Raw genomic sequence first — 108,202 nt, forward strand, 5'->3', positions numbered from 1 at the left:
CGGGATCCTGACTGGTCTGGCTGGGAGCCTATCAAGTGCTGACACGTCAACTGCCCCTCCCCCTTCTGCCCTGCTGCTCCTGCCCAGAGCCTCAGAGCTGCCCCCGGGAGCCTCCTGCTTGTTGTGCAGGGTGGGGGAGACAGAGGCAGGGGGCGCTGATGTCACGCTGTCCCTCTCCTCCTGTACAGAGTGAGGAGGGTGAGACCTCAGCAAAGAGGTACGGAGGGGCGGGGTGGGGTAGGGGTATACTTGGGTTTGAGGTAGCTCCTGGACTGACTTTAATTAAAATACTGATCTTCTGTTTCCAATGGCTGGAGTTGGCTGTGTGAAGGGGTTTGGTCTGTCTACATCCCTTACCCTCCTCCACATTCTGGCTGCATCTAGACTGGCATGATTTTCCGGAAATGCTTTTAATGGAAAAGTTTTCCGTTAAAAGCATTTTCGGAATAGAGCATCTAGATTGGCACGGACGCTTTTTTGCAAAAGCACGTTTTGGGGAAAAGCATCCGTGCCAATCTAGACGCGGTTTTCCGCAAAAAAGCCCCGATTGCCATTTTTGCGATTGGGGCTTTTTTGCGGAAAACAAATCTGAGCTGTCTACACTGGCCCTTTTGCACAAAAGCTTTGCGGAAAAGGGACTTTTGCCCGAACGGGAGCAGCATAGTATTTCCGCAAGAAGCACTGATTTCAGACAGTAGGAAGTCAGTGCTTTTGCGGAAATTCAAGCGGCCAGTGTAGACAGCTGGCAAGTTTTTCTGGAAAAGTGGCTGATTTTCCAGAAAAACTGGCCAGTCTAGACAAAACCCCTGTGTGTGACTGTCAGTGTCACCGGCTCCCCAAGAGTCACAGGGGAAGAAGGTGACTGTGCCCTGCAGCAGGAGCTCTGGCTGGCAGATGGGTACAAATCACTCCCTGCGTCTGTGGAGCTTCCAGCTTCTCCCCAACCCCTCGGTGATTAATTCTGTGTCCTCCCCCCCCTCCTACCAGCCTGTCCCCTGCCCGACTCTTATATCTGCCCCCTGCCCAGCCCTCACCTCTGCCTGTCCCCAGCCCAGCTGTTAGTTCTGCCCCTGCCCAGCCCCCACCTCTGCCTGTCCCCAGCCCGGCTGTTAGTTCTGCCCCTACCCAGCCCCCACCTCTGCCTGTCCCCAGCCCGGCTGTTAGTTCTGCCCCTGCCCAGCCCCCACCTCTGCCTCATCTGCATTCTCAAGAGGTTTTCTCCGTACCCTTCCAATCTCTGGGGCTGGAGGGAGGGAGGGAGGGGCAGGAGCTTTCAGGGATCATAGAAATGAGGAGCCAGGAGGTAGGTAGGGGGAAGTCCTCCAGGGTCACAGAGACTGGGGTGTGTGAGGCTAGAGAAGCTGATTTCAGGGGCACAGGCTGAGTGGGGATGCTGACCACACCCCCAGCCAGGGTCGGATTCTCTCCCCAGGGAGGGAGCTCAGAGGGAAAGTGAAGATCGGGGCCTCAGAACCAGCATCGATAAATCTCACCTGCCCCCGGTCACAGTCCAGACAAACACGGATCCTTCTGGGGGGGCTCTGGGGCAGCGGGGTCACAGGGGAGGTGCGAGCCCGGAACTGACTCTCCTCCCACCACTCCACAGCCCAGATCCCCCCCTCAGGGCTCAGGCTGATCTGTCCCTTCCTGCTCACAGACTCTCTGGCCACCCCCACAGCCCAGTGTCGCCCATCCCCCACCTCCACCTCCCAGCAATGTCTCCCCGAGGTGAACCCCTCACGGCCCAGCACACAGGGCCGAGTATTGAATCTCTCTGGGGTGTCAGACAGAGGTTGCAGAGCACGTTTCCATCTCACACGTTTCCCATCCCCAGACAGGACGAGGTGGAGATTCGCTGTGTCTGGATCCAGAGTCACAGTCGCTGGGGAGAGAGAATCAGAGTGTGAGGGGCAGAGCTCAGCCCTGGGGGCAGCAGGAGGGCTCAGTGGGGGGGGGGGGGGGGCAGAGGAGGCAGGTACCAGCTTTAACCCCCAGAGGGAAACTCCCTCCCCTGCTGCAGCCTCCACCCCCCACCCAGGGCACAGAGGGGAGGGGGCAGCGCGGGGGAAGAGCCACCTCACCCCAGAGAGCAGGGCCTGGGCATTAGTCACCCCCAGGGCAGTGGAGGGTCCAGGGATCCTCAGGGCAGCCGGGCTCAATGGGGGGAGCCCAGCTCTGGCTTCTGGCCTGGCCGGGGGCAGGGCCTCTGGGGAAGGGATCTGGGGTGGGGTCACTGGGAGGGGCCAGCACAGGGCAGAGGCTGGTGCCCAAGGAGGGGCTGCACTGATCAGCTGCCCCGACACAATGTGCAGCCCCTGCCTGCAAAGCCCCCTGCCTGCAAACTGTGCCCATAGCAAGTGTGTGTGTGCGGGGGGGGGGGGGGGGGGTCTGACCATCCCATTTCTAAAGGGGGGCAGGACACGGCCCCTCGTCCTTCTGATCCAGTGGCCCTGGGGCTCCTCCCCATTTAGTGGGCAGGTTTGGGGCTCTGCCTGTCGTGGTCGCTGGGGGTTTGGTTGGTGACTTGAGCTACAAGCTCAGGAAGGTGTTTTCAGTCTCCACTTGAAACCTCACCCTGTCTGTAAGGACGTCTTGCTCTGTCCAGTGCAGAGAGCAGCGTGTCTGGTGGGGGAAGGGAGAAGAAAGGTGAGACTTCAGGAGTCCATATTGCCCACGACATCCCCAATCCTAACACAGAGACCTGGGTTTTTGTTACAGCAGAGACACTCTTGGATGCATCTACACTGTACAGAAGATTGAGGCTGCTACTGTCGATCTCCCCAGGTTCAAATTAGCGATCAACTGAAGACTGTGAATCAAACTGAGAGGGGTTTCTGTAGGTGCTGGTAGACCTGCTTTTACAAGGAGTAAGGGAAGTCGGAGGGAGAGTGCTCGTCTCTCCACTTCCTGCTGTGTGGACAGCGCCAAAAGACCTGGGGATTACAGTGGATGGGAAGCTGGATATGAGGCCGCAGGGTGGCCAAGAAGGCTAATGACATATTAGGTTGCATTAGGAGGTGCATTCCTAGCAGATCTAGAGAAGTGATTATTCTCCTTTATTTGGCTCTGGTGAGGCCACATCTGGAGTATTGTGTCCAATTTTGGGCCCCCTACTATAGAATGCAAATGTAAACATACACTGAGGGATTTGGGCTTGTTTAGCATGCAGAAGAGAATAGTGAGGGGGGATTTGATAGCTGTCTTCAGCTTCCTGAAAGGGGGGGGGGGGCGGTTCCAAAGAGGCTGGAGAGAGACTGTTCTTAATAGTGACAGATGACAGAACAAGAAGTTGTAGTGGGGGAGGTCTAGGTTGGAGATTAGGAAAAACGATTTCCCTAAGAGGGTGGGGAAGCCCTGGGATGGGTTCCCTAGGGAGGGGGTGGAATCTCCATCCCGAGAGATTTTTAAGTCTTGGCTTGACAAAGATTTAGTTGGGGTTGGTCCTGCTTTGAGCAGGCAGCTGGACTCGATGACTCCTGAGGTCTCTTCCAGCTCTGTGATTCTATGGTTCTAAGAGCCAAATTAAGCTACTTCGACTTCAGCTAGGCAATTAATGGAGTTAAAAAGGTTTAAAGCCTCCTCCTTTCTCTCTCACTCAGGCCTCTCCCAGCAATAGAACCCACATCCCTGCAGCCTCACAGCCACCCCAGGGCAATCTGTGAAGAGATTCGCTTTCTCCTCAACATCCCTCCCACCCTGCAGACTCCGCTGGGTTTCTCTCATTCACTTCCTGACATTTGTCACAGCCTAGGCCCAGATCCTGCAAAGACTTTGGCCTCAAAGGAACTTCACCCACTTGGGTCCCTTTGACACGAGCGGTTCAGAGTTTGTGAACTCCTGGCTCTACCTGTGAGCCATGGGGTCTGTGTACTCAGCGTCTCTGCAGAGAGCAGCACGGAGCTGGGCGTGTGTCTGTCTGCGTGTCGGCCATTTTGTGCTCTAACAGTAGCTGTAATTAAAAAGTAGCTTTTGGAACAAATAAATTTCAATTAATCAACCTGAGTGTCTGGGACTGCAAGTGGGCGCCATTCTCACCTCACAATCAACAGAAGTTTAATCTAAGGAGGAACTAAATAACCACCATCGGTCTCTTTCCATGGCCTCAGACGCTTCACTCACTCTCCCCTCCCCGTCCCTTCTCAGTACCTATGAACTGCCTCAGTGTCTCCGACAGCGCAGTCGTTTGCTGGGAGAAACCCCTGACTCGCTCGTCCAATTCAGGAGAAATCTCCTCTGGCGGCTGGAACGGCCCCGTCTCACACCTGGGGATAGACAACGTCACATGGGGACAGTGCACCAAGTGACTCAGTTCTCCAGCTCTGGCCAGTGAGTCGCTGCTCTGCTGGGCCTGGAGTTCGAATCCTCCCGTTCTCCCAGCCCAAGAGCAGGGACAGCGCAGTCCTTGGCCCTGCAGCGTCCCCTCAAAGGTCCCATGAACAGTCTGCAGCTCTGGCATGGGGAGACCAGCTAGGGCACAAAAGGGGAACTGAGTCTCCACGGCCAACTCACCCCTTGGCCCCCAGGCGCTGAGGGGCAGGAGGTTCCCAGGGGAAGGGCTGTAGAAATCTGCCCACTAGGGACTCGACTGAGACACCAGCTCCCCCCTCCCCAGCCCATTCCCACAGGTCTCCAAACAGCCCTCGGGTGGGACAGACTCTGGGCCCTGCTGCCCTGGGCTGAATGTGCCCAGTGCCCGGCAGTGACAGGCCCATGTCCCACCCCACAGCCCTGAGGCAGCCAGTCCCCAGGGAGGTGACAGCTCCAGGAGACACCTGAGGTCAGACTGTGCCCTGAATGGGGAATTCCAGAGTCTGCTGGGCCAGGGGAGAGCGGCAGGCTTACGCTGATCAGAGATTTGTGCCCAGCCTGTGACCTTCCCCTCACATCTGGCTGCAGGGCCCTGGGGAGATGTGGTGCCAACATCAGCTCCAAGCCCTTTCCCTGCACTGGGCAGTGTGAGGGAAGCGAGAGACACCTACCTGCTCAGGGTGCTTCTCACGTCCTGGAGGAGAGAGAGAGAAAAGAATCTCAGTCCCATTGGGCACACACAAGGGACTCAGTGAAAGAATTTTGTAAACATGGGAACAAGGGGCCCTGCCCTGGCCCCAGGAACATGGATCCCCTGAGCGAATGGGGCTTTGCCATCTCTAATAGCTCTGTGCCTGTGACTCTGCAAAGCACAACAGTCACTCACATGGCAGCAATGCACCTGCTGAGTTACACCCAGATCTGACAGCTGGACCCCAGCGCTTGTGATTCAGGAGCCTCCCTTCCCTGTGTGGGGAGCTGGGACGTTTCTCCCTCAGTCTCACCTGCAGGAATTCACTCGCTGGCTTCTGACACGTCCCCTCCAGCTCACTGATCCGATCGCTGAGACGGGAAATCTGTGCGGAGAGTTTCCTGACAGTGTCAGTCTGGAGCCTCCCAGTTTCTTCATCCAACTGCTCCAGCTGGGCCAGCAGGAGTCGCTCTTGTTCCTCCAGGAACTGCCGCAGCTGCTGAAACTCGGCCACAATCTTCTGCCTCTCGGCTTGTGTCTGTTTCTGTATGAAAATGGGGAAAGGGCTGGTCAGGGGCATGGATGGAGCCCGGGGCCCTTTCGTGGGGATCTGAGTGTGCAGCAAAGAGAACTTCTTGGAAAACCCTCAGATTTCTGACATTTGACTCTGCTCTGTGGGTCAGTTTTCCCTTTGGCCCCTGTGTCCCTCTGAAAGGGAGACCCCCGTGTCTGTCATGGGCAGCATCTTCTGCTATCCATGAGCTCTGGGAATTCACATCCAGAGCAGTAGGGGGCAGGACTTAACACCCAGATTCTCTTTAAACTTCTTCATCAATGTGTGGAATATTTTTTCTATGTGCACTGAGGCAAGTGTAAATATGCACCACCAGCTGAAACACCTAGCTGTTGACATTCTGCCAATTAGCTGGGGAGCATCTGAAACTCTCCTGAGCTGCCGCCCAAGCACTCAGTGTACTGGGAACACTGCTTGGCCCCACACTGACACAGATACCCAGGGAGAGGACAGAAGCAAAGCCATTAGCAGGAAATGAGCAGACCCAGCAGACAGCCCTTCCCCGGGACATTCAGGTAACTGGAGGAGGATTTATGGGAAAGCCACAAAGGTTGGATATGAACTCATCCCCTGACATGGAAGCTCAGGGCCTGTGCAGATATGAATCTAATCCAGCAACCCAAGATCATGGCGAAACTGAGGATGTTAACTAGCGATTAATTGATTAGTCAAGTAGTCGATGGAATTTCCATTGACTACTTGACCAGTTGATATACACTTCCCTATTCCTCCTTGTACATTTCAAAGGAGGAATGCAGAATTCCGCATGCAGCCCAGGCTCAGCGGGAAGTCCCACTGACTCCGGGCTGCGTGTGGGTACCAGCTTTGAAATGCACAAGAATTCCCAGTGGGAGTCAGAGTCCCCGCTGACCCTGGGCTCCATGCTGCGCTGCCACTTTGAAATGTCATGTGGAGCCGGGATCAGCTGGGAAGTCTTCAGCTGACCCCAGGCTCCACATACACTGCACCACACAGCTGAGCCTGGGATCAGCTGTGCAGCACTGCCCCTTTGAAATGCCAAGCTGGGATCAGCTGTGCAGCACTGCCCCTTTGAAATGCCAAGCTGGGATCAGCTGTGCAGTGCTGCCCCTTTGAACGCCGCCATGGTGTTTCAAAGCAGCAGTGCTGTACAGCTGATCCCAGGCTCAGCTGTGTAGCACTGCCGCTTCCAAGTACCCCTTCTTCCCCCCCTTTGCTGCCTCTGTCTGACAGGGGGGTGGAAATCAACTAGTTGATTGACTATCGGATCAGCATTTGCTGTTTTTACAAAAGCGTGTGGAGCGTCCTAACATCAAGAGCATTTTTGCGCAAGAAAATGTGCAGCAGATCGGCAGAACAGAGGGATTTTTGTGGCATAGGTATTCCTCTTTCTACGAGGAATATCTCCTTTTTGCACAAGAGTTCTTGTGCAAAAAGGTGTGTGTGGATGGGCAACAGGGTTTTTTGTGCAAAAAGTGCTACTGGAAAAAAGCACAGGCTATTCTGTGAATAGCAATCAGAGCTTTCTTGCGAGAGTGTCCATGCAGTCTGGATGCTCTCTTGTGCAAAAGCGCATCGCTCTTCCGATGCGCTTTTGCAGGGTGGACGCGTTCTTGCACAAGACGTTTTTGCGGAAGATCCCTTCTGCAAAAATCTTCTTGCGCAAGAAGCCTGCAGTGTAGACATAGCCTAAGTGATGCCAATCCCAGGAGCCACCAGGGTTTAAACAGGGGCTGGGAGCTCAGCCCTGAGGCCTGGGGACTGTGCTGGTAGGACAGAGCTGGGCTAAGCACCAGGGCAAGCCCATTCGTTACAGGGAGGCTCAGAGGAGCAAGAGCATCACTGGGCTGCTGCTCGGTGAAGTGGAGGGAGTGGGGGAGGCTCCACACTCCCTGGAGGGGCAGGGCCTCAGGCGGGAGGGGCAGGGCCTCAGTCGGAAGGGGCAGGGATGGGGACAGTCAGCCCTCAGCAGCACATGGAGCGCGTTGAACCATGTCCCCTTCCCTGCCCCCCCACCCCCCTCCCGCCCCCGGCAGCCCTCACAGCCACCCAGCGCACTGCAGCAGTGATTTAATCAGCAGACCCCAGGGAAGTTGCCCTTTGTCTCCCCCCCTCCCCACCGTCTGAGGGCCTGGGGGGGCCATTTGTCTGCACAGTCCCAGTTCTGTGGGGCTCTGTCCCTGCCTGGTGGGGACTCAGCCCTGGCCGTGGCTTTGTCTGGTGAGAAATGGACAGGAGGAGACTGAGGCTGCAGCAGGACACCTGTGAGGGTGGGGGCAGGAGGGGGTGGCCCCTCCACACAGAATGACGTAGGCGGGGATGGTCTGACCGAGGCAGGAACAGGCCCACAGAGGCCGACCAAGCATTGAGGAAAGGCCCAGCAGGCAGGCGTGGGCATGTCCTGTGCTCTGGGGATGGGTCAGTGACTCCCTAATTAAACAGGCTGATTTCTGTTCAGGACGGTTGGGGTTTGCCCCAGTCCCTGGTACAGCTACCGGCAGCAGTGCATTGTGGGAGATTCCCACAGGCTGCCTGGTGGGACTAATGGAACCTCACTGGCTGGTTCATGCCCAGGTACCCACTGGCACAGGTCAGACCGGCACCGGGCAGCTCCAGCCTGGGGGTAGTTTTGCTCCATCCCAGTCTGATCCCAGTGGTACCTGGCACAGCCTGCGCTGCCTGGAGTCCTGCTGTGGGTGGACTCAAGGCACTCGGGGTCCCACATTGCATCCAGTTCAGTGACCTCCTCTAGTGCTGGCCGCAGCATCTGAGTTTAACCCCTCCTGGAGCAGCCCAGGAGTTCAGCATCCCAGTGGGAAACCTTCTGTCCCTGCTGGGCCTCGAGCAAGGTGCCTTTCCCACCTAACTGACACATTTCACGATGTGGTTGAGGTGGCAGCATGGCCTAGTGGTTAGGACCATGGACTTCATCTGGAGAAACTGGGATTCTGTGCTGAGCTCAGCCACTGACCTACTGGGTGATTAACTCCCTTGCGTTGTGCCTCAGTTCCCCTCTTCACCTTTTGGTTATCTCTAGACTATAAACTGCTCAGGGCATGGACTGTCCCTGGCTGTGTTTTGCATAAAGCCCGGATCTCACATGGGGTCTGTGAGGGCGACTGTGATGCAAATACAAGTAATAAAAACAATCTCTAGTCATCAAATCTGTAACACCAGCCACTTGTAACCCCCCTTCTCCAGTCTGAAGGCAGCACATTCCCAGAGGCCAGCCTGACATTGATTGGGTCCACCTCCCATTTGGTTTCTTTGGTTACAGCCTGTCCCAGGCCAGGCAGGCTTTAGCTGGCTGTTGAGTCGCACGGGGCAAGGGAAGAGTCAGGGAAATTAGCCAGTGACTAAAACCCAGAATAATTCCCCAGCAGACAGGGCAGCAGCTCCCTACCTTGTACTCCTGGGCAGCCTCCGCTATGGACAGCGCCGTGTGCGTGCAGTGCATCTGGGACCTGTCACACATCACGCAGATGGGGGCTTGATCCTCCTCACAGAACAGTTTCAGCACCTCCTGATCCTCCTCGCACAGCCCGTCCCCTCCTGCTTCCTTCACTGGTTGGAGGGGTCCCTGCTGCACAGGATCCCTGGACTGCAGGCAGGAGGCGACTGGGCCGGGTCGCTCCCAGCACTGGCTGATGCAGGCCTGGCAGAAATTGAGCCCACACTCCAGAGTGACAGGGGCTGTGAAATCCTCCAGGCAGACAGAACAAGATGCTTCCTCCTGCAGGCTTAGTACAGGCTCACTGTGGCCAGGGCTCCTTCTGGTCTGGGGAACAGCATCAGTTTCAATTTCCTGAGTGCAGGCTCTACCTGCCTCCAGCAGCAACCAGCTGTTCCCCTCCCTGGAGCTGACTCAGGCTGTTTCCTGGAAGGGGAAGAGCCGGCAGGCGACACCCCAGCCCTGGAGGCTTTGGTGAGAAACGTCCCACACTCTGGTTGTGGCCCTGGCACCCGCCCTTGTGCTGGTGTGGAGGAGCCCTGTGGCATCACATGGACCCCAGAATCCACCAGGCTGGGCTGATCAGTTCCCAGACCTGTGTGTGTAAGCAGTGAGGATGAGGCTTGTGAAGAATTCATTGTGTTTGACTTGTGATGTTGACAGATAAAGTAACAGTTGATTATTTATGTGTATCTAGTTACATGCTTTCAGTTGCAGTTTTACCATGTTTGATTTTCACAGCAGTGGGAAATGCTAGGGGGAGGGGCAGGCAGTACTTGGCTCAGACAGTAACTATTCAGTGACAGACACTGAGATTCAAAGAGGAAAATCTTTATTATTAACCCACAAATTGTTAATGTGACTCTCAAAACAGACTAAGTGAAAGTCCTTCAACCATAAGAAGTTCTCAAGCAGCCTGGCTCTTCCTGGGCCTGTGTGGAACTTTCAGTTACTATGAAGGGAAAGATTTTCCCCTCGGTTTGTGAGTGGACAGTGAAATCGAGGTTCGCTGGCATCTGCTCCCGCCAAGCCCAGTGACATTCAGGTCTCAGGCCAAACACTTATCCCAGCTGGAATCCATGTTTCCGGGGCCCGATCCTGACGTGCGCTCAGGCTGCTTGGCTCGTTCTAAAGGAGCCTCAGTGTCCATGGCGCTGCCGATGTTAATGACTTTACGGGTCCCGCACAGGAGCGGCCAGGCCGGGTCAGACAAAGGCCCCCCCAGCCCCGTGTCCTGCCTGCCCAGTGCCCAGTGCGGGTGCCCCAGGGGGAGGGAACAGAACAGGGATCCCCAGTGACCCGCCCCCCGCGGCCCGTTCCCAGCGTCCTGCAAACAGAGCCCAGGGGCACTTCAGTGCCGCTTTGCAGGATATTGGGGTGTCTGCCAAAGCCCCGGGGGATGAAGAGGGAGATTTGGAGGGGGTGGGGCGGGCTCGCAGGAAGGGCTGTGAGGGGCTTGCAGGGGAGTTGCAGGGGGATTGTCACGGTCGCGGGGGGGGGCCGCAGGGGCTCCCTGCCCAGGGCGAGGACCCGGCGCCCCCCGCAGGTGACACGTTCTGGGCCCGAGCCCGGCCGAGTCCGCGCGCTCCCGCCCCCTGGCCCGAGAGGCGGGTCCGTGTCTCGGCCGGAGGGGGGAGGCGGCAGCAGGCGGGTCACTGGGCTCCGCGCGCTCATTGGTTGGTGGAGCTCCGGCCCCGCCCCCTTCCGAGTCCCTGCCCCGGCCTCAGCGTCTCTGGGCGGCCCCGTCACTCCCGGCGGGACAGCGGGGCCAGGGGAATCCCCGTCAGAGCAAGGGGCGGGGCAATTTATGTCACTGATGATGCGGCCACGGGGGCGGGCAATTGTGCGTCACTGGGGCGTGACAGCCCGGGGAACCCCTGTCAATCGGAGCGAGAGCAAGGGGCGGAGCAAGCAACGTCACAGTGGGGGGCGGGGTCCGCTGGGCACCAGCTGCGGCCAGTGGCTGCCACGGGGAGCGCTGGGGGCGCCGGGATGCAGAGACAGGGGAGGGGTGGGGGGAGGGGCAGGGGTTGCACCGCGGCGGGGGAGGGGGGCGCTGCCGGGTGTCAGGCTGCGAGGGGGCTCATGGGGCTCGGGGGAGATCGGACCCGTGGGAAAGGGCAGCGCATCGCCCCGGCCCGGCTCCCAGCAGCGGAAGCAGCATCTGCCCGGGGGCCTGGGGGCGTGGCCAGGCATCTCTCGGTCTGAGCTAAGCCCGGGCGCTGGATTCTGATCGGAATCACTGACCCGCTGCGCATGCGCGGTCTGACCGGGCCCGCCCCATTCCGAACCCCGCAGCCGGGTTTTCAGCGCGTTCCCGACCGTGCTCAGGCCCCGCCCACCTCGCAGCGGTCTGCAGCAGCGTCACGCGCCGCGCGCCCTGAGGTGGGAGCCGTTGTGAGGGGCCGTTGGCGCCGTTACTCGCTGCGGGGGAGGCCGCAGCCCAGCGGGAGGGAGCGGGGGGGAATTGGCGCGTCACAAACACTCAACCCGCGCGTGCCCCCCCCTCGGGCTTCCTGATGCTCGGGGTGTCTGCGGGGGGCGGGGCTGTGAGGGGGCTGCAGAGTGTGCGGGGGGGGGGATTTAAACACAGGGTGGGGAGGGGCAAAGAGACCGGGGGGGGGGGGGGGGTCTGGCTGGGGCAGGGGGCTGAGGGGCCCAGGGGGGGGGGGGGGGGGGAGCGAAGCTTTGGGGGACTTTTTTGGTTTTTATTTTTGATTTTTTTTGTAGCCTCAGTGCTGGTGCCTCAGACCCCCCCCCCCCGGACCTGCCCCCCCCCCCCCCACTGCTGAGCTCAGGACAGTGACACGGCCCCGGTCCCCCAGCCCAGAGGCAGCCATGGCTGCAGAGAGCCCCGTGGAAAGTGTCGGGGAGGAAGCGCCGCGTCCCGTCTGTCTGGAGGATTTCACAGCCCCTGTCACTCTGGAGTGTGGGCACAATTTCTGCCAGGCCCCCCATAGCCCTCTGGGCAGAGACACTGAGCAGCAGGGACCCCTCCGGCCCAACCGGCAGCTGGGAAACGTGGTGGAACTAGCCAAGCCGCTGAGTTTCCAGGCAGCACAGAGAGCAAGATGGGACGGGGTGTGCGGGGAGCACCAGGAGGCTCTGACGCTGTTCTGTGAAGAGGATCAAACTCCCATCTGTGTGGTGTGTGACAGATCCCAGGCTCACATGGTGGTGCCCTTACAGGAAGCTGCCCAGGACTACAAGGTACAAAGTTACTGTCCAGTGTGTTTTAATTACAGCGTTATTTCACTGACAGTTACCGGGCACAGTTGTGACACAGCTCTGTAAAACCTGCAAGAGATGCTGTAAAAAGTAAACTCTCTGGCTTTGTGGCAGTTTACATAAGATACCTGATGTGGGAAATGTTTCTCTGAGGCTCTGAATCCTGAAACCCAGCCCTCACTGGTGACAGGAGGGGTGTTTGCACAAGGGAAGGTGTTGTTAATCAGAGAGGTTTAGATCACAGGAGGTATAGGCCACTGTCAGTGAGCTGCCTTGAGACTGGAGAAGAGGAGGTTACAGGCTGTTACTTATCGGAGGAACAATCTGTCATTTGCCTTATAAATCCGCAATGGCAGCTGGGCCCTGCACAACAGCCAGCAAGGGAAAGTCTCTTCTCTGAGCAGGTCACAGTCCACTTAGACAAACTGTGGGAAGGGAAGGTGGGGCAGCACCTAGTCGCTCATAGTTGCCAAGCATGTCAGGGATAGAGTTTAGCTCCGTACCCTGTTAGACTTACACTGCTCCCTGCCCCTCAGCATCACTGAACAGTGATGAAGTGTGGCCCTTCAGGAGGGAAAGATGCCTTGATAAAGCCCTATGTCCAGCAGGGAGTGAAGGTATCTAATAGGGATTCTGAACTTCTGAGGTGCTCCATGAGGGGTTAAACTCCAGTGCAGCCACTGACACTAGATGAGGTTGCTTGGCTGGATGCTGTGTGGGGCCCCGAGCACCTTCACTCAACCCATAGCAGGACTTCAGGAAGTGCAGGTCCATGCCAGACACAACTAGGATTCAACTGGATTGTAGCAAGAGTTCAAACTGGTTAACTGAAGAGCTAATGCTTATCGGTGCCAGTTACTAGTTAAACTCCCCACTGCCCCAGCAGAGCCTGCTTTCCTCTGGCAGCTAACGTCAGTCTGCAGCTGCTGGGAGTTCCCAGCAGTCCTTGTGGCCAACCCCGGCAGACCTTAAGAGAGATCCCCGGCCCAGGAGAGCCCATTTCCGCTACCAGCCCTGCCAGTCAGCAGGTTAAAAAACTCCTGTCACTGATAAAATTGTAATCGGTTACGTGATTAGTATTGTTGACCACTTTTACCTTCCTAATCCCCACCTGCATCATTCTTTATAAAGGTGTCACCACTGATCCTTCCCCTGCCTTCACAAGTGTCCTGCTGCATCCACAGTCTCCTCCTGTGTCTTTTTCTATGGAGCAAAATGCAGGACAATGTAGCACTTTAAAGACTAACAAGATGGTTTATTAGATGATGAGCTTTCGTGGGCCAGACCCACTTCCTGAGATCAAATAGTGGAAGAAAATAGTCACAACCATATATACCAAAGGATACAATTAAAAAAAAATGAACACATATGAAAAGGACAAATCACATTTCAGAACAGGAGCGGGATGCAAGGGGGGGCGGGAGGAAGGAAGGTAAGTGTCTGTGAATTGACGATATTAGAGGTGGGGAGAGTGGGATGTTTGTGAGTTTTTATTTTTCTATGGACAAACCCACGTCCAGGGCTGAGTCCCTTCTAGGCAGGGGCAGATCTCCACATAGGGGGGAGGGATAGTTCAGTGGTTTGAGCATTGGCCTGCTAAACCCAGGGTTGTTAGTTCACTTCTTTCAGAGGCCGTTTGGGACAAAAATTTGTCAGTGGTGGTACTTGGTCCTGCTGTGAAGGCAGCGGACTGGACTCAATGACCTTCCAAGGTCCCTTCCAGTTCTAGGAGATAGGCAATCTGCATTATATTATAAAACTGGGACTCTCTTAAAGGCAGACAAATGGGCTCCTGACATCTGATGGGGTTTGCCCTCATGCTTATCTCTGTTTCTTCAGGAAAAATTGGAAGTCCATTTGAAGACTCTGAGGGAAGAGAGAGAAAAGGTGCTGGGAAGGAAAACAGCAGAAGGGAAACACCAGGAGTATCTGGTAGGTGCCTGTGGTTTGAAACAGCAGGGACTGGCAGTGGGAGGGTTGTTAGGAGGCAGAGTCCTGTGTGGCCTTGCTGAGGTTGGGCTTGTTTGTGTTTCTTCTGGATTGTGGATTGCAGGGTGAGATCCATGTGTAGACAGGCCCTGAGCATCCATGTCAGCGCATGAGTTAATGTCCAGCCTTTGTAGCTTTCCCAGAAATCCTCCCCAAGGGAGCTGAGTGTCCCCCTAAAGGGTTGTCTGCTCACTTGGTGTATTAACATGTTTCCTCCTTTTTCCTTCCTGGGTATCTCTGTCAGAGTGGTGCTAAGTCCTGCCTCGTGCTGGCTCAGGGTCTGAATTTCCAGAGCCCATGAATAACAAAAGATGCTGCCCATGACAGACATGGGAACAGCCCTTTCAGAGGAACAAAGGCCAAAGGAGATGCTGGGAGAGCCACCTCTGCCTACTAACCACAAAGTAGAGTCAAATGTCACACATTTTAGGGTTTTCCAAGAAATTCTCCCTGCTGCGCACTCAGCTCTCCATGGAAGGACCCTGGACTCCTTTCATGCCCTTGACCAGCCCTTTCCCTGTTTTCATACAGAAATGGACCCAAGCAGAGAGGCAGAAGATTGTGGCCGAGTTTCAGCAGCTCCGGCAGTTCCTGGAGGAACAAGAACGACTCCTGCTGGCCCAGCTGGAGAAGCTGGATGAGGAGATTGGGAGGCTCCAGACTGACACTGTCGGGAAACTCTCTGCACAGATTTCCCGTATCAGCAAGGGGATCAGTGAGCTGGAGGGGAAGTGTCAGAAGCCAGCGAGTGAATTCCTGCAGGTGAGACTGAGGGAGAAACGTCCCAGCTCCCCACACAGGGAAGGGAGGCTCCTGAATCACAAGTGCTGAGGTCCAGCTGTCAGATCTGGATGTAACTCCATGTGCATTGCTGCCATGTGAGTAACTGCCGTGCTTTGTAAAGTTACAGGCACAGAGCTACTAGAGATCGTAAAGCCCCATTCACTCAGGGGATCCATGTTCCTGGGGTCAGGGCAGGGGCTTTCTTCCTCTGTTTGCAAAATCCCTTCCCTGAGGTCCCCTGTGTGTGTGCAATGGGGCTGAGAGTCTTTTTTGTCTTTTTTCTAGGACATCAGGAGCACCCTGAGTAGGTATGTGGCTCTCACTCCCCTCACACTGCACAGCACAGGGAAAGAGCTTGGAGCTGATGTTAGCATCACATCTCCACAGGGCTCTAAGAGCCAAATGTTAGACACGAATATCTCTGACTCATTTAATTCTGAGGGTCTCATCCTCACACAGCAGACTCTGGAATTCCCCATTCAGGGCACAGTCTGACTTCAAGTGTTTCCTGGAGCTGTCACCTCCCTGGGGACTGTGGGGTGGAACATGGGCCTGTCACTGCTGTGCACTGGGCACATTCAGCCCAGGGCAGCAAGGACCAAGAGTCTGTCCCACCTGAGGGCTGTTTGGAGACCTGTGTGGAAGGAGCTGGGGATGGAGGAGCTGGTGTCTCAGTCTAGTCCCTACTGGACAGATTCCTTCAGCCCTTCACCTGGGAACCTCCTGTCCCTCAACGCCTAGAGTCCAAGGAGTGAGTTGACCATGAAGACTCAATTCCCCTTTTGTCCCCCAGCTAGTCTCCCCAGGACAGAAGTGAAGAACAGCAATGGGACCTTTCAGGGGAAGGTTGCATGGCCATGGACTGTGTTGCTGGGAAAATTGGAGGAATTCTGACTCCAGGCCTATTAGGGCTGAGACTCACTAGCCAGAACTTAGCAGCAAATGAAATACAATCACATGGAATTGTTTCTGTCCAGGTGTGAGACGGGGCAGTTCCAGCTGCCGGAAGAGATTTCTCCTGAACTAGAAGAACAAGTCAGAGGTTTCTCCCAGAAAACGATTGCTCTGTCGGAGACTCTGAGGGAGTTCAAAGGTACCTAGAAGGGATGGATTAGGGGAAAGTGGTTCAAGTATCTGAGACCATTGAATCTGGCCTATGAAGCCAACCTTCCCCTGCCTCAATTCCCACATGGAGAATGACGGTCCCATCACACTGCTCTCCTTAGAGACACTGAGCGAACAGACCCAACTGCTTGTAGATAGAGCCAGGGGTTTGCAAACTCCATTCAGAGATCAAAATGGCTAAAGTTACTGTGATGACCATGTGTTCCACCAACACAGCTCCAGGTTATGATAAGAGGCAGTAAGTGAATGAGAAGCCAAGTGGGAGGGGGTGAGGAGGGAAAAGTAAATCTCACTTACAGCTTCTCTGCTGGGACAGGTTGCGGGAATGTTGGTTCCATTGCTGGGAGGTGCCTGAGTGAGAGAAGGAATGAAAGTTTCAGACTGTTTCATACTCAGTTCCTGAGTGTGTCTCTGTCTGGTCTCTGATACAAGTGAAAAGCAGAGTTCAGAGTGGGGACATTGTTATAAATAGGAGAGCCTGGAGTCTCACCTCTCTTATCTCTTCCTCCACCAGACACTCTGCCCTCTGCACTGGAGAGAGCAAGAGGAAAATCCCTGGGAGCTTTCAGACAGGGTGAGTTTGCAGGTGGAGAGTCTTTAAATGATGAGAAAATTCCAGTGAAAACATTTTCATGGGATTGTCATAGAAGTTACCAACCAGACCCAGTGACCATGGCGAGCACAGCCCTAAATCTCACCCAGTGATCAGTGAGGAGCCCCAGAGGTGCTGCATGGGGACCTGTGGACACTTGGAGAAACACTGGTCTATGGGTTTGTGCTGCTAAAGGGGTGAAGTTAAAGCGCACAGGGGACAGCACATTCAAGTTGAGATTTCACTGCTCAGTCAGTTTCAATATGGGGTTGGTTTCAAGCAATAAATAGGCTGAGAGCTGCCTGGCTTCCACTATATCAGTTCATTCAAGGCAAGAAACTGCTGGATCCCAAAGGGCTGTTACATCTAGTGCAGGCCTGGGTAAAATACAGCCCATGGGTCGGATCCACCCCACCAAGCCATTGGATTCAGCCCACATATGCCACTCCCCATCTCAAGTCACTCAGAAAGCTACTGAGCTTTCATGGGCCAGACCCACTTCCTCAGATCAAATAGTGGAAGAAAATAGTTTATTTGATCTGAGGAAGTGGGTCTGGCCCATGAAAGCGCATCATCTAATAAACCATCTTGTTAGTCTTTAAAGTGCTACCTAGTCCTGTATTTTGTTTGAGCTACACCAGACTAACACGGCTACATTTCTATCAGAAAGCTACTGTGAGTCTGGAGGGGAGGAGGGAAGGCTTCAGGTGCTGCTTCCACCCCCAGGACAATATCACTGGCCAGTTTCTGGCCAGAAACAAAGCACTGTGCCCCCTTCCCTCTGGGTCATAATCATTCACACACCCACATGGCCCTGCAGCCTGTGAGAGGGTCGGGCAGGCTCCCTGCCTTCCTGAGGTGCTTGGCCTCTGGCCAGGAGTCACTCAGATAAGTCTCCTGTCCAGAGCTTGCCTCTGCCACCCCAACCTCTCCCTTCCCCTCCTAATCTCTGCTCCCCACTCCTGCCCTCTGCTTTGCATACCCAAACTCTGTCCTCCTCCTGCAGCTATATATGCAAGAGCTCTCAGTGGTCAGAAACCCACAGTCCCTTGTCCACTCAGCCACTTATCTAAATTAAAGTTGCTTTTAATATCTAATGCGTAGTTGGCTAATCCAGCTTCCTAGATCACAGCCTGCCTCCTTCACTCAAACTCTCTCTTAGACCCCTCTACCTGTCCTGCATCCCACACCGTTATCCCAAGATTGCTTCCTTCTCCCAATGTCCATCCCAGACCCTGCATTTCCTGCATTAATGTCATGGAAGCGTGCAGCTCTCAGCCACTTTCCATTTGGCCCCCCCATCAAAATGTATTGCCCACACCATTGACTGGATAAGGCTCAGCGAGAGCCAATAAGTGAAAGCTGAAGCCAGACTATTTCAGGCTAGAAGGGGCATAAATGGTTGATAGGGAAGAGGATTTGCTGCTGAAACAAATGAGCAAAGAACTGGTGGATTCTGCATCTCTTGATGTCTTCAAGTCACTGGGGGACTTTCTAGAAAATACACTGTGGGGAAACAGAGCTTTGTGCCTGGGTAACTGGAATAAGTGTAAATGGCTTGTGCCACTGAGGGGGTCAGACTGCATAAGTGAGGATATCTTCTGATCCCATTAATTCATGAATGTTAAGATCTCACCCTGGAAACACTCAGCACACGTGTTTAATAATAAGCATCTGAATGGTGGTGTTAACTTCACTGACTCTCTGTTGTGGAAAGGGTTTATAACGTCTCTGTCAGATGAGAGAGCAAAGTTTGTGCTGCAAATCTGTGAATGAAGAGTAGGGGTTTTAAATACAGCAGCCTGCGTTTAACCTATGTCCATATTCAGGCAGATGAATATGTGGCTTGTTATCAGAAACACTGGGTGCTGCGAACTAAATTCCATTGTGGCAGAGGCAGTAATGTTGTAACTTATGCCAGGTACAGACAGAAATGAATGTGTATTTGGGATCTAACTCCTGTGTGCTGTTTATGGAATATCTACACTAAAACTTTTGCCCACAATGGCAGAATCTAGCATGGACAGAGTCTGTGCAGAATGGGGATGTGGAAAGGATTAAAGCCCCTTCTGAAATGTCTCCCTCTTCTCCCCCTACCAGGCTGCAGAACACCCATGTTTGTCTCCAGCTCAGCCCCCGGCCTGCAGAGCCAGGGACAGGAAATGGCCGTGGTGGAGCCAGTGAGCTTTGAGGAGGTGGCTGTGTATTTCTCTGAGGAGGAATGGGCTCTGCTGGACCCAGGCCAGAGAGCCCTCTGCAGGGATGTGATGCAGGAGAATTATGAGGCTGTGAACTGGCTGAGTAAGGATTCCTGTCCCTTTGGGTAACAGCAGCAGGGTGGGCTCTGGAGCATCTGGGTTGGGTTTGGTTTAGGGTTATTCATTGCCTCTGCCCCCAATGTCAGGAATATCTGCCCCAATAATCCTGGCTCTTGTGTGAAAGACTGTCCCCTCCGTGACCCCTCCCAGGGAAGGCAGGTTCAGGTCCCGTTCCACTTCCCCCCTATCTTGCACATCTTGTGCTTTGACCAGAGGTGTGAGTGGAAGGGCTCAGGCAGGAACAGCAGGTACCAGAGGTCTGGGTCTGGCTGCTGTTAGTGGCTACAGGATCCCCATGTGGCAGTGTGCTCAGGCACTGAAAGGAGGGCGCGGTTCCCAGAGTCCTTCCCTGCCTGTAGCTAATCTCTGTGACATGCTGGTACTTGTCAGTGGGAGGGGCTGGATGCTGGGGCTGAGGGAGGGTGGTTGAGGCAGTTCACGCTCTGCGAGTATTTTGTCCGAGGTAGCTCTGTAGTAGAGAAACGTGAGCAGAGCTCCCCTTGCATTTCAGGCACAGGCTGGGTCTCCTTTCAAAAGTTCAGCTTCATTCTCTCTCGGGTTCACTTGCCTCTCTGTTCAGTGGAGATAAATCATGTCATCTGTCTTGTCTTTTTATAAGTTCGGGTACGAACTTTTTCTTCCTGTGTGAATGTCTGGCTTCATGCTCAGGAGAACTGTGTTCAGTTCTCTGCCTGTCACAGTCCTCCTGTGTGACCTTGATCAAGTCCCTTTAGACTCTCTGTGTGCAGTCACCTCTCTCTTTACTAGTTTTTATAGAGTGTCCCTGTTTCTCAGGGCTGGGAAGGATACCAACACTAAAGAGGGGTGATACTTAGCTCCATATGAGCATCCCGATAGCACAGTGTGGTCCTGATTTACACCAAAGTTCCCAGGTGCTGCTGTGATTGATAATTTTGTTTCCCGCAGTGACTGCAGTACCATTAGAATTGCTGCTAGCGCCACAGAGCGTTGATACAGCTGTTCAGGGCGGATCTTTCTGGAGCCTTGATGCCAGCGGCACTGGTGGAGCGTGCAGCTTATCCATGCAGCACACCACAGGGTTGCCGCTAAGAAAGACCCATGCTCCATTCGGAGGCTAAGGCACTCGGCCAGGTTTATTGTGAAAGGAGCAGGGTGCTAGTGTCCCAGCTCATCAGGCACAGGTATAATGAGACTTGTCCCAATCCAATAATGGTACCAGCTCAGTCAGCAGCTAGAACACTGCCCCTCAGCCAGCATCAACATGCCCTTCCTGTGACTTCTCCTCTCATATTGACCAAAATAAAATGCATGTTGAGTTCCATGTGTTGCCACCCAACTTGGCCTTCTGCCTGTTTGTTTGAACAAAACATCCATATCCATTATCCCTTCATCCCGCTCTTGTGCACAAGGATCAGTGAGCTATCTGTTAGGACTGTGTGTTTGCAGTTACTGCAGAGAGCGGTGTGTTGATTGCCTTCCTCCTGCTCAGGAATGTGATTTCTTGGTTAGTTGGTACCCAGTGCTCCACCATTCTGCCAAAGCCTGGCTTGTTTTAGTTCCAAAATAATGGACATAAACAAGATAATCCTAGTCATCAGATCAGAATTTTCCCATTGACTCGTCACACAGCACACTTTGCACAAGGTTTCTGTGATTGTGTGACAGTGGTAGCACAATGATCTCCATGGTCACATCACAGGTGGCTCTTCCGAACACTAAATGCAGGTCTGAGAAGGGGTGGAGGCAAAGCTGAGGGGAAGGCGCTCACAAGGTGCAAATGTGGTAGATTCTGTGCCTCCCTGGAGTGACCCCAAATCAAAGGCCAGGCTCACTAGAAGAGGCAGACTGGGAAACCACACAAAAGCTGCTGCTGGCAGAATAGAACTAAGGCTACAGACGGGGAGCTGAGTAACAGCCACAAGCACCAGAGAAGCAGCACGGCCCAGCTCCACCCTGGCTGGTCGCTGGAGAAGCCTAGTGCCACCCTGGGCAGCTGCGGGAAAGGCAACTGTTGTAGGCAGTTAGCAAGGCCCACCCAGACACAGGTAGTCGGGAGCATAGGCAGGGCCTGAAGCAGCCTGCCAAGGATTCACTTAGCTGCTCAGACAACTTCCTCTGCCTCCTTCTGGCCCAAGTAGAACATCTGAGCCAAAGAGCAGGGGGAGCCCAGCCCACCAGCCAGGAGCTTTGTGGACAGAGCCTTGGGGAGCTAGAGCTAGTCCTTCTCCCAAGTCCTAGTGACCTGGCATGTGGCCACTATAGTCTGAGCCCTGTCTGGGGGTCTTGGTGTCAGACCTGCCAGCACTCCCTAGAGCTCCCCTTGTGAGCAGTGTGTTCCTGTCCTGCCCTGAGATACTGGGGATGAGGGGGATGGAATGGGCTTTGAGGGGGACTGAGTTGTACCCTAGAGAGTGCAGCAGAGTGCTCAGCTCCCCTGGGGAAAGAGCTGGGCCATTCTCAAGGTGCGGGGAGGGGATGCGCCTTTACTGCAGGTGTGTGTGTGTCCTGGGCTCTTGGAAAGGAGCCTCTCTGGATGGGTGACTCAGGCTGTGTCTACACTGCACCCCTTTTCCGGAAAAGGGATGCAGATTAGATACTTTGGAATAGCAAAATCCGCGGGGGATTTAAATATCCCCCGTGGTATTTGCATTAACATGGCTGCCACTTTTTTCCGGCTTGGGGATAAGCCGGAGAAAAGCGGCAGTCTAGACGTGATTCTCTGGAAAACAAACCCTTTTCCGGAGGATCTTTTATTCCTACTTTCAAGATTCCTACTTTGGATCTTGCTATTCCAAAGTTTCTAATCTGCATCCCTTTTCCGGAAAAGGGGTGCAGTGTAGACACACCCTCAGATCCTGACTCTGGAAGCAGTAATGGCACAGACCTTAATGAACAAGATCAGCACTTGATTAATTGCTCTCCAAACAGGATTTCCAGTCTCTGAAGTTCATGTGATCTCCTGGGTGGAGCGAGAGGAGGAGTTGCAGGTCCCAGATCACCAGAGCTGTGAGGAAGGGGAGATCATCAGTGGCATCCACACAGGTGAGCAGTCAGTTAAATAGCCTCAGAAACCAACTTATAGCAGGTGTTACTTGTGTGTTTTCATGAAGTCTGTCTGATTCTTTAGCCTGTCTTCAACTTGAGCCAGAGCATGGTGGATGAGGAAAGGCTGGGTTTTCTCTTCTGTGGAAGAGTTGTGAAGAAGGAGGGTGAACTCATCTCATGATAATTCAATCATTATTTGAGCGTGTGTCCCCTTTTCTATTCCTCTTTTAGAGTTTTCTTTCAGCTCATCATAGACAATAACTCCTGTCTGGATTATTTCTCTATCCCAACAGGTGATGGGATGCTGACTGAGAACTATGATCTTGTGCAGCAGGAGGGATCGGAGCAAGTGTCTCCATGTGGGATGTTACTGGGAAGACCTGAAGGGCATGTTTCCCAGATACGTGAGCAGGGAGAGACTTGTGAGAGTCAGCATAGCCCAGAAATGCAGCATGGAAATCATCCAGGAGGGGGACAGGATAAATCCAGTCACAGGAGCCGATGGGAGAAAAGAAACACAGAAACCATTCAACAGAAAATCCCCTATCAACAGTCACCCTGCACTTCTAGTGACTGTGAAACTCCTATTGAACATCAAAGAGCCCACACAGGAGAGAAGCCCTTCAAGTGCTCTGACTCTGGGAAAAGCTTCAGTCAGCACTTGCACTTTACGAACCATCAGATACTACATATAAGAGAGACACGCCATAACTGCTCTGACTGTGGGAAAAGCTTCAGTAGAAGCGATCACCTTGTAAGACATAGGAGGACCCACACAGGAGACAAACCTTTCAATTGCTCTGACTGTGGGAAAAGCTTTCTGAGGAGCTCACACCTTGTTACACATAGGAGAGCCCATACAGGGGAGAAACCCTTCAACTGCTCTGACTGTGGGAAAAGCTTCCGTCAGAACTCACACCTTGTTAACCATAGGAAGACCCACTCAGGAGACAAACCTTTCAATTGCTCTGAGTGTGGGAAAAGCTTCAGTAGAAGCGAACACCTTGTAAGACATAGGAGGAGCCACACAGGGGAGAAACCTTTCAATTGCTTTGACTGCGGGAAAAGCTTCAATGAGAAGTCACACCTTGTTATACATAGGAGAACCCACACAGGAGAGAAACCTTTCAATTGCTCTGACTGTGGGAAAAGCTTCAGGAAGAGGTCAAACCTTGTTAGACATAGGAGGAGACACACAAGAGAGAAACCTTTCAATTGCTCTGACTGTGGGAAAAGCTTCAGTAGACGTTCACACCTTATTAGACATAGGAGAACCCACACGTGAGAGCTACCCTTTACCTGCTCTGACTGCATAGTCGGTGATTACACACACACACACAGTCCCAGCCCCAAGCCTCCCCCATATCCCAGATCCTGTGCCCTGACTTCTGACAATAACTCCAAGATCTCTTTCCTGATTAGTTGAAGCTAAATTAGCCCCCATCATATTGTATGTATACTTAGGTTTATTTTTTCCAATGTGCATAATTTTACACTTATCCACATTAAATTTCATTTGCCATTTTATTGTCCAGTCACTCAGTTTGGTGAGATCTTTTTTTGAAGTTCTTCATAGCCTGCTTTGGTTTTGACTATCTTGAACAGTTTAGTAACGTCCGCAAACTTGGCTACCTCACTGCTCACCCATTTCTCTAAATCATTTATTAAGCTGAATAGGATTGGTTGTAGGACTGACTCTGGGGTAACACCACTGGTTACACCTCTCCATTCTGAAAATTTACCATTTATTCCTACCCTTTGTTTCCTGTCTTTTAACCATTTCTCAATCCATGGAAGGATCTTCCTGGTTATCCCATGATAACTTAATTTACACAAGAGCCTTTTGTGATGGACCTTGTTAAAGGCTTTTTTGGAAATCTAAGTACACTGTATGTACTCGATTTCCCCCTTGTTCACGTGTGTGTTAAACATAAGACAATCTACAGATGAGAGAGAACTATTCAGCTGCTTTGACTGTGGGGAAAGCTTCAGTCAGAGCTCAACTCTTGTTAGCCATTGGAGAACCTACAGTGGGAAGAAACCTAGAACCTGAGTTCCTTGTAAGCTATGTGGCCAGGTGGCTGTGCCTCAGCCTATTAAATGCCATATGAGCTTATAGGGCTTTGGTGGGGAGAGAGACCTCTATCCACTGGTCTCAACCCCAGTCCTGCTGTGGCCAGAGGACAGTTGGCCATCCCATGGCCCCAGGGCCAGAGTTACCATGGCAGGGAGAGGTGGGTCTCCCTCCTCCCCCTTCACAGTAACACGTGTGCTGGGGCAGCGAGAGCTCGTGGGAGTCTTTTCTCCTTGATGTCTCCTTTCAGTGGCCTACATGTCAGTCCCCTCCATCTTTAAGATCACAGCCCCAGCTAGAGCTTTCAACCAGTAGTCCTAAGATTTTCCATCCATGAGTAGAGTGAGTTTTTTCTTGTGCACAAAGAGTGACATCCTATGTGCTTGTTCAGATGTGTGCCTACGTGGCACCCACGAGTTATTGAGAGTTTTACATGCACACATGCAATTTAAATTATGGAAGAAATATACTAAACCAAAGGATAATTAACAAGGTGCGTGACCCTGCACACATGCACCCTGAAAATGTACCAGCTTGGCACGCAGTCTCATTCCCACCCAGCCTTGCTCTACTGTTCCTGCATCCATGAGCTCCCCATCTCCTGCACCCCCACCCTGTGCACCCTTTGCCACCAGCCGTGCATTGTGCCCCTAACTTCTGCAGTGTCCCCTTCATCCCAACCCCTGCACTTTCCTCCCAGTCTAATCTAGTCATAGGCTGTGTCTAGACTGGCCAGTTTTTCCGGAAAATCAGCCGCTTTTCTGGAAAGACTTGCCAGCTGTCTACACTGGCCGCTTGAATTTCCGCAAAAGCACTGACTTCCTACTGTAAGAAATCAGTGCTTTTTGCGGAAATACTATGCTGTTCCTGTTTGGGCAAAAGGGACAGTGTAGACAGCTATTTGTTTTCCGCAAAAAAGTCCCGATCGCAAAAATGGCAATCGGGGCTTTTTTGCAGAAAAGCGCATCTAGATTGACCACGGAAGCTTTTTCACAAAAAGTGCTTTTGAGGAAAAGCGTTCGTGCCAATCTAGACGCTCTGTTCCGAAAATGCTTTTAATGGAAAACTTTTCCATTAGAAGCATTTCCGGAAAAGCATGCCGGTCTACACGTAGCCATAGTGTAGTAATTTGTAAAGGATAAAAAATGAATGCACCATCCCTACTCCTTGATTCTAAAACTCATTCTGCAGCTGCAAGTTAATGACATTCAGAAGATGAATTTAGGGATATCACCAGAAAACTATCCAGCTCTTTTTCTTCAGACCACATTAATTCACTGTATATAGGACATAATCTAATTATAGATTATATTTTGTATAGTATCTGCATGGTTTAGACACCTGTCAATCATAGAAAAGTCCCTTTAATATGTCATCAGTTGCATATTGATTTAGCATCAATAGAAGATAATCAACAGCATTAAAGTTTTAGTTGCCTCTACACAGTGCACGTTTGTGTGAGAGAAATAACTTCCACAGGCACGAAAATAATCATTGGCACAATCAACACTATTGATGTGATTGATGCCTTCACAAATGACAAGAATATTGAGGGTCAGAGAGAATTGTTCTTGACATGATTTAGGCTGTTAAATATGAACAGGGCGCAGAACATTTCTCTAGTCATTTGCCATCTATTTTATCCCTCAGATAACCTGCAGATTTACCTTTTGAGATCCCAAGGTGGAGATCTTTAATTAAGAGGAATTAGAACCAGACCTCTACCACATGGCCCCGGTCTCTAGAACAGCTAGTCCCTCACCACTCTGGGTCCTTTGCTTTGGCCTTGGCTGCTGGAGTGAGCCCCCCCCACCATATGGCTCTGGGCTGGGGCTGCTGAAGCCCTCACTGCCTGTGATGCCACTGCGGCTCAGACTCTGGCCAAGTCTGTCAAAGCATGTAGTACTCACAACACAGCTACAGCTGGAGCAGGCCCCCATTGTGGCTCTGGCCCTGTCACTGTCCAGGACTGCTAGAATAAGCACTGCCTGCCACACAGCCCACCCTGGAGCAGTTGAATAGTCACTGCGTGGCTCTGCTTTGGAGGTGGGTGGGCCTCAGCCTTAGAGGGAACCTTATCCTCCACACTGCAAACCTCTATCTCATCCTTGAGGTTCTCATCCCCAGAGCCAGACCTCACACCTTCTCCAACTCTTTGCCCCAGCCCTAAGTCCCTTCCCACAATCCAAATCCCCTGAGCCTCACTCCGGCCACATGAGCTAATTTTTTTGTACCAATACAGAGATTGTGTGTCACACATTCCCTCCCTGTGGGTACCCTGTCACGCAGTCGGGCTGAGCCCAAGCTGTGTCCTGGAATCCCTGAAAAACAAATCCTAATATCCTGTTTCTAATTGTCCAGCAGAGGCCCTTTTATTAGTGAAACCCAGCCCCTTAATTAACAGGAGCATCACCACCTCAGCTAAGGTCTATGAGTAGAGTCCCTGATTAACACAAGCCTCGCCTTCTCCAGGCTGAGGCTCCCCAGTGAGGGGTTTGGATCAACAGAAACACAGCCTTCCAGGCTAAAGTCCTGCAAGAAATATCTTTACTTAGCAAGTGCACAGCCTTCTCGGCTCAAGTCCACAGGTAAGTGTCTCTAGTTCACCAGTGCACAGCCTTCTCAGCTCAAGACCAATGACAGGGAACTCTTAGCGTAGGCTAGCAAAGGGGTTGGCGGTAGCGGGACCCAGGCCCTCTTCCTCCACTGGGTCCCAAATCAGAGCCCTAAGGGCAGTGAAACAGTCCACTGACCGGGTTGGTACGAACAAGCCAAAACTCACCAACCCCCACTGGGCCATTCAGGTATTCCCTCCCTGAGCCACTTTCTTCTATGCAGCAGCTGCCCTACCTGTGCTGGGGCCACCGAAGAACTCGGTGCCCATGATGCCACAAGGAGCCCATTGGGGGCTTGTATCTCCAAGAGGCTCTGGAGGAGAGTTTCAGACAAGGACACCTGTGAGACTCTCCCCTGGGCATCCCCACAAGGGGCCTCTGTGCCTCCCCCCAACCTCGGTGCCTCCCCCCAGCCTTTCCCCTGCTCTCCCTTCCCACTTTCCCCTGCCCTGCCGGTAAAACAAACTTGACTTTTCCCTGCTGAAAGAACGAACTGTGGTTTCCATGTGGGGAATGTAGAAGTGGGGAGTGGCTGGGGAAAGAACCTGGGAGGGAGGAGGAGGCTGATGGAGAGGTGGGGCTCATATATGGGGCTGGAACTGGCACCTGCCTCTGGTGGCCCCACTTCTTCATGGGCGGGGGCCTCAGCAGCCATGGAATGGCTCCAGGGGAAGAAGCCAGAGGAGCAGGGGCAGCTGCAGGCTCAGAGGGAACTGGAGCAGGAGTGAGTTTGGGTTGGGGAGGGCCAGCTGCCAGGCCACTGAAGCAGGCAACCAAGCAATTGGCAGCAGCACTATGTCCCAAGCACATTCTCCAGGCCACCTGGAAATATTTATCCTTTTTCTGTGGCTTGGGCACCTCCTCCTTGCAGAGTGACTTGGGATAGCCACTGTGGCAGCAGGAATTTGGACATCAAGTCACCCCATTGGGAACAATGGAAGAGAAGAGTTTCCCTGCTATTGGAGAAAGCAGGCCAGGCCAAGGCCCTTTTAGCCACTGGGTCGGTGCAGGCTGGAGCATCCTCCCACCAGTTCTCAGGCCTACCTGAAAAGCTCTCAGCCTTCTCTTGTTTCTGCTTCCCTTTCCATAGCAGGCAGCTAAACAAGGGCAAGTCACCAAACCAAACAGCGCTGTGGCTAGTATGGGGCTTGAAACCACAACCTTGGTGTTATTAGCACCATGCTCTAACCAGCTGTGCTTAGCAGCCTACAGAAACCTAGCTTGTAAGTGGCCCTTTCAGGGGGGCATCTCAGGCAGCTGCAGGGATGTCTCTGCAGCTGCTAAGGGCTCTTCCCTGGCAGGGCCACTAGTGACTCACTGTGATGTGGGCTGGCTAGTCCAGATGCTTTGAGGTTTGGTCAAGGTGGCTGGTGGCTGGCATGGCGCACTGAGACCCAGGGCAAAGAGGCAGCTGGAATCTCTTGCTACCAGCACCTTGCCTCCCAGCTTCTTCCCTGTCAGCAGCAGCCACAGCCCCTTTCAACCACTGGGTCAGGCCGGGAAGAGAGGCAGGAATGGGGCCAAGTAGCGAGTCAGTCTGAGGAAGGCAGGAAAAGCTCGTCTTGCTTTGCAGGGCTGCTGGCAACAGCTTCTCTCATGCGTGCTGCTGAGGAGAAAAATGCACTGAGGGACCATAAAGACCAATTTAGATGAGCACTTAGAGGTGGGCACCTGTTAGCGCCATGGGGGCAAGAGTTGGAGTCTTGCAGCTGCTGGAACCACACATGAGAACATCAGGGGAAGCAGCAAGCTCCAGCCAGATTGTAAGTTCCAGGGCCCAACCGAACCAGAGACTGAGCTCCAGGTCAGACACCCATCAGGAGGCACAAAATTCTCTCTGGGGAGCCTGTGGAAAAGGAAGTCAAAGCACAGGAACTGGAAGGGCTTACACTTGTCAGAAAAGAGCGTAGCTGTTGCACAAGAAGCCCTGTCTTCTGACACCGTACTGTTAATCTCCTTGCGCAAGAGTAGGTGGACGGTATGGACGCTCTGAGGATTCTTGTGCAAGAACAGCCATTCTTGAGCGAGAGCCCTCCAGTGTACACATAGCCTTTGTGTGTTAGGCAAATGTGAGAACCACTACGCCACAGAAACACCTATAAATCCATTTTCTGATGGACTTAAACTTGGACAAATATTCCACAAGTTTCTCCAATAGGTTCCTGGCCTCACTCATCTCTCTTCCCCAGGCTGGCACCAAGACTCTTGGTCACTGAGAGCAAAAAAAAGACTTGTCAGGCAGTGGCGAACACTTGGCTCCTGATGCCCTGTAATGGGGTGTGAGAAGGCTTTTTGGCACCCAAACTGGCTAGCTCAGTTGTTAGAGCATGAGACTCTTAATCTCAGGGTCATGGGTTCAAGCCCTATGCTGGGTGATGCCCTTCTTCAAGTCACATTCTCAGTTTGCAAACAATTTACTCTCTGCTTTCATCAGGGTTTTAGAAAGAAAAAGTCTAGTCCTGGGGTTCAGCTTTAGGAGAACCAAAGAGAGAACAAACTGCGATTTCCATCTTCTGAGCAGAAGGGAAGAGGATTTTCTTCTCCTCAGTTCTAGTCACATCAACCCAGGGAGGAGAAAAAATAACCCTCTGCCCGCTGATTGTCCCCGTCAGCTTCTGTAGCTTCACCTCCTTCCACAGCAGTTCCAGCTTTGAGCTACAAATCTCAAGGGGCTGGTGAGGAAATGAGGAGCTGGCAGCTCGAGTTAGTGGCTTCCATGAGAACAAGAGTTGGAGTGTTCACAAGGTGCATTCCCCTGCCCTGCAGAGCAGGGTGTTGGAAAGAGCCAGGAACAGAACAGTCAGCCAAGTTCCTGCCCCATTGAGTTATGTTTGTGTGGTGTAGTGGTTATCATGTTTGTGTGGTGTAGTGGTTATCACATTTGTTTAACATGCAAAAGGTCCCTGGTTCAAAACCAGGCAGAAACACAGGTTTTCTTCTTATTGCTGCTCCCCTGGGTGCCCAGGTACGTAAAGCTGCTGCTGACCAGCCTGTACCTGGGATGAGCCCACGTGACAAAGGAGGCAACAGAACAGTCAGCCAAGAGCTAGGAACAGAACAGTCAGCCAAGTTCCACCCCCACCAGTGTGTGTTTCTGTGGTATAGTGGTCATCATGGTTACCCGACATACCAAAGGTTTCTAGTTTAAAACCAGGTAAAAACACAGGGTCTTCCCCTATTGCAGTTCCCCTTGGTGGCCAGGTAAGTGCAGTTCCTGCTGCCAGGCCTGTGCCTGAGATGAGCCCAAATCCCATGTGACAGGGGAGTGACATCAGCTGAGAATGCCCCTTGGTGCCAGCCTGGGGAAGCCAGATGGGTCAGGCTGGAGGCTTGTGGCTTGGCTTCCCCTGCCCTTGGGGGTTGGCTTTTCCTGCTGTCTCCCTTGTGTGACTGGCACAAAGAGGAAATGAGGCAGGAATGGGGCAGAGGAGGGAAGCCAAGCTGAGGGGGGCAGGGCACGAGCTCAGCACCTCTGTGGGATTCAGTGGGGTGAGCAGAGCCCCTCCCCTCCGTTCTGCCAAAGCCTGTGTGGTGGGGCCGACTGTAGGGAGGCAGAGTCCTGTGCCTGTCCCAGGGAATCCCAGGGATGCTCCTTTCAGCCCAGGAGAAGAAGTCGGAAGGAAACCAAGTAAAGCAGGTCCCCGTGGGCATGAACTGGGGCACCAGTTTGGCCCAGTTGAGTGAAAGGTGGTTGGTTCAGGTCCCATGGTGTCAAGGGCAGCGCTCAGGACTCTGAATCCCGCAATCTGAGGCCCCATTCCTGCCTCCCTTCCTGGGCTGACCCAGTGGTTGAAAGGGGCTGCGGCTGCTGCTGACAGGGAAGAAGCTGGGAGGCAAGGTTCTGGCAGCTAGAGATTCTGGCTGCCTTTTTACCCTGGGTCTCAGTGCGCCATGTCGACCGCCAGCCACCTTGACCAAACCTCAAACCAGCTGGACTAGCCAGCCCACATCACAGTGAGTCACTAGTGGCCCTGTCAGAGAAGAGCCATTGGCAGCTGCAAAGACATCCTGACTAGCTCAGTTGGTTAGTGTGTGGTACTGATAACACTAAGATGGTGGGTTCAAACCCCACTGGGATGTTCAGTTTGGTGACGTCCCTTCCTTTAGCTGCCTGCTATGGACAGGGAAGCAGAAACAAGCAAAAATGGGAACTTTGCAGGAAGCAGGGCAGAGAACTGGTAGGAAGCTCCAGCCTGCACAGATCCAGTGGCTAAAAAGGGCCTTGTCACCTGTCTTCCTTTCCTGAAAAGCAGGGGACCTGATGCCCAAATTCCTGCTGCTGCAGTGGCTAGCTGCAGTGGCTACCTCAAGGCACCAGGTGGTGAGCCCAAGCCACGTGGGGAGACTCAATATGAGCGGGAGGCCTGGAGCATGTGTGTCCTGCACAGAGGCTGCTGCTGGTGGCCTGCTTTAGTGGCCCAGCAGCTCAAATTCCCTTGAACCAGCTTCTCCCCCTGGAGCCACCCCCCAGCGCTGCTGAGGCCCCTGACATGAGGCAGTGGGACCATCAGAGGAAGGTGTCAGTCCTAGCCTTAGCCATGAGCCCCATCTCCCCTTCCCCCCCAGCCTCCACCCTCCTCCCAGGTTCTTTCCCCAGCCCCTCCCCAGTTCTACATTCCCCACATTCCCCAGAGAGTTTGTTCTTTCAATAGAGAAAAGTCCTGTTTGTGTTACCAGTAGGGGAAGGGGGAGAGGAAAGTGGGAAAGGGGTGTGTTGGGGACAGGTGTGAGGGGGGGATTGGGGTATGTTGGTGGGGGGGGATGCACAGAGGGCAAAAAATGAAGAATCACGTTAGTTCAAACCAAGGGGCTTGAACTAGCAGCCCCAGACGCCCTTTCACTTTCAAAACAGCACATGGGTGAGAGTATGCAAATGAAGCACATGCTATTTAAATCCCTGCTTCATTTGCAACTCTGGTGTGTCTACTTTCTCTACTTTGCATTCTTAGCTAGAAATAACAACACAGTCTAGACCAGTGGTTCTCAACCTCTTGGAGCTGTCCAGCGCCCAGGGGCAGGGCCACACCCAGGGGAAGAGTCACCCTTACATCATGTGCCCAGGGCCAGTGCCACCCATGCACCACACTCCCAGGGCTGGTACCACCTCTGTGCCATGCACCCAAGGCCAGCACCACACCCATACACCATGTGCCCAGGGCCAGCTCAGCACTTGCTCTATGCACCTGGGGGCGGGCCAGCCTCAGTCACTCGGCAGGCACACATAAATGGCCCAGCAGGCGCCATGGCACCCACGGGCACTACTAGTATAGATAGACCCTGTGACGGGGCACTCGCGCCCCGCACTGATAGCGCGCCGGGAGGCGCCGGGCGGCGCGACGGGGCACTCGCGCCCCGCACTGAGAACGCGCCGGGAGGCGCCGGGCGGCCACACCGGGGGGCGGGGAACGCAGCCCAGCCCGCCGCGGCGGGCTGCAGTAATACGCCGGCAGCCGGTGCAGGGGGCGTAGGGAGACAGCTGGCGCCGGCTGGCAGGGCCCGAGAGGGAGGGGCCGGCGAGGCGCAGGGGGATGATGTCACGAGGGAAGGGTGGCTGGGAGGCGTCGCAGGGGAAGTGACGTGGAGGGGGAATGGAGCCGGCGGGGGATTTAAACCCGGGGCCGGCACGGTGCAGGGGAGCGCGGTGGACCGAGCTGGAGGAGGGGAGAAGGAAGGAGAGGTGAGGCCAGCGGGGTCAAGGGAGACGGGCCGGGAGGCCTGGTGGAGTAGGAAGCGGCCCAGGGCGGGGTCGTGGAGCCCGTGAGCGGGTGTGTTTTGGGGCGTTCCCCCATCCGCGAGGGAGGGACCACGGGTCCCTGCCTTTAGGGCCCTGGGCCGGGGTTCGGAGAGGGGGCGGGCCCGAACCCCCCTACTCCGCCGGCAGGCCGACTCAGCTCGGGTGTCACGCGAATGTGCGTAATAAAAGGGCCACCGGCCTTAGTGGTAACTGCTTAGGCTGGTCTCTCGGTACCACAATTAGCTCATAGTGGACGCTGAGGGTCGAACCAGTTTACACGTGGTGGAGAATGTGGGCACGGGTCCCTGGGCCCCGGGAGTGAGAAGGGGCCCCAGGAAGTAGAGTAACTCAAAAAAAAAAAAAAAAATGGTGGTGGGCATAAAACAAGGGAGTTAGGGTGAGTGATCCGTTTGGGTGTTTTGTTTGAAAAGAACTAGGTGGTGACCACCTGCTTCTTACAGTTGACCCCCTCCCGAGCGCATAATGGAGGTCAACAAGATCATAGAATGGCTGGTAGACAACCAGAAGCAGCAACAGCAGCATCAGAATCAGGTGTTGCGGGACATGATGACCCAATTCCAGGACCAGCAGCGGCAAATGCTGAAAGAAATCAGAGAAGGGGCGACTGCCCGAGGAACCGCGCCTGGAGCAGAGCCGGGCTCCCCAGGAGATGGAGAGGGTGGCGCCATCCCGGGCGCCCAGCTGCCGCTGCGATTGACGAAGCTGGGACCCGAAGATGATCCAGAAGCGTTTTTGGTCACCTTTGAGCGGGTGGCCACCGCCGCGAAGTGGCCACAGGAGCACTGGGCCACCTTGCTAGCCCCCTTCCTAACGGGTCCGGCCCAATTGGCCTATAGAAGTATGGCAGACAAGGATGCTTTGTGTTATTACAAAGTTAAAGAAGCCGTGTTGGACCAGCTGGGCATATCGCCGGAGACGTACCGCCAGCGATTCCGAGATACCCGATATGACCCGAAGGAGCGCCCACGGGCGCTGGGGCAGCAGGTCAGGGAAGCAGGCATGCGATGGCTGGAACCTGCCAACAAGACCGGGCTGCAGGTAGCGGAGCAGGTGGTGTTAGAACAGTACCTCCGGATCCTGCCTGCCGAGGGGCAGAAGTGGGTTCGCCGCCACTGGCCAGAGTCGCTGGAGGAGGCGATCACGCTGATGGAGCGCTTTTCAGCAGCGGAGGAAACGGGGGGTAGACACCCCCCTCCCGCTCCCTCGGGGCCTCGACGGAGCCCGGCCGGTAGCGGAGGAGCGGACACCTCACACCGGGCAGACCCACCGGCCCGCAGACCATCATGGGGCCCGGGGGTAGAGCGAAAACTGGCCCCAGTCTGGAACCCGCCGAGGAGGACCGAGAACCAACCGGGAGCGAGCGGGGACCCCGGGACACCCAGCCCAAGGGCAGACCCTAGCCCGAGGGGAGCCTGCTTCCAGTGTGGCGAGGAGGGGCACTTCAAAAAAGATTGCCCCTTGATGGATTGTACCTTCGGGCAGAGACGGCGGGACGGGGCGGCCGGGACCACTTCGTCAAGAGCCCAGGTAACCAGGTGGATAAGCCTGAATGGGAAGCGGGTAAGGGCGGTGGTGGACTCGGGGTGCGGCCAAACCATGGTGCGGGAGGATCTAGTCCCCGATTCCCAGGCCCGGGGGCCCCAGATCTGGATGAGGTGCGTGCACGGGGACGTACATCCGTACTTTACCGCCCACGTATGGATCGATGATGGGCAGATCCGGGCGCGTTGCCAGGCCGCTATATCCCCCAAACTCCCCAACCCAGCGCTGCTAGGGAGGAACTGGCCTGGGCTGGCCGCCCTGCTAAAGGAATGGGGGACGGGTCACGAGGGCCCGGGGCCGGGACAAGAGAAACCCGTTCTGGCAGCCCAAGGGGAAGAAGTCCCCACCTCAGAGGAACCCGAGGCCGGGGGGCCGAACCCCCCGCTACGCCTGGAGGTGGAAGAGGGGGACTTCCTGACACACCAGAGGGAAGACCCGACGCTCCAGTCAGCATGGACCCAGGTGCGGGCAGAAGCAGAGGAAGCTCCAGAGGGGGACGGACGGCAGCAGCTGGGACCACGATTTGAGGTACGGGGAGAGCGACTCTACCGAGTGGCGGTGGGGGCGGACGGACAGGAAAACCCACAATTACTAGTGCCACGCCCATACCGATGGAAGGTACTGGAGCTAGCGCACAATCACCCGTGGGCGGGACACCTGGGCAGCGAGAAGACCCAGCAGCGAATCTTGCAGCGGTTTTATTGGCCCGGGGTATACCAAGAGGTCAAGAATTTCTGCATGTCTTGTCCCCAATGCCAAAGGACCTCTAGCAAGAAAGTGGCCCCCGCCCCGCTGGTTCCCCTACCCATCGTGGGCGTCCCATTCGAACGTATAGCCATGGATTTGGTGGGGCCCTTGGATAAGTCGGGGAGAGGGCATGTCTACATCTTGGTAATCGTGGACTACGCGACCCGCTACCCCGAGGCTATCCCGCTGCGGAAGGCCACCGCTAACGTGATAGCGGAGGAACTGGTTAAGGTGTTTTCAAGGGTAGGCCTGCCGAAAGAGCTACTGACAGACCAAGGCACTAACCTGACGGCGAGGGTGATGACTGAGCTGTGCAAATTCCTACGAATCCGCAAGATCCGCACCTCCGTCTACCACCCCCAAACCGATGGCCTCGTCGAGAGGTTCAATAGGACATTGAAAGGTATGCTTAGGAAATTCGTACAGGAGGAACCCCGGGGGTGGGATAAGCTACTCCCTGCTCTGATGTTCGCCATCCGGGAGGTGCCACAGGCCTCGGTGGGTTACTCGCCGTTCGAACTGCTTTATGGGCGGAAGCCCCGGGGGGTCCTCGACTTAGTGAGGGAAGGGTGGGAAGCGCAGGTTACCCCGGCCCTGGGGGTGGTCCACTACGTAACACAGCTCCAGCAGAGACTAGGCTCCCTGGCCGAATGGGCACGGGAGAACTTGCAGAGAGCCCAGGAAGGGCAGTGCCAGCAATATAACCAAAGAGCCCAGGTCCGAGAGTTCGCGCCAGGCGACCAGGTGTTGCTCCTCTTACCAGACAGAGAGTCCAAGTTGTTGGCACGCTGGCAGGGGCCCTTCAGGGTGTTAAGGAAGGTCGGGGAGGTGGATTATGAGATACAGCTGGATGGTCCGCGAAGGGCCACCCAGATCTACCATATTAACCTATTGAAGCGGTGGGTGCCCCGGGAAGCCTTTCTGGTAGAAACACAGATGAAAGATGTGGAATTCGGACCATGGGGAGACCCGGAGGTGACGGTCAAGGAAGCCACGCTTGGGACCGAACTCACGGGACAACAACAACAGGAGCTCCGGGACCTACTAGAGAGGCACCGGGAGGTGCTGACGAGCAGACCGGGACGGACGCATCTGGCCCAGCATGAGATCGTCACCGAACCAGGGAAGCGGGTATTGGACCAGGTGAGACCCCTCCCCCGTAAGATGTGGGACGTCGTAAAGAAGGAGCTGGGGGACATGCTGGACTGGGGGGTAATCGAGGAGTCGCACAGCGGCTGGCGGAGCTCGATTGTGCTGGTTCCCAAGGCAGAGGGGGCCCTCCGGTTTTGTATTGACTTCAGGAAGGTGAATGCGATCTCTCAGTTCGACGCATACCCTATGCCGCGCATCGACGAGCTGCTAGACCAGCTGGGGAAGGCCCGGTACCTCTCCACGATCGACTTGACAAAAGGCTACTGGCAGATCCCGCTGTCGCCAGCGGCCCGAGAAAAGACGGCCTTCTCAACCCCCTTCGGCCTTTACCAGTTCCGGACCATGCCATTCGGCCTGCATGGGGCAGCCGCGACGTTCCAACGCCTCATGAACCGGGTCTTGAGAGAACACCAGCCCTACGCGGCCGCGTATATTGACGACATCATAGTATTCAGCGAGACGTGGGAGCAACATCTGGGACACGTGACCGCAGTCCTGGAGGCCTTGAGACAAGCTGGCCTCACCGCCAATCCCAAGAAATGCCAGTTCGGGAAGAAGGAGGTGACGTATCTGGGGTACACGGTAGGGCGGGGGACGGTGAGACCCCTGGTGGATAAAATCCAAGCAGTACGGGACTACCCTACCCCCACCACAAAAAGACAAGTAAGACAGTTTCTGGGATTGGCAGGGTACTATCGCCGATTCGTGGCCCACTTTGCATCGTTAGCCACCCCGCTAACGGACTTGACCCGCAAAGGGAAGCCCCAGAGAGTCCAGTGGACGGAGCAGTGTCAGAAGGCCTTTCAGGCTCTAAAAGAGAGACTGACTCAGGCGCCGGTGCTCGCCCAGCCGGACTTTTCAAAACCCTTTATCCTCCAAACGGACGCATCGGAAACTGGGTTAGGGGCGGTATTAACGCAGGAGATGGGGGGGGGCCGAGCACCCGGTACTGTATCTAAGCCGGAAACTGTTTGACAGAGAGAAGGGATACGCCACTATTGAGAAAGAGGCACTAGCCATTAAGTGGGCGGTAGATGCTCTACGATACTTTCTTGCAGGGGCCTGCTTTACCCTGGTAACGGACCACGCCCCGCTGAAATGGCTCAATACCATGAAGGATACCAACCCAAGAATACTCCGGTGGTACCTAAGTCTGCAGCCATACAAGTTCGAAATCGTGCATCGACCGGGGAGTGCCCACCAGAACGCGGACTGCCTATCGAGAAGGTCGGAGGGAGCCGCAGGGGAGGGGGAGAGTATAAGTAACGAAACGAGGGGGGAGTGGTGTGACGGGGCACTCGCGCCCCGCACTGATAGCGCGCCGGGAGGCGCCGGGCGGCGCGACGGGGCGCTCGCGCCCCGCACTGATAGCGCGCCGGGAGGCGCGACGGGGCACTCGCGCCCCGCACTGAGAACGCGCCGGGAGGCGCCGGGCGGCCACACCGGGGGGCGGGGAACGCAGCCCAGCCCGCCGCGGCGGGCTGCAGTAATACGCCGGCAGCCGGTGCAGGGGGCGTAGGGAGACAGCTGGCGCCGGCTGGCAGGGCCCGAGAGGGAGGGGCCGGCGAGGCGCAGGGGGATGATGTCACGAGGGAAGGGTGGCTGGGAGGCGTCGCAGGGGAAGTGACGTGGAGGGGGAATGGAGCCGGCGGGGGATTTAAACCCGGGGCCGGCACGGTGCAGGGGAGCGCGGTGGACCGAGCTGGAGGAGGGGAGAAGGAAGGAGAGGTGAGGCCAGCGGGGTCAAGGGAGACGGGCCGGGAGGCCTGGTGGAGTAGGAAGCGGCCCAGGGCGGGGTCGTGGAGCCCGTGAGCGGGTGTGTTTTGGGGCGTTCCCCCATCCGCGAGGGAGGGACCACGGGTCCCTGCCTTTAGGGCCCTGGGCCGGGGTTCGGAGAGGGGGCGGGCCCGAACCCCCCTACTCCGCCGGCAGGCCGACTCAGCTCGGGTGTCACGCGAATGTGCGTAATAAAAGGGCCACCGGCCTTAGTGGTAACTGCTTAGGCTGGTCTCTCGGTACCACAATTAGCTCATAGTGGACGCTGAGGGTCGAACCAGTTTACAGACCCACACAAGGGCTCAGCCACAGGAGCACCACCAAGATTTCCACCAAGGACTGGGATTGAGCCAGGGACTCTTAACTCTTCACACTAATGCACTTCTCCCTAAACTACTTCAGCAGCTGCAGTGAGTACATTGATGGCACTGGTTCTCCCTCAGGGATGCTTTACTCCACAGCAGCGCACAGGAGAGATGCTGTTGCTGGTGGCCCTGCAAGGCAATGCCTGCCCCTCACAGCCTGACTCGCCACTTAGCCCCATTTCCTGCCTCCCTTCCTGGGCTGACCCAGTGGCTGAAAGGGGCTGTGGCTGCCGATGGTGGGAAGAAGATGGGTGGTGGGACCCTGATGCCAAGAGGGCCCAGCTGCCTCTTTCCTGCTTGGGCCTGGATCTCAGCATGGGGCAGGTGGAGGCACCCTAAGATATGAAGCAGCAGAAGGGGAGCGAGGAACAAAGTGTCAGCTTCAGCCGAGCCAGGTGAGTAACAAAGGCTGCATGTGCCCTGACTTCTCTACCCTTCCACATCCTCACCCCTGCCCTGAGCCCCCCCCCACTCTCACACACTCCCCAAATCCCTGCCCTGAGCCTCCCACACTCCACATTTTAATTTCTTACAGGTACTGTCCTATCACAACCCCTCCCCCAACTTCCTGCCTTGAGCCTCCCTCTGCCCAAGGGGTGGTGCCCAATAGAACAATCCCTGTAAGAAATGTGTCACTTTCACCCCTGGGAGCAGCTCAGCCAGGCAAAGGGGCTGCCTGGAGCAGGACATTAGCCCTGGAGGGCAGGAGTGGGTGTGGCAGTGACATCACAAGGGCCTTTTGCAGCCCCTCAGCTTATTGGCTAAAGGAGGTTGGGAGGTGATGACCTCACAGAGAGTCCATGACAATGACCAGGTGGGACAGGCTGCAGGGCAGGGATCATCAAAGAGACCACGTTCTGCCGCCGCCCCTCCCCCCCCATGGCTTTGCTGCAGAGAGTCTCCTTCCTGAGAGTTGCCCTTGTGGCCTTTTTGGAGCCTTCTCCTTTCCCAGGACTAACTGACCTAGAAGACAGACGTCCCTGTGGAGAAGAGAAGGCCAAACTTAACACAGCAGGGGAATTAGCTCAAGTGGTAGAGCGCTTGCTTTGCATGTGAGCGGCAGTGGGATCGATTCCCACATTCTTCAGTGTTCAGGGAGCTCATCATCATCTTTTTACTGGGAGAGCCAGCAAGGGACTAAGTGGCTGCACTAGTCCCCCCCGCCCCATTTCCTAGTTGCTCTCCCCAAAAGCCAGCCACACTGAGGCAGAGATCTGCTGGACACCAGCCCTTCTGGGCCAGGCACTGCTGCCTTTGTGCCCGAGAGGGAGCCCAGCTGCCTTCCCCAGTGGGAGCAGAAAATGCTCATGGAAGGGCTCTCACGTTGTCCTCAATGCACTGGCCAGAGGGCCTGAATTCTTGCTGCCCCTGGGTGCACCCAAATGCTCTTTTTGAAGAGATGGGCTCGCCAGCTCTCACCCCTCCTGTCACACAAAGCTTGCAAACGGGGTTGATTTTCCTCCATCTCCCCTTGCTGCTGCACTAAAAGAAATCCTGAAACCAGCCCCGTCTCCTGTCACCTCGATATAGAGCCCCGGGAAGAATAACTTAGAATGGCCCCGGGGAGGGGCTATTTCAAACTAGCAGCAGTGGCGCATCTACACAGGCCTTTTTTTAAAATAGCTAATTGGAATAGGCATTATTCTTCGTAGAATGAGGTTTGCAGAAGTCGCAATAAGCCGTCTGTTACTTCAGAATTATTTCAAAATAACGGAATTGCTGTGTAGACTCTTGCAGTGTTGTTGTGGAATAACGGACATTGTTCCAAAAGAACTTTTGTGTGTGGACAGAACCTGCACAGCCCAAGAAATGTGATTGGCAGCTCATACCCACAATCTTTCTGTCAATTGAAGTGGAGGGCTCTGAAGACATGGACCCAAGGCAATCACCTTGATTGCCTTCTACTAAGGCCAGGCTGGAGGGAAAACAATCACTCCTTCGAGCCAGAGTTGAACCAGCAACTTAAGGATCACTTACCAAGCACACGCTATAGTCCTCCACTCTGCCAGCTGAAGGGAACCTAACTAAGGGTGGCTGGTCCAGGTTGTCCCTTCTATAAGTCTCGGAGCACGTGCTCCCGGAAGTATACGGCATTGCTGATGAGGGGCAGAGGAGCCAGGTGCTGTCACAGGTGTTGTACCAATAAAATCAAGCAGGATCTTATGAGGGGGATAAGGCAAAAAGCCACATTTATTGTAGAGATAATAATAAAGAATAAAGATAGAAGCAAACAATGTTGTTTAGCTACTTATTCCTATCACTACTTAACACTTATACACTTTATATATATATATATATATAAACATTCATTCAATCATTCATCCATTCAGTCAGGTTCTGTGTAGTTGTTATAGTTACTAGCCTGAAAGTTGCTTGTGACAGAATACTGGCCAGGTACTCTGTACACAAGTGATGGTAGTGGGGAGCGAAGTCCTGATCAGATGCGCATCTGAAGTTCCTGGTGGGCTGGCAGCAGAATGTTGGACTCTGACTCCATAGTCTTTTAGTCCAGTTCTTACAGGAATTTCTTCCTATGCCAGTCTATGGGAATCGCTGCATCATGCTGATGTCCAGGGTGGCTGCCAGGTGCTCGTCAATGATCTCATAGGGTGGGCCTCCAGTACTTGGTTTTCTCCACTTGACATCTTTTGGTTGCACTGGCACCTGACGCCTTCTTCAGCCCTTTGTTGCTGCATTCTCAGGCTGGCACCTCTCAAACCATTCATTCATCGTCCAAGCACTCTCTCTCTCTTACATACATTCCCTAATTAATGTTTCCCATACAGTATTTTGTATAATAATAACTTTACATGTACAAGAGTTGTAGTTACAAAAAGTCACAAGTTTCTGGGTGGCATTTCTTAAAACAGTCTCTCTCTGAGTGCTGAGTTACTGTTACAGTTACAATGTTTCACTTGGCGATTAGGGTTAATTGCTTCACAATGCTTTGAAGAGAATGGGTGTCAATTGTGTAACAATAAGTTTGAGCGTGCCCTGGGACACAGAGAGGGGAGCTGTTTCTGGCTACATAGTATTATATTTTTAACAGTTTTAAGTTACATGACCTAATATTACATTCCTATCAAATTATATTCTAGAGGGGCAATAATTATAAATCTAAACATTTAACAATCTTAACAAATAATAATAATAAATCTAAACACTTTGGCTGTGTCTACACTGGGCCACTTATTCTGGAAAATCAGCCGCTTTTCCGGAATAAGCTGCGAGCTGTCTACACTGGCCCTTGAATTTCCGGAAAAGCAACGATGCTCTACTGTACAAAATCAGCCGCTATTCCGGAAAAACTATTCTGCTCCCGCTTGGGCATAAGTCCTTATTCCGGAACACTGTTCCGGAAAAGGGCCAGTGTAGACAGCCCAGTAGTCTTTTCCGGAAAAAAGCCCCAATCGCGAAAATGGCGCTCAGGGCTCTTTTCCGGAAAAGCGCGTCTACATTGGCCGCAGACGCTTTGCCGGAAAAAGGGCTTTTCCGGAAAAGCAGCCTGCCAATGTAGACGCTTCTTTAAAACGGAATAGTATTCCATTTTAAGCAGTTCCGGAAATTCATGCCAGTGTAGACACAGCCTTTAAGTTGTGGGGAACAAATTATGGGGAGTCACTTCCACTTGAGGGAATCATTTTTAATACATTTATATGTTATCCCTACACAGGTACTTCACATGCAGACGGACCCCTTGAGTGAAACCTGAGCTAGATCCATCCATGTCACAGCAAAAGGAAGAAAGTTGAGTTCTTCTCATGTGTCTTCTTTGTTCCAGAGTCTCTAGGGGTGCGGTCGGGGCAGGTCCACAAAAAAAAACAAAACACTTGAATGAACCTTGGTCCAGAAACACACAGAAACACCCCTGAGGGTTTCCTTGCCTTTACTTAAATGTTGACAAAAATTTTGTTGCTAACTCCTTGGCCAATTCTGATTGCTGTGGGGTTAAGAAATTTTATCTTGTTAATTCTGTGCCCTCAGGAAGGGACCAAATTGAAGAAGGCCAGGTCCCCTCATTGGGGCTCTAACCCAAACCCTAGGACCAAGGGATTTACAAGCCAGCAGATTAATGTTTGTTGTACTTCTCCCTCCCCACATCTGGGCCAAACCTCAAAGGCCACTCTACAGCCCTAGCGGCTGGGGGAGATGAGCATGTTAGAGCCTCTGCCGACTGAGCTGTAGCTTTCTGTGCCCAGGGAGCCAGACACCCCCAGGGCTGGAGGGAAATGGAGATTGGCTGTACTTCGGGAGTCAAAGATGTTGTCTGGGACCATGGAATAGAACAGTTTCACCAAACTTCCTGAGAGGGGCACCATGGCTCAGTTGGCTAAAGCACCTGTCTAGTAAACAGGAGATCCTGGGTTCAACTCCCAGTGGTGCCTTTTGACACCCTTTAATCACATTTTCCTATGTGTTTCTGGGACACAGAAGAGGCCTCCCCTGGCCACCCATGGAGCTGCTGGTTCAGGAAAAGGCTGATTGGGGAGGAGTGTTGGGAAGACGGAAACCACAAGTGAGAAGCGCCTGCAGCCCACAGACCCTCACTCTCCATGGCCGCAGGAGCTGCAGAGGTTGCACCCTCAGGCTCTCTAGGTGCTGACTCCCCTCAGGGAATCACAAGGGCATGTGGTGCTGTCTCTCCTGTCCCAGCAATTGCAGTCAGAGCCCGGCCTTGTCAGTGCCAGTCACAGCAGCCTCTGCACCCGCTCCAGGCTTGTGGTTTCCTTCTTCCCAACACTCCTCCCAAATCAGCCTTTTCCTGAACCAGCAGCTCCATGGGTGGCCAGGGGAGGCCTATTCTGTGTCCCAGGAGGACCTAGGAAAATGTGAGCTGTCACCTGGGATACGTTCCTGGCTTTAGGCAACGTGTCCTGTCTAGGGCTTCATCAGCCCAGGAGCAAAGGGCAGGCAGCATCCCCCATGATGCAGAGGGGCAGGTCCACATCTCTGGCCCTGAGGGTGCAGCCAGGGGAGAAGTGCTGGGGAGCATCTATGCTGGCATCACGCGCCTTCTCCGAGAACGGACCCATGTCCTGAAAGGGAGAGAAAGTGACCTGGGATGACTATTGTAGCTGAGCCAACACTGCAGGTTTGTGTCTGTTGAGTGGCTAGGATTGAGCACTTCCACTGCTGCGGCCGGGGTTGGGCTCCCAGTCAGGGGAAATAGCCTCCTCTATATTTATGAATTCTGCCAAGTCTTTGCTCTTTCAGCATGGGAAGGGGCAATAGGTTGAGGGAAGGGAGGGGCTGGGGTGTCAGAGGCAGGCTCTGGCTGGGAGACTCACCTGGCTGAGCCCTGGCTGACACCCCAGCACATTTCCCAGGCAGCTCCTTTCCTGCACAGGCTGCAGGTATCAGGTGCCTGGGGAAATAAGAGCCTGAGTGGAGGAGGGGGGAGGGCTTCATGCAGGCAGCTGCCATTGGCATTGGAAACAGCCCAGAAAAGTACGAGAAAAATGATGAAAGTTTGAATCAGCTGCCATAGTTAGTATAAACAATAAGTAACACACATACTAAATGAAAGCGAATATGCTACAACAAGTCACAGCTGGAGAGATCTCTGAAAACATCCACTCCATGTGCAGCCACAAATGTGATGTTAGAAATTATTTTAAAAGGCCTTGACAAGAAGACAGTGACTATCATATTACATCTCTATAAATCCACGTGGTGCCCACAACTTGAGCACTGACTGGAAATGTAGTTGCCTTATCCCCTGCCCCCCAAAAAACCATACCTTGGCATTGGAAACTTCAGAAAAGCGCAAGAAAAATGATGAAAGGTTTGGATCAGCTGCCACATGAGGAGAGACTGGGACTTTTCACCTTAGAAAAGTGGAGACAAGGGGAGATAAGATAGAGGTCTATACATCATGGCTGTTGTTGAGACTGTAAATAAGGAAAGGTATTTTTCTTGTTCCCATAATAGAAGAACTAAGGGTGTGCCATGATATTAGCAGGTTGAAAACAAACAAAAGGAAGAATTTCTTCACACAAGCGCAGTCAACCTGTGGAACTCCTTGCCAGCGGATGTTGTGAAGACCAGGACTATAAGGGCATGTCTATACTTGGAAACTATTTTGAAATTGCTTAAATCAACTTAATAACTTACAGTCTAAGAAAACAGAAATAGTGTGTCCTCTGTATGGGGAAGCCTCAGAATTAGTCCGAGGCAGGCTCTGTTACTGTTCCTTTCTGGGGGAATGGAATTAAAAACAGAGTTGCAAGGCTGGGAGCAGCTGAAGCCAAGAGCTCTGTTCTCCTGTGTCAACAACCTCTGAGGTGTCATGAAATCCCCTTTCTAGTTTCTATCCCTGAAATATGATCATCTTTATGATGTAATTCCTGCCTCTTGGTTCAGCTTTGAACTCTGACTGCAGATGTTTGCTTACCAGAGATGGAGAGATGCCAAAACAGACTATCAGAGGGGTAGGCCGGTCCTTGCCCACAGACAACCCGCTAACCTGAAGCATATTCTCACCAGCAACTACACACCGCACCATAATAACTCAAACTCAGGAACCAATCCTTGCAACAAACCTCGGTGCCAACTCTGCCCACATATATACACCAGCAACACCATCACAGGACCTAACCAGATCAGCCATACTGTCACTGGTACATTCTCCTGCACATCCACCAACGTAATATATGCCATCATGTGCCAACAATGCCCCACTGCTATATACATCGGCCAAACAGGACAGTCCCTACGTAAAAGAATCAATGGACACAAATCTGATATTAGGAATGGCAACATACAAAAACCTGTAGGGGAACACTTCAATCTTCCTGGACACACAATTGCAGATCTAAAAGTAGCCATCCTGCAGCAAAAAAACTTCAGGACCAGACTTCAAAGAGAAACCGCTGAGCTACAGTTCATCTTTAAGTTTGACACAATCAACTCTGGATTAAACAAAGACTGTGAATGGCTTGCTAACTACAAAAGCAGCTTCTATTCTCTTGGAATTCACACCTCCAGATCCGCTGCTAGAAGTGGGCCTCATCCTCCTTGATTGGATCCACCTGGTCATCTCCAGCCTGATCCTGGCCTGCATATTTATTTCTGCCTCTGGAAATTTCCACTACATGCATCTGACGAAGTGGGTCTTTGCCCACGAAAGCTTATGCTCCTACACTTCAGTTAGTCTATAAGGTGCCACAGGACTCTTCGTCGCCAAAACAGACTATGCCATATTGGCAAAGGTTTCTGCCAAAGCCCGGGATTGAACCAGGGACCTTTAGTCTAATGCTCTCCCAACTGAGCTACTTTGGCAACTGCCTCAAAGAATCTGAGCAAATATCCAAAATAGCAGCAAAACTTGTTGAGGAAAAAAAGAAAAAAAAAAACAGCTGGGTCACCTTATTCCCCCCCCCCCCCCCGAAATTTCTTCATGCCCACTCCTGGGGGCATCTCCCTCCCCCCCATGTTTGGGAACCCATGCCTTGCAGTGAACACTGGGGGAGCTGGGATTCCACCCCAGAGGATGGGATAAGTGAAAATTCCCACTGCACATATTAGGACCTCATCAGAGTGAATGCTGGGTGGCCAGGGTCCTGTTGCACATCTTCCCCACCCCCGTCAGCAGTCGCAGCCCCTTTCAGCCACTGGGTCAGCCCAGGAAAAGAAGTGGGAAATGGGACAAAGTAGCTTGTCTCTGTTCATGAGCTTCTCCAATGGCTGAAGGGAAGAGGAGAAAATGGGCAACAAAGACCCTCCACTGATCTGGAATCCCAGCTCCCCCAGTGTTCACTGGAAGGGGCCAGAGCAGCAGGGAGTAGAAACCATTACTCCAGGGGAGGTGTGAATTCACAACCTCAGCATGTCTTCCACAAGTACTGCCTTATAAGTACTGTGCACAGGCCTTTTGCACCACTGGAGCAGCTACTATAGCTATAGGAGCTTTGCACTTGCATGATCTCTGGGTGCTGACCCCAACCCACAGGAGGGAATCACAAGGGCATGTGGTGCTGGCTTTTCTGTCCCAGCAATTGCAGCAAGAGCCCTGCCTTGCCAGTACCAGTCACAGTAGCCTCTGTACCCGCTCCAGGCTTGTGGTTTCCTTCTTCCCAATGTTCCTCCCCAATCAGCTTTTTCCTGAACCAGCAGTTCCATGGGTGGCCAGGGGAGGACGCCTCTGTGTCCCAGGAAGACATAAGAAAATGTGAGCAAAGGCTACACCAAGGTACCACTGGGAGTTGAACCAAAGAACTCCTGTTTACTAGACAAACACTTGACTCCCATGCTAGACAACGTCCTCCCTTTAGTTACATGGCATTCAGTCTTAGCTTTCTCCAGCTCTCAGGTAGGAAAAGTCTCTGATTTCTCTAGTAGGAGGGAGGACACTAACTGACATCTCCAGCCTCATAGGAGAACAGAAGCAAATTTCCCCCAACAAAGAAAGGGGAGGGAAAAAAAATACTTCAGTATCTGATTAGTCCCCTTCAGCACTGTGTAGCTTCCTGTCCTTCAGCATCAGCTCTGTGATGGGACAATAAGAGCATGTCTACACTGGAGTGTTATTTGGAAATAAAGTGCCTGTCTACTCAGCAAGCTGCTATTTCAAATTAAGTACAAATTGGCAGACTTCCTACTCTGACTCCAGTAACCCCCATTTCATGAAGAGTAGGGAAAGGTCTCTTCCTGCCAAAAGCCAAGTTAAGCTACTTCAAATACACAAATAAGTAGCTGAAGTTGTGTATCTCAGTTTGACTTTTGCCCTGCTGTGTAAACATGCCCTAAATGTGCTACTAGTTAAGAAGCTGGCAAAGGATCCCTTCCCATGGTATTATAGTGCCAGGGAAGGGTACACACCTGGGCAGAAAGCAAAGCAGCTGGGGCTGTGCGAGAGACAGGAGTGGGCCTGAGGGAGCAGAGAAGGAATTGAATGGAGAAAGAGGGGGGCTCTTTCCACCTGGGTTTGACACAGACCTTTTGCATGGCAGACAAATGGGATAACACCACAGAGCAGAAACAACAGGACAGAGGAAATTTTTCAATGAAAGCTTCAAACCCCCCACTTGCAGAAACAGTTTACATCCATCGACATTTACAAAATGCTTCCCCACAAACATCTCTCCAGCTTGTGTCTCTCTGGGAAAGATTTCTGCCAAGCCCGGTCCCAGCCCAGTGGTCAGAGCTCCCTGAGAAACAGGACACCCTCACTCCCAGCCATGTCCCCGCCCAGGTGAGGAAGGGGAAATGAACCACAGGCTGCTGTCCCCTGGGTCAACAGATGAGTGGGTTGACTGTTCTCAGGGACACCACAGCAATATCCCTGCTTCCCCCTCGGAGGGGGTTTCCTCAGGGCCAGAACAAGCCATTCCAGTGCCCTGGGCAGACAGCTTAATTGCACCCTGGGTTGGGGAAGGGCGCATGCATGGCCCAGCCCCTGCCTGGAACGTGGGAGAAGGCGCACAGAGCTGGCAGCAGGCACATGCCTCCTGCTGCCTGGCCACTGCCACTGGTGCTCAGCCTGGTGCCGCCGGGAGCAGGCCAAGCAGGGTCCCGCAGCCGCAGGGGGAAGGGTGCTTCTGGCCAGCGCTGCGGGGGTTAACGCAGCCCCTGCCTTGGGTGGTCACTGCAGGGTGACTGGTGGGAGCTGCTGCAGCTTGCGATACAGACATGTGGTGCCTGATGGCAGTTATCAGCTGTAAGGGGCACACAGCACCCCTTATATCAGGCGCCCTGGGCAGCTGCCCAGCTAGCCCATGCCTTAATGCAGCCCTGGGTTTCCTGCATAGAACGACCAAAGCCTCACAGATCAGGAGAGGGGTTCCCAGCTGGGGATCTCCGGCAGCAGCCATGGGATGGTGGGAGCCAGTTACTGCAGGACAAAGGACACCAGGGCTATGTCTACATTCGCGGATTCTTAGCAAGTACAGCCGTTCTTGGCAAGAATCCATAGAGTGCCCACACTGGCCGCCAGCTCTTGCTCAAGGAAATTTACAGTATGGCGTGGTAAGAGAGGGCTTCTTGCACAAGAGCTACGCTCTTTTTTCACAGGTGTAAGCCCTCTTGCGCAGGAGCTCTTACGCAAGAGGGCAGTGTGGATGCTCGGCAGGGATTTCTTGCGCAAGAAAGCCCTATGGCTAAAATGGCCATCAGAGCTTTCTTGCGCAAGAGAGCGCCTACACTGCCATGGGCGCTCTTGCACAAAAGCACAGAGCGCACATGGCAGTGTGGACGTTTTCTTGCGCAAGACTTCTTGCACAAGAACCCTTGCGCAAGAAGGCATGAGTGTAGACATAGCTCACGAGTGGGACAAACTAACCATCTGCTTTATGGGCAAAGGAGAAACAAATACAAACCCCACCCCGCTCTGCCTGGCACTTTGCACCCCCAGCCAGGGCCAGATTAAGGCATGGGTGCCAACCTATGGAAGCACCTGATTGAAGTGGTAAGGGATGCTGCATCAGGTGCCCCCATAGGTTGCTTTCTTGGGGCAGAGGCGTGCATGCAACATGCGCCCGCTGCCCAGGGTGCAAGAATGGCTCGGGCCGGCCCTGCCCCCAGCCCAACTCTTCCAAGCACCCCTAGAAAGCAGCACTCACACATGGGGGGCTGGAAAGTGGAGAGACTACCACTCAAAAGGAATTACTCTGGGTAGGTCTGCACTGAGATAGCAGCCCGGTGGCCAGGCTGTAGCTGGTCCAGCTCAGCTGTACCTGGCCTGGAGGGCTTTGGTTGGGAGTTTAGAAACCCGCAGTCAGGGGCATCTCTGGAGGGCGGGGGAGGATGTCACAGTGTCAGGGCAAGTGTCATGCCCCCCCATCTTCCTTTGCTCCAGCCCCACTGCTGAGAGATACTGACCATTGTCATTGCTTAAACTGCACACAGAACTTGTGGCAAAGGCTAGCATATGGTTAAAATACAATGAACATTCTGGTAAATTATCAGAGGGGTGGCCATGTTAGTCTGAATCTGCAAAAGCGGCGACGAGTCCTGTGGCACCTAATAGACTAACTGAAGTGCATCTGACCAAGTGGGTCTTTGCCCACGAAAGCATATGCTCCAACACTTCAGTTAGCCTATAAGGTGCCACAGGACTCCTCGCCGCTTTTATTCTGGTAAGTTCTCATTTGTGTTGTGCTGTCTGCATATCTAACTCACCAGAGATCAAAGTGCATGACCCGAAGGCCTTCACAGAGAGAGAAAACCCACAACACAGGGTAGGTTATTCAACACGTTCACATTTATAAGAGTGAAACATAAGGAAATCTTTTAAGCCTCAGAATCTAGGAAATAAATAAACTTACTCGTTTTCTTCTGAAGTGGCTAAACCTGCTTTATTTCTTGCCTCATTACAAGTCTGTGTTATAAAACTTTTTAACTATGTCATTGTACTAAAACAAAAACACAAGTTCACCTGAACAAATGATCTGGAGTAGTCCAGGAAAGCCCAGCAAGAACTATACCCAGAGACGGAACCAGTGCTCTGAGATGGGACCAGTCACGCTCTGCCAGGAGGTTCATCGGGATTTTCCTGTCCACACCAGGTCTTTCTCCTGCAGCCCTCAGAAGCCGGACTTAGGACCACAGAAACCACACTGGGATTCCTGAGTATGGGGAGCCCAGGCCACTGGTCAGTGACCCTTGGGGTGCATCTACACAGCAGCCTTATTTCAGAATTACAGTGCATGTCTACACAGCAAGCCATTATTTGGAAATAACATCCACCTGGAGGACTTGGTCTTTTGGCTAGGCTGCATCTGAAGGAAGGAGCCAAAGACCCCAGGGTCGGGGAGAGCCCTGGTTTGGAGGGGCAGCTGGAAAAGAGGTTTTAGGGGGAGTTTGTAAAAGTTTGTACTGAAGTTTCAGTGGAGCACTAACAAAGCATTTTTTGTTACCTTTGAGTTTGTAATGTGCTTTGCTCTGCCTGTTCTCACTTATCACCACCTACATCCTATAGCTTGTACTTAATAAAACCACTTTTACTTACTATCAAGCCCAGTGTAAACAATTACTACCTATGGGAGCAATCGGTGTGCACATCCCCCTTTCATTGCTAAATGGGGCTTACCCCATTCTTTGGGGTTTGATCCCATTTGGGGAGTGCTATCCCAGGAAGCTGGGCCCTAAACTGCTCTCTCCTCAGATCTGAAGAGGTTCAGCATCTGTACCACTGCTCAGAGGCGGGGGTGGGGGCGGGAATCTCAGCTCGGGGCCTTGGTCAGGGGAAACTAAGGAGCTGCCCCAGCAGGACTGGATAGTGAGAAGCCCCAGAGAGCAGAACGGTGAGTGGCAGTGGCCAGGTCAGTACCCCAGGAGGCCCTCCCCAAGGGGTCTTCTGGGACTACAGCCACCTGGCCAGGCAGCTTTAACAAAGTCTGACCTGTGTTTGAAGCCTTTTCTGCAATCAGAGCTTTTATAAGGTGACTCTTCTATGTATTCTTATGGCTAGTAATGCAGGAGCACTGACTGAAGCTTTTCCCGCAGTCAGAGCAATTGTAAAGTTTCTCTCCTGTGTGGATCCTGCTATGGGTAACAAGGTTTGAGTTTGTTTTGAAACTTTTCCCGCAGTCAGAGCAATAGAAAGGTTTCTCTCCTGTGTGGGTCCTCTTATGGTTAAGAAGGTGTGAGCTTCTACAGAAGCTTTTCCCACAGTCAGAGCAGCTGAAGGGTTTCTCCCCTGTGTGGGTCATCCTATGTCTAACAAGGTTTGTGCTGAAACTGAAGCTTTGTCCACAGTCAGAGCAATTGAAAGGTTTCTCTCCTGTGTGGCTCCTCCTATGGGTAATAAGTTCTGCGTTGCTACTGAAGCTTTTTCTGCAGTCAGAGCAGTAGAAGGGCTTTTCCCCTGTGTGGGTCCTCCTATGTCTAACAAGGTTTGACTTCTGACTGAAGCTTTTCTCGCAGTCAGAGCAATTGAAAGGTTTCTCTCCTGTGTGGCTCCTCCAATGGGTAATAAGGTCTGTGTTGCTTCTGAAGCTTTTTCCGCAGTCAGAGCAGTAGAAGGGTTTTTCCCCCGTGTGGGTCCTCCTATGTCTAACAAGGTGTGAAATCTGACTGAAGCTTTTCTCACAGTCAGAGCAACTGAAAGGTTTCTCCCCTGTGTGGCTCCTCTTATGGGTAAGAAGGTATGAGCTACTACTGAAGTTTTTCCCGCAGTCAGAGCAATCGAAAGGTTTCTCTCCTGTGTGGGTCCTCCTATGGTTAAAAAGGTGTGAGCTTCTACTGAAGCTTTTCCCGCAGTCAGAGCAATTGAAGGGTTTCTCTCCTGTGTGGCTCTTCCAATGGGTAACAAGGTTTGACTTCTGACTGAACCTTTTCCCACACGCAGAGCAATTGAAAGGCTTCTCTCCTGTGTGAGCCATCCTATGGATAACAAAGTGTGAGTTTGCACTGAAGTTTTTCCCACAGTCAGAGCAGTTATGGGGTGTGTCTCTTGTATGTATTTTCTGATGGTTTGTAAAGTGTGAGTGCTCACTGAAGCTTTTCCCAGAGTCAGAGCACTTGAAAGGCTTCTCTCCCGTATGGACCCTTTGATGTTCAGGAAGAGTTTCACAGTCACTAGACGTGCAGGGTGACTGTTGATGGGGGATTTCTTGTTGAACGGTTTCTGTGTTTCTTTTCTCCCCTGTGCTCCTACTACTGGAGTTCCCTTGTCCCTCTCCTAGATGGTTTCCCTGCTGCTTTTTAGAGCTATGCTGACTCTCACAGCTCTCTCCTTGCTCACGTATCTGGAAAACATGTCCTTCAGTTTGTCTCAATAATAGTCCACATGGAGACACTTGCTCCAGTCCTTCCTGCTGAAGACTCTTTTCATGGTTCTCAGTCAGTGTCCCGTCACCTGTTGGAATAGAGGAATGATCCAGACAGGAGTTATTCTCCACGATGAACTGCAAGGAAACTCTAAAAGAGGAATAGAAAAGGGGACACACGCTCAAATAATGGTCAAATTATCATGAGCTGAGTTGGTTGTCCTCCTTCACAACCCTTCCACAGAGAAGAGAAACCACCACATTCTGACTAGAGTTGAAGACAAGCTGAACAGTCAGTCAGACTTCATGAAAACACACAAGTTACATCTGCTATAAGGAGACAGACACTGGTTTCTGAGTCAGTTTAACTGATTGCTCACCTGTCTGGGTGTTGCTGATGATCTCCCCTTCCTCACAGCTCAGAGGATCTGGGACCCGCAACTCCTCCTCTCGCTCCACCCAGGAGATCACATCAGTTTCAGAGACTGGAAACCCTGTTTGGAGAGCAATGAACCAAGTGCTAATCTTGTTCATTAAGGTCTTTGCCATTATTGCTTCCAGAGCCAGGATCCGAGTCACCCACCCACAGAGGCTCCTTTCCCCACCTTGCAGAGACTGGGCTCTGGCTGGTACAAGATCCCAGGACACACTCCCCTGCAGTAAAGATGCATCACTCCCCCACCTTGGGAATGGCTCAGCTCATTCCCCAGGGCAGCTAAGTGCTCTGCTGCACTCTCTAGGGTACAACTCAGCCCCCCTCACAGCCCGGTCCATCTGCCCGGAATCCCGCAGCTGGACAGGAACACACTGCTCAGAAGGGGAGCTCTAGTGAGCGCATGAAGGTGTGACACCAAGGTCCCCAGGTAGGGCTCAGACAGCAGCTGCCACATGGCAGGTCACTAGGACTTGGAGATGAAGGACCCAGCAGATCTCTAGCTTCCCACGCCTCTGTCCACAAAACCTCTGGCTGGTGGGCTGGGCTTGCCCTGCTCTTTGGCTCAGATGTTCTACTTGGGCCAGGAGGAGGCAGAGGAAGTTGCCTGAGCATCTAAGTGAATCCTTGGCTGCTTGCTTCACGCCCTGCCTATGTGCCACACTCCTGATCCCAACTGCCTGTGTCTGGGTGGGCCCTGCCAGCTGCCCACAACAGTTGCCATTCCCATGGCTGCCCAGGGTGGCGCTGGGCTTCTGTTGGAGCAAGCCAGGGCGGAGCTGGGCAGTGCTGCTTCTCTCGTGCTTGAGGCAGTTGCACAGCTCCCCCTTTGCAGCCTCCGTTCTACTCTGCCAGCAGCAGCCTTTGTGTGGTTTCCCAGTCCAGCTCTGGTAGCCAGCGTGGCCTTTGATTTGGTGCCCCTCCAGGGCTGCACAGAATCTATCACCTTTACACCTTGTGAGCGTGTTTCCCTCGGCTTTGGCCCCACCCCTTCTTGGAACTGCATTTTCTGTTCAGAAGATCCACCTGTGACATGACCATGGAGATCACTGTGCTACTGCTGTTAAATAAAATAATCATAGTCATCACATCAGAACATTCCCATTGACGTGGCACCCAGCACACTTCGCAAAAGGTTTATTGCAGCTGTGTATGTCCATTCTTTTTGAACTAGAACAGGCTGGGCTTTGGCAGAATGGTGGAGCACTGGTACCAACTAACCAGGAAAGCACATTCCTGAGCAGGAAGAGACCAATCAACACACATCTCCGCAGTAGCTGCAAACACGGTCCTAAGAGATGGCTCAGAAAGACACTGGCCCTTGTACACAAGAGTGGGATGAGGGGATAATGGATACGGATGTTTTGTTCAAAATAAACAGGCAGGAGGCTAAGGGGGTAGAACACATGGAACATGCATCTTGTTTGTGTCAACATATGAGAGAAGCCACAGGAGGGGCATGTTGATGCTGGCTGAGGGGCAGCATTCTCACTGCTGACTGACTGGTACTGTTATTGGGTTGGGACAAGCCTCACTATACCTGTGCCTGAGGAGCTGGGACACTAGCACCGTGCTCCTTTTCACAATAAATTTGGCCGAGTGCCTTAGCCTCCAAATGTAGCCTGGATCTTTCTTAGTAGCAACCCTGAGCTGTGCTGCATGGATAAACCGCAGGCTCTGACAGTGCTGCTGGCATCAGAGCTCCAGAAAGAGCTACCCTTAAAAGCCATAACACCACTCTGTGGCCCTAGCAGCAATTCTAATGGCACTGCAGTCGCTGTGGGAAGCAAAATTATCAATCACAGCAGCACCTGGGAACTCTGGTATAAATCAGGACCCCACCGTGCTAAGCATTATCCCTCTTTAATGTAGGTATCTTTCCCAGCCCTGAGAAACAGGGACACTCTATAATAGCAATTGAAGAGAGAGGTGACTGCACACAGAGGCTGCGTCTAGACTGGCATGATTTTCCGCAAATGCTTTTAACGGAAAAGTTTTTCCGTTAAAAGCATTTGCGGAAAAGAGCGTCTAGATTGCGCAAAAGCATCTGTGCCAAAAGCATCCGTGCCAATCTAGACGCGGTTTGGTGCAAGAAAGCTCCGGTGGCCATTTTTGCCATCAGGGCTTTTTTGCGCAAAACAGTTTTTACCTATCTACACTGGCCCTCTGGCGCAAAAGCATTTGTGCAAGAGGGCTTTTTCCCGAGCAGGAGCGTCGGTATATTTGCGCAAGAACGCTGAAAATCATACATTAGATAGTCAGTGTTCTTGTACAAATTCAAGCGGCCAGTGTAGACAGCAGGCAAGTTTTTGTACAAAAGAAGTTGCTTTTGTGCAAAATCTTGCCAGTCTAGACACAGCCAGAGAGTCTTAGGTCACACAGGAAGATTGTGATGGGCAGAGAACTGAACACAGGTCTCCTGAGCACGAAGCCAGACATTCACACAGGAAGAAAGAGTCCCTACTCGAAGATATTTCACTTTAAAAACACAACACAGATGATGTGATTTATCTCCACTGCACACACAGGCAAGTGAGCCCCAGAGAGAATGAAGCTGAACTTCTGAAAGGAAACCCAGCCTGTGCCTGAAATGCAAGAGGAGCTCTGCTCACGTTTCTCTACTACAAAGCTACCTCGGACAAAATACTCACAGAGCGTGAACTGCCTCATCCATCCTCCCTCAGCCCCAGCATCCAGCCCCTCTCACTGGCAAGAACAGCATGTCACAGAGATTAGCTACAGGCAGGAAAGACTTCGGGAACTGCACCCACCTTCCACTGGCTCAGCCCACTGCCACAAGGGGAACCTGCAGGCACAAAGACCAGACAGACAAAGAGCCAGACCCAGACCTCTAGTACCTGCTGTTCCTGCCTGAGCCCTTCTACTCACACCTCCAGTCAAGGCACAAGATGGACAAGATGGGGGGAAGGGCACTAAGACCTTAGCTGTGGGAAGAGCAGCTTCACTGTTAAGTCCCTCAACCTGCTTTCCCTGGGAAGGGACACGGAGGGGACAGTCTTTCACAGAAGAGCCAGGATTATTGGGGCAGATACTTGTGACATTGAGGGCAAAGACAATGAATGTTATTGCACCAAACCCAACCCAGCTGCTCCAGAGCCCACCTAGGGGAGCTTTTATTACCCAAGGTGACAAGAATCTTCAGCCAGTTCACAGCCTCATAATTCTCCTGCATCACATCCCTGTAAAGGGCTCTCTGGCACGGGTACAGCAGAGCACATTCCTCCTCGGAGAAATGCACAGCCACCTCCTCGAAGCTCACCGGCACCGCCATGGCCATTTCCTGTCCCTGGCTCTGAGGGCTGGGGGCTGAGCTAGAGACAGACATGGGTGTTCTGCAGCCTGGCAGGGGGAGAAGGTGAAGTGGAGACATTTCAGAAGGGGCTTTAAGATCTTAAGATTCCTGGGTTCAGAAGATATCCTCAGGCATGCAGTCTGACCCCCTCAGTGGCACAAGCCATTACACTTAGTCCGGTTACCCAGGCACAAAGCTCTGTTTCCCCAACGGTGTATTTTCTAGAAAGTCCCCCAGTGATTTGAAGACATCAAGAAATGGGAGAATCCACCAGTTCTTTGTTCGTTTCAGCAGCTAATCCTCTTCCCTATCAAACATTTGTGCCTCTTTTCTTGTCTGAAATAGTCTGGCTTCAGCTTTCAATTACTGGCTCTCATTGAGCCGTATCCACTCGACAGGGTGGGTAATTCTTTTTCATGGGGGGGGCCAAATGGAAAGTGGCTGAGAGCTGCACTCTTCCATGACATAAATGCAGGAAATGGAGGATCCGGGACGGGCATTGGGAAGAAGAGTATGTTTGGGGTAACGGTTTGGGATACAGGACAGATAGAGGGTTCTAGGAGGGAATTTGGGTGAAGGAGCCTTTCAGCCTATTTATTGTTTGAAACCAGCCCCATGTTGAAAGTGACTGAGCAGTGAAATCTGATCCTGAATGTGCCGTCCGTTTTGTGCTTTAAATTCACCCCTTTAGCATCACAAACCTCTAGACCAGCGTTTCTCCAAATGTCCACAGGTCCCCATGCAGCACCCCTGGGGCTCCTCACTGATCACTGGGTGATTTAGGGCTCTGTGCACCATGGTCGCTGGGTTTGGTTAGTAACTTCAATGACAATCCCATGAAGATGTTTTCACAGGAATTCTCACATGACTTAAAGAATTTCCACCAGCAAACTCACCTTGTCTGAAAGCTCCAAGGGATTTTCCTCTTGCTCTCTCCAGTGCAGAGGGCAGAGTGTCTAGTGGGGGAAGGGATAAGAGAGGAGAGATTCCAGGCTCTCCTATTCATAACAATGTCCCACCCTGAACTCTGCATTTCAATTCTATCAGACACACACTCAGGTATTTAGTATGAAAGAGTCTGAAACTTGCATTTCCTCTCTCACACGGGCACCTCCCAGCAATGGAGCCAATATCTCTGCAGCCTCACACCTGTCCCAGGAGAGACAAGCCGTAAATGAGATTTACTCTTCCCTCCTCATCCCCTTCCACTTGGGTTTCTCACTCACTTACTGCCTCTTATCATAACCTGGACATATGGTGGTGGAACACGTGGCCATCACAATAACGTTAGCCATTTTGATCTCTGAACGAGAGGTTCAGAGTTTGCAAACCCCTGGCTCTATCTGCAAGCAGGTCGGTCTGTTCACTCAGTGTCTCTAAGGAGAGCAGACTGATGGGGCCGTCATTCTCCACATGGGAATTGAGGCAGGGGAAGGTTGGCTTCTGAGGCCAGATTCAATAGTCTCAGATAATTGAACCACTTTCCCCTCATCCATCCCTTCCAGGTACCTTTGAACTTCCTCAGAGTCTCCGACAGAGCAATCGTTTTCTGGGAGAACCCTCTGACTTGTTCTTCCAGTTCAGGGGAAATCTCTTCCGGCAGCTGGAATTGCCCCATCTCACACCTGGACAGAAACAATTCAATGTGACTGTATGTCGTTTACTGCTGATAAAGTTCTGGCTAGTAAGTCTCAGCTCTAACAGGCCTGGAGTTAAAATTCCTCCAATTCTCCCAGCCTGAGAGCAGGGACAACACATCTCATAGCCATTCAACTTTCCCCACAAAGATCCCATTTCAGTTCTTCACTTCTGGCCTGGGGAGACTGGCTGGGGGAGCAAAGGAGAATAGAGTCTCCATGGTCAACTCACTCCTTGGCCTCCAGATGCTGAGGGACAGGAGGTTCCCATAAGAAGGGCTGAAGGAATCTGTCCAATAGGGATTAGACTGAGACACCAGCTCCCCTCAACCTAGCTCCTTCCACACAGGTCTCCAAACAACCCTCGAGTGGGACAGACTCTTGATCCCTGCTGTCCTGGGCTGAATGTGCTCAGTGCCCAGCAGTGACAGCCCATGTTCCACCCCACAGTCTTGCGGCAACCAATCCCCAAGGAGGTGACAGCTCTAAGCTCCAGGAAACACTTGAGGTCAGACTGTGCCCTGAATGGGGAAATCCAGAGTCTCAAGTGCGAGGATGAGACCCTCAGAATTAAATGCATCAGAGATATTCATGTCTAACATCTGGCTGTAGAGCTCTGGAAAGATGTGGTGCTAACATCTGCTCCAAGCCTTTTCCCTGCTCTCTGCAGTGTGAGGGGAGTGAGAGCCACGTACCTACTCAGGGCGCTTCTGACGTCCTAGAAAAAAAAAAGACAGAAAAGAATCTCAGCCCCATTGGACACACAAAGGGGACCTCTGAGAAGGGATTTTGCAAACCTGGGAAGAGAGGCCCTGCCCTGGCCCCAGGAACATGGATCCCCTGAGTGAATGGGGCTTTGCCATCTCTAATAGATCTGTGCCTGTAACTCTACAAAGCACAAGAGTCATTCACATGGCAGCAATGCACAAGGTGTTACACTGAGATCTGACAACGGGGACCAAGCACTTGTGATTCAGGAGCCCCTCTTCCCTGTGTGAGGAGCTGGGATGTTTGTCCCTCATTCTCACCTGCAGGAATTCACTCACTGGCTTCTGACATGTCCCCTCCAGCTCCTCGATCCCCTCGCTGATACGGGAAATCTGCACGGAGAGGTTCCTGACAGTGTCAATCTGGAACCTCCCAATCTCCTCATCTAATTTCTCCAGCTGGGCTAGGAGTCGCTGCTTTTGTTCCTCCAGAAACTGCAGCAGCTGCTGAAACTCAGCCACAATCATCTGCCTCTTGGCTTGGGTCCATTTCTGTGTGAAAACAGGGAAAGGGCTGGTCAGGGGCATGGATGGAGCCCACGGCCCTTTCACGGGGAGCTGAGTGCGCAGTAGGGAGAATTTCTTGGAAAACTCTAAAGTTTGCCTCTTTGTGATTACTAGGCAGATGCGTCTCTCCCAGCATCTCCTTTGCCCCATGTCCCTCTGAATGGGATGTTCCCATGTCTGTCATGGGCAGCATCTTTTGTTATTCATGGGCTCTGGGAATTCATATCCAGAGCACCAGGAGGCAGGACTCAGCACCAGCCTGACAGATACCCAGGGAGGAAAAAGAAGCAAACATATAAATGCACCAAGTGAGCAGACAGTCCTTCAGGAACACATGCAGCTCACTTGGGGAGGATGTCTGGGAAAACCACAAAGGCTGGACATTAACTCATGCACTGACACGGATTCTCAAGGCCTTTCCACACATGGATCTCAGCCAGCAATTCATGATCCAGGGGAAACACAAACAAGCCCAACCTCACCAAGGCCACACAGGAGTCTGCCTCCTAACACAGTCCTCCCACTGCCAGTCCCTGCTGGTCCATAGCCACAAGCACTTACCAGATACTCCTGGGTTTTCCCTTCTGCTGTTGCTTTCCTTCTCAGCAGCTTTTCTCTCTCCTCCCTCAGAGTCTTCAAATGAGTCTCCAATTTTTCCTGAAGAAACAGATATAAGCACGAGGGCAAATCACATTAGATGTTGGGAGCCCATTTATCTGCCTTTAAGAGAGTCCCAGTTTTGTGGAACTCTGCCCTTGTCCAGCAGGGACCTTATCTAGTGCCAGCTGCTGCATCAGAGTTCAACCCCTCATGGAGCAGCCCAGAACTTCAGCATCCCAGTGGGAAACCTCTTCTCCCTGCCGAGCCTAGGGCTTTATCAAGGCATCTTTCTCTCCTAAGAGCCACACTTCAGCACTGTTCAGTGATGCTGAGGGACAGGGAGCAGTGTAGTCTAACCACTGGACCAGGGTTCAGGACCGAACTCTGTCCCTGATGTGTCTGGCGACTATGAGCAACTTGCTGCCCCACCTTCCCTTCCCACAGTTTGTCTAACTGGACTGTGACCTGCTCAGAGCAGGGACGTTCCCGTGCTGGGTATTGTGCAGGTCACTGCAGGTCTATAAGGCAAATGACAGCTATTATTCCAGTTCATCCAATCAGTAACAGCTTGTAACCTCCTCTTCTCCAGTCCCAAGGCAGCTCACTGACAGAGTGGCCTGTAGCTCCTGTAATCTAAACCTCTCTGATTATTCACACCTTCCCTTGTGCAAACACCCCTCCTGCCACCAGTGAGAGCGGGGTTTCAGGATTTAGAGCCTCAGAGAAACATTTCCCACATCAGGTATCTGTAAAGACTTGACATAAGTTGCCACAAAGCCAGAACATTTACTTTTTACTGCATCTCTTGGATCATGAAGGCTTTACAGATGTGGTCACCAACCAATAGATCGGGATCTACAGGTAGATCTTGGAGCCTCTGACAGGTGATCTTGACTGGTTTGGCTAAGAGGCTATCAAGTGCAGCACTTCAGCTAACCCCTCTCCCTGCTGCTGCACATCTCCTGCCCTTTGCCTTGGAGCTGTTTCCTTCTCCCACCCTGCAGTCTATCTCCACAAACAGAGGGAGTCTGCAGGCTGCTTTTGAGAGTGGTGCAGGGGCGAGCCTTCCTCAGCCCCACTGCACCACCAAGAGGAGCCACCTGTGGTGAGCAGTGTGCAGCTGGAGCCTGTATCCCTGTCCTAGTTGTATACTTCTCCCGTACCCCAAGTCCCTTCTCTAACTCTGAGCCCCCTGAACTCAAACTCCCTTACAGAGCCTGAACCCCCTCCTGCACTCCAACACTCTCCCCCTGCCTGATGAAAGGGAGAAAGGATGGGGGAGGGAGAAGGGATGCAGTGAGCAGAGGTGGGGCCTCGGAAAAGGATCACAAAGGAGGTGGGGCAAGGGTATTTGGGTTTGAGGTAGATCCTGAATTGCACTTAAATTCAAAGAGTGATACTTTAAAAGGCTGGAGACCACTGCTTTACACTGTTTGGTTCACATCTGTGGCCGGTAACAGTCAGTGAAATTAGCCTGTAATTAAAACCCAATGTTATTTCCCATCACACTGGACAGTCACTCTGTACCTTGTACTCCTGGGCAGCTTCCTGTAAGGGCACCACCATGTGAGCCTGGGATCTGTCACACACCACACAGATGGGAGTTTGATCCTCTTCACAGAACAGTTTCAGAGCCTCCTGGTGCTCCCCACACACCCCGTCCCATCTTGCTCTCTCTGCTGCCTGGTAACTCAGTGGCTTGGCTAGTTCCACCACGTTTGCCAGCTGCCGGTTGGGCCGGAGGGGTCCCTGCTGCTCAGTGTCTCTGCCCTGAGGGCTGAGGGGGGCCTGGCAGGAATTGTGCCCACACTCCAGAGTGACAGGGGCTGTGAAATCCTCCAGGCAGACGGGACGCGGCGCTTCCTCCCGGACACTTTCCACGGGGCTCTCTGCAGCCATGGCTGCCTCTGGGCTGGGGGACCGGGGCCGTGTCACTGTCCTGAGCTCAGCAATAGAGGAGCAGGTCCGGGGGTGGGTGCGTGAGGCACCAGCACTGAGGACAAAAAAAACCATCAAAATTAAAAATCTAAAAAGCCCCAAAAGCTTCGCTCCCCCTGCAGGGTCCATTGGGCCTCCCCCGCTAACTGACCCGGGCAGAACCGCCCCCCCATCGCTGTGCCCCTCAGGCCAGGGCCCCTCCACCCTGTGTTCAAATCCCCCCCCCCCGCACACTCTGCAGCCCCCTCATAGCCCCGCCCGGCACCACCCAGGTCCCTCCCCCCCCGCCAGGCCAGCGCGAGCATCAGGAAGCGCCAACAGCCCGAGAGGGGCGGGGGGCGACCGCAGTGGCAGGTGAGGCCATTGCCCATTCGGACCCGCTCCCTCCCTGCCTCCAGCGGGCGCGCCCCGATACCCAGCGCCGGACCCACCAGCAGCGCAGGTCACAGCCCCTCCCCGCAGCGAGTAACGGCCCCAACGGCCCCTCACAACGGCTCAGGGAGCGCGGAGCATGGGCGGAGTAGCCCGTCAGACCGCGCATGCGCAGCAGGTCCGTGACTCCGCTCAGACCCCAGCGCCAGGGCTTAGCTCAGACCGGGCGCTGCTTGGCCCCGCCCCCCCGGACAGAGGCTACTTCCGCTTCTCGGAGCCCGGGCCGGCTCGCAGGTGGGGCGGGGCTTTTGCAGCGCGTGTAGCGACCCGGGGGATTCCCTCCCTGCCGGGCTGGGGGGCTGGCGCGCGCTGCTGGGGTTGCAGGGTTCGCTCCACGTGGCTGCTCGGGCGGAGGGGGGAGGCTGCGGCGAGTGCGCGCGCGGGGCGCTGGGACCGGCCCTTTGTTGCGGGGGCGGGGCCGAGAGATGCCCACGTGGCCAGTCCCGGCTTCTGCCCAGCGCGTCTGGTTGGTCCCGGGGCGGCGCGCGGAGGGGGGCGGGGGATGCTCACCTGAGAGGCGGTGCCACTGCGGTTCTGGCGGTCTCTCTGCTCGTGCGCTGTGAGTGTCCCGAGGGGGACCCGGCTCCACGTGGACTTGCGGGGGGCGGGGCAGATGCAGCGGCGGGGCTAGGGTGGGCTCTCGGCAGACTCAGCGCGGGGTGGGGAGGTTAAAGCAGCTTCCCCAGGGGGATGAGGCAGGAGTCAGAGTGGCCCTGGCCAGGGGCCTTTTTATTTGCTTCAACATTTATTTTACTCGCTTATTCACCTGGGAGGCGCTGGGCAGGCTCAGGAGGCTGCAGACCGGCCCTCCCCCCGCACTTCGCCCGGCCCACTCGACTGTATGTTTGTGCTGCTGCATTTGAAAGGTGTTTGCAATGTACAAAGCATGGTATCGTCAGTTTTCGTGGGCACAGCCCACTACTTCAGGTGACCGGAGTTGTGAGTTTAGGCTGTACAGATGTATTTATTTTGGCTCTGCACAGCCTAAAGTCAAAACTCCAGTCATCTGAAGAAGTGGGCTGTGCCCACGAAAGCTCGTGATACCACATATATGTTTTGTTAATCTATAAAGTGCTACCAGACTGTTAGTCTGTACAGGATAAGCTGAAAAAAAAATCTCTGCTACCCCCTGAATCTGGTATAATTTATGCAGCTGCACTCCATTCCATTAGTGTACTTATCTGTGCTTGGATAATATGTAGTGCTTTCACCAATGGGCCCATAACCATGACATATTCTGCCAATAAAACCAACTCTGCTAGATTCAGCCTTTTGACCAGCCAATACGTAATGTTAATAAAAATACAGAATGATCAGCGGGGGTTTTTTTTTTAACAAAAAGAAAAGCATAACGCAAAAAACTGCTTCTTGCATACTGAATGTGGAGTCCTGGGAACCCATTTCTCATGGATCTTTCTTGTTCATTCCGAATGCACCAAATTCTCTCCACAGCCATGAACACAGAGTTCCATCCTTTCTGGCATGGCCGAATGAACTGTGGCTTGCATTCTGCTTCCACCATTTTTGCTCCAATTGCTGAGTGTTCAATTTTAATGTATAGTGCTTAGCATCTGGCAAAAGTGGGCCTGGCCATCTTTTTTTAGATGTCATTTAATTCTTCTTGTACCACATCTATAAATGAAACTAGATTCTGCAAGTGGCAGGCTCAATGTTGGTGTTTTGGTACAATTTATTCACGGTTGTTATTGCTGTCAGGGACATGTTCAGTTTTGTGAAATTCAGCTTATCAACATGAAACCCTGTTGTTGAAAACACAGTTGAAACACACCTCCTCCTCCCTTCCCCCCCCCCAAAAAAAACCCCAAGCCACATTAGTATGTCCCCCAATTGATATACCATGCTGGGAACAATACATTGACGGGATCCTGGGAGAAGCTGTGACTCCACCCCCGAGCCAGACATCCTCTGGTCCATCCCTCTCTCCTGCCCCCTGCACTCCAGGCCCCCCATCCAGACCCCAGCTGCTCTCCACACCTGAGGATTCCCCTGCCCTTGGCACCATGACTGCACCATGCCAAGCAGCAGGGCTGACAGTGGGGCAGCCGTTCCAGCCAGGCACTGGAGGGAACTGGGTGCGAGGGGGGACAGAAGGGAAGGGGCTTGGATTAAAGTTAGGGAGCCTGGTCAGTGGCCAACCCTGTTCACCGTGCTGCCCGAGAGTGGTTCTTGTTCTGCCCTGGCCCAGCTGATCCCCCCCCTCCCCCCAGTTGCTCCAATGCTAAGAGCCGGATATGCCGACTCAGGGACTTCCCTATGGGCTGCACAGGGGCTGGTAGGGAGCTTGTAGAACCGCAAACTAGGTGTTCGACAGCCTGGGCCAGTGGCTTTGCCTGGCATCTCCAGGAGCCTGTTGGGCCAGGGGCTTTCAGTCCCAAACTGGACACCTGTCTCCCTCAACCCTCCCCCTCTTGCCCTGCCCCCATCCCCTCACAGCTCCCCTCTCCCACCCCTCATAACTTCTGCTCCTCAGCTAGGGAGATCCACTATGCAGGCACAAGTGCTGGGGTCCAGCCATCCGATCTGGGTGTAACTTGGCGTGTGCATTGCTGCCATGTGAGTGACTGTTGTGCTTTGCAGTCACAGGCACAGAGCTATTCGAGATGGCACAGCCCCATTAGCTCACGGAATCTGTGGCCCTGGGGCCAGGTCAGGGCATCTCTTCCCCATATTTGCAAATTGCCTTCCCCGTGTGGGCTGTTTGGAGACCTGTGTGGAAGGAGCAGGGGAGGGAGAAGCTGGTGTCTCAGTCTGGTTCCTAGTGGGCAGATTCCTGCAGCCATTCACCTGGGAACATCCTGTCCCTCAGCGCTTGGAGGCCAAAGAGAGAATTAGCCATTGAGACTCAATTCCACTTTTGTCCCCAGCTGGTCTCTCCGGGCCAGAGGTGAAGAACAGCAGTGGGACCTTTCAGGGGAAGGTTGCATATCCATGGACTGTGTTGCCCCTGCTCTCAGGCTGGGGGAATTCAAGGAATTCTAACTCCAAGCCTGTTAGAGCTGAGACTCACTAGCCAAATCTTATCTGTAAATGAAATAGAATCACATTGAATTGTTTCTGTCCAGGTGTGAGACGGGGAAGTTCCAGCTGCCAGAAGAGATTTCCCCTGAACTAGAAGAACAAGTCAATGCTTTCTCCCAGTAAACGATTGCGCTGTCGGAGACTCTGAGGGAATTCAAAGGTACCTAGAAGGGATGGAGTAGGGGAAAGTTGTTTAACTATTAGAAACTATTGAATCTGGCCTCTGAAGCCAACCATCCCTGCCTCAATTCCCACATGGAGAATGACGGCCCCATCATGCTGCTCTCCTTAGAGGCACTGAGCAAACAGAGTCAACTGCTTGCAAATAGAGCCGGGGTTTGCAAACTCTGAGCCTCCCGTTGGTGTCAAGGGATCCAAACAGGTAAAGTTAATGTCATGGCAACATCTTCCCCCAGGTGGGAGGGAATGAGGAGCGCTAAGTTCGAACTAGGAAAACCTCATTTTACGAGGATTAAGCCTAGTTCAAACTAGCTAGTTCGAATTAAGGGGTGTGTAGCCCCTTAATTCGAACTAGTGGGAGGCTAGCCCTCCCCAGGTTTCCCTGGTGGCCACTCTGGCCAACACCAGGGAAACTCTATTGCCCCCCTCCCGGCCCCGGACCCCTTAAAGGGGCACGGGCTGGCTACGGTGCCCGTGCCAGGTGCAAGCCTGCCAGCACCCAGCCAGCAGACCCTGCACCTGGCATGGCTCGAGCCAGCCACCCGATGCCCCCCAGCCCTCCCTCTCTTCCCGGGACCAGGCTGGCGGCTCCCGGGAGCTTGCCCGGGACCGCAAGAGGCGGGCACCCACCTGGGCTAGTGCGGACATCGTGGCCAGCCTGGCCACCCAGGAGCAGGTGTGCATGAAAATCAAGGTGGTCCACTGAGACCCCCGACCCTGAGCCCTGAGCTTACAATGGCCGTCCTGGGTCAGACCAAAGGTCCATCTAGCCCAGTAGCCTGTCTGCCGACAGCGGCCAACCCTAGGGACCTTGGAGGGGATGGACCGAAAACAGTGACCAAGCCATTTGTCTCGTGCCATCCCTCTCCAGCCTTCCACAAATCTTGGGCAGGGACACCACTCCTACCCCCTGGCTAATAGCACTCCATGGACCCAACCTCCATCACTTGATCTCACGTCCCTTTAAACTCTGTTGCAGTTCGAGCCTTCACAGCCTCCTGCAGCAAGGAGTTCCACAGGTTGACTCTTTGCTTTGTGAAGAACAACTTTCTGTTACTAGTTTGAAGCCTGCTACCCATTCCTTTCCTTTGGTGTCCTCTAGTCCTTCTTTATGGGAACTAATGAAGAACATTTCTGTATGCAGTCTCTCCACCCAACTCTTGCTTTTAGAGACCTCTATCCTGTCCCCCCTCCGTCTCCTCTTTTCTAAGCTGAAAAGTCCCAGTCTCTTTAGCCTCTCTTCATATGGGACCTGTTCCCAACCCCTGATCATTGTAGTTGCCCTCCCCTCTCCCACCCTCTCTCTTCCCCTCTCCCACCTCCTTTTCCCAGTCTCCCCCAGTTTTGTTCAATAAAGACAGATTCCATTTTTGAACACAATTGTCCTTTATTTTGTACATCAAGAAAAGGGGCTAGGGAAGGGTAAGTGGAAGGAGGTGAGGGAGGAATGGGGTACGAGCCCCCAATGGGGAGGACTGGGCTGGCTCTGCGGGCTTCTGGGGGTGGAAGCTCTCCTGCAGCCCCCCAATTGCTCCCTCTCCCCAGATGGCAGCCTGCGGCAAGTGCAGCCGGTCTGATGGCCGAGTGCTGTGATGCGCCCAGTGTGGGCACTCCGGGCACTCCAAGCCAGGACTGATTTGCAAGCAGGGCACCCCTGAGAACTGTCTGTCCGGGGTGGGGGTCTGGTCCCTTTAAGCGCAGCCCTCGGCTAGCCTGAGACAGCATCTCCATGCTCTAAGTCCTCATCTGATGCCCTGCCGGCACTGCTTCCGGCCATCCTTAAGCCCGGTTCAGGGTCCACTTAATGTGGACATGCTAGTTCGAATTAGCAAAACGCTAATTCGAACTAGTTTTTAGTTCTAGACGTGTTAGTTCGAATTAGCTTAGTTCGAATTAACTAATTCGAACTAAGTTCGAATTAGCGCTGTAGTGTAGATGTACCCCCAGTGATCAGTGAGGAGCCCCAGGGGCACTGCATGGGGACCTGCAGACACTTTGAGAAACACTGATCTACAAGGTGTGATGCTAAATGGGTGAAGTTAAAGCACACAACGGACGACACCTTCAGGCTCAGATTTCACTGCTCAGTCAGTTTCAATATGGGGTTGGTTTCAAACAATAAATAGGCTGAAAGGCTGAGAGCTGACTGGCTTCCACGGTTTCAGTTTGTTTATGGCGAGAAACTTCTGGATACGCAAGGGCTCTTCGGTCTAGTGCAGGCCTGGGAAAAATGCAGCCTATCTAGCTTGCCAGGCCATCGGATATGGCCCACTGATGCTTAGCGAGCTATGGGCTAGTTCCATGCTTGCCATTTCCCACCTGCAAGCCACTCAAAGCGAAGGTGAGCCTAGAGGTGAAGAGGGAAGGCTACAGACACTGCTTCCATCCCCAGGACAATCTCATTGGCTGGTTTCTGGCCAGAAAGGAAGCACTGTGCCCCCTCCTCTCCGGCTCATAGTTATTCATACACCCACATGGCTCCATAGCTGGTGTGAGGGTTGAGCAGGCTCCCTGCCTGCCTCAGAGAGGTGCTTGGCTGCTGGTCGGGAGTCACTCAGGTAAGTCTCCTGGCCAAAGCTTGCCTCTGGCACCCCAACCTCTCCTTTCCCCATCTAGTTCTCTGCCTCCCCACTCCTGTCTCCTACTTCTCATACCCAAACTCTTTGTTCTTTTCCTCCATCCAAGTAACCCTCATCCCCTTATTTGTCCACTTGGCTGCTTCTCTAAATTAACTTTATTTTAAATATCTCATGAGTAGTTGGCTAATCCAGCGCCCCAGATCACACCTGCCTCCTTCACTCAAACTCCTTCCCGGAACCCTCTTTCACTCCTGCATCCCAACCCCTTACCCAAGGCTCCCTTTTTCTCCCAATGTCCATCCCATACACTGTATTTCCTACTTAATGTCTTGGAAGAGTGCAGCTCTCAACCACTTTCCAAAATCTTGGAGTCTCTCCCCCCATCCTCAAACAAAATGAATTGCCCACCCCTGGTCTAGTGGATACAGTTCAGTGAGAGTCAATAATTGAAAGCTGCAGTCAGAGAATTTCAGGCTAGAGAAGAGGCACACATATTTGATGGGTAAGAGGATTAGCTGCTGAAAGAAATGAGCAAAGAACTGATGGGTTCTCCATCTCTTGATGTCTTCATATCAACACTGGGCGACTTTCTACAAAATATGCTGTGGGGAAACAGAGCTTTGTGCATGGGTAGCTGGGCTAGGTGTAATGGCATGTGTCGCAGAGTGGACAGACTGCATGGCTAAGGATATCTTCTGATGCCATTAATCCATGAATTTTAAGGTCTTATCCTGTAAACATTCAGCACACGTGTTTAATAGTATGTATATGAATACTCATATTAACTTCACTTCCTCTCTGTTGTGGAGAGAGTTTATAAAGTCTGTGTCAGATGAGAGAACCAAAGTTCGAGGTGTACCGGTAGTTCGGAATAGGAGTCCTAGTACGAACTACCTAGTTCGAGCCCCGTGTAGCCACGCTGCACGGGGTTCAAACCAGCGGGGTTTTAAAAATGGCGGCTCCCCGCTTATGCAAATGAAGCCCGGGAAATTCAAATCCCGGGCTTCATTTGCAAGTGCGGTATGCCTACATTACCCTCCTAGTTCGAACTAGAAGGGTAGTGTAGACATACCCTGGGGGACTTTCTAGAAAATACACTGTGGGGAAACAGCTTTGTGCCTGGGTAACCGGACTAAGTGTAATGGCTTGTGCCACTGAGGGGGTCAGACTGGATGACTGAGGATATCTTCTGATCCCATGAATCTTAAGATCTCATCCTGCTAACACTCAGCACAAGTGTTTAATAATAAGCACACATATTTAATAATACCACCACCATTCAGATGCTTAACTTCACTGATTCTCTGTTGTGGAAAGGATTTATAACGTCTCTGTGAGATGAGAGCAATGTTTGTGCTGCAAATCTGTGAATGAAGACTAAGGGTTTTAAATACAGCAGCCTGCATTTAACCTATGTCCATGTTCAGGCAGGTGAATATGTGGCTTATCAGAAACGCTGGGTGCTGAGAACTAGATCCCATTGTTGCAGACACAGTAATCTTGTATCTCAAGCCAGGTACGGAGAGAAATTAATATGGATTTGGGATCTAAGTCCCGTACGCTGTTAATGGAATATCTAGACTAAAACTTTTGTCCATAGTGGCAGAGTCTAACACGTGTGTAACGTCACTAGGGACAGAGTCTGGGGAGAATGGGGATGTGGAAAGGATTAAAGCCCCTTCTGAAATGTCTCTAATTTGCCTTCTCCCCCTGCCAGGTTGCAGAACACCCAAGTCTGTGTCTAGCTCAGCCCCCAGCCTTCAGAGCCAGGCAGAGGAGATGGCCATGGCGGAGCTGGTTAGGGTCCAGGAGGTGGCTGTGTATTTCTCTGAGGAGGAATGGGATTTGCTGGACCTAGGCCAGAGAGCCCTCTACAGGGATGTGATGCAGGAGAATTATGAGGCTGTGAACTGGCTGAGTAAGGATTCCTGTCCCCTTGGGTATCAGAAGCTGGGTGGGATCTGGAGCATCTGGGTTGGGTTTGGTTCAGGGTCATTCATTGTCTTTTCCCACAATGTGATGAGTATCTGCCCCAATAATCGTGGCTCTTCTGTGAAAGACTGTCCCCTCCATACCGCCTCCCAGGGAAAGCAGGTTGAGGGACTTAACAGTGGAGCTGCTCTTCTCACAGCTAAGGTCTCAGTGCACTTCCTCCCTATCTTGCCCATCTTATGCCTTGACTGTAGGTGTGAGTAGAAGGGCTCAGGCAGGAACAGCAGGTACTAGAGGTCTTGCTCTGGATCTGGGTCTGGCTGATCTTTGTGCCTGCAGGTTCCCCTTGTGGCAGTGGGCTGAGCCACTGGAAGGTGGGTGCAGTTCCCTAAGTCCTTTCTGCCTGTAGCTAATCTCTGTGACATGGTGTTCTTGCCAGTGGGAGGGACTGAGGGAGGGTGGATGAGGCAGTTCACGTTCTGTGAGTATTTTGTTGGAGGTAGCTCTGTAGTAGAGAAACGTGAGCAGAGCTCTCCTTGCATTTCAGGCACAGGTTGGGTTTCCTTTCAAAAGTTCAGCTTCATTCTCTCTGGGGCTCACTTGCCTCTGTGTGCAGTTGAGATAAATCACGTCATCTGTGTTGTGTTTTTAGAGTGAAATATCTTCGAGTAGGGACTTTTTCTTCCTGTGTAAATGTCTGGCTTCGTGCTCAGGAGACCTGTGTTCAGGTCTCTGCCCGTCACAGTCTTCCTGTGTGACCTTGATCAAATCCCTTAGACTCTCTGTGTGCAGTCACCTCTCTCTTTAATAGCTATTATGGAGTGTCCCTGTTTCTCAGGGCTGGGAAGGATATCAACATTAAAGAGCAGTGATGCTTAGCTCCATATGTGCACCCCAATAGCACAGTGGGGTCCTGATTTACACCAGAGTTCCCAGGTGCTGCTGTGATCGATAATTTTGCTTCCCGCAGCGATTGCAATGCCATTAGAATTGCTGCTCACGCCACAGAGCGTTGTTATGGCTGTTCAGGGCGGCTCTTTCTGGAGCTCTGATGCCAGCAGCACTGGCAGAGCCTGCGGCTTATCCATGCAGCACAGCTCAGGGTTGCCGCTAAGAAAGATCCAGGCTCCGTTTGGAGGCTAAGTCACTCTGCCAAGTTTATTGTGAAAAGGAGCAGCATGCTAGTGTCCTACTTCCTCAGGCATAGGTATAGTGAGACTTGTCCCAACCCAATAACGGTACCAGTCAGTCAGCAGTGAGAATGCTGCCCCTCAGCCAGCATCAACATGCCCCTCCTGAGACTTCTCATACATTGACACAAACAAGATGCATATTCCATGTGTTCTACCCCCTTAGCCTCCTGCCTGTTACTTTGAACAAAACATCCGTATCCATTATCCCCTCATCCCGCTCTTGTGCACAAGGGTCAGTGTCTTTCTGAGCCATCTCTTAGGACTGTGTTTGCAGCTACTGCGGAGATGTGTGTGTTGATTGGCCTCTTCCTGCTCAGGATGTGCTTTCCTGATTAGTTGGTACCAGTGCTCCACCATTCTGGCAAATTCCAGCCTGTTCTAGTTCAAAAAGAATGGACATACACAGCTGCAATAAACCTTTTGCGAAGTGTGCTGAGTGCCATGTCAATGGGAATGTTCTGATGTGATGACTATGATTATTTTATTGAACAGCAGTAGCACAGGGATCTCCATGGTCATGTCACAGGTGGATCTTCTGAACAGAAAATGAAGTTCCAAGAAGGGGTGGGGCCAAAGCTGAGGGAAACACACTCACAAGGTGTAAAGGTGATAGATTCTGTGCAGCCCTGGAGGGGCACCAAATCAAAGGCCAGGCTGGCCACAAGAGCCAGTCTGGGAAACCACACAAAGGCTGCTGTTGGCAGAGTAGAATGAAGGCTGCAGAGGGGGAGCTGAGCAACAGCCACAAGCACCAGAGAAGCAGCACGGCCCAGCTCCGCCCTGGCTTGCCCCAACAGAAGCCCAGCGCCATCCTGGGCAGCCATGGGAATGGCAGCTGTTGTGGCCGGGTTGATTTAGTTGGGATTGGTCCTGCCTAGAGCAGGGGGCTGGACTTGATGGCCTTCTGGGATCTCTTCCAGTTCTATGATTCTATGATGAGATAACATGATCTTGGTAACTAATTGACCATTCATTATCAGTGGGAAATAGGTCAGTGGAGGGATGGTAGGAGTTACTATAGAGAACTTTCTGGGTGTCTGGCTGGTGAGTCTTGCCCATGTGCTCAGGGTTTAGCCGATCGCCATATTTGGGGTCGGGAAGGAATTTTCCTCCAGGGTAGATTGGCAGAGACCCTGGAGGTTTTTCGCCTTCCTCTGTAGCATGGGGCGCAGATCACAGCTGGAGGATTCTCTGCATCTTGGAGCCTTCAAAGTATTTGAGGGCTTCAATATCTGAGATATAGGTGAAAGGATTATTCTAAGAGGGGTAGGTGAGATTCTGAGGCCTGCACTGTGCCTCAGATGATCATAATGGTCCCTTCTGATCTTAAAGTCTATGAGTCTATGAGACACAGGCAGTTGGGATCAGGAGTGTGGCACATAGGCAGGGCGTGAAGCAAGCAGCCAAGGATTCACTTAGATGCTCAGGCAACTTCCTCTGGGTATGTCTACACTACAAAGTTAGTTCGAACTAACGGACGTTAGTTCGAACTAACTTTAATAGGTGCTACACTAGCGCTCCGCTAGTTCGAATTTGAATCGAACTAGCGGAGCGCTTAGTTCGAACTAGGTAAACCTCATTTTACGAGGACTAACGCCTAGTTCGAACTAGCTAGTTCGAACTAAGGGCTGTGTAGCCCTTTAGTTCGAACTAGTGGGAGGCTAGCCCTCCCCAGGTTTCCCTGGTGGCCACTCTGGCCAACACCAGGGAAACTCTATGCCCCCCTCCCAGCCCCGGACCCCTTAAAGGGGCACGGGCTGGCTACGGTGCCCGTGCCAGGTGCAAGCCTGCCAGCACCCAGCTAGCAGACCCTGCACCTGGCACGGCACAGAGCCACCCACCCGATGCCCCCCAGCCCACCCCCTCTTGCCGGGACCAGGCTGGAGGCTCCCGGGAGCTTGCCCTGGACCGCAAGAGGCGGGCACCTTCCTGGGCTAGTGCGGACATCGTGGACCTCGTCCACGATCTCCGCACTAGGCACAGGAAAGTGGCCGTCTAGGGCAGGAGAGCTGCCAGCCTGGCCACCCAGGACCAGGTGTGCATGAAAATCAAGGGGGTCCACTGAGACCCCCGACACTGAGCCCTGAGCTTACAATGGCCGTACTGGGTCAGACCAAAGGTCCATCTAGCCCAGTAGCCTGTCTGCCGACAGCGGCCAACCCTAGGGACCCTGGAGGGGATGGACCGAAGACAATGACCAAGCCATTTGTCTCGTGCCATCCCTCTCCAGCCTTCCACAAACTTTGGGCAGGGACACCACTCCTACCCCCTGGCTAAGACTGCTCCATGGACCCAACCTCCATGACTTGATCTCACTTCCCTTTAAACTCTGTTCTAGTTGTAGCCTTCACAGCCTCCTGCAGCAAGGAGTTCCACAGGTTAACTATTTGCTTTGTCAACAACAACTTTCTCTTACTAGTTTGAAGCCTGCTACCCATTCCTTTCCTTTGGTGTCCTCTAGTCCTTCTTGATGGGAACTCAGGAAGAACTTTTCTGAATGCACCCTCTCCACCCAACCCCTGCTTTTAGAGACCTCTATCCTGTCCCCCCTCCGTCTCCTCTTTTCTAAGCTGAACAGTCCCAGTCTCTGTAGCCTTTCTTCATCTGGGACCTGTTCCCAACCCCTGATCATGTTAGTTGCCCTCCCCTCTCCCAGCCTTTCTCTTCCCCTCTCCCACCTCCTTTTCCCAGTCTCCCCCAGTTTTGTTCAATAAAGACAGAGTCAATGTTGGAAGAAACGTTATCTTTATTTTGTACATCAATAAGAAGGGGGGCTAGGGAAGGGTAAGTGGAAGGAGGTGAGGGAGGAATGGGGTACGAGCCCCCGATGGGGAGGACTGGGCTGGCTCTGCGGGCTTCTGGGGGTGGAAGCTCTCCTGCAGCCCCCCAATTACTCCCTCTCCCCAGATGGCAGCCTGCGGCAAGTGCAGCCGGGCTGATGGCCGAGTGGTGTGATGTGCCCAGTGTGGGCACTCAGGGCACTCCAAGCCAGAACTTCTTTGCAAGCGGGGCACCCCTTAGAACTGTCTGTCCGGGGTGGGGGTCGGGACCCTTTAAGCGCAGCCCTCGGCTAGCCTGAGACAGCATCTCCATGCTCTAAGTCCTCCTTTTATGCCCTGCCGGCACTGCTTCCGGCCATCCTTAAGCCCTGTTCAGAGTCCACTCAATGTGGACTTACTAGTTCGAACTAGCAAAACGCTAGTTCGAACTAGTTTTTAGTTCTAGATGCGTTAGTTCGAACTAGCTTAGTTCGAATTAACTAATTCGAACTAAGTTAGTTCGAACTAACTTTGTAGTGTAGACATACCCTCTGTCTCCTCCTGGCCCAAGTAGAACATCTGAGCCAAAGATCAGGGCAGGGCAAGCCCATCAGCCAGGGGTTTTATGGACAGAGACTTGGGGAGCTAGAGAACTGCTGGGTCCTTCATCTCCAAGTTCTAGTGACCTGCCATGTGGCAGCTGCTGTCTGAGCCCTGCCTGGGGACCTTGGTGTCACATCTTCATACCCTCACTAGAGCTCCCCTTCTGAGCAGTGTGTTCCTGTCCAGCTGTGGGATTCCAGGCGGATGGACCGGGCTGTGAGGGGGGCTGAGTTGTACCCTAGAGAGTGAAGCAGAGCGCTTAGCTGCCCTGGGGAATGAGCTGGTCCATTCCCAAGGTGGGGGAGTGATGCATCTTTACTGCAGGGGAGTGTGTCCTGCGATCTTGTACCAGCCAGAGCCCAGTCTCTGCAAGGTGGGGAAAGGAGCCTCTCTGGGTGGGGGACTCGGATCCTGGCTCTGGAAGCAGTAATGGCAAAGACCTTAATGAACAAGATCAGCACTTGGTTCATTGCTCTCCAAACAGGATTTCCACTCTCCGAAACTGATGTGATCTCCTGGGTGGAGCGAGAGGAGGAGTTGCGGGTCCCAGATCCTCCGAGCTGCAAGGAAGGGGAGATGATCAGCAACACCCACACAGGTAAGCAATCAATTAAACTGTCTCAGAAACCAATTTCTGCGTCTACAGCAAATGTAACTTGTGTGTTTTCATGAAGTCTGACTGACTGTTCAGCTTGTCTTCAACTCCAGTAAGAGTGTGGTGGGCAAGGAAAGTCTGGGTTCTCTTCTCTGTGGAAGGGTTGTGAAGGAGGACAATGAATTCAGCTCATTGTAATTGACCATTATTTGAGCGCGTGTCCCCTTTTCTATTCCTCTTTTAGAGTTTCCTTGCAGTTCATCATGGAGAATAACTCCTATCTGGATCATTTCTCTATTCCAACAGGTGACGGGACACTGACTGAGAACCATGAGAAGAGTCTTCAGCAGGAAGGACTGGAGGAAGTGTCCCCATGTGAAATATTATTGAGACATTCTGAAGGACATGTTTTCCAGATACGTGAGCAAGGAGAGAGCTGTGAGAGTCAGCATGGCCCAGAAAAGCAGCAGGGAAACCATCTAGGAGAGGGACAGGGTAACTCCAGTAGCAGGAGCACAGGGGAGAAAAGAAACACAGAAACCGTCCAACAGGAAATCCCCCATCAACCGTCACCCTGCATGTGTAGTGACTGTGAAACTCTCCCTGAACATCAAAGGGTCCATACGGGAGAGAAGCCCTTCAAGTGTTCTGACTCTGGTAAAAGCTTCAGTGAGCACTCACACTTTACAAACAATCAGAAAATACATACAAGAGACGCACCCCATAACGGCTCTGACTGTGGGAAAAACTTCAGTACAAACTCACACTTGGTTATCCATAGGATGGCTCACACAGGAGAGAAACCCTTCAATTGCTCTGACTGCGGGAAAAGCTTCAGTAGAAGCTCACACCTTTTTGACCATAGGAGGACCCACACAGGAGAGAAACCTTTCAATTGCTCTGCATGTGGGAAAAGCTTCAGTCAGAAGTCAAACCTTCTTACCCATAGGAAGAGCCACACAGGAGAGAAACCCTTCAATTGCTCTTACTGCGGGAAAAACTTCAGTAGTAGCTCAAGCCTTGTTACCCATAGGAGGAGGCACACAGGGGAGAAACCTTTCAATTGCTCTGACTGCGAGAAAAGCTTCAGTTGGATTTCATACCTTGTTAGACATAGGAGGACCCACACAGGGGAAAAACCCTTCTACTGCTCTGACTGCGGAAAAAGCTTCAGTAGCAACGCAGACCTTTTTACCCATAGGAGGATCCACACAGGAGAGAAACCTTTCAATTGCTCTGACTGTGAGAAACGCTTCAGTCAGAAGTCAAGCCTTGTTAGACATAGGAGGACCCACACAGGGGAAAAACCCTTCTTCTGCTCTGACTGCGGAAAAAGCTTCAGTAGCAATACAGACCTTATTACCCATAGGAGGAGCCATACAGGAGAGAAACCTTTCAATTGCTCTGACTGTGGACAGAGCTTCAGTTTCAGCACAAGCCTTGTTAGACATAGGATGACCCACACAGGAGAGAAACCCTTCAGTTGCTCTGACTGTGGGAAAAGCTTCAGTAGAAGCTCATACCTTTTTAACCATAGGACCACCCACACAGGAGAGAAACTTTTCAATTGCTCTGCGTGTGGGAAAAGCTTCGGTCAGAAGTCAAACCTTCTTACCCATAGGAAGAGCCACACAGGAGAGAAACCCTTCAATTGCTCTGACTGCGGGAAAAACTTCAGTAATAGCTCAAGCCTTCTTACCCATTGGAGGATCCACACAGGAGAGAAACCTTTCAATTGCTCTGACTGCGGGAAAAGCTTCAGTCAGAAGTCAAACCTTGTTACCCATAGGAAGAGCCACACAGGAGAGAAACCTTTCAATTGCTCTGACTGCGGGAAAAGCTTCAAAACAGACTCAGGCCTTGTTACCCATAGCAGGATCCACACAGGAGAGAAACCTTACAATTGCTCTGACTGCAGGAAAAGTTTCAGTCAATGCTCCTGCATTACTAGCCATCAGAATACATACAAGAGAGTCTCCTTATAAAAGCTCTGATTGCAGAAAAGGCTTCAAACACAGGTCAGACTTTGTTAAAGATTAGACAGTCCACAGATGGGAGAAAACCATTCAGTTATTCTGACTGTGGGGAAAGCTTCAGTAGGCGCTCAAATCTTCTTAGCCTTTGGAGGACCCACACAGGGGAGAAATGTATAACCTGAGTTCCCTTTAAGCTGCCTGGCCAGGTGGCTGTGGTCCCAGAGGACCACTTTGGGAGGGCCTTCTGGCGTACTGACCTGGCCACTGGCACTCACCTTTCTGCTCTCTGGGGCTTCTCACCACCCGGTCCTGCTGGGGCAACTCCTTATTTTCCCCTCACCAAGGCCCCAAGCTGAGATTCCCACTCCCACCCCCGTCTCTGAGCAGCGGTACAGACGCTGAACCTCTTCATGTCTCAGGAGAGAACAGTTTAGGGCCCAGTTTCCTGGGATAGCACTTCCCAAATGGGATCAAACCCCAAAGAATGGGGTAAGCCCCATTTAGCAATGAAAGGGGAATGTGTACACCGATTGCTCCCATAGGTAGTAATTGTTTACACTGGGCTTGATAGTAAGTAAAAGTGGTTTTATTAAGTACAAGCCGTTGGATTTAAGTGGTGATAAGTGAGAACAGGCAGAGCAAAGCAGATTACAAACTCAAAGGTAACAAAAAATGTTTTGTTAGTGCTCCACTGAAACTTCAGTACAAACTTTTACAAACTCCCCCTAAAACCTCTTTCCCAGCTGCCCCTCCAAACCAGGGCTCTCCCCCACCCTGGGGTCTTTGGCTTCTTCCTTCAGATGCAGCCCAGCCAAAAGACCAAGTTCTCCAGGTGGATGTTATTTCCAAATAACGGCTTGCAGTGTAGACATGCACTGTAATTCCGAAATAAGGCTGCTGTGTAGATGCACCCCAAGGGTCACTGACCAGTGGCCTGGGCTCCCCATACTCAGGAATCCCAGTGTGGTTTCTGTGGTCCTAAGTTCGGCTTCTGAGGGCTGCAGGAGAAAGACCTGGTGTGGACAGGGAAATCCCAATGAACCTCCCAGCAGAGCGTGACTGGTCCCATCTCAGAGCCCTGGTTCCGTCTCTGGGTATAGTTCCTGCTGAGCTTTTCTGTACTACTCCAGATCATTTGTTCAGGTGAACTTGTGTTTTTGTTTTAATACAATGACATATAGAACTTTTAAACTAACACAGACATGTAATGAGGCAAGAAATAAAGCAGGTTTAGCCACTGCAGAAGAAAATGAGTAAGTTTATTTATTTCCTAGATTCTGATGCTTAAAAGATTTCCTTATGTTTCACTCTTATAAATGTGAACGTGTTGAATAACCTACCCTGTGTTGTGGGTTTTCTCTCTCTGTGAAGGCCATTGGGTCATGCACTTGATCTCTGGTTAGTTAGATGTGCAGACGACACAACACAAGTGAGAACTTACCAGAATAAAAGCGGCGAGGAGTCCTGTGGCACCTTATAAACTAACTGAAGTGTTGGAGCATAAGCTTTCGTGGGCAAAGACCCACTTCGTCAGATGCATCTGACCAAGTGGGTCTTTGCCCACGAAAGCTTATGCTCCAACCATTCAGTTAGTCTATAAGGTGCCACAGGACTCCTCGCTGCTTTTGCAGATTCAGACTAACAGGGCTACCCCTCTGATAACTTACCAGAATGTTCATTGTATTTTAACCATATGCTAGCCTTTGCCATAAGCTCTGTGTGGAGTTTAAGCAATGACAATGGTCAGTATCTCTCAGCGGTGGGGCTGGAGCAAAGGAAGATGGTGGGGCATGACAGTTGCCCTGACATGGTGACATCCCCCCACCTCCCACAGATGCCCCTGTCTGCAGGTTTCTAATCTCCCAACCAAAGCCCTCCAGGCCAGGTACAGCTGAGCTGGACCAGCTACAGCCTGGCCACCGGGCTGCTATCTCAGTGCAGACATACCCAGAACGATTCCTTTTGAGTTGGTGTCTCAGGGAGTCTCTCCACTTTCCAGCCCCCCATATGTGAATGCTGCTCTCTGGGGGTGCCTGGGAGAGTTGGGCTGGTTGCAGGGCATGCACGTCTCTGCCCCAGGGTGGCAACCTATGGGGATACCTGATGCGGCATCCCGAATGGTTGGAGCACTTCAATCAGGCATGGGCTAGCCGGGCAGCTACCTGGGGCACCTGATATAAGGGGCGCTGTGCCCCCTTACAGCTGATAACTGCCATCAGGCACCACGTGCCCGTATCGCGAGCTGCAGCAGCTCCCACCAGCCACCCTGCAGCGGTTGCCCGAGGCAGGGGCTGTGTTAACCCCTGCAGCGCTGGCCAGCAGCACCTTCCCCCCGCGGCTGCGGGGCCCTGCATGGCCAGCCTCAGCCTGCTCCCAGCGGCACCAGGCTGAGCACCAGCGGCGCCTCCTGCCTCTGCCAGCTCCTTGCGCCCTCCCCCACATTCTGGGAAGGGGCTGGGCCACACATGTGCCCTTCCCCAGCCCAGGGCGCTGGAATGGCTCGATCTGGCCTGAGGAAACCCCCTCCAAGGGGAAGCAGGGATGCTGCTGTGGTGTCCCTGAGAACAGTCAACCCACTTATCTGTTGACCCAGCGGTCTGCAGCCTGTGGCTCATTTCCCCTTCCTCACCTGGGCGGGGACTTGGCTGCGAGTGATGGTGTCCTGTTTCTCAGGGAGCTCTGACCAGTGGGCTGGGATGGGGCTTGGCAGAAATCTTTCCCAGAGACACAAGCTGGAGAGATGTTTGTGGGGAAGCATTTTGTAAATGTCGATGGATGTAAACGGTTCCTGCAAGTGGGGGGTTTGAAGCTTTCATTTAAAAATTTCCTTTGTCCTGTTGTTTCTGCTCTGTGGTGTTATCCCATTTGTCTGCCATGCAAAAGGTCTGTGTCAAACCCAGGAGGAAAGAGCCCCCCTCTTTCTCCAGTCAATTCCTTCTCTGCTCCCTCAGGCCCACTCCTGTCTCTCACACAGCCCCAGCTGTTTTGCTTTCTGCCCTGGTGTGTACCCTTCCCTGGTGCTATAATACCATGGGAAGGGATCCTTTGCCAGCTTCTTAACTAGTAGCTCGTTTAGGGCATGTTTACACAGCAGAGCAAAAGTCAAACTAAGATACACAACTTATCTACTTATTTGTGTAGTTGAAGTCAATATAGCTTCACTTGGCTTTTGATGCTATCGACAGCAGGTAGTAGAAGGAAGAGACCTTTCCCTTCCCTGAAATGGGGGTTACTGGAGTCAGAGTAGGAAGTCTACCAACTTGTACTTAATTTGAAATAACAGCTTGCTATGTAGACAGGCACTTTATTTCCAAATAACACTCCAGTGTAGACATGCTCTTATTGTCCCATCACAGAGCTGATGCTGAAGGACAGGAAGCTACAGAGTGCTGAAAGGGAGCAATCAGCTACTGAGGGTCCCCCCCCCCTTCTTTCATGGTTGGGGGAATTTTCTTCTGCTCTCCTATGAGATTGGAAATGTTAGTTAGTTTCCTCCCTGCTGGGTTCTACTAGAGAAATCAGAGACTTTATCTACCTGAGAGCTGGAGAAAGCTGAGACTGAATTGCCTTGTATGCAGAGAATGTAACAGAAGGGAGAGCATTGTCTAGAACCTATGACTCTGAGAATAAGAGTCACATACTCTACTAACTGAGCTAGCTGCTCTATGTGCAATGTCCCTCCCGCAATACCCTGTCACAGGATAGAGGATCAGCATGTTCTCAAATGCTTGATTCAAGGCTCTGTCCTGTCCCCAGTGGGGCTCTCTGGTCTGTGTGGGGAGGCCTAGGCACACTGACCTCTTTTACCACAAGAATGGCCCCATTTCATTCTCTCAAGTAACAGGAGAAGAGTCTGTAGCAGCAAGGGAAGGTCCCCTGAGTGAATCCAGGCAGAAACGCCATGTCTCACGTTTTGCAGCAACCCTTTCTGCCCTGGCAGACACTGCCCCTTCTCTCACTGGTCTGGGCCTGGCATCCCTCTCCTCCCAGTACCACAGAAAACCCCTTGGCATGAGCCTGGGAAAGCTAGAGGACCCAGGCCTGTTGCCCCCGAGAGGCTTGTGCCTTGGCCTCCTCTGCCAATGGCAGCCGGCTCTCCCGGCTGCCCTCTGTGCGCTGCTGGCCAAAGGAGGCAGCAAGGCAGAAGTGGGGAGAAGCAGCAAGTCCCACTGAGGCCGACAGCTCCGGCTTAAGCCTCCAGCCCCAGCACAAAACGTTCAGTCCGGCCTCTGTTGCTCCCTCCTCAGAGGGGAGGAAGAAGCCCTTTTGCCTCAGGCTGGGGGAGGCGACAGGAGGCCTCCTCTCACAGCCTTATGCTTTGCTTCCATGCCAGCTAGAGTTCCCAAGGGTCCAGTTCTGAACCGGAATGTCCAGTATTTGAGCTTTCTGTTTGGAAAACAAGCTGAGAAAGTGTAAATGAGGAAATAGAAATGCCGGGTATTTTCTAAATAAGCTGGAATGTAGATTGTGAGGTAGTATCAAGTGAGTCCAGTATTTCTGTGGAACCATCTGGCAACCCTAATGCCGACAATGGCAGAGGCCAGGGAGCTCCTTGGCTGGCCGCAACCTCAGCCACTTCCTGCTTCATGGCCCAGGCCCAGGCAGTTCAGGTGATAGGGCCATGATAAGGTGGGTGCATAATTGGCTGGATAACCGTAGTCAGAGAGTTGTTGTTAACGGTTCTAAATCCTGCTGGAAAGGGATAACAAGTGGAGTTCCTCAAGGGTCTGTTTTGGGACCCGTACTGTTCAATATCTTCATCAATGATGTAGATATTGGGATAGAGAGTACGCTTATTAAGTTTGCAGATGATACCAAACTGGGAGGGGTTACAACTTCTTTGGAGGATAGGGACATAATTCAAAATGACCTTAGCAAGTTAGAGAAATGGTCAGAGGTAAACAGGATGAGGTTTAATAAAGAGAAATGCAAAGTGCTCCACTTAGGAAGGAACAATCAGTTCCATACATACAAGATGGGAAGCGACTGTCTAGGAAGGAGCATGGGGGAAAGGGATCTAGGGGTCATAGTGGACCACAAGTTGAATATGAGTCAACAGTGTGATGCTGTTGCAAAAAAAGCAAATATGATTCTAGGTTGTATCAACAGGTGTGTTGTAAGCAAAACTCGTGAAGTCATTCTGCCGCTCTACTCTGCACTAGTTAGGCCTCAGCTGGAGTACTGTGTCCAGTTCTGGGCACCACATTTCAAGAAAGATGTGGAGAAATTGGAAAGGGTACAGAGAAGAGCGACAAGAATGATTAAAGGTTTAGAGAACATGACCTATGAAGCCAGGCTTCATGAACTGGGCTTGTTTAGTTTGGAAAAAAGAAGATTAAGGGGGGACATGATAGCGGTTTTCAAATATCTAAAAGGGTGTCACAAGGAGGAAGGCGAAAATTTGTTCCTCTTGGTTTCTGAGGACAGGACAAGGAGTAATGGGCTTAAAGTGCAGCAGGGGAGGTTTAGATTGGACATTAGGAAAAAATTCCTAACTGTCAGGGTGGTCAAATATTGGAATAAATTGCCAAGGGTGGTGGTGGAATCTCCCTCTCTGGAGATATTTAAGAACAGGTTAGATAGACATCTGTCAGGGATGGTGTAGATGGAGCTTGGTCCTGCCTTGAGGGCCGGGGACTGGACTCGATGACCTCTCGAGGTCCCTTCCAGTCCTATTATTCTATGATTCTATAGGTGGGTCTCTGTGGGGCCCCGAGACATTTTGTTTGCTGTTGTCCAGCTGCAGGGGGCCCAGATTCTGCAACACTCACAGGCCCCACGGAGGGGGTGGCTGGTTTGATGCTTCAGCCCACAGCCCGACAACAAGCCCCCAAACTTCCCCTGTGTTCTGAGAGCCCCGTTCGTTGTGTGAATTCTGTGGGGCAGGTTATGTCAGGCCTGGGCACAATCAGGGTTCAGAACCAACCCACAAGTAAGTCCCCGCTGAAAAGGATCAAGCAGTGTCCTTTGCCAGCAATGTAAGTCCAGCCATATAAGTGTCCCACTCACGTGCCCAAACTTTCTCCAAACCCCACTCACAGTTGCTGCCCTTGGTCAGAGGAGATAAGATCTCAGGGGTGGTTTTCAGTCCCGGAGACTTCAACCCAAAGCCTGAGACCCAGGGGTTTCTAATCCAGATGATCAATGTTTGCTTCACTTTTCCCTCCCTCCAGGAACACTAAATCTCAAGGTAAACTCTATAGTCCCAGTGGCTAGGGGACATGTGCATGTTAGAGCCTCTGCCCACTGAGCTGTAGCTTTCTGTGCCCAGGGAGCCAGATACCGCCAGAGCTGGAGGGAAATGGGGAATGTCTGCACTTTGGGAGTCAAAGGTGTTTTCTGGGACCATAGAGTAGAACAGTTTTACCAGACTTTCTAAGGAGGGCGCCATGGTTTAGCTGGCTAAAGCACCTGTCTCGTAAACAGGAGATCCTGGGTTCAACTCCCAGTGGGGCCTTGCTGTGGCCTTTGTTCACATTTTCCTATGTCTTCCTGGGACACAGAAGAGGCCTCCCCTGGCCACCCAGGGAACTGCCAGTTCAGGAAAAGGCTTATTGGGGAGGAGCATTGGGAAGAAGGAAACCACAAGCCTGGAGCAGGTGCAGAGGCTGCTGTGGCTGTGACTGGCACCGGCAAGGCAGGGCTCTTGCTGCAATTGCTGGGACAGAAAAGCCAGGAACACATGCCCTTGTGATGCCCTGGGGTGGGTGGGGGTCAGCGCCCAGAGATCCTGCAAGTGCAAAGCTGCTACAGCCATGGAGGGTGACTCTTCTCCCCTCCCATGGGATGGGCAATGGCAACATGTGGAGCAGCTGGGAGAAAAGATCCATGGCTAAGCTGGTCAAGGCACCTGCCAAGTATGGGGGAGGCAGCCCCCAGTGGTGTCTGGCCAATGTGTCTGCTTTTCCTACCATTCCTCAATATGTAACTGGAGTCGGCTTCCTTCAGTTGAGCTTGGCCATGTCCCCACAGCGGGAAGCCAAAGGGAGCAAAGAGCAGGAGTACTGGAAGCTGGTGGGGGTGCCCTCTGGGTTTGATTTAGTGAGTCCTAGTTTGACTGGCTGAATCAAGTTCCAGAAGATTGATCACGGCAATTCCTCTCCAGCTGGACGTGGTTCTTGTTCTTCTGTACAGAACAGCCAATGGGCGTTCAGATCTCAGCCTTGCTCAACTGACAGGAATAGAAACCAGACACCCAGCAGGTTTGAGCTGGTTTCAGTTGAGGGACCCATCTGCCTGGTTTATGTGCATTGGTACAAGAACACACGAGGCGTTTGCTGACATTTTAAGAATCCCTGTTCAATTGAAAACCAAGACATGAAACACTTGGAGGTGCAAATGCTTCACTTAGGATAATCAACTTTTTAAGGAGGCACATGACATTGAACCAAGTACTGGCCACCCAGCATTCACTGTGATGAGGCCATAATATGTGAAGTGCAAATTTCACTGATCCCATCCTCTGGGTGGAATCCCAGCTCTCCCAGAGTTCACTGCAGGGTATGGGTTCCCAAATTGGGGGTCGTGCCCCCCAGAGGGGGTGTGAAGAAATTCCAGGGGGGGTATGAGGTGACCCCCTTCCCCCATCAAGTTTTTTTTTTTTGCTCAAAAAGTTTGCTGCTATTTTGGAGGGGGGCATGAGGGTTTTTCAAAAATCAAAAAGGGGGGGCATGATGCCAAAAAGTTTGGGAACCTCTGCAAGGGGACAGCCCAGAAGGGACTAAAAACCACTGCTCTAGAGGAGGTTTGAACTCCCAACCTCTGCATATCTCCTATGAATACTGTCACGTAAGTACTGTGCACTGACCCATTGTGCCACTGGAACAAATATTTAAAAAATTTCTTCAAAGTCTTTAGATTGAAAAAGTCAAGCGCACAAAGTGGAATTGAAGTTTCTGCTGTGCCCTTGTTCTTTCTTTTCACAGGCAGAGCCAGGGGGCTCTGCGCATCCAGAGACCCCTCCCTCTTCCTCCCTGCTCTCTGAAAACCCCACCCTAGAGGGGCACAAAGCTGCTGGGGCTGGTGGAAGCCAAAGCACAAGAGATGCGTTGCAAGTGGGTTAGTGCTCCCTTTGCACATGAGAGGTAGCAGGATTCACTCCCATCTTCTCCCACCTGCTCGCTGGTGCTGAGGGGCCGGCCCCTTTCCTGCTGCCCCAACTCTTATTCCCACAATGCACTTTGTGCAGGGACCATTGGTCTTTGTCCCAAGGTGTGTGGCTGGGAGCCAGGACCCTTCCCAAAATATACAAATCCTCCCTCCCTCCTCTGTTCTGCTCACACTCTCTGGCTGCCTCCCGCATGGGCTGAGCTCAGGGGTCAGATGGGCGAACTGCCCTGCAGCTGTGATGGCATCAGGCACCTGAGCACAAGTCTGCTGAGTCAGCTCCATTGGGCCTGAGACCAGGAAAACTGCTGTTGGTGAACCTCAGGACAAGGAAGCAGAAAAGCCTGAGGACCTCCTAGCAACCACCCCAGCCCCTGCAGGTCCCACTGAGATTTGAACTCAGATTGCAGGATTCAGAGTCCTGAGTGCTGCCCCTTACACCATGGGACCTAGATGGGGGGGGGGGGGGATGTTGTAGATACCTGGGACACTCAGCTCTCAGACTGGCCTCTGCTCTCCTAGCTTCCCTCCGGCTGCTTCATTTCTCAGGATTCTTTGGCTACGTCTACACGGCACAGTTATTTTGGAATAAGCTCCTCTGGAATAGTTATTTCAAAATAGCACATCTACACTGCAGGGAAACCTCACAATGAGTCCAAGGAGGCTTCCTTAATGTAGACAAGTTTTCTCCATTATGGAGCCCCAAGAAGAATAACTTAGAATGGCCCTGGGAAGGGGCTATTTTGAAATAGCAGAAGTGGAGCATCTACACAGGCCTCATTTTGAAATAGCTATTTTTCTTCGTACAATGAGGTTGACAGAAGTTGGAATTAGCCGTCTGTTATTTCAGAGTTATTTCAAAAGAAGGGAATTGCTGTGTAGACTCGTGCATTGTTATTTTGGAATAACGGCCATTGTTCCAAAAGAACTTTTCCGTGTGGACAGAACCTCTGTCCTGCCCCAACTCTGCTGTTTTCAGGACAAACTCCTTGTTAGGACCAGTCACAACCTGGGGTCAGTGAGGGTCTGTCCCACCTGAGATGTGTTGTCTACAAAGCCTCTTGTTGCCTAGCCAGTTCTCAATACTGGCTGCAGACACGTGTTTCGTATGAGGGTGTAGCACAGTGTTAGAGTGTTTCACTGTAGTCCTTGATTCAAACCCAAGTGCCCCCTATAAGAGTGTCTATTTAATGGAGACATTCACCTTTCCTGGACTTCCATTGTACGTTAAATGAATATAAACCCTTAAGCTACACCTACATTGCAGGTTTCTTGAGAAAAACTGTTCTTGCACAAAAATGTGCACATCATCTACACTGCACGAGTGTTCTTGCACAAGTAAATTTACAGTACAGCATTGGAAAACAGGGCTTCTTCCAAACGAGTTATTCCTCTCCCCATGAGCAATAAGCTCTTCCACAAGAGGGCAGTGTAGACAGACAACATGAATTTCTTGTGCAAGAACCCCATAAGAACAGCAGTACTGCGTCAGACCAAAGGTCCATCTAGCCCAGTATCCTGTCTGCTGACAGTGGCCAGCACTAGGTGCCCCAGAGAGGGTGGAGTGAAGACAATGATCAAGCAATTTGTCTCCTGCCATCCTTCTCCAGCCTCTGACAGAGGCCAGAGACTCCATTTCTATCCCCTGGCTAATAGCCTTTTATGGTCCTAACCTCCATGAAATTATCTAGCTTCTCTTTAAACTCTATTATAGTCCTAGCCTTCACAGCCTCCTCTGGCAAGGAGTTCCACAGGTTGACTACACGCTGTGTGAAGAAGAATTTTCTTTTATTAGTTTTAAACCTGCAAAGGTCTCAGCCTTCTGCATCCCTGTCCATAGCAGGCTGCTAACAGGTGGCCAGCATAGGGCTTGAACCCATGACCTCGACATTATTAGCACCACATTCTAGTCAACTGAGCTAGCTAACCTATAAATAGCCAGGTCACAAATGGCCCTTTCAGAAAGGTGTCTCCGGCACCTGCAGGGATGTCTCTGCAGCTGCCAATGGCTCTTCTCTGATGGGGCCACAAGTGACTAACTGTGATGTGGGCTGGCTAGTCCAGCTGATTTGAGGTTTGGTCAAGTTGGCTGGCAGTTAACATGGGGCACTGAGAATCTCCTGCTGCCAGCACCTTGCTTCCCAGCAGCCCCTTTCGGCCACTGGGTCAGCTGGACATTTCCACTTAAGCTAATTCTGCTCCATCTGCAACTTGTCTCCAGTCAGTGCCCCTGCCATGGCCTGACCCAGTAGGTTTTCACCCCAGCTTTGTGGGAGGCAATGTAGGATGAGGCCACTGGACGTGCTTAGCCCTATGGCCTGCTGTGTCTGTGAAAGGGGCAAGAAAACACACACTTATCACTGGGAAACAGGGTTATGTGTTCAAGCCCCATGCTGGGTAATGCCTTTTTTAATACACACTCTCCATCTACAGGCAATTCACTCTCAGCTTTCACCAGGGTTTTAGAAAGAAAAAGTCTACTCCTGGGGTCCAGCTTTAGTAGAACCAGAGTAGTAGAAGCTTCTGTAGCTTCACCTCCTTCCACAGCAGCTCCAGCTTTGAGCTACAAATCTCAAGGGGCTGGTGAGGAAATGAGGAGCTGGCAGCTCGGGTTAGTGGCTTCCCTGAGAACAAGAGGTGGAGTGTTCACAAGGTGCATTCGCCTCCCCCGCAGAGCAGGGTGTTAGAAAGAGCCAGGAACAGAACAGTCAGACAAGTTCCACCCCCCATTAACATATGTGTCTGTGGTGTAGTGGTTATCATGTTTGTCTAACACATAAAAGGTCCCTGGTTCACAACCAAGTAAAAACACAGCATCCTCTTCTACTGCTGCTTCCCCTGGGTGCCTAGATAAGTGCAGCTGCTGCTGACCTACTGGGATGAGCCCACCTCCCCATGTAATAGAGGGGGTGACATCAGCTGAGAATGCCTCTTGGTGCCAGCCTGGGAAGGGAAATGAATCAGGCCAGGCAGCTGCTTGTAACTTGGCCTCCCCTGCCCTGGGAGGCTGGTGTATTGGGCCGGCTCTGCCTGCTGCCTCCCTTGTGTGACTTGCCCAGTGTCCACAGGCCAAATGTCAGAAAAGTCTCTTCCAAAAAAAGCAGAAGAAAAAGCTGCACAAACTGGGTTTTGGGTTTTGAAATTTGTGTAGCTTTTTCCAGAAGAGCCGTGCAGTGTAGACATAGCCTGAGTGTTGCTCAGCACTGGTAGAGACAGGGAGGGACAAAACAGTCTAACGGCACCTGCAGCCTTTCAGAACAACCCCCAGCCCCAACCCCAAGGACCAGCCCTTCCCTCCACCCTTACTGGGGTATGCTGGGAATTGCCTGGATGCCAGCCCACCCCAGTGTCAGCCTAAGGATTGCCTGTTCTGTAAAAGCTGCATCCTGGAAATGAGGAAGCAGCTAAAGTGACTCTGGTGGGACTTGAACCCACAATCTTTGAATATCTAGCTGGGCTCACATCAATTGTTACAGCTTAGAAGTCCAACATGCTTTCCATTGCACCGCAGAGCCTGACAGGCTACTGAGTTTGATATCTCCACTCTCTGCTTTGCAGCATGGTAATTGCTGGGGGTCTGTCTCTTTTGGGAGAGAAGGTAAGAAGAGGGAGCGGGCCCCTGAAATTAAAGGATAAGAACTGAGCTGTAGCTGGAGAATGTGGGTATCAATCCCACTGCCTCTTGGATGCTAAGCAAGCACTCTACCACTTGAGCTAGTTCTCCCAGCCTCAAAAGACCCTACTGCCTTACCCACCTTGTTCCAGAGCCCACAACATCCCTGCAGCTGCCCAAAGTTCCTTTCTGAAAGGGCCACTTGTGAGACTGACACCCGTGGGCCGGCTAGCTCGGATGTTTAGGGGACGTCTTAAGAGCAAGCCCCTTGTTTCAAGCTATAACGAGCTCGCTATTCCAACGTCCCTGCATGGCAGGAGGAGGGAGGGATGTTTCGGAATAGCGATTTATTTGGAAATAAGTGCTGTGTAGCCAGCGCCAAATTACAAAATAAGCTATTTCAAAATATGCGCATTGATTATTTTGAACTATGGGACACATCCCTAGTGAGTTAAAGCTGAACTCTGCCCCCAGATCCCTGCTTCACCCACCCACCTACTGACTCCCTTGCTGCTATGGGGCTGTTTGCATTGGCCTCTTCTCTCTGTAGCCAGGCTTCAGCCAGGACTGAGACTCAGGCAGGAGAATGTGACCCGGCGCCCTGCACCTGGGCCCTGCATTTCTCATCCCTTCAGACACACTTGTTAGTGGAGGAATCAATCACAGTCACATGAGTGTAAATTATGAAACTTTGTAGTTGTTGTTGCCTTGGAAACTCCCCACAGACCTTCCCCTGGGGTCCCGGGCAGCCGCTCACATTGCACAGCTCACTTCGAGATAAGGGTGCTGTGTAGACGTGCCCGTCCTGTTGAGGGCCAACCTGCTGGGGGGAGGCTCCGGCCACTTCCTTTCCTTGTCTCTCTCAGGCTGTGTCTACACTGCAGGGCTACGTCTACACTGCAGGCTTTTTGTGTAAGAGCAACTGCTCTTGTGTAAAAACTTGCAGAGCGTCTACACTGCAGGCACGTTCTTGTGCAAGTAAATTTATAGTGCAGCATCAGATAACAGGGCTTCTTGCACAGAAGTTATTCCTCTCCCCACGCAGAATAAGCCCTCTTGTGCAAGAACTCATACACAAGGAGGCAGCGTGGACGGGCAACAGGGGTTTCTTGCTCAAGAAAGCCCGATTTCTAAAATGCCCGTCAGAGCTTTCCTGCGCAGGAGAGAGTCCGCACTGCCATGTGCGCTCTTGCAGAAAAGCACTTCTCTTGTGCAACAGCACATGGCAGTGCGGAGACACTGTTGCGCAAGATCTTTTGCACAAGAACTCTTGCACAAAACAGTTCTTGAGCAAGAAGCCTGCACGGTAGATGTAGCCAGGGGGTGTTTGGGTTTGTTACCAGCACTGAGCTTTGTACAACGGCCCAGGGAACATTGTGAAAAGCCAAAACCTTCCAGCCCTGGGAGTCCCTGGCCAGCCAGCGAGTGGCAGAAAGGTTCCCTGAAGTGCTGACTTCAGATGATTTCAAACAAGTCATTGCAGCTCAGATGAGGTGGCCGAGTGGTTAACGCGATGGACTGCTAATCCATTGTGCTCTGCACGCAGGGGTTCAAATCCCATCCTCATCGGATGTTTGCAGCCCTTCCTCTTGCTTCTCCCAGCTCTCTCTTCAGTTCAGTGCCAGCCCCTCCTGTACCCCTGCCTGCCCCAGCCCCTCCCACTGCAGCCTGGGGAAAGGGGAAATCTCCACAGAGACACTCCCAGATGGGACCCTCAATCCCTTCTGCCTTCAAGGGGAAACCTCACAAAGGAGATTCCAGGCAGCCAGGCCATGGGGGTCTCTGAGATGCCCCAGCCCTGCAGCCTGTCCCACCTGGCTGTTGCCATGGACCCTCTGTGAGGTCACTGCCTCCCAGCCAATGAGCTGAGGTGCTGCACAAGGCCCTTGTGATGTCACTGCTGCCTGGCAGGCTCATGTCCTGCCCCTGGCCAGCCCCTTGGCATGTGTGAGCTGCTCCCCCTCTGCCCCTGTCACTCAGGGCTGGTTCTGGGGCTCACACAGGGAACATCAGAGGCTGCTCAGGGGGCCACATTGCTAGGCCAGGGGCCCTCCTGTGGGGCTGTGAGTGTTGCTGTCCCTGCAGAACGGACAAGGCCATAAAGCCTCAGGAGGCTGCACCTGTGGGAGACACTTCCCTGGTTTCGGGAGGGAGACGAGACGTCAAGGCCCATGACTCGGAGCCAGCTACCGATACCCATGGAAAGCTGATTTTCAGAGGGGTGTGATCAGCCCTTCCTGTGTATCTGGCTTCTTCAAAGGGGCTAAATCAGGAGCTAAAAGTTGAAAAAGGGACATTTAGAAAGGTGAATTTGTCTCTGGGACTATTTTCTGTGTTCTCCTGTTCCCTGATGGAAAAGACACTGGCCTTCTCAGCCATGTGTTGTGGGTTCAAGTCCCACCTGGTGTGACAGCTTCCTCTCGCTGACAAAGAACTTATCTTCCTTTGCTTTCTGACACAGTTGGCAAGGATGCTCCATAGTGGCTGTCTCTCTCTCTCTTTACAGAAGCTTTTCAGACCTCTCACTAGCAAATGCTGGTGTTAGGTGCACATCTGAGTGCTAAAAGCCCAGGGCTGTCTAGACTGGCATGATTTTCTGCAAATGCTTTTACGGAAAAGCGTCCATGCCAATCTAGATCAGTTTTGCACAAGAAAGCCCCGATCACCATTTTTGCCATCGGGACTTTTTTGAGCAAAACAGTTTTTAGCTGTCTACACTGGCCCTCTTGTGCAAAAACATTTCCTGAAAAGTGACAGACACTGGGGAGGTGGCTATAGCAGAACAGGGTCTGTCTGGAGACAAAGCGGAGACTGAGGATGAGAAGGCCCATGAGAGGCAGAGACTCCAGAGCAGTGGGGGGCTAGTTATTTGGTCTGGCAAACTGACAGAAAATCCCCAGGCCCTGAGCATGGTGCAGGTGAAGCCCATGGGCACTACCTAGTCCATCAGATTTTATTATTTTCCTTGTTTGAGGGTTCAGAAATCACGTCTGAGCTGGTGGATTATTCTTATTGTGTGTAACTAAGGATTGCAGCCCAGGGATTTTCATTGCATTATTAATTGGGATCCATTTTTGCACAAGAGGCTTTTGCGCAAAGAGGAGCTGTGCAAACTGGGGCTCTTCCTGCCTCCTGCTTCCCCTGGCTCCAGCCTGACCTTGGCCTGTAGTGCCTGCTTGGCAAGTAATCCTTAGGTTGCTCTGCAATTGACAAAAAGTTTGTGGGTATGAGCTGTCAATCACATTTCTTGGCTACACAGGCCTTGAGACCCCTCCAAGGTGGGAGGGAAATGGGGAATGGCTGCACCTTGGGATTCAAAGGTGTTGTCTGGGACCATAAATTCAAAAACTTTTGGAGACACTTTTCTTTTTTCAGAAGAGGCTTTTCTGACATTTGGCTCATCTACTCGGGCCCAAATGTGGGGAAAACCTTCTCTTTGAGAAGAGCCTTATTCCTAATACAATGAGGAATACAGGCCTTCCAAAAGAACATGCCCACTTTTTTGGAAACTGATCTAAAAGAGTCGACCCATTCCATGAACACAGCAGAGTTTTTCACAGATACAAAAGCTATCCTGGAAAAGCTTTATAGTGGGATTCTAGCCAACGAGGGTGCCATGGCTTAGCTGGTTAAAGTGCCTGCCTTATAAGCAGGAGATCCTGGGTTCAAATCCCAGTGGTGCCTTGTTGTAGCCTTTGCTCATGTTTTCCTCTGTGCTTCTGGGACATAGAAATGGTCTCTTGTGGCCACCCATGGAACTGCTGGCTCAGGAAAAGGCTGATTGGGGAGGTGCATTGGGAAGAAGGAAACGACAAGCCTGGAGGTAGTATAGAAGCTGCTGTGACTGGCAAGGCAGGGCTCTGACTCCAATTGCTGGGGCAGAAAAGCCAGCACCCCACACCCTTGTCATTCCCTTGGGTTATCACTACCCAGAGACTCTGCAAGGGATGCAAATGTAGACACTCAATATTGGAAATGAAGCTGGGATTTAAATATCCTGCACTGCATTTGCATATTCGCAGACTGGTGCTATTTCAAAATCCTTTATTTCGAAACACAAAACACTGTTGAGATACGCTTATTGTGGGAGAAAACCCTTCTTCAGAACTAACCTTTAAACCTCATTTCACAAGGAGTAAGGGTGATTTTGAAACAAGAGTTTTCTTTCCAAAGAACTGTGTCTAGACAGCACCTGTTAGTTCAAAATAGCATATTTCGAAATAGCAGCCAGACATGATTACGCAAATCTCCGCTTCATTTGCAATTTCACTCAGATGAATTTGCATTTCTCTCTGGGAAGAGGAATGACGTGTAGACAAACCCTCACAGGGGGAGATGCAGAGATCAGAATTTCCCCGCCTCCCTCAGCTTGTCTGGCTCCTTTGCCCCATTTCCTGCATCCCTTCCTGAGCTGACCGAACGGCTGAAAGGGACAGCAGCTGCTGATGGGTAAGGGGTGGGGGGAGAAGACCGGCAACAAGACCTTGGAAGCAAGAAGAACCTTCCCTGGCCACCCACCATTCAGTCTGAGGAGGCCATAATATGTGAAGGGGGAATTTTGAGTGACAGAGTCCTCTGAGCTGGAATTCCAGCTCCCCCAGTGATCACAGGAAAGGGGCAGCCCAGTAGGGACTGAAAACCACTGCTCCAGGTGAGGTTTGAATTCACAACCTCAGCATGTCTCCTATACACACTGCTTTATCAATACTGTGCACTGACCCATTGCACCACTGGAACAGATGCTTGAAAGTTTTCTCCAAAGTCCTTACATTGAGAAAGTGAAGAAGCACAAAGTAGAATTGAGCCAGAGGGGCAAGAAGATCAATTCTCAAGGATTTACACAAACCAACAATTCCCCAGCAGGTCCCACTGAGATTTGAACTCAGCTTGTAAGATTCAAGCACCTGACCCCTTCCCCTTACACTATGGGACGATCATATAGGTCTGTGCTTGAGGTTCTCAGCTGGTAGCTGATATGCTGCTCTCCTTGCTTTTTCCATTCAGCTGCGTCACCTCTCCAGACCCTGCCCCATCTGTGTGTGGGCTCATGGCAATGAGCTGGCTCCCTCTCCGGCAGCAGAAGGAGAAACGTTGCCATGTCCCTCCTGCTTAGCTGACTGGCCCCAGGTAAGGTCACATGAGATTATCCAACCACATCCCCATCAGCCCACAGCCCTGTTCCATACATAGGGCCAGCACTGGGTGGGCAGTAGTCAAGGGGGCAGCTACTCACAGGAATAAGTTGGAGGCGGGGCTAATGAGATGATCTTGATTTGTCAATGCCAAGCTGTGCCCAAAATGGATGAGGTAAGGATCAAACACAGGAGTAACACCAGGGAGATTTCTGCCGCACATTGGCACCTGCCAAAGCCTGGGATTGAACCAGGAACCTTTAGAGCTTCTGTCTAATGCTCTCCCCACTGAGTTACTTTAGCTGTTACAAAAGGCCTGTCTGGCCTGTAATTCTCTGTCCGGGATGTTTGACAGCCAGGCCGCATGTCGTCATGCCCTGCCCAGGAAGGCGAGACTGGCCTTTCCACAGCGCCCCTCCCCCACAGCCAGAGCCAAGGTTCCCTCTAAGCCAGGCCTGGGCAATACAGGCCAGGGGGCTGGATCCAGCCCATGAAGCCACCCAACATGGCAGCAAGAAGCCTCAGGCAGATTCCCTGCTCGCCCTGCCCCCACGCACAGCTGAGAGAAGGGGCTGCTGGGCCCTTTGTGTCTCTCAGCTGTAGAGGAAAAGGCTTCAGGCCTGGTCCCTGCTCCCAGCTTGTTTGTGGCCAATGGGAGCTGCCTGCTTGAAGCCCTGGCCAGTCCCCACAAGCTCTTATTCACCCAGGGGTATGACCTGTACCCCCTGCACAGGGAAGGGGCTGCCTGAGAAATGTGCTTGGCTGCTGGGAGTGTCTCCCAGTCAGAGCCTGCCTCTGGCACCCCAGCCCCTCCCTTCCCTCAGCCCACTGGCCCTCCCTGTGATGGAAAAGGGCAAAGACTTGGCAGATTTCATTAATACAGATGAGATTGGTTTTTCTGACTGGGAACTGAACCCAGGCCAGAGCACTGAAAGTGCTGAATCCTAACCACTAGACCACAAGGGAGATAAGTACCTAAAGTGTATGCTCAGCTACACTAATTCTCAGGGCCAGACACGTGGCCCTGCCCCTGTGCATTGTGGGTGGTGCACCTGCCCTTTGCTACCTGGGCTGATGAAGCCCTACACAGGGCAGCCCTATAGCCAGGAACGTTTCCCAGGCAGGCTCAGCAGAGCCTGCATTGGTGTGGAGACGCCTTCGGGCCCCTCAAAGGGCGGTTCCACTGTCTGCTCCCCTGGCTGGACCTTGGCGAGTCGAACATCCCCCAAGTGTCCTCCAGAATAGTTGTGAGAACAAGGCGGAGACATTCCTGCCCCCGGCACAGCTGGCCTGGTCACTCCACCCTGCTGCTTCAGCCCCCTGCCAGTCTCATTCCTACTCTTCCCTGCCGCCCCATCTTTTAAGTGACGTACTGGGCAACGTTCTCACGATAATCTAACAACCCTTCAATGACGGGAATGCCCAGCCTCTTGTTCTTAGTCACCCAGGATGCCTCTTCCAAGTACAAACTCCCTGTCCCAAAGGCAGAGCTGCAAGCAGCTCAAACTCTGTTGCATTTAAGAGCAGCCTCTGGAGTCAGATTCTGCAGCTTTAAGCAGAGCTCCAGTAGGAAATCCAGGGAGTTCAAACTCTCCCACTGCCTTGCCAGGCACAGTGGCCTCTGCAGCCACTCCAGGCTTGTGGTTGACTCCTCCGCAATCAGCTTTTTCCTGAACCAGCAGCTCCATGGATGGCCAGGGGAGGCCTCTTCTTTGTCCCAGATGGACCTAGGAAAATGTGAGCAAGGGCTACAACAAGGCACCACTGCGAGTTGCCCCCAGGATCTCCTGTTCACAAGGCAGGTGCTTGAGGCAGCTGAGCCATGGTGCCCTCCCCGGACAGGGTTGCTCGGTTTATGGTCCAGGACAACACCTTCTACACAAAAAATGAGGTGTAACGTTAGTTTGAACCAAGGGTTTTGGTTCGAACTACCGCTTCACGGTGCGCACTTCATGGTTTGAATCAGGTGTGATTCGATCTAGTGCGCCGGGCGAGATCTTGCTAATGAAGCATGGGACATTAAAATCCCTGCCTCATTAGCAATTTCAGTCGCCTACATTTGCATCCCTAGTCCGAAGTAGGAAGCAAATGTAGACGTCCACAAACAGCACTCCGAACTGAGCCCATTAAATAACAGAATATTTCAGTTCCATCATAAAGTGTAACAACTATTTCATTTCATGTAGCGATATGAATCATCATTGCTTGTTTGCTAAATCAAGAAAATGGCCAATTTTGTTTTATGCCTCAAAGGAACAGATCCGTGTAAGATACCGAATGGCCACGGAATGTGTTGCAGTGTTAATGTTCTTTGTAGTTGATTTCATACTAAATACATGAAGTCATGTACCTTGTTAATTATCCCTTTTTTCAGTATTTTTTCTTCTATAAAATTATGAAACTATATTTAGCTGAGCTGTTTGTGAGTAACTGGCAGGTACCACAGTAGCACACATCCGCACAAGCGCAAACGACCTCACTAGTGGCACACATTATGAAACTCACTCCTCCCATGGATGGAAAATCTCACAGGGAACACGGCCCCCTGCCCATCTTCTTCCCGCCCCCCCCCTCCCCCCATAGACAGCTACAGTCCCTTTCAGCCACTAGGACACCCCGGGAAGAGAGGTAGGGGTGGGGCCAAGTGCAAGTCAGTCTGAGGGGGGCAGGCAAAGCTCATCTTGCCTTTCAGGGCCACTGGCAGCAGCATCGCTCTTGTATACTGCTGTGGAGAAAAACATGCCTGAGAGAAGAGGCAGCATCAGAATCTTTGCAGCAGTTGCCGAAGTAGCTCAGTTGGGAGAGTGTTAGACTGAAGATCTAAAGGTCCCTGGTTCAATCCCGGGCTTTGGCAGAAGCCTTTGCCAACATGGCTTAGTCTCTTTTGGCATCTCTCCATCTCTGGTAAGCACACATCTGCAGTCAGAGTTCAAAGGCTGAACCAAGAGGCCAGGAACAACGTCATAAAGCTGACGGTATTTCAGGGTTAGAAACTGGAGAGGGGATTTCATGCCACCTCAGAGATTGTTGACACAGTAGAACAGGGCTCTTGGCTTCAGCTGCTCCCAGCCTTGCATCTCTGTTTTTAATTCCATGCCCCCAGGAAGGAACATTAACAGAGCCTGCCTAGGACTAATTGTGAGGCTTCCCCATACTGAGGACATGCTGTTTCTATTTTCTTAGACTGGAAGTTATTAAGTCAATTTAAGCAATTTCAAAATAGTTTCCAAGTATAGACATGCCCTTATAGTCCTGGTCTTCACAACATCCTCTGGCAAGGAGTTCTACAGGTTGACTGTGCGTTGTGTGAAGAAATTCTTCCTTTTGTTTGTTTTCAAGCTGCTAATATCATGGTGCACCCTTAGTTCTTCTATTATGGGAACAAGAACAATCCCTTTCCTTATTTACAGTCTGAACAACAGCCATGATGTATAGACCTCTATCTTATCTCCACTTGTCTCCACTTTTCTAAGGTGAAAAGTCCCAATCTCTCCTCATATGGCAGCTGACTCAAACTTTCATCATTTTTGTTGTGCTTTTCTGGCCTGTTTCCAATGCCAATGGCAGCTGCCTGCATGAAGCCCTCCCCCCTCCACTCAGGCTCTTATTCCCCCAGGCACCTGACATCTGCAGGCTGTGCAGGGAAGGAGCTGCCTGGGAAATGTGCTGGGCTGTTGGCCAGGGCTCAGCCAGGTGAGTCTCCCAGCCAGAGCCTGCCTCTGGCACCCCAGCCCCTCCTCTGGCTGGACCTTGGCAAGTCCAACATCCCCCAAGTGGTGGTGGCCTGCGGTGGCCTCCAGAATAGTTGTGAGCATAAGCTCAGCTCTCTAGCCAGAGTCCTGCAAACTCTCAGCCTCTCCCCTGTTTCAGCTTCCCTGTCCATAGCAAGAGGCAGAATCAGAGCAAGTCAACAAATCAAACAACCCTTCTCCACAGGGACAGCTGACTGTGTGACATAAGGAAGAGAAGTTACCAAACCAAGCACCCCTGTGGCCAACATGGGCTTGAACCCATAACTTTGGAGTTATTAGCACCACGCTCCAACCAACAGACCTAGCCAGCCCTACGAAAAGGGGCGTCACAAGTGGCCCTTTCAAGAAAGGCGCCTCAGACAGTTGCAGTGACATTTCTGCAGCTGCCAAGGGCTCTTCTCTGACAGGGCCACTAGCGACTCACTGTGATGTGGGCTGGCTAGTCCAGCTAGTTTGAGGTTTAGTCAAGGTGGCTGGCAGTTGACATGGCGCACTGAGACCCAGGGCAAAGAGGCAGCCGGAATCTCTTGCTGCCAGCATCTTGCTGCCCAGCTCCTACCCAGTCAGCAGCAGCCACAGCCCCTTTCAACCACTGGATCAGTGCGGGAAGGGAGGCGGGAATGGGGCCACGCCATTCCGCTCACAGCGCACTACATCATATCCTGCACGTGCAGGCTGCCTGCACACAGCATCCCAGCCTGCACATGCTAGCAGCCGGCTGCTGAGTGCAGGGAGTGGCTCCGGCAGTGGTGAGGGCTTCATGTGCGGTGGCAGCTCACCTTTTCCTGGGTCCTCCTGGCTTAGCTGGCTACAACACCTGTGCTGCAAGTAAAAAATCTTGGGTTCAGCTCCCACTGGTGCCATCTTGTAGATTGTGATCACATTTTTCTATTTCCTTCTGGGACACAGAAGAGGCCTCCCTTGGCCACCCATGGAACTGCTGGTTCAGGAAAAGGCTAATTGGGGAGGAACATTGGAAAGAAGGAAACCACAAGCCTGGAGCAGATGCAGAGGCTGCTGTGCCTGGCACTGGCAAGGCAGGGCTCTGACTGCAATTGCTGGGTCAAGAGAGCCAGCGCCAAGTGTCCTTGTGATTCCCTGGGGGTGTCAGCGCCCAGAGACCCTGCAAGTGCAACCTCTGCAGCTCCTGCAACCATAGAGAGTGACTCTCGTCCCCCCTCCCTTGGGATGGGCAATGGCAACAGGTGGAGGAGCTGGGAGAGAAGTCCCAGAGAGCAGCCCCATGACTAAGCTGGCCAAGCAGCTGCTGGGTGTGGGGGAGGTGAGGGAGGCAGCCCCCAGTGGTGCCTGGCCAACGTGTCTGCTCTCCCTGCCATCCCTCCCTACATAGCTGGAGTTGGCCATGTCCCCACAGCAGGAAGCCAAAGGGGGCAAAGAGCAGAAGTGCTGGAAGCTGGTGGGGGTGGCCTCTGGGTTTGATTTAGTGAGTCTTAGTTGGACTTGCTAAATCAAACGCTGTCAGATCGATTGTGGCCATTCATCCCCAGCTGGACGTGGTCTTTGTTGTTCTGCAGGACACGGCCAAAGGAGAGTAAGGACGAGCCAATGGGCATCCAGATCAGATCACACCCTTGTTGAATGGTTGGAAACAGAAACCAGACACACACACAGAGCCAGTTTGAATTGGTTCCAGCTGAGGGACGGGTTTGTCTGGTTTATGTGCATTGGCACTAGAGCATGTGAGGGGTTTGTGGCCATTTGAAGAATCCCTGGTCAATAGAAATCCAAAGTGTGACACACCTGCAGATGTAAAAGTTTCATTTAAATTGATGAGCTTTTTAAGGGGGCACTTGTTACACCCCATAGCAACCATGTGTTTGCATCCAGCATTGGGAACGGAGCAGGAAACGAGGCTTTTGTGTGACACACATCTCAGGTGGGAGGGGCCCTCACTGACCCCAGAGTGTGACTGGTCCTAACAAGGAATTTGCCCTGAAAGCAGCAGAGCTGGGGCAGGACAGGGAGTCCTGGGAGATAAAGCAGCTGGAGGGAGCCAGGAGAGCAGAGGCCAGCCTGAGAGCTGAGAGTCAGAGGTGCCCACTGTACTTTCACACCACAAGTCCCATGGTGTAAGGGGCAGCACTCAGGACTCTGAATCCTGTAATCTGAGTTCAAATCTCAGTGGGACCTGCTGGGGCTCAGCTGGTTGTTACAAGGTTCAGGTGCTTCAGTTTCAATGTGCTGAAGTTCAACAAAGAGAGTTTTGTTCCTCTTGCTGTGTGTTTGAGGCCACTGGAGCTCCATCTCCAGACTGAGCAGGTGGGTGGGTGGGAGGGGTCTGATGCCATCACAGCTGCAGGGCAGGTCACCCACCTGGCCCCTGAGCTCAGCCTGTGCTGGAGGCAGCCAGACAGTGTGAGCGGGTCAGATTGGGGGAAGGGTCCTGAGTCCTCGCTCCCAGCAATGCACCTTGGCACAAAGACCAATGGCCCCTGCACAAAGTGCATTGTGGGAATAAGAGCTGGGGCAGCAGGAAAGGGGCCGGCCCCTCAGTACCAGGGCGCAGGCAGGAGAAGATGGGAGTGAATCCTGTTACCTCTGCCATGGCTTAGCCCAGGAGGGCTGGGGTCTAGCAGCTTTTCACCCCAGCTTTGTGGGAAGCCAAGTAGGAAGGGGCCAGTGCAGGTGCACAACCCCCTGGCCTGCTGTGTCTGTGGGAAGGGTACAAGCTCCTTGCTAGGTAAAGCCCTTCTTTAACTCACATTCTCAGTTTGCAAACAATTCACCTTCAGCTTTCACCAGGGTTTTAGAAAGAAAAAGTCTAGTCCTGGGGTCCAGCTACAGTAGAACCAAAGAGAGAACCAACTGCAATTTCCATCTTCTGAGGAGAAGGGAAGAGGATTTTCTTCCCCTCAGTTCTAGCCACATCAGCCAGGGAGGAGAAAAAATAACCCTCCGCCTGCTGATTGTCCCCTGTCAGCTTCTGTAGCTTCACCTCCTTCCACAGCAGCTCCAGCTTTGAGCTACAAATCTCAAGGGGCTGGTGAGGAAATGAGGAGCTGGCAGCTCGGGTGAGTCGCTTCCATGAGAACAAGAGGTGGGGTGTTCACAAGGTGCAGAGCAGGGTGCTAGAAAGTTTTGAAATTTGCGTAGCTTTTTGCAGAAGAACAGTGCAGTGTAGACATAGCCTGAGTGTTGCTCAGCACTAGTAGGAGACAGGGAGGGACAAAATGATCTAACGGCACCTGCAGCCTTTCAGAACGACCCCCAAACCCAACCCCAAGAACCAGCCCTTCCCTCCGCCGTCACTGGGGTCTGCTGGGAACTGTCTGGACTCAAACCTTCCCCAGTTTCACGATAAGGATTCCCTGGTCTGTAAAAGCTGTGTCCTGGAAATGAGAAAGCAGCTGAAGTGACATTTGTGGGACTTGAACCCACAGCCTTTGAATGGTTAGCAGGGCTCACAGGAATTGCTGCTGCTTAAAAGTCCAACATGCTTTCCATTGCACCACAGAGCCTGGTATCACCAGGGTCTGCTTTGCAGCATGGCAATTGCTGGGGGAAAAGAAAGGGGAGCCAGGTCTGCCTCTTTTGGGAGAGCAGGTAGGAAGAGGAAGGGGGCCACTGAGCCCCTAACAGTGAAAATAAGAGATGAGAACAAAGCTACAGGTGGAGAATGTGGGCATTGATCCCACTGCCTCTCACATGCTAAGCAAGTGCTCTACCACTTGAGCTAATTCCCCTGCCCCTGAAAAAGTCTCCTGCCTATGAAAGACTCTGCTACCTCAACTACCTTGTTCCAGAGCCCGTAACGTCCCTGCAGCAAAAAAACTTCAGGACCAGACTTCAAAGAGAAACTGCTGAGCTACACTTCATCTTCAAGTTTGACACAATCAACTCTGGATTAAACAAAGACTGTGAATGGCTCGCTAACTAGAAAAGCAGCTTCTCCTCTCTTGGAATTCACACCTCCAGATCAGCTACTAGAAGTGGCCTCATCCTCCTTGATTGGATCCACCTCGTCATCTCCAGCCCGATTCTGGCCTGCATATTTATACCTGCCTCTGGATATTTCCACTACATGCATCTGATGAAATGGGTCTTTGCCTACGAAAGCTTATGCTCCTACACTTCAGTTAGTCTATAAGGTGCCACAGGACTCCTCGCCGCTATAACGTCCCTGCGGCTGCCTAAGGCTTCTTTCTGAAAGGGCCACTCGTGAGACTGATACCTGTGGGCCGGCTAGCTCGGAGGTTTAGGACGTGATGCTCATATCACGTAGAAACATCTTAAGAGCAAGGCCCTTGTTTCAAACCATAACGGGCTTGCTATTCTGACGTCCCTGCAAACCTCATGGCGCGAGGAGTGAGGAGTGAGGGATCGGAATTGTGATTTATTTGGAACTAAGTGCTGTGTAGCCAGCGCCAAAATACAAAATAAGCTATTTCAAAATTGACTTGAAATAAGCTACCCAATTGCATCGCTTATTCTGAGCTATGGGACGCACCCTAGTGAGTTAGAGCCCAGCTCTGCCACCAGCTCCCTGCCCACCCACAATGAGCTGAGATGCTGCAGAAGTGCCTTGAGAGGGGGATTTTTCCCATCAGTGGAGAATGTGGGTATCGATCCCACTGCCTCTCGCATGCTAAGCAAGCGCTCTACCACTTGAGCTAATTCCCCTGCCATAGAAACAAAGCCCCTCTTGGAGGCTCTTCCCTTCTCCACAGGGATGTCTGTCTTCTAGGTCAGCTAGTCAAGGGAAAGGAGAACACTCCAAGGAGGCTCCTCCTCACACTCGTGCTTGGGACCCTCATTCTCTCTCTGGCCTCAAGGGCAGATCTCCAGAAGGAGACTCCCTGCAGCAAAGCCATGGGGGGCTCTGAGACTCCCTGCAGCAAAGTCTCTGAGGTTTCTGCTGCCCTGCAGCCTGTCCCACCTGGCCATTGTCATGGACTCTCTGTGAGGTCATCACCTCCCAACCTCCTTTAGCCAATAAGCTGAGGGGCTGCAAAAGGCCCTTGTGATGTCACTGCCACACCCACCCCTGCCCTCCAGGGCTAATGTCCTGCCCCAGGCAGCCCCTTTACCTGGCTGAGCTGCTCCCAGGGGTGAAAGTGACACATTTCTTACAGGGACTGTTCTATTGGGCACCACCCCTTGGGCATAGGGAGGCTCAAGGCAGGAAGTTGGGGGAGGGGTTGTGATAGGACAGTACCTGTAAGAAATTACAGTGTGGAGTGGAGTGTGGGAGGCTCAAGGCAGGGATCTGGGGATTGTGTGTTGGGTGTGGGGCTCAGGGCAGGGGTGAGGATGTGGAAGGGTAGAGAAGTCAGGGCACAGGATTAGGGATGTGGGGGTGCTTGGTGCTGGGTCTGTGTGTGTGTATTGAGGGGATCAATGGGACTAGATTCCCAGCTCCCTCTGCTCCGGGCTCCCTGAGGCCCTTTAACACACAAGGGCTTTCTCTGCAGTGCACTGAGGAGAGGAACCCCTGAGCCAGTGATGCCGCTTTGCCCAGGTTGGCAGGGACAGGAAGCAGGCCGGGTGCCCAGTAACCCCAGACAGATGTGCACATCTGCATGTGAGCAGCAGCTATTGAGGGACTCCAGAAATCTCCCCCTAGATCTAATTCCCCACGTGCCAGGCACCAGTCAAAGCCAGGGCTCCGGAGTCTCAAGCAGAGCACTGCGGGGGGGAGGGGGGGCGGATTCGTGTCTATTTGAGGCAGGTTCCTCACTCCCACGTCCCAGACACGTACTGTGGCACAAAGACCAATGGTCCCTGCACAAAGTGTGTCCCAGGGATAAGCGTTAGCCCGGGAACAAGCATCGCCCTGCAGAAGAGACACCCCTGGTATGGAGCCAACAAGCCTAGGAGCCGCCCAGCTCAGGATCCTTAAGGGCACTGACACAGACTCCCTGGCACAGGAGAATCCCAAGCCTCAGTTCTGCCGGCCGGCGGTTTCCCCTCTTCCGCTTCTTGTCAGCTCCCTGCAAAACACCCCACAAGGGCGACTGTGGATAAACCCAGCTGTGTTGTAGAGCGGCTGTTAGGTGGGGAAAGAGAGGTGCTCCTGCCGCCTCTCCGAGCAACTCACACATGTAAGAAAACTGCATTTGAGGTATTTGTATGGGTGTCAGGATTGCAGAGTGGTCTAAGGTGCCAGACTCAAGGACCTGTCTTTCCCTCAGTTGGGTGTTCTGGTCTCCAAATGGAGCTGTGGGTTCCAATCCTACTCCTGGCACATCCTCTGTTTTATATTTAGAGAGGTGACCTCATTTCCCCATCTCCCCTGACGTTGTAGGAGCCCTTCCTCAGCATTTCTCTTAGGCTGCATCTACACAGCAGTGTTACTTGGGCATAACGGCCGTTACACTGCAATAACAATGGGAGCGTCTACACAGCAATTCCATTATTCCGACGTCTGTAACGCACCATCCAGACCCGTGGTCTGAGGAGCCAGGAGGTTTCCAGGCTGCAGACAGACAAGCCCACAAGCAAAGACAAAGCAAAGTGCCAGCCACTTCCTGGGAGCGGGAGACTCCAACCTAACCCCTGAGACCAAGGGGTTTACAAGCCAGATAATCAAAGTTTGCTCCATTTCTCCCTCCCACAACCCTGCAGAACCTCAAAGGCAACTCCACAGTCCCAGCATGAGGGTGTGTGGTGTTTGCTCTCCTGTCCCAGCAATTGCAGCAAGAGCCCTGCCTTACCAGGGCCAGTCACAGCAGCCTCTGCACCTGCTCCAGCCTTGTGGTTTCCTTCTTCCCAATGCTCCTCCCCAATCAGCCTTTTCCTGAACCAGCAGTTCCATGGATGGCCAGGGGAGGCCTCTTCTGTGTCCCAGAAGGGCATAAGTAAATGTGAGCAAAGGTTACAGCAAGGCACCACTGGGACTTGAACCCAGGATCTCCTGTTTATGAGGCAGGTGCTTTAGCCAACTAAGCCATGGTGCCTGCCCCCAAGCATTTTTTTAAAATGGCTCTTTGTTTCCAGGCAACACTTTTGACTCCCAAAGTGCAGCCATTCCCCACTTCCTTCCAGCCATCAAGCCCAGGTGGTGTCATGCCTCCTGGGCACAGAAAGCTACAGCTCTGTGGGCAGGGGGCTTTGGCTTCCTTGCCCATGGGATGCTGTGGCAGGAAGGGCTGCTCAGCAGGGACGGGGTTCACCTGTCGAGGAAGGGAAGAGTATTTGGGTGCAGACTGGCTAACCTAGTGAGGAGGCTTTAAACTAGGTTTGATGGGGGCAGGTGCCCAAAGCCCACAGGTAAGTGAACAACATGGACACCTGGGGGATGGGCCAGAAATGGGAGCGAGCAGGGGCTGTAACTGCAGAGATAAAGGAGGGACGCGGGACCACTGGGAAGCAAAATCTAATCTGTGTCTTAGATGCTGGTACAGACACACAGGACTATGGGTAATAAGCAGGAAGAAGTTGGTATCACAGAGACTTGGTGGGATAATACACTTTATTGGAATATTGGCACAGAAGGGTTCAGCTTGCTTGGGAAGGACTGGCAGGGAAAAAGGGAGGAGGAGTTTCCTTAGATATGAAACATGCGAACACTAGGCCTGAGGCGGAGATGGACACAGGATTGGACTTCTCAGGAGTCTCTGGGTGAGGTTAAAGGGGTAAAACCCCAGGGTGATGTCTCTAAGCGTCTATTCCAGACACCTCCCCAGGCAGAAGAGGTGCGTGAGGCTTTTTAAACAATTAACAAAATCATCCAAAGCGCAGCTGGTTTCACACACACTCAGCCTCACCCACAGCTGGGAGGCAGTTTGCAGTGAGCTGAAAAGAAACTGGCTGGTAGAACCAAGGCTGAGGATGCATCTGTGTCCAGATGTGCAAACAGCTGGCAGCCAAGTGCTAGTCTGTTCCTGCCCTCCCCAGGCAAGTGAATCCCCTCCTCTGGGTGTTACAGGCTGGATTTTGCCTGTCTGGCTTTTAGCCAGGGAACTTTTCTATGCCCGGCAAACGTGACACCCACTGCACTGTAGAAACCAGTCCACTGCCTTTTGCAAAGAGGCCGCTAGAAGCATTTAGCCCCCTTGTTGTCTCTGCCTGTAAAACAAAGGAAAAAGACCACTTCTTCTACTGGAGAATGTGGGCATCACATTCAAAGCGAGCGCTCTACCACTTGAGCTAATTCCCCTGTCTGTGACCAGGTTCCCTGTCCCACCCACCTTGTTCCAGAGCCCACAACGTCCCGTCTGATAAACCCTCATATAAAACTCAGCAAATCTCCAGGGAAGTTGCGGTTCCCTTTACAAGACTCTGCACAGCTCAGTTCCAATCAGCCGGTCTTCCCTAGAGCCCGGAACATCGACCGTGGCAGCGTCGCTCTTACGCCCAGTGTAGACACGGCCTGAGAGTGTCACAAACCAGCCCCAGACACATTCCTGGCTAGGACCAGTCACAGTCTGGGCTCAGTGAGGGTCTGTCCTGCCTGAGACGTGTGTGACACAAAAGCCTCCTGTTCCCTGCCCAGTTCCCAACACTGGCTGCAGACCCAGCGATATTTGGTGCCTTGGCTGCTGTCCCTGCTGGCAGGGAGCTGTCCCGCACCTGCAGTTCATCTCCCTCAGGGAAAGGCAGCAGCTCTGTGAGGGGGAGAAGCGCTGTGTGTATGTGGGGGGGGGGGGGATGTTCAAGGGGGGAGAAGCTGGGGCATTTCCCTGCATGTGTAAAAACCATCACTGCCGGCTCAGGCTGGGCCAGTGTTTGGAGCATCCCACCAGGGAAAAACTGAAACTGCATCAGGAGATAAGGGGTCAGGGTCCCTCCTGGCAGGAGCTATATGGATTGGGGTTCCTCCACTCCTCTCCAACAGGAAATATAGGACCAGGGGTCCCTCCACTTCTCCCCAGCAGGAGCTATGGGGCCAGGGGACCCTTCATCCCCTAACAGGAATTGGCAGGTGCCATGGGGGCTCACACACACACAGGTGCCCTCAATATTGGTGCCCAGGACAAAACTTGCTCCGCTCCTGGAACAGGAACAGCGACTAGCAGTGAGGCCCCTCCCTGGCAGCACCGTGTCAGATGGTTTCTTCTTGGCCTGGTGCCTACTGAATGCTGGGAGCTGCTGCCTGGCCCGAGGGGCTGCAGTTCCCTGGAGAGAGGGGCTGGGACCGGTGGCTGCAGGAAAACCCTTCTGCTGTGTCTGCGGCTGAGCGGCACAAAGGAAGATACAAGATCCTTGGGGGGGGTCTTTGCCGGATGAACGTGCCTGAGGAAAGACGCCGGAAGCGCAACAGACACACAAAAGGGGACGAGGGACAGTTTGAGTCGCACACACGGCAGGGGGCGCAGCTCAGCCAGGGACCTTATCCCTGCCAATCCTTCCCGAGCAAGCTCTACCCTTCTGTGCCAATATTCCAGTCGTGTGTTATCCCACCAAGTCCCTGTGATACCAACTTCTTCCTGCTTATTACCCATCATTCCTGTGTGTCTATACCAGCATCTAAGACACAGATTAGAATTTTCTTCCCAGTGGTTCTGTGTTGCTCCTTTATCTCTGCAGTTACTGCCTGTGATCTCTCCCATTTCTGGCCCATCTCCCAGGTGTCCATGTTGTTCACTTACCTGTGGGCTTTGGTCACCTGCTCCCATCAAACCTAGTTTAAAGCCTCCTCACTAGGTTAGCCAGTCTGCACCCAAATACTCTTCCCTTCTTCGACAGGTGAACCCCATCCCTGCTGAGCAGCCCTTCCTGCAACGGCATCCCATGGGCAAGGAAGCCAAAGCCCCCTGCCCACTGAGCTGTAGCTTTCTGTGCCCAGGGAGCCAGACACCGCCAGGGCGGGAAGGCTGGAGGGAAATGGCTGCATGTTGGGAGTCAAAGGTGTTGTCTGGAACCTTAAAGTAGAATTTTACACCAGTATGTGAGGGGGGCACCGTGGCTTAGCTGGCTCCGGGGTCTCAAGCAGAACACTGTGGGGGGGGGCACATGTCTCCTTGAGGCAGGTTCCTCACTCCCACGTCCCAGACATGTACTGTGGCACAAAGAGGAAGGGTCCCTGCACAAAGTGGCTACGTCTACACTGGCATGATTTTCGGAAAAGTATGTCTAGATTGGCAGGATGCTTTTCCGCAAAAGCACTTTTTGCGGAAAAGCGTCCATGGCCAATCTAGACGCGGTTTTCTGCAAAAAAGCCTCGATTGCCATTTTCGCGATGGGGGCTTTTTTGTGGAAAACAGTACTGTGCTGTCTACACTGGCCCTTTTGCGCAAAAGTCTTTCAGAAATGACTTTTGCCTGAACGGGAGCAGCATAGTATTTCCGGAAAAGCACTGACGATCTTAAATGAGATCGTCAGTGCTTTTCCGGAAATTCAAACGGCCAGTGTAGACAGCTGGCAAGTTTTTCCGCAAAATCATCTGGTTTTGAGGAAAAACTTGCCAGTCTAGACACAGCCAGTGTGTCACAGGGATAAGCGTTATCCCGGGAACAAGCAGCACCCTGCAGAAGAGACACCCCTGGTCTGGAGCCAACAAACCCAGGAGCCGCACAACTCAGGATCCCCAAAGGCACTGACACAGACTCAGACTCCCTGGCACAGGAGAATCCCAAGCCTCAGTTCTGCCGGCCAGCGGTTTCCCCTCTTCCGCTTCTTGTCAGCTCCCTGCAAAACACCTCACAACGGTAGGTGAGGCTGAGTGGGGATAAACCCAGCTGTGCTGTAGAGCGGCTGTTAGATGGGGAAAGAGAGGTGCTCCCGCCGCCTCCCTGAGCAACTCACACATGTAAGAAAACTGCAGTTGAAGGTGTTTGCACAGGGGTCAGGCTGGCCAAGTTGTCTAAGGTGCCACACTCAAGTTTCTATGTTTCTCTCAGTTGGGTTTTCTGGTCTCTGAATGGAGACATGGGTTCAAATCCCACTCCTGACATATCCTCCAATTTGTATCTAGAGAAGTGACCTCATTTCCCTCTCTCCCATGACATTGCAGGAGCCCTTGCTCAGCATTTCTCTGAGGCTGCATCTACCCAGCAGCGTTCTGTGGGCAAAACGGCCATTATTCCGAAATAACGGCCATTACACTGCAATAACAATGGGAGCATCTACACAGGAATTCTGTTATTCTGACTTCGGAGGATTATTCTGTTATTCTGACCAGTGGTCTGAGGAGCCAGGAGGTTTCCAGGCTGCAGACAGACAAGCCCACAGGCAAAGACAAAGCAAAATCTCAGCTACTTCCTGCTCAGCCCAGCGGGGTCTCTGTGTGGCCCCCAGACCTTTTGTTTGCCATTGCCCAGGTGCAGGGGCCCAGATTCAGCAACACTCACAGGCCCCACAGGAGGGGGCTGGTTTGATGCTTCACCCCACGGCCCAGCAATGAGCCCCCAAACT

The 108,202-nt window shown here is 52.6% G+C and overlaps 4 protein-coding genes and 7 non-coding genes across 17 annotated transcripts; 6 read left to right on the plus strand and 5 right to left on the minus strand.

Moving 5' to 3' along the window:
• Positions 1–1,233: 1,233 nt before the first annotated feature.
• LOC142820494 (zinc finger protein RFP-like) lies at positions 1,234–9,027 on the minus strand. The gene is made up of 6 exons (XM_075909507.2): positions 8,956–9,027; positions 5,313–5,543; positions 4,980–5,002; positions 4,147–4,262; positions 2,575–2,622; positions 1,234–1,882 (listed from the first exon to the last, which is right to left on the minus strand). The coding sequence occupies exons 1-6, from the start codon at positions 9,025–9,027 to the stop codon at positions 1,368–1,370; spliced, it is 1,005 nt and encodes a 334-aa protein (XP_075765622.2). The 3' UTR covers positions 1,234–1,367.
• A 2,670-nt stretch (positions 9,028–11,697) lies between these two features.
• On the plus strand, positions 11,698–25,587 carry LOC149522857 (uncharacterized). The gene is made up of 9 exons (XM_089771002.1): positions 11,698–12,213; positions 14,071–14,163; positions 14,752–14,982; positions 15,289–15,311; positions 15,981–16,096; positions 16,643–16,702; positions 18,821–19,021; positions 21,949–22,062; positions 22,359–25,587. The coding sequence occupies exons 1-9, from the start codon at positions 11,842–11,844 to the stop codon at positions 23,348–23,350; spliced, it is 2,202 nt and encodes a 733-aa protein (XP_089627128.1). The 5' UTR covers positions 11,698–11,841; the 3' UTR covers positions 23,351–25,587.
• A 16,815-nt stretch (positions 25,588–42,402) lies between these two features.
• Positions 42,403–42,476, plus strand: TRNAT-AGU (transfer RNA threonine (anticodon AGU)). Its single transcript has one exon. It is a non-coding gene; the product is annotated as a tRNA-Thr (tRNA).
• A 3,117-nt stretch (positions 42,477–45,593) lies between these two features.
• Positions 45,594–61,486, minus strand: LOC102461677 (zinc finger protein RFP-like). Of its 7 annotated transcripts, XM_089770901.1 has the most exons (10): positions 61,427–61,486; positions 60,585–61,050; positions 59,019–59,114; positions 58,212–58,442; positions 57,879–57,901; positions 57,056–57,171; positions 56,443–56,502; positions 55,375–55,593; positions 52,181–52,294; positions 45,599–51,889 (listed from the first exon to the last, which is right to left on the minus strand). In XM_089770901.1, exons 2-10 carry the CDS (start codon positions 60,954–60,956, stop codon positions 50,481–50,483), a joined length of 2,640 nt encoding a protein of 879 aa, XP_089627027.1. In that variant the 5' UTR covers positions 60,957–61,050; positions 61,427–61,486; the 3' UTR covers positions 45,599–50,480. The 7 variants fall into 7 exon arrangements, with proteins under 7 accessions (XP_089627029.1, XP_089627031.1, XP_089627030.1 ...); XM_089770900.1 differs by lacking the exon at positions 61,427–61,486 and having other exon boundaries at positions 60,585–61,128; XM_089770906.1 differs by lacking the exon at positions 61,427–61,486 and having other exon boundaries at positions 51,730–51,951; positions 60,585–61,132.
• A 6,775-nt stretch (positions 61,487–68,261) lies between these two features.
• On the plus strand, positions 68,262–77,651 carry LOC149522858 (uncharacterized). Its single transcript, XM_089771015.1, is given in 4 exon segments — positions 68,262–69,143; positions 74,197–74,310; positions 74,614–76,264; positions 76,266–77,651. Coding segments are annotated over 4 exon segments (2,079 nt in total). The 5' UTR covers positions 68,262–68,911; the 3' UTR covers positions 76,348–77,651.
• Positions 77,652–82,666: 5,015 nt separating this feature from the next.
• On the plus strand, positions 82,667–82,740 carry TRNAT-CGU (transfer RNA threonine (anticodon CGU)). Its single transcript has one exon. It is a non-coding gene; the product is annotated as a tRNA-Thr (tRNA).
• Positions 82,741–84,767: 2,027 nt separating this feature from the next.
• On the minus strand, positions 84,768–84,839 carry TRNAQ-CUG (transfer RNA glutamine (anticodon CUG)). The gene has a single exon. It is a non-coding gene; the product is annotated as a tRNA-Gln (tRNA).
• Positions 84,840–91,612: 6,773 nt separating this feature from the next.
• Positions 91,613–91,686, plus strand: TRNAT-UGU (transfer RNA threonine (anticodon UGU)). The gene has a single exon. It is a non-coding gene; the product is annotated as a tRNA-Ile (tRNA).
• A 4,229-nt stretch (positions 91,687–95,915) lies between these two features.
• TRNAF-GAA (transfer RNA phenylalanine (anticodon GAA)) lies at positions 95,916–95,988 on the plus strand. The gene has a single exon. It is a non-coding gene; the product is annotated as a tRNA-Phe (tRNA).
• Positions 95,989–101,454: 5,466 nt separating this feature from the next.
• On the minus strand, positions 101,455–101,527 carry TRNAA-AGC (transfer RNA alanine (anticodon AGC)). The gene has a single exon. It is a non-coding gene; the product is annotated as a tRNA-Ala (tRNA).
• A 2,202-nt stretch (positions 101,528–103,729) lies between these two features.
• On the minus strand, positions 103,730–103,803 carry TRNAM-CAU (transfer RNA methionine (anticodon CAU)). The gene has a single exon. It is a non-coding gene; the product is annotated as a tRNA-Met (tRNA).
• Positions 103,804–108,202: the final 4,399 nt, after the last annotated feature.

The sequence above is a fragment of the Pelodiscus sinensis genome, chromosome 19 (genome assembly GCF_052426305.1).
Source record: "Pelodiscus sinensis isolate ZL-2025 chromosome 19, ASM5242630v1, whole genome shotgun sequence".
Lineage (NCBI taxonomy): Eukaryota > Metazoa > Chordata > Testudines > Trionychidae > Pelodiscus > Pelodiscus sinensis.

Bases quoted from the DNA above. Each gene is read 5' to 3' on its own strand.
- LOC142820494 (XM_075909507.2), bottom strand. From the start codon at position 9,027: ATGTGTGACAGGTCCCAGATGCACTGCACGCACACGGCGCTGTCCATA. The intron at 5,544-8,955 runs GTAGGGAGCTGC...ATTTTCATACAG, and splicing joins AGGCTGCCCAGGAGTACAAG to AAACAGACACAAGCCGAGAG. The intron at 2,623-4,146 runs GTACTGAGAAGG...TTCCCCCACCAG, and splicing joins GACACTGAGGCAGTTCATAG to ACACGCTGCTCTCTGCACTG.
- LOC149522857 (XM_089771002.1), top strand. From the start codon at position 11,842: ATGGCTGCAGAGAGCCCCGTGGAAAGTGTCGGGGAGGAAGCGCCGCGT. The intron at 12,214-14,070 runs GTACAAAGTTAC...CTGTTTCTTCAG, and splicing joins AAGCTGCCCAGGACTACAAG to GAAAAATTGGAAGTCCATTT. The intron at 14,983-15,288 runs GTGAGACTGAGG...TCTTTTTTCTAG, and splicing joins CAGCGAGTGAATTCCTGCAG to GACATCAGGAGCACCCTGAG.
- LOC102461677 (XM_089770900.1), bottom strand. From the start codon at position 61,124: ATGGACCCTGCAGGGGGAGCGAAGCTTTTGGGGCTTTTTAGATTTTTA. The intron at 59,115-60,584 runs GTACAGAGTGAC...CTGTTTCTTCAG, and splicing joins AAGCTGCCCAGGAGTACAAG to GAAAAATTGGAGACTCATTT. The intron at 57,172-57,878 runs GTACGTGGCTCT...GTTTCTGTCCAG, and splicing joins GTCAGAAGCGCCCTGAGTAG to GTGTGAGATGGGGCAATTCC.